The 110,112-nt window shown below is 36.1% G+C and overlaps 17 protein-coding genes across 21 annotated transcripts; 12 read left to right on the top strand and 5 right to left on the bottom strand.

Moving 5' to 3' along the window:
* Positions 1 to 6,489: 6,489 nt before the first annotated feature.
* On the bottom strand, positions 6,490 to 7,665 carry LOC141608743 (putative F-box protein At3g16210). Its single transcript, XM_074428087.1, has one exon. It carries the CDS (start codon positions 7,663 to 7,665, stop codon positions 6,490 to 6,492), a length of 1,176 nt encoding a protein of 391 aa, XP_074284188.1.
* Positions 7,666 to 8,802: 1,137 nt separating this feature from the next.
* LOC141609441 (carboxylesterase 20-like) lies at positions 8,803 to 10,300 on the top strand. Its single transcript, XM_074428489.1, has one exon. It carries the CDS (start codon positions 8,919 to 8,921, stop codon positions 10,203 to 10,205), a length of 1,287 nt encoding a protein of 428 aa, XP_074284590.1. The 5' UTR covers positions 8,803 to 8,918; the 3' UTR covers positions 10,206 to 10,300.
* Positions 10,301 to 10,878: 578 nt separating this feature from the next.
* LOC141606626 (carboxylesterase 20-like) lies at positions 10,879 to 12,159 on the top strand. Its single transcript, XM_074425826.1, has one exon. The coding sequence runs from the start codon at positions 10,966 to 10,968 to the stop codon at positions 12,040 to 12,042; it is 1,077 nt and encodes a 358-aa protein (XP_074281927.1). The 5' UTR covers positions 10,879 to 10,965; the 3' UTR covers positions 12,043 to 12,159.
* A 191-nt stretch (positions 12,160 to 12,350) lies between these two features.
* On the bottom strand, positions 12,351 to 28,313 carry LOC141606625 (phosphoglucomutase, chloroplastic). 2 transcript variants are annotated; one of them, XM_074425824.1, is made up of 23 exons: positions 28,011 to 28,313; positions 26,085 to 26,150; positions 25,952 to 25,996; positions 25,772 to 25,864; positions 25,619 to 25,671; positions 25,433 to 25,484; positions 25,231 to 25,299; positions 24,008 to 24,076; positions 23,295 to 23,417; positions 23,129 to 23,181; positions 22,774 to 22,852; positions 22,625 to 22,689; positions 22,480 to 22,547; positions 21,817 to 21,935; positions 21,652 to 21,726; positions 21,446 to 21,561; positions 20,411 to 20,552; positions 20,196 to 20,277; positions 19,979 to 20,025; positions 19,809 to 19,886; positions 19,620 to 19,725; positions 19,108 to 19,242; positions 12,351 to 12,702 (listed from the first exon to the last, which is right to left on the bottom strand). In XM_074425824.1, exons 1-22 carry the CDS (start codon positions 28,230 to 28,232, stop codon positions 19,175 to 19,177), a joined length of 1,890 nt encoding a protein of 629 aa, XP_074281925.1. In that variant the 5' UTR covers positions 28,233 to 28,313; the 3' UTR covers positions 12,351 to 12,702; positions 19,108 to 19,174. The 2 variants fall into 2 exon arrangements, with proteins under 2 accessions (XP_074281925.1, XP_074281926.1); XM_074425825.1 differs by lacking the exon at positions 28,011 to 28,313 and having other exon boundaries at positions 25,952 to 26,011; positions 26,085 to 26,127.
* LOC141606627 (carboxylesterase 1-like) lies at positions 13,287 to 14,406 on the top strand. Its single transcript, XM_074425827.1, has one exon. It carries the CDS (start codon positions 13,312 to 13,314, stop codon positions 14,317 to 14,319), a length of 1,008 nt encoding a protein of 335 aa, XP_074281928.1. The 5' UTR covers positions 13,287 to 13,311; the 3' UTR covers positions 14,320 to 14,406.
* LOC141608744 (carboxylesterase 1-like) lies at positions 17,752 to 18,750 on the top strand. Its single transcript, XM_074428088.1, has one exon. It carries the CDS (start codon positions 17,752 to 17,754, stop codon positions 18,748 to 18,750), a length of 999 nt encoding a protein of 332 aa, XP_074284189.1.
* An 8,217-nt stretch (positions 28,314 to 36,530) lies between the features above and the next one.
* On the top strand, positions 36,531 to 46,675 carry LOC141606634 (uncharacterized). Of its 4 annotated transcripts, none has more exons than XM_074425838.1 (8): positions 36,531 to 36,850; positions 36,939 to 36,970; positions 38,244 to 38,341; positions 38,981 to 39,063; positions 39,330 to 39,407; positions 39,482 to 39,580; positions 40,118 to 40,432; positions 46,563 to 46,675. In XM_074425838.1, the coding sequence occupies exons 1-7, from the start codon at positions 36,761 to 36,763 to the stop codon at positions 40,382 to 40,384; spliced, it is 747 nt and encodes a 248-aa protein (XP_074281939.1). In that variant the 5' UTR covers positions 36,531 to 36,760; the 3' UTR covers positions 40,385 to 40,432; positions 46,563 to 46,675. The 4 variants fall into 4 exon arrangements, with proteins under 4 accessions (XP_074281939.1, XP_074281938.1, XP_074281937.1 ...); XM_074425837.1 differs by lacking the exon at positions 46,563 to 46,675 and adding an exon at positions 45,370 to 45,701; XM_074425836.1 differs by lacking the exon at positions 46,563 to 46,675 and adding an exon at positions 43,172 to 43,486.
* Positions 46,676 to 48,773: 2,098 nt separating this feature from the next.
* Positions 48,774 to 52,319, bottom strand: LOC141606633 (uncharacterized). Its single transcript, XM_074425833.1, has 4 exons — positions 51,714 to 52,319; positions 51,398 to 51,465; positions 50,248 to 51,297; positions 48,774 to 49,560 (listed from the first exon to the last, which is right to left on the bottom strand). Exons 1-4 carry the CDS (start codon positions 51,973 to 51,975, stop codon positions 48,919 to 48,921), a joined length of 2,022 nt encoding a protein of 673 aa, XP_074281934.1. The 5' UTR covers positions 51,976 to 52,319; the 3' UTR covers positions 48,774 to 48,918.
* A 3,228-nt stretch (positions 52,320 to 55,547) lies between these two features.
* Positions 55,548 to 58,775, top strand: LOC141606630 (uncharacterized). Its single transcript, XM_074425830.1, has 4 exons — positions 55,548 to 55,794; positions 57,223 to 57,470; positions 57,967 to 58,174; positions 58,502 to 58,775. Exons 1-4 carry the CDS (start codon positions 55,645 to 55,647, stop codon positions 58,631 to 58,633), a joined length of 738 nt encoding a protein of 245 aa, XP_074281931.1. The 5' UTR covers positions 55,548 to 55,644; the 3' UTR covers positions 58,634 to 58,775.
* A 265-nt stretch (positions 58,776 to 59,040) lies between these two features.
* Positions 59,041 to 60,818, bottom strand: LOC141606629 (peroxidase 66). Its single transcript, XM_074425829.1, has 3 exons — positions 60,488 to 60,818; positions 60,206 to 60,394; positions 59,041 to 59,901 (listed from the first exon to the last, which is right to left on the bottom strand). The coding sequence occupies exons 1-3, from the start codon at positions 60,704 to 60,706 to the stop codon at positions 59,338 to 59,340; spliced, it is 972 nt and encodes a 323-aa protein (XP_074281930.1). The 5' UTR covers positions 60,707 to 60,818; the 3' UTR covers positions 59,041 to 59,337.
* Positions 60,819 to 61,413: 595 nt separating this feature from the next.
* LOC141606628 (uncharacterized) lies at positions 61,414 to 63,649 on the bottom strand. Its single transcript, XM_074425828.1, has one exon. It carries the CDS (start codon positions 63,554 to 63,556, stop codon positions 61,520 to 61,522), a length of 2,037 nt encoding a protein of 678 aa, XP_074281929.1. The 5' UTR covers positions 63,557 to 63,649; the 3' UTR covers positions 61,414 to 61,519.
* Positions 63,650 to 67,585: 3,936 nt separating this feature from the next.
* Positions 67,586 to 71,094, top strand: LOC141609442 (putative F-box/LRR-repeat protein At3g18150). The gene is made up of 3 exons (XM_074428490.1): positions 67,586 to 69,526; positions 69,607 to 69,819; positions 70,694 to 71,094. The coding sequence occupies exons 1-3, from the start codon at positions 68,264 to 68,266 to the stop codon at positions 70,826 to 70,828; spliced, it is 1,611 nt and encodes a 536-aa protein (XP_074284591.1). The 5' UTR covers positions 67,586 to 68,263; the 3' UTR covers positions 70,829 to 71,094.
* A 2,247-nt stretch (positions 71,095 to 73,341) lies between these two features.
* On the top strand, positions 73,342 to 75,735 carry LOC141609443 (uncharacterized). The gene is made up of 3 exons (XM_074428491.1): positions 73,342 to 74,652; positions 74,733 to 74,945; positions 75,303 to 75,735. The coding sequence occupies exons 1-3, from the start codon at positions 74,227 to 74,229 to the stop codon at positions 75,435 to 75,437; spliced, it is 774 nt and encodes a 257-aa protein (XP_074284592.1). The 5' UTR covers positions 73,342 to 74,226; the 3' UTR covers positions 75,438 to 75,735.
* On the top strand, positions 73,399 to 74,220 carry LOC141608745 (putative F-box protein At1g58310). The gene has a single exon (XM_074428089.1). It carries the CDS (start codon positions 73,399 to 73,401, stop codon positions 74,218 to 74,220), a length of 822 nt encoding a protein of 273 aa, XP_074284190.1.
* A 3,693-nt stretch (positions 75,736 to 79,428) lies between the features above and the next one.
* On the top strand, positions 79,429 to 82,920 carry LOC141606631 (putative F-box/LRR-repeat protein At4g15060). The gene is made up of 4 exons (XM_074425831.1): positions 79,429 to 79,820; positions 79,901 to 81,228; positions 81,314 to 81,526; positions 82,517 to 82,920. Exons 2-4 carry the CDS (start codon positions 79,960 to 79,962, stop codon positions 82,649 to 82,651), a joined length of 1,617 nt encoding a protein of 538 aa, XP_074281932.1. The 5' UTR covers positions 79,429 to 79,820; positions 79,901 to 79,959; the 3' UTR covers positions 82,652 to 82,920.
* A 949-nt stretch (positions 82,921 to 83,869) lies between these two features.
* On the top strand, positions 83,870 to 86,879 carry LOC141609444 (putative F-box/LRR-repeat protein At4g15060). The gene is made up of 4 exons (XM_074428492.1): positions 83,870 to 84,278; positions 84,409 to 85,724; positions 85,805 to 86,011; positions 86,345 to 86,879. Exons 2-4 carry the CDS (start codon positions 84,468 to 84,470, stop codon positions 86,381 to 86,383), a joined length of 1,503 nt encoding a protein of 500 aa, XP_074284593.1. The 5' UTR covers positions 83,870 to 84,278; positions 84,409 to 84,467; the 3' UTR covers positions 86,384 to 86,879.
* Positions 86,880 to 88,783: 1,904 nt separating this feature from the next.
* On the top strand, positions 88,784 to 91,595 carry LOC141606632 (putative F-box protein At3g58860). The gene is made up of 4 exons (XM_074425832.1): positions 88,784 to 89,084; positions 89,165 to 90,477; positions 90,558 to 90,770; positions 91,144 to 91,595. Exons 2-4 carry the CDS (start codon positions 89,224 to 89,226, stop codon positions 91,276 to 91,278), a joined length of 1,602 nt encoding a protein of 533 aa, XP_074281933.1. The 5' UTR covers positions 88,784 to 89,084; positions 89,165 to 89,223; the 3' UTR covers positions 91,279 to 91,595.
* Positions 91,596 to 110,112: the final 18,517 nt, after the last annotated feature.

Consider the following 110,112-nt stretch of genomic DNA (forward strand, 5'->3'; position numbering starts at 1 on the left):
GATGGACTGCATTCAGGAGGAGTGTTGAAGCCGTAAAAGGCACTACCGTTCGTTTTCAGCGCGGGGAAGGTGCTAAACTCATCTTTAATATATTTCCCACAATTTACTAATCGTTTGTCACGGATTATTAGTATTTTGCCACGAATATTGTTATTTTTATTAGTGTTTTATCACGATTATTGTTATTATTATTATTATCTTCAATTTTTTTAGTTAGAGCATCCACAACAACATAAAGTTTTTGTTGTTTTTTTGGGGACCATCAACCTCTCCACCTCATTTTATCATAAAATGATATTTTTCCCAAAAACTTTGCACAAAAACAATTAGCAAACTTCATGCCACTTGGATCAATATATTTTTTTTTGGTACTTATGAGGGACTTGGATCAATATATAAGACAATAAAAGACATATAATCTCTCATTGTGAGTACCTACAACAAAAACCCATTTCTAAAATTGATATTTTCATATTCATTCCCCTACAATAATAAAAATGTCTTTATCATAAAGTAAGATTTTGTGAAACTCATCCAAATATGATGAGTTTTACAAAAAAATCATATTTTGATAAATTCTTTGTTGTTGTGGGGGTAATAATTGTAAAAAATATCAACTTTGAGTATAGATTTTATTGTTGTTGTAGATGGTCTAATTTCTCTCCTCATTTTTATCGCCGATCTCAATGGGGCCCGCTCCGGCGAATACTCAGGTTTTACAAAAAAAAATGATTAAAAGAGACACTACAAGAATTATGTGCTCGGGCGACCAAAATACGCGACTGAAAAGAAGAGTCGCCAAATTGGCGACTAACAAAATATTCGGGCGACTAAAATTAGTCGCCAAAGTGGCGACGAAGAAATTCCGTACATTTTTTAACATTGGCGACCGCTTTTTAAAATCGGGCGACCGCTTTTCGTCGCCAAATTGGCGACTGCCCCTTAATCTGTCGCCTATTTCAGTCGCTAAATGTCTGAATAGAATAAAAATATCAGATGACACCTCCCTTAATCCCCACCTCCACACTTTACAAAAAATAAAACTCCCTCCCTCAGTTATCACCTTCACACATAAAAAACAAACTCTCTTTCTTTAACACTCTCCCTCTACTATTCGTATACCCTTTCAATTTTTTTCAACAATTTCCAAAAAAATAAAACCCTCTTTTAATTTCATCTTCCTCTTTGTTTTTCCTAGTAAACCACAAAATTTCAAAGAGCTTCCAACATACATCTTAAAACAAGATGCATATTTCTAAACGGATCTTGGCTTTTGGAAGAGTTGAGGAAAACGGATCGGGTTTGTTTCCGGGCTTGATTATTCTAGGCAGTTTTATATTAAACTTTTTAGTTTACATTTAAAATTTTGATTCTAGGTGTTTTTATGCTTTTTTTTTTTTTTTTATTTATTTGGTTTGAATATGCCTTTTGTAATATTGTTAATGTAAATTTAGTATATTTAGTTTCAAATAAGAAAGGATTGTAATGTAAATTTATATTTTAGACCCAAGTAATTGTGAAAATAAGCAAATTTGTCGTGTAAATTTATATTGGCGAGAGTATTTTTTGAGCAGATCTGCAGATCTGTTTCCTTTTTTTTATTTTTTTTATTTTAGAATTAGCGACGGCGTTTGGTCGCAATTTTGGCGACTGAGGTGACGACGGTCGCCATTTAGGCGACTAAAATCAGTCGCCCGCATCATTTAGGCGACTAGGCCTTGCGACTACATCTGGGCGACCGTTTTTGGTCGCTAATTTACGTTTAGCGACTAAAATCAGTCGCCTATTCCGGTCGCCCGAGACTGAATTTCTTGTAGTGAGATTTGTTATTCTATCAGACATGTTTTAGCCTCTTCTAAACGAAGATGAAAGAGCCGTGATTGATTGAGGTACTCTTATACCTGTCGTAGTTGATTGTGCTGGAAATGATCATAATATGATAATCAGATCGAGGTTCGTCACGAATGAGTATGGAGTAACGTTTGTCAAGGATCGCATTCTATGTAATGGATGGACTGCATTCAGGAGGAGTGTTGAAGCCGTAAAAGGCAATACCGTTCGTTTTCAACGCGGGGAAAGTGCTAGACTCATTTTTAATATTGTACCATTACTCGTTGTATCAGTAATTTCTCTTAAATATAGATTCCTCTTTAGTATTGTTCAAGCCTTCTCTTAATTTTTCTTTAGATGTTGATCTCGACATGGCATCAAAATTATTAATCTATCTATCTATATAAAATAATAAAACAACAACCATAACATATTTTTTTCCCTCCAAAACTTCACTTCCTAATTTAACATAGATTTTAGGATTTTTTAAAAATAGGTCCACTAACTAAATAGCCCAATATATAAAATTTATTTTATGTTGTTAGCATAAGGTTAATTTATACCACCATATTTTATTGTTGTTTTTACTAACTTCTCTATATTCTAAGGTCTCCATAATATCATAATTAGTTTTAGAATTTTGTGGTTTTTTTTAAATAATTTTCATATCCAATATAATATATACAATTGTTTGACATGAATTAAAATTTTTCAAGCATCATCTTTTTACTCGATTAGACAATATTGTTTAATCATGCAATTTAGATAATCGTTAGTCTCAATATCATTCTTTTTACGTTTTTAAACTTGTGTGAATAGCTATTTATTACGAGTAAATTGAATAATCTAACAACTAACAAATTGGATTTGAGAAACAATAGGTAAATGTCTTTAGAGAAGGTCTCACAATAAATTTATTATAAGCTTATTTTATAATTATAATACAAAACAGTACCACGGGCAATAAAACGGGTGAAAACATGGTTAAAAATAAAATGAGTACACTTATTATAAGAATATATACAAAGTTAAAGAGTCGTTTCAAGTCATGATTAACAATATAATTATATAATGGTCATGAAAATAAATAAATGAGTACAATGTTATATCAATAACTTATTTAGAGACTATCTCCGATCTCCCTCAAATTTTTTTATTAGTTAATGCAATTTATGAGAATGAAATTTGATTATGAGTAGGTTGACATTGTTTAAACATTAATAAAGGATAAAAGGGTATGCATCAGAGAGTTTTAATTGGATGTATATTTAACATTAGCGAACATTAATAAGAGGTCTACACTCTAGAATGTTAAGGGCCTAATTCTCAATCACAAATTATACTATGATATGATACCCTAATATGGTGGGGCCACATAAAAGTGACCATTTTATGGTAAAAATTTAGCTTTTGATATTAAAAGTTAACACTATTTTGTTATTAACAGTGACTACTTAAAAAAAAAACAATTATTTTTTCACAAAATGTTCACTATTTCTTATAAATTGGTCACTTTTACCAATCTACATTCTATTTACATTGATAAAAGTGACCAATTTCTTATTTCTTATTTCTTATAAATAATAAAACACAAACCATAAATATCTTTTTTAATTTCCCGCCTAAATACTCACCTCATACTAAACACAATATTACCAAAATCCATAGCCCACTAATCAAATGGCCCACAATGATCATCAAATTTATATCTACATACTAACTCATACACAACTAATATTTACTATGAAATGAGTCCACCCTGTTAACAAAAATGAACATCAAATTGATTTTCAAATTGATTTTGTACCAATTTCTATCAGTCAAATATTGAATACCTTGAAACTAAAAAATATATTCAACTTAGTTTATGACTTTTGAATGTGTGCATCAAAAGATATGAGACACGAGTAATGTTATGGGACATAGAGACCAAATATGTTTTGCGATTAACGGGTCGTAAAATAATTTCAAAGGCTCAAAGAGGTTTTAGTATGGTCATTTACATATACTGATTAGTATATCAATTCAAACAGAAAATAATTTATAGAGATATCATAATGTGTAACTCATAAGCGTTCTTTCCTTTTATGCCAAGTTTTCAAGTGTATACGTTAACTGATATTTTTTTGACTTAATTCGTAATTCTACTTTTTATTTTGTCTTCAATTCATTTTTAATTTTTGTGCAAATATTTTAAAACTTATCCTATATGGTAAAATTTGCCGATATTTGAAATTATTAACATGCTTTAATATAGGTGTAAATATTTCGGCATATGCATGCTTTAATCAAATATATGAGATACGAGTAGTTCTGTCTAAAGTTGTAGACGGGTCAAATATCATATCACTTTCATAAGATAAACAAAAAGTAGGATGTCACCCCTTTGTCTTATTATGTACGTGATGATTACCCGTCTACACTTTAGACAGATATACCCGTCTAAAGTGAGACTAATCTTATCTATATTAATACAAAAGACAATACTCAATCCTCAGCGCGCCACGTCATTAATGCAGTTTTTTTTTTTTGAAATTCATGTTATGGTGGGACCCGTGGGTGTGCAATGTATTTATTTCTTCAGATTTCCGTCTTTTCAAATATGCGATAAATTCCGTCTTACAACAAATTCTATGAAATAATATTATGAAAAAATTCTATGAATTAATATTATGAAATAATTTTATACATTTCGTGTAAATAAAATTCTATGAATTAATATTATGAATTACATACATATGTTAAAGTTGATTATATTAGATTATATTTCTTTTATCCGGATGTAAAGTTTTTTATGTATGCAATTTTTATTTACAAGAGTAGATTACGTTATTTCCTTATAAACCAGTGTATGTGAACACGTGTTTGTAACAGATTTAAACATAAATTATGTAGATCGTAGATTTAGACCAACTAGATAAGTACAATAGAAATGCAAAAATAAATATACATCCAAAAACATTAATACTGGCCCAAATACATACCATTGCACGGGTTTAAAACTAGTTGTTAAAGTGACACAAAGACTTTCCTAATCTCATTTGCATTGGCGTTAAAATTGTGTAAAACCAGATAAACAGTCACTAATCCATTCCAATTACTCGATAATCATTAAATCGTCTATTAAATCAATAGTATACGATACAAATCTAATTTAAAAAAAAAAAGTTTTTTGTCGAAAATTACCTTATATTTAGGAGTATTTGTAAAAATATTACCTTATATTATTTTTCTTATTTTAGACTACCTTTATTTTCTCATTTTTTGGTCAAAAACTACCTAGCCCAAAAATATTAACCAATCTAACATGACTTTGTTAACATTAAACAATAATGATCAAATGTATCGAAACACAATTTAACTTGAGATAAGCAAAATAAATGGATTTCACATTTAAACAATAACTACGGACATCTACTAAATTACATCGTGACTTCCCAAAATCGGCTAAAATAATAAAAGAGTCATGTGAGATACGTTAAAGCTTGAAAACAGACCGAATAAGTCTAGACTTTTAGCGTAGGTAGTTATTGACCAAAAATAAAGAAAGCAAAGGTAGTTGAAAAAAAAATACTCCCTCCTATCCACTCTTTTCTTCCCTATTTCCTAAAACGGATTATTCAGGTTTTCTTCCCCTTTCCTTTTTGAGAAAGTTTTTATTAATATTATACTCTTACCTCTTTCCACTCACCAAACCCCACTATATACTTTATTAATATTTAATTCTAATTATTCCTACCTCTCTCCAATAACCAAACCCCACCCATCACCTTTATTAATATTTAATCATAATTATTCATGCTTCTCGCACCATCTTGATTCGAGTACTTTGTATTATTTTTAAGTAAGACTATAAACTTAAAAACCCTAACCCTAATCTTCAAGTTCATCAATTAGGGGCTACCGTCTACCAATTTTGGTGGAGGTAAGCCCCAATTTTTCCTTTTTCTTACTAAATATCTATTAATTATTAATTATATGCAAATAACTCTTGCCTCTCCTTTATTGGAGATTTGTCCTCGCCTTTGTGTGAGTTTGGTCCTCATATTGTGTGAGATTCATCCCTCTATTTGAGAGGTTCAAGAATTATGTGGAAGATCAATGGTCTTATCTGTAGTCATATGGTGCTGCAATGGATATTGGATTATTGCTTACGATTTGTGAGATCGGACAAGATTCATCTCTTTCAAAACTTTATTATCAGATCTATGGATCCCCTCGCAGTTGGCTGTATGAAGAAGCAGCGGTATTTTAGAGGGTGGTGTGCAGAAACGCTTTTATCTAATAACGATCTTTGTTTTAGGAAGAGTTTGTCTTGCTTGTGTTTTACAAATTTGTATTCAATTAATTTTAATTTTTGTTGCAATTCTTGTATGACATATTATTATTATTAATGAAATTGATCTTTTACTCAAAAAAAAAAAAATCATAATTATTCATACCTCTCTCCAATTACCAAATCCCACTCATATATTTATCAATATTATACTCCCCACCCTTAATCCCCGTGCCCACTTCAAAGGGGAAAAAAACCATGGATAGGAGGGAGTATAAGATACGGAGTAGTATTTTTACAAATACGAGTAGTTTTTGATAAAAAAAAATCCTTAAAAATATGTATAAACCAGACAGACGCCAATCGTCGACCATAAACGAAGATTAGTTCTCTAACGCCGTACCTCTTGTGTTCAAACCCGTCTCTCTTGATAACGGAAATAAACTCTCGACATACTCAAAATATTTACATCTTTTAGATCTCATGTTTTTGAATATCTCAGTTATCGGATTATAAACGCGATGCACAAACTCGCTTCTTCGATCGTTCATGTTACTCGATGTGAACAAATGTTGCCATGACAACGGAGTTCCGGAATTACCATCAACATCAGTCGCAACCCAGACATCAAACTGGCACTCTCCCGTATTGCCGTCAGTACGCCAAACAAATATTGCAAGGCGGTCCTTGTATACCGCCACGTCCTGCTCGTAAAAATATGGTAAACTCTGGCGGAGAATTACATCGTCTGGAGGATTACAAATCTCAAAAACTTCCGTGTGGAAATTAAACGATAGGATTATTGGAACGCGGTCTGATAACGATTTTTGTTTACGCGTATCTGAAGCGTAAACAATCCAATAACCAACACCATTTAAATAAGCCCCCATTACGAAACTCTCAAAATAAACCGAATCAGTCGGTTCTGGTATCCGCTTCCATGAATTTGTTTTCAAAGAGTGAATCTCGTAACATTGAGTTTCATCCCGCGGATATCGCTTTCCTCGTAAGGTCTTGAAATCATCAGAAAGAAAATCAAATCCAAAACCAATCAATTCCGGTTCAACACTGAAGGTTTCAACGCAGTAACTACTCTCCCAAGGCGTAAGCGCCTTGAATTCTCGAGTCGCTGGATTCCACAACCCAAGGTTCTGATACTTCATCCAAAGAATGCAAACCACGCCTTGTGCGGTGCCTACTATCGCAGTATCGACGAGTAATTTAGGAGTTAAATCCAGAGGAATATTATTGTTGCCGGTTTGTTTAGACAGAAGGGATAACTTCAAGTCGTAACAAGAGTTGTAAGTTTTGGTTCCGTCACAGTGGAGAAAGTAATCGTTGTCTGCGTCAGCTTTGCATATAAAATAATTAAGACGGTAATGGAGCTTGATGAAGTTAATGTCGTTAATTAACGAGCACCATGATTTACATACGCATTGTAACCGTATTAAGTCTTTTACTGGTAGTGTTGATAGTATTTCTATTAGAATATCTTCTGGAAGAATTCCGTCATCTTGAATCGTTGAATTCCGACGATGCTCGGTGCAGTTTGTTTCCATGTATGTCTTGCAAAGTTGCAATCCTATAATTGTGATTGTTTTATTTGTGTTGTGTAAATATATGGACATAGAAATCTCTTATTTATAGGAGTATTATTGGAAATAATTCCTAGATCAAGTCGGGTTTCCGTCATGTTAGACTTTCCTAATGTCTTACACGTCCTCATTGTGAATATTTGTATTAGCTTAGGAAAGCGATTACTCAAGTGAGTATTGTATTTGCCTAAGATTAGGAAACGAGATATCTTGTATTAGTATAAATAGACATCTGATATTTCATTACACCCTTTATTCCGATCATTTGTTATCTATATATGTCGGCGTGAAAACCAAAAAAACGAGAAAAACGTAAAGAAAAATAATGATTAATTAAAGAGCCCTTTCTAACGAATTATTGTATTTAACAAATTTTCTAAAGAATAGTACTCCCTCCTATCCATTCTTTTCTTCCCTATTTCCTAAAACGGATTATTCAGGTTTTCTTCCTCTTTCTTTTTTGGGAAAGTTTTTATTAATATTATACTCCTACCTCTCTCCACTCATCAAACCCCACCATATCCTTTATTAATATTTAATTCTAATTATTCCTACCTCTCTCCAATAACCAAACCCCACTCATCTCCTTTATTAATATTTAATCCTAATTATTCATACCTCTCTCCAATTACCAAACCTCACTCATATCTTTATCAATATTATACTCCCCACCCTTAATCCGCGTGCCACTTCAAAGGGGAAGAAAAGAGTGGATGGGAGGGAGTATTATAGTATACTCCTATCATTGTAACAAGAATGAGTTGTGTGGTAGGATGAAACTCAAATATCCAATAGAAATGAAGGTAGGTGGGAGATTTTCCTATGCCTCAATTACTAAAATATTGTGTCTTCCTTAAAATGGACATATCTGTTACAAGTTTGCGACGTGAGTAAATAAGACAAAACAGATTGTTATTTCCTATACACTCTATTTTTGTATTATCTACTCCACATGAGTAGTATTTGTTACCCGTTACGAACTTGGGACGAATATGTCCGTCACAAATGAGAATTTGTGTTACTAAAATCCTTAGATTTACTTGGTCAAACAAGTCTAACAATTAAATCATGCTAGCACTATTACAAATAAAATTACTCACATTAACAATTTTTCGATTAATTTGATTAAGCATATAATACCAACTTTATCAAATTCTACAATAATCTCACACAAAAATGACACCCAAATTATCAAACTAAAAATTCAACAAAAAAAAATGATTCAACTCAACACTGAATCAAAACTAGCATTTGTTGCATTCATTCTCATATTTTTAGTCACAATCCAATATTTCTTCCATAAAAATCAACAATTTTCAGATAAATCTTTATCAATTGATACCAATGATTTTCATGTTGATCATATAATCCCAATAAATTCTCCATCAATTGATGAAATTGATCATAAAATCCCAATTAAATCTCCATCAATTGATAAAATTGATTTTCATAATGATCATAAAACCCCAATTAAATCTCCATCAATTGATAAAAAACAAGTTAATTTTAATCAAATTAATCAAATTAATCCAATTGATCCTTTTCCATACAATTTTCTACATATAATTGGAAACCCAGATGGTACAATCACAAGATTACAAGAATTCTTCCCTACAATTCCGCCTTCCGGTTCAAACAACTTTGATTCCCTTTCCCTTTCCCTTTCTAAAGATGTTCTTCTCGACCGCGAGAAGAACATCTGGGTTCGAATCTACCTTCCCCGTAACGCAATTAATAACTCGAAAAATTTAAGAAAACTCCCTATAGTAATTTTTGTTCATGGGGGTGGGTTTATTTTATACAGTGCAGCATCCCCTTTATTTCACTTTTTTTGCGCCGAGTTGACTGGTCAACTCGGCGCATTAGTTATCTCGGTCGAGTATAGACTCGCACCCGAAAACCGTCTCCCAGCTGCGTATGATGATGTTTTGGACGCGTTACGTTGGGTTAAAGAAGGTAAAGATGATTGGGTAAAAAATTACGGTAATTTTTCTAGGTGTGTTTTAGTGGGCCAGAGTGCCGGGGGTAATATCGTCTATAATGTTATGTTAAGGGTAGTTGACTTAGTCAACGATTTAAGACCGTTGACTATTGTGGGAATGGTTTTGATTCAGCCTGCATTTGGTGGGCCTAATAGAACCGGGTCGGAGTTACGGGCGGTTAATGACCCGGTTACGCCTTTGGTTGTTGGGGATTTAATGTGGTATCTTGCCTTGCCCGTTGGTGCTGACCGGAGTCATGAGTTTTGTGATCCGACTATTGGTGGTGGGTCGGAGAAATTGGGTCGGGTGAAGGAAATGGGATTGTGGGTCGGGGTTGTTGGTTGTGACGGGGATCCGCTTATTGACCGTCAAGTTCAATTCGTTGAGATGTTGAAGAGACGGGAAGTGGTCGTGAGATCGTTATTTACTAAAGGCGGTTTTCATAATGTGTTTCTTGTCGATCCTATTGAAAAAAGCGGACTTATGGCATACATGGAGAACATTTTCTCGGAGTTTAGATAGATTTTTTGTACCTCGTATAAGTTGTAAAATTGCGATTTTTGATTATTCATTGTTTACTCCGTATTTGGTTAATGAAGAGCGGTTAATGTTGTAAACCGATGTAAATATATGATCAAATCCTGGAAATCCGGGAACCGAATACAAATCGAGCTATACATAATATCGATTGGGATCGTTGTATAGCTACGACGTGTCGTCGCTCCTCTGAGTGAAGTTTTTGTATGAATCTCAATCAGTTTTTTTTTTTTTTTTTTTTTTACCAGGAGTATCCTCTACCGACAGTTGAAGCAGACTTCTTCTTCGGAGTACTGAAGGCAATCTCAATCTGATAAACCTATTTTTCAATACAAAATCTCATTTGTGACGGCACGTATCCGTCACTTTAGAGTGACGGATATCATTTTCCCTCACAAATGACCCAAATAGAGGAGAGAGGAAAGCACATGGGGGTGCCTATCTTGTCCCTCTATCCGTTTTGTGAGTGTCATTATCCATCACTTGCTCCGACCCGTCTTCAGCAAGACTAATTAATTTTTCAATTGCTGTCAATTGTAATAAAGAAATCGATTCTACATGTGCCAGATATGTGGTATACAAAAGTAAACAATGACTAGTTGATTTATTATATCCAAGAGTACACAATGACTTTGAGCCTCATAAATTATTCTCTCCGTCCCAATTATTTGTTTACAGTTGATTAAAATGATTGGGATGGAGCGAATAGTTACATATCGTCTTTTAATGAGCTATTGTTTGTTCAATGTTCATTCAATCATATACTATGACTATGAGAACAAAATATGGTGTTCTATTTCTTTTCTTTCTCTTATACAATAGATATCTAGTAGTCCAAAGTGTTGATCAAAATGAATCACCAATCAATACTACAATCGACCCGTACGCTTTTCTTCATATAATCCCGAATCCAGACGGGTCAATAACTCGGATCAACGAGTTTTTCCCTACGGTTCATCCAAATGTTTCTTCACTGGCAATATCTAAGGACAAATCTCTTAACCCGGAAAAGAATACTTGGGTCCGGGTCTACTTGCCAAATGGGTCGGGTATCGAACGACTCGGAAAACTTCCGGTTGTAGTGTTTGCTCATGGTGGTGGTTTCATACTCCTTAGTGCAGCTTCTCCGAACTACGACAATCTTTGTTCTTATACTGCAAATAGACTGAATGCATTAGTCGTTTCTGTTAATTACCGTCTTGCCCCTGAGCATCGTCTCCCCGCTGCCTACGACGATGTTTTAGAGGCGTTGTATTGGGTTAGAGACGGAAAAGACGAATGGGTGAGGGATCATGGAGATGTTTCGAGGTGTTTTTTAATGGGTACTAGTGCAGGGGCAAACACGGCATATCAAGTTGGATTGGAGGTAACAAGTCGGGTTAACGAGCTTAAACCGTTAACCCTTAAAGGTTTGATATTGGTCCAACCGTTTTTCGGTGGGCTGAAACGAACGAGGTCCGAGTTGAAACTGATTAATGATCAAGTTATACCATTGGTCGTAACCGATTTGATGTGGGAATTGGCATTACCAATTGGGACTAACCGGGATAACATGTATTGTAACCCGGTTATCCGTGGTGGGTCAAGTAAGCTCAAGAAAGTTATGAAGATGGGTTTGCAAGTTGCGGTATTGGGTTGTGATGGTGATCCGCTTTTTGACAGGCAAGTGGAGTTCGTTAAGTTGTTAGAGAAGCGAGGAGTGAAGGTGAAGTCGAGTTTTTGTCAAGGTGGTTCTCATGGGATCTATAACAAAGAGACTGCTAAAATTGAAGAGTTGCTTCAATTTGTTAAAAGTGTCTTTAGTTCTTGTTTATTTGGTTGATTAATTTGCAAGTCCTATAATTGATTCAGTGCGCATCAAAGATAACAGCTGTGGCCTGTGAATTGTATGATCATTTTAAGAAAATGCAAGTTCTGTAATTTATATCGCGACCCTAAATTCATTTTGCTCCGAAATACCAAGGCCGTGAATTTTAAGCAGTTTTAGTTGTGAGACGAACAAGTAGTCTTGGTTAACAACTTAGGGTTAAGGGGTCGTACCATTGGATTGTGACGGGGATCCGTTTCTGTTGAAAAACACAAGGAAATATGTTGGTTGTTATACTTCCGGTCGATCAAAGGATCCAGGAATTTAGTATCAGTCGATCTTAAATTAAAATTTAGCTACGCAAGTCAAACGACAATGAACTGTAAATCAACTGAATTATAAAAGATGAATTCACTGATTATAACAAGAAAAACCGCAGTTTCTTCGACTCTTGCCATGTTTTCCTTCAACTGAGAGCTACAAGGCCAATATAACATGATGGGGCAAGGATACAAGTATACAACGGTCGCATGTGGACTTAAGGAGACGGCTTGTTTTCTCTGGATCTGGAGGATTTTATTTTCACTAGAACAGATTAACTTTTAAATCAGGTTTTATTTGCATGCGATTCCTTCGCCGTTTATTGATCCGCGACGATTTTTAATGTAAGAGTCCCTGCAAATAAATCATCATAGGATGAAACATAGATGTATGAATACTAATACTAAAACAGAGTACTCGTATAAAATTGCTCGAAATACAGAGTAATCTTACATAAAATTAGGCAATGAAAATGATTTTATGTATTTAAACACACTTGCTAACAAAGTCATAGTTTGACTTGCTACCAGCAAATCGTCGTCGGTCCTTCACGACTCTATTCAAGTTGCTCAACAAAACGTTCGTTCAAACCTAGTTTTCATTAACATGACTTATAATCTACTCATCTCACCACCAATTATATTAAGACGCACGGCACATGGCATCACATGGAAGAGGGTTTAGATTATTGCCTTAGTGTGTAAATATAATATTCAGCATTGATATTTTACACTAAAAGATTAAAAATCAGCGGGAGCCGGATCCCCCTTTCGGCATAACTAAGGTCTTCCACGGGACGGGCTCTTTCTATCTCTTGTAAATTCGAGTTGGCTATGTAAAAAAGGCAGTTGATATATATATATATATATATATATATATATATATATATATATATATATATATATATATATATATATACATCAGAGCTGAGGGACAAAGTATCACTCCAACACAAACATAAACATGTCTTCCAGCGATCATCAGAACGCGATTCCAATATGCACCATTGACCCTTTACAATACATGCAGATCAAGCTCCACTCAGATGGCACGATAACTCGATTCCTCGAAATGCCATCCATCAAGGCCACACCTGATTCCACCTCTCTTTCTCCTGTTCTTTCCAAAGACTTCCCATTAAACCCATCTCACAAAACTTCCCTACGCATTTTCATACCAAAAATCGCATTTGAAACTAATAATAAGCTCCCCATCATTGTGTATTGTCACGGGGGCGGTTTTGTCATTCTGCGTGTTGACACCTGCGTTAACCATGAGTTTTGCGAAGCGCTAGCACTAAATTTGCCAGCAATTGTAGTCTCTGTTGACTACAGGCTTGCACCTGAGCATAGGCTACCTGCAGCCTATGAGGATGCTATGCAGGCACTGCAGTGGATTCGTGATGGAGCAACCACTCAGACTTCTGAGTGGTTGTCAAAATACGGAGATTTTGACAACTGTTTTCTAATGGGATCCAGTGCGGGAGGGAATATCGCTTACCATTCAGCCATAAGGGCACTGGATATCGTGAATGAACTCCAGCCATTGAGATTGAAAGGTTTGATCTTGCACCAACCTTTTTTTGGCGGGTCAAAACGGACAGGATCGGAGATTAGGCATATAGATCACCCATGCTTGCCCTTGTCAGGTAACGATTTGTTCTGGGAGCTTGGGTTGCCCATTGGTGTAGATCGTGATCACGAGTTTTGTAACCCCATTGTGGGTGACTGCTCCAGTTGGCTTAAAAAGTTGAAGGAGTTAAGTTTGCGGGTTTTGGTCATTGACTGTAGTGGTGATCCGTTGATGGATCGTTCGATGGACTTAGTTGCTATATTAAAAGATAAGGGGGTAAATGTCAAAGGAGATTTCACCGAGGGTGGATATCATGGCGTGGGGTTAATCGACTCCAATCAACGAGAATCATTAATGCTAACGATTAAAGAATTTGTAATTTCTTCTATAGATGAATAAAAGATGTTGGATTTGTCTAATTGTAATGCGTTATCACAGATTTCAGTAAATCATATGTTTTCAACCTTCAGATAAATGGAACACAAGATGCATCATTGTAATGCAAAAAAAATGTATTTCAGTTAACTGACCATTTACTACATTTGATGATGCAATTATAGAATAATTTTAATTTATTACATTACGATTGTTTTCAGCTGATTTATCCAGATAATGACTCACTAATCGCTATGAACTAGCGATGCTCCTTAATCAGAAGGGGGTATATAATTGCAAAAGTACCAACTTTGAAAGCTCAAATGCAGCATTTAACACTATGATGACCTCTAACCTATTGTCACGATACCTTCTAGAGTATTTAACTACTAGACCAAGACCTCTTGCTTCTACAATCTCAAGAGTGCTTTTTTCCTCGCAATTTCTTAATTCAACTTGCTAACAAAGTCATAGTGTGACTTGCTAGTTGCTACTAGCCAATCATACGTGGGCCCTCCACTCCTCCATTCAAGATGCTAAACAAAACGTTCCTTCAAAAGTTCAAACCTACTTTTCATTCACATGATTTATTGCATCATCTTTGAAAATAACATTTGTTAAAACACAAAATCTCATTGAAGACGGCGATATCCGTCACAAGCTTGTAACGGATAACATTTTCTCTCACAAAATACCCATAAGAGGTGAGTGGGGGAGCACATGGCAGTTGCCCCACCTTGTCCCCTCTCCTTTTTTATGAGAGGTCTTCAGCTTGTGACGGGATTAACCCGTCACAAGCAAGACGCATTGTTGAAATTGGTTTTTGAAGTGGCGGATCTTGGGTAAACGATAAGAGGACCACTGTTTAGACTATTAATCGAAGGAGGGCTGAATAATAATTTGGGCTGGATAATAATTTCACACTGAAATATGAAAAATCAGCGGGGTCGGTCGCCTCTTTCTGTCTCTCGTGAGAGTAAAATCCAATTATTAAGGGCTTGCTTGGAATAAGAGTAATAATTAAGGGAGTAATAAAGGTAAAATGAACTAAAAAATAGAGGGAAGGGATGGGAGTTGGAGATAAAAATGGATAGAAATGGGAAAATATAGTGTAATAGTTCCTCCATTGAGGGAGTAATTGTTACTCCCCTCCCCCTCAAGTAATGCATTACCTCCATTCCCCTCCCCCTCAAGTAATGCATTACCTCCATATGGAGGTAATAATTCCTCTCTCACCTCCTCTTTCCCCCTTCACAACCACCACTAACCACCAATCTCCTCCCATTTCTTCTTATTTTAACTCTCATTACTCCCTTAATAATTACTCTCATTCCAAGCAAGCTCTTAGGTGAAATTTTCAAGGGACTCACATTTGAACCTCTCCAAGAGCGGTCTTATACGGGATATTTATAGTTTGGAATTATGTTGTATAAATTCCGTATATGTTACACTAGTAAAAAAAGCGGTTGACTTGGAATGCGTAGTGTCGGTGGTTTGGATGGAAGGTGGCGGATTGTGGCACTTGAGGTGGTAGATGGGTGAAGACTAAATGGCTAAAGAGAGTAAGGCAAGAACAGACAATGCTTGTATTTACTGTCATGATAAACCAACTTAAGACTTATAAATATCCTTTATATCTCATTTATATTGTCCCCTTCACTAAAAGGTTGGAGTTAAGAAAAAGCAATGAAATGTCAATATTACCCTTTGACCAAGCAAAAATAAGAGCAAAAAAAATGGGATGACAACATGAGGTCTTAGGACTAATTTGGAATGGACTGAAAAAAAGTCAAAATTCTTTTTTGAGATGGACGATAAAAATGTGACCATTTTACGATAAAATTTAAATATTCCTTGATAAAATATTACCATTATATTTATGTTAAAAAAATGAACTTTAGTTATAATATTTTATTATTATAAATGGTCACTTTCTATTACAGTAAAAAATATTGACATTTTTCTTGACTTATGTTGAGACTGCTAGTAAAAAAAAGGACAATGTGTTAGGATGGCGTAACTTTTAGGCTGTAAAGGGGTATAGTATGTCAAGTTGACTGTGGTTCCTAGATATTATCACCACATTTGAGGGACAGTCTCACTACCAACCCACATTTCTAGTATTATCAAGGATGTGAAATTAGACCTTCATTTTTTCGATGAAGTGATAATTAAACATTGCTTTCGTGAAGCCAACAAGGTTGTTGACTTCATGGCTTCTGTTGGACATTCATGTCCAACTCTTTCGAGGTAGTTTGATAGCCGGTGGCTTCAACTTACCTCCCTCATTCGAAAGGATGAGATAGGTTGGTCCTGCCCTAGAGGATCAACCTAGTTTTCTTACCTAATCAAAAAAAAACACAAAAAAAAAAAAAAAAAAAACATGGAATTTTTTTCGAAAATGGGGCTCAAACACAAACTAATTAACGAAATGGGTTGAGTTTCAAAATATTTACTCAAAATGGGTCCACGTCATCACCGAAACTAGACTCGGATTGAAGTCGCTCTCCCGCTCAACGACCTTACCCAAAGTGTCACACCCAAACCGCAGTATACTACTTCAAGGCAAGTCGCTCGGGGGGTGAGCGATTTGAGTTCAAATCGTCTTCCCCCACAGCGTCTTGGGTCTTTGCAAAAAAAAAAAAAAAAAAAAAAAAAAAAAAAATAACGCTGTTAAACAGATTCGAACTCAAGACCATCCACAAAAATGACACTTATTCTACACTAGATAACCACTAAAGCAATCAAAGTTATATGTTAAATCTAAGTGCTCAAATAAAATATTGAGTAATAGTTGTTAAAGTCCCAAAATGCATTTATTGCTATTAAGGGCTTGCCTGGAATCCATGGAATTATTAAGGGGGTAAGTTTTATTGGGCGATAATTACTAGGGAAATTAATTAGTGGGGTAATGAGTTCCTTGATGATATGTTTGGCATAAGAGTAATGATTACTGGGTAGATCTTTTACTCCATTAATCATTACCCGGGGGGAGGGGGTGTGTAATGTATTACCCCTTCACAAGGGTAATAATTCCAGGAGGTGAATAATTATCCGCATACCAAACATGAGAAATACACCTCACATATTACTCTCCTATTCATTCCCCTCCTATTACCCTCAATCCAAGCAAACCCTAATATTAAATATGTAATTTTAATCTCCCTAATAAGTCATAACATTATCCTTGGTGTTATGGTTATGGGGTGTGAAGTGATTGTTTTAGTTTGCGGGTTCGATTCCCATCAGTTACGTTTTTGTTTTTTTTTTTTTTTTTTTTTTTCGGCCGAGCGTTTTGGCTTCAAGTCGCTCTCTCGCTGAGCGACCTTAATCTGACCCCTAGCATCGCTAAAACCGAGCCTACGTGGACCCATTTTGGGTAATTAGTTTCAAAGTCACCTCATTTCGTTAAATTGTTTGTTATAAAACCCCATTTTGGAAAAACATTCCACAAACATGTCTTCCAGCGATCGCCAAAACGCCATTCCAACATGCAGCATTGACCCTTTGCAATACATGCAGATCAAGCTCCACTCGGATGGCACGATAACTCGATACCTCGAAATGCCAATCATCAAGGCTGCACCTGACTCCACCTCTCTTTCGCCAGTTCTTTCCGATGACTTCCCATTAAACCCATCTCACAAAACTTCCCTACGCATTTTCATACCAAAAATCGCATTGGAAAGTATTAATAAGCTCCCCATCATTGTATATTGTCATGGGGGCGGTTTTGTCACTCTGCAAGTTGACTCCTATTATAACCACGAATTTTGCGAAGCGCTAGCACTGCATTTGCCAGCGATTGTAGTATCTGTTGACTACAGGCTTGCACCTGAGCATAGGCTACCTGCAGCCTATGAGGATGCTGTGGAGGCGCTGCAGTGGATTCGTGATGGAGCAACCACTCAGAAGAGTGAGTGGTTATCAAAGTATGGAGATTTTGATAACTGTTTTCTAATGGGGACCAGTGCGGGAGGGAATATCGCTTACCATTCAGCAATAAGAGCACTGGATATCGTGAACGATATCCAGCCATTGAAATTGAAAGGTTTGATCTTGCACCAACCCTTTTTTGGCGGGGTAAAACGGACAGGATCTGAGATTAGGCATATAAATCACCAAAGCTTGCCCTTGTCGGGCAATGATTTATTCTGGGAGCTCGGGTTGCCCGTTGGTGCAGATCGTGATCACGAGTTTTGTAACCCAATTGTGTGTGATGGCTCCAGTTGGCTTAAAAGGTTGAGTTTGCAGGTTTTGGTCATGTATTGTAGTGGTGATCCATTGATGGATCGTTCGATGGACTTGGTTGCTATGTTAAAAGATAAGGGGGTAAGTGTGAAAGAAGATTTCACCGAGGGTGGATATCATGGCATGGGGTTACTCGACTCCAATCAACGAGAATCAATAATGCTAAAGGTTAAAGAATTTGTAACTACTTCTATAGATGAATAAAAAATGTTGGATTTGTCTAATTGTAATGCAGTATCACAGATTTATGTTGTCAACCTTCAAATAAATGGAATATAAGATGTATCATTATAATGCAAAAAAAAATGTATTTCAGTTAACTATCCATTTACTACCTTCGATCATGCAATATAGAATAATTTTAATTTATTATGGTTGCTTTCGGCTTATTTATCCGGATAATGACTCGCTTTGAAAAATGCATTCGATAATCAGAATTCAGGATATATTAAAAACATACTGCAGCTAAATACTCCGTACTAAACATTATATATACGGCTAATAAGAATTGCTATTGCTAATGAAGCTATAGGATATATAGACAGATTCCCATGGTAGTACCTGATTGAGCACCAATAAGACGCACCACGTTGAAAAGAAAGACGTGTTCCAAAATTGTTGAGTTTCCTTATGTAATAACTGTAGGCTTCTCTCTTCCAGTGAAATCCTTGAGCTTTGAGATGGATAGTGCAAGATCTAAACAACCAATGAAAGAAATTAAACTCCAGTACAAAACTAGGATTTTATGAGATTAAAGATTTAGAGGAGAATTCCATATTTCCAATGGAGCCAAAGATTCATTACTCTTTGGTTTTGGATTATGATGGAATAAAGCAAAATGGCTCACTAAAGTGGCTACGCTTCTTTTTCTTGTGAAGTAGTGGTCCTTCGATGCAGTTCTCGACGCAATTTTCATCTTGGGTCATTCGGAAACAGCCTCTTTGTGTTGCTAACACAAGGGTAAGGCTGCGTACATCCGACCCCCCCTTACCCCGCAATTTGCGGGAGCCATTGAGGCACTGGGGTAATGTTGTTGTTGTTGTAAAGATTTAGAGGAGAATCAAGCACGCAACCTATCAGGGGTTTTAATGCTATTTGAGCATCCAAATCGTGTTTCGAAACATCACGCTCAAATTGCTCGATGTAAATCCTTACAGTTGCACCTGCAGAACCAGTACCCTGGAAAAACAAGGAAATACTCTCTTTTATCACGGAACTAAGTTAACAGAAAAGAGCAATGGCATGATCAGCGTAACACATACTGATAGACGATATATTATCCGTGACCCATCAGTGAACACGAAACGAATGCCTTGTTTTGATGCCACACTTCCGTCAACCTAAACAAACACCAAATATGCGTAAGGAAATTGTAGCAGAGTCAATTATGGTCAAATATGAAGATGCAATAGTTGCAATAGAAAGAGCGTACAGGATCTTCGTAATAGAAGTCGTCTGCAAACTGAAGGACATAGTCACCTGTTTCAACAACAGATTAGAACATAACTTCAAAAGAAATCATGTATCTATATTCTCGTGATTTAAGAACAATATTATATTAAGATAATGGAAGGGACATATCATATTGATGGTACTAAATTCAGTACCACTAGGTGATGCAAAATCATTTTCCAATCAGTGATGTTTACCGTAAGTATCTCCTTCCTTGCTTTTAGAGATCAAATCCCTGAGATATTCTACCATTTTGTTGGCTCCATCAGATTCACATTCCTGTCAAGAAAAGCAATAATGTCAGGAGACGCGTAGTACTGGGCCAACATATAGAATAGTCCACTTAATAGTACAGCATAAAATCGTTTATCTTGTCTTGAATGAGTTGGAAAAGGATGAAATTGATGCTCACTTCATAATCATATCTAGAGAAGAAGTTCCTTCCATAAGTTGCCCAATATTCTTTTACAACGTCAGCTACAGAAACTAATCTTTCTCCAAGTTTCTTCTCCTTGTTTCGATAGGCAATGATTGACAGCCAAGCTAAAACAGCCCTGCAATACCCACAAAAACCCATGTATAAGATGCAAAGATCCACTTTACATCAAGAACAACACACATATATGAGAAAAGATACTAGAATTATAGAAAACCTTAATTCTTGTAGCACTTGGGAAGTATAAAATAAGAAAATGAATGGCTAACATGCTTTCAAGTTGATTTGAGACTATTTAATTCAGAGAGAGCACACGACAAACTACTACTAGGCAAATTGAAGGTTCCGAAATCTCCTATGAGCTACCTCAAGTGTTCAAGTGTGTACAAGTGATCTTACATTCTTACTATCCGCTCCCTGTTCACGAAGGTAAAGATTCTAGTTAGATGTCTTTGGTAGAACCCAACATAGTTCATCCTGGTGTAGGCAGTGAATAGGCCCAAATTTTGGACAAAGAGGGATACTAAATTTTAACGAATTACCTGGCATTATTCAGTTTAATATTTTCCAACTAATTAGAACTAGAACAGCGGAACAAGATGGATTCTTCCCATGATGAGCAGATTGTTGCTGGACAGCAGGACACTGAATGAACTGAAGTTTATCGACTTGAACATAGGATAACGCATAAGCCCTTCACGAAACTCCAGTACCTAGAAAAACCAATTGTGCATTCCCATATACAGGTAGCACAGGTTTACTAGGCGTGGCGTGTTTCTCTGATGATCTTGGCTGCCGAAATGGAAACTGGAACAGTAGGGCATATACAAAACAAGAATTTGCAACCCGATATGGGGATTATTTTGTGTCTAGATTCTAGAAAGATGAACCTTATTTTGATATAACAGGGAAAAGGCACTTCATTATATCAAGCTCACAAAATCAAAATTTACTCATTTTCAAATTTCAATTACAAAAATTCTAAGAGAAAAAGGCAAGCAATTTTTTTACCATATGCCATCTTTTTCACGGATGTGATCTGAACCAGTACCAAAGCTCTCTTCTCCACAAATTGACAACTTCCCAGAGTCCATGAGATTCCCAAAGAATTTCCAGCCAGTAGGAACCTACACCAAGACAATATTTTGTCAGTAAAGTTTGATATCATATGACCACTTTCTGTCCAACTTAAAAATCATAATTCAAACAACAAAAACCTCAAAAAAAGGAAGCTTTAGTTTTTCAGCAACACGATCAAGTGCACCACTTGTTGGCATAGATCGAGCCAACCCCTACACAATAAAACGGAAGCGAATGGTTGTTAAGGTTTACAGGAACAAAATAAAACAGAACAAAAGACAACTAGATGAGTGGAATGCTACCTTGATCCCATCACGGAAATAAGGAATTGCTTCTTGAGCACTGGCTGCAATTATAGCGACTGAATCCGATGGTGTAACAAAGAAACTACTACCCAAAACCATATTTCTGTCACCATCACCTAGATCATGAAGAAAACAGCATTTATTCTTAAAAATTTCCTAACACACATTTAAGCTCAATTGATAAAAACAACCTCCTAAATCCTATAAATTGGCAACTCAAGAGGGAAAAATAGTACACAGAAGATAACAGATTACTATGTTTTCCTCTCCTCTATTTCTTTATTATAATAAGTGTTGGACTGAGGTTAAATGAATGGATTCTTTCCAACTATAAGTGTTAATAAGTTTCTGCTGACTAGGCCCACCTCTGTGAGCCATTTCCCAGCTTCATATATAGTTATCAAAGGAAAAGCCCGTGTCAAACAAATTGTGACAATTAATAGGCTCACAGCATCAGAAAGACTATGAAGACACTGTCATCGAAATGAACAGCATAATCAAAAGCATTCACATGGAAAGAAACTCAAGTTTCCCCAAAGAGACCGTTTGAATTAAAAACCACCTATCTCCTCGTGTTAAACTGTACTGTGATACAGCCCAGAGGTTATCATTGATCCTTCTTAACTATCGGAAGAGTAGTTCAGGAAAAGAAAGTATTACCATCGCTTGCTGCTCCAAAATCTGGTCCATTCTCAGCGTACATTATCTCGACCAAATCCTTAGCATAACTGTATCAAAAACCACTTAGAACAGATCATAAGGAAAGCCAAGGGTGAATTGTGAAAGTGTGGGAAGACCGACTCACGTGAGATTAGGATCAGGATGACCATGGCCGAAGTCTTCTAGAGGAACCCCATTTGTAATTGATTCCTAAATACCAGGCTAAGGAAATGAAACCAATTGCTTCACAAACAGCTAGCAATAACTCATTAATTCAGTCAGTAAGTAACATACCGGACGGGCACCCAGCTTTTCCACAAAGATTGGGCTTGCATAGGCACCGGTGACAGCATGCATTGCATCAAATGTGAATCTGAGAATCATAGATAAAAATATATTCAATTCGGGTATCATGACAAAGAAAAATAAAGAAAAACACTTGATACATGGAGTGCATCTTGATTTACTGTCCTATTTTCAACCTCATAGGCCTATCATGTTGTCGTCGTTTGATCCTCGCTAATCAAATGAAATTCTAGCGGCAATTTTCCAATTTCCACAGCACAAACTAAAGAAAAACATACAAAGCCAAAAGAAATGGGAAAAGAGGTGGGGGGTCAAGGTAGGGGCTCGGATCATATGCATGCACCTGTAATCTGATCGTGACAGAAGACTTCTGATTAGCTCGAAATCGAAAACATTCTGCATACAAGGACAAGATTTACATTTAAGTAATCAAATATTTCTTTGGTCCTTGAGCAGATTATGATAAGGTGTGCGGAGGTACACCAAAACACTTCACTGAACTTATATACCTCCATCAGTTCAATGTAGTCAGCAACTGGGTCAACTACTTCAACAATAAAATTGCCGAACTTGGTTACTCCAACCCTAGAAAGATCTACATCAGGGATGTTTGCCATCTTAATTTCAGATATCTGCAGAGGAGATCCACAAATCAGATTGGGGCAGGGGAAAAAAACCCCCACTACCATATTGTTGCATGAGGTAGTAACTAATTGTAGTGAGAAACTGAGAAATATGTATAGCTCATTCATCAATTATAGATAGGACCACAATAAAAAGACTTGATTTACATCTATACTGGCTTTGAGTGATTGACATTTTACAATTTATCTAATATAAGACCCCGTGCATCGAAACAAACCAATTTCTCACCTGGGCAAGTTAATGCCAGTAAACACAAAAGTTAGGCTTACGGGGAAAAATGAATAGGCGTTTAAGACTGAAAAATAAGCACGTATATGACTTCCATGTGAAGATTGAATTATAGGTATAAGTCACAACTCAAATCTGAATCCACGCTTCACAAACACGGATACCTCCTTCGTGAAGACCCACAATTTCCCTATGTTCTAACCATGTTCAACCACCAAATGCTAAACTAGACATTTAACAAGGGACAGAAAGGAAACTTAAATAACAGATCATATTGTAAATGACTTAATGCTGATTTTAGGGGGTCAAAATGTAGACTGCAAGAACTGATATGGGATTTGAAACTTACAGAGAGTGTGTTTCCATAAATCTTGTCAGTGATAGACTCTGGTGCAGGTTGCCCACTGCTGTAGTTGAACTGAAAAGTTAAAGATAAAATTATAAAACTTGAACCACAAGCTGAAATAAGGTAGCAGAAATCAAAACTGACACGTCTACATATAAGTGCACAATTCCATGTTCTCAAGGAGTGACCTCTCCAGAAATAGAGCAATGTTCTAAACATAAGTAACATAAAAATCCAGTAACAATACAGAAACAGTGGTGGTGTTTGGAAAACTGAACAATTTCATTATCATCCATGTATTCACCATAGACTCCAAATGCCAAACCTCCATGTAGTGTTAGTCTAAACGATCTCTCAAAAATGACTATACTCATTCCCTCATAAAATATGCATGCAGTATGCACCGCAACAGAATGTACTCTCTCCGTTCCATCCATTTCACTACATCATTCAAAATGTAGTGAACTACTGAAATGGACCAGGGAAGAAGGCTCTTCATGATAGATGAACCATCTCAACCAAAACCCTAAGGTGATGGTTGAGGCCCAACTATTATAATTATTCCTATTACGCTCCCTCACTCAAATGCCCATTGGGCTTGAAGAGTGGTTAGTTGTGCACCGGCTCCCCCGTACCGTGTGCTGGAATTCCACGGTGAGAGTTTTTGAGGAGTTGGTTGCCAGGATTCGAACCCGTGACCAAAGGTCACGATGGCTCTGATACCATGATAGATGAACCATCTCAACCAAAACCCTAAGGTGATGGTTGAGACCCAACTATTATAATTATTCCTATTACTTCATACCTCCCAAGAACAATCAGTCGTACCAACTTTAGATAAAATTAACTCAAAACTTCAGAGACGACGTGGCTGACAACTTTATGTTGTTCAAGGGTCACAAAAGTAAATCTGAAACAGCTCTCTAAATTTGTTCAGGATTAGGCACTAGGCAGCATACATCATGACACCCTTACTCCCAGAACCTGTAGATTCTAACTTCCGGGTGGTTGTTAATAGGGTTAGTCACCCTATCTCATGGTATCTAAGTACAACTAGCCATCAGTTTTAAAGAGTAACGCAGAGGCAAAAGACGATGTTTTACGAAGTATTACTATATTAGCTCAGATGCAATTTAGCTATGAGTGAAGAACAAACACGTAATATAAGAAAGGGAGATCTATTACAAAAGCAAACAGTGTAAACAGCTTTGTCTCAGTTTTGTTACCTTGATACCCCAGTCATACTCAGGTCCACCAGGATTATGACTTGCACTCATTATAAAGCCACCATTGGCCTGAAAATACATAAACAATCAATCGAGCAAGTGATCAATCACATCATTGAGAATACGATTTCAAAGATTGGTGGAAGGAAAAAAAAATATGCAACCACATACACATATAACTAAGATGGTGAAAGAAACAAACCTTCCTCTTCCGAATCACTGCAGATACTGCTGGTGTTGACAGAATACCATCCCTGCAACCATAAAATTGTCATAATCCAGGGAAAAAAAAAACAAATAAGAAACAAAGATTCAGAGCCTTTACCAAAAGACAATCAAGCCAGACAAACCAACAAAATGAAGACACGTTAATGAACAAGATACTCACTGTCCGACTAAAATTTTTGCAACGCCGTTTGCTGCTGCAATTTTAATTATAATCTGATAATAAAAAAAAAAAAAAAAAAAAAAAAAAAAAAAAACAGCATCAGAAAACATCCGAACATCAATCCTGCTTATATGAACTTGATCTTATATGCACCTGCGCGGCTTCCTTGTTGAAGTAACGACCATCCCCACCCAACACCAATAGGCCATTCAAATAATCCTCCGGTGGTAGAGAATTGAACAATGCCTGCTCATCATAGGCAATGCTCAAATCAATAGTAGTAAACCCAAGCAATGCTTTTTAGTCAAAAATTAAAAATTCCACACATCACACCTGTATCCAATTTGCGAGATAATTCTCTTGCATAAACACTTTGACCTAAAAGAAGAAAACCTAAAGTAAGTGTAAGAATCCACCTCAAACTCCCGGATACATGAGTTTAATAGCACAGGAGGAAGAAATAAACCTTTTTCCGCAGTCCACTTGTGCCTGTCTTCTGACCATCGTATGATTTAGTAGGAACCGAAGTGATCTGAAGAGCAAAAGCCATTGAGAAAAGAGAATATTCAGCCAGGCAAGCACAAGAACGAATGCAAAAAAAAATTAAGTTTTGTCAATGGCATAGAATACTAAATTAAAAAATTTGGATTCCTACAAGGCAGAATCAAGACCAAGTCAATGAAAATCAAAAGCTACTATAAATTTAGGCACCTAAAATTCAGAATTTCTATGCACGATGATTCAAATGTCAAGGCATATTATACTAAGGCAAATTTCTGAACCACACGATCTCCAACTGTTCAGAAAACAAAAAAAAAAACGAAAAATATGATGCCTCTTACAGCTAGCTGAAATACATAGTTTATTTCCAATTACCAATCTGAATATATCAACCAGATTGTCTGAACAACTAATCAAATACTCTCTCTATCTCATTTTTATTGCCCTCGTTTATTTTGGAAGGATTTGAGGAAAAGTCGTGAAGTATTTATTTTATCCCGTAAATTAAAGAGTTAAGACGATGTTATTGTGGGGAAGATGGTAGTAGCTAAATTGTCTAGGGGCATTATTGGGTGATCAAACTTCTTCCTTATTAAAATTAGAAATGGGGCACTAATTTTGGGAATAAGTTTAGGGGACAATAAAAATTGGGATGGAGGACATAATAAACAGAAATTGTTCTACTATACTTCGTCACCGCATTGTGCTATATTGCTGTAATTCCTGATCAACTTAAACTGTTCTACAAAGTCAAAACTTCATCCTCACACTGCTTTCACTTTAATTGATTGGACGTTTCAAATGTTGCTCCCAATTGATGAGCTAAAAGTCAATACGTTTGCTATTGATTTAGTAAATGCAATTGAGAAACAACAGTGGCAAAAATATCAAAGCACACAAGTCTGCAGCAAACAGAAGATTAATCACTTACTACACTTCAGATACAGAACTGTCACAAAAGAAACTCAACACCGCAAAATCAATAAAACTGGTTGTGTATAAAACAATTACTAGAGCAATTTATTACATCTAGGAACGAAATTCAACCGCTAAAACTAGTTACTCCAGAATTCCTACTGAAATTATCCGCACAAACATACAACGCACATGAAACCAAAGAATAGAGATACAACGCCTATAACTAGTAAAAAAACGAGTAGGAAGACAGTTTACAGCACACAAATGCACAATTTGACACAAAAAATTGTATAGTCTCAAAATCGAACTGTTACTTCAGATTTCTGAAGATATTCAGCTGCAAAAACTTCGAACATGCGTTACTTCAGATTTCTTGTACTGATGATCCGCACAACAAAACAACACACCATAAATCAAACAAACTGGATACGAACACCAATTACACAAATCTGCAACAACTGCGGAACAATTAACTGCAGATAATTGAGTAAATGACACAAACGTGAAGAAATCACCGTAATTTTCGGCACAACAACACAGCAAAAGAGAAATCAAATAATCTAGATACCACAAATTATAAAATAAGACCGGTCTTACCGTATCAAACGGTCCTTTATTGATTAAACAGTCGTCCATGACTACTATCAATAAACGAATGATTATATATAAAAATAACCGTCTCACACTGTACAACAACAGTAACAGAAACATAATTATATAACATAGTAATACATTGCAAATATTGAGTACATGCGAGGAAAATTACAGTGAAATTCCGCAGAAATCAACCAATCTACATAGCACAAATTATAAAATAAGACCGCCTTATAGTGCGAAACGGTACTAATACTATCAATAAAGTAATAAACGAGTGATTTTATATATAAAAGAACAACAGCAGCAGCAGCAACTGAAGCATAACATAATAGGGGACTACGTTGCGAATAATTGAGTAAAATGCGAGGAAAATTACAGTGAATTTCGGCGATTCGGTAGCGGTAGAAGGCGAAAGAGAACAATTAACAGCGAAACAACGGCGAGAAAGAACCGTCGTCAAGTTCCGCAATGTACGACGGCGAAGGAGAGAGAAGTTCGCAGAAGATACGGCGGCGGAAGCGGTGGTTGTTGCGGTGGAAGTTGTGCGGCGAGAGTTAAGGAGAGAGAAAGAAGGTTGGAGTTGAGCTGAGAACGCCATTGTTTTAGAGAGAGAAAGTGAGTATGGAGTATGGAGTGCCTTGAGTGAGAAGTGGAGGAGAAAGAAGGAAGAAGATATTTTATTTTATTTTATTTTTATTTTATTTTATTATTTTATTTTGATTTAGTTTGGGGGAATGTGAGGTAGACACGTGTGTTGAGAGCTGCTTATCGTGTAGGACGGTGTATGTGTATTGTGTAGTGTACCCGCGCTAATTATTGGCGGAAGGCGGTGCTGCTGGTTTTCCTAGTTTGGTGTGCCGCCTTGTGCGGATTGTGTCACTCTGTATTTTGTGTGCCTCAATTTTGGGTATAATATCTACGGTTTAGAACACAAATTCTCATTATGGACAAACATATTCGTTACAAGTTGAAGACGAGTCAATTAATATCCAAAATATTTTGTTTTTGTCTTATCTAACCACATAGATATTATTTAACCCGTCTTCAACTTGTGACGGATATACCCGTCTTCAATGAGACTTGTTGGGTTATAATTACTGGTGGCAAAACCCACTCGACCGGAATAACATAATTGAGAATTCGAATTTATTCAATTAGGATGAAGTCATTTTAAATAAGTTATTATCAAGCTATCTGACGCGAAATCTGAATTGACTCGACCTTATTCAACCCGACCTGAATGTTTATTATCCCTTACTGGTCTTATCCCTAGATAACTTGATAACAAGTAACAATCCCTGGAAATTACCCGAACTCGAAATAATCTTTTCCGACCCGACCTGAATTATTACACACCCAAGCAATCTGAACTTGAATTAACCTGATCTGATTGACCTGTTTGTCAAGTTTATAATATTTATTGTAATCACATAAATTCTTGCAATAAACCATGTCGGTCTTACACTTAAGACAAGTTTAGTGTGGTATTTGAGATAAAACTAGTTTTGTGCCCCGTGAAATTCACGGGATGTTTTGTTTTGAGTGTGATGTTTCTAGTGTTTTTATTAATTGAAATTAAAATATCAAAACGTATAGTAAGCTCACCTTATGAATAATTCATCATTGATTGCGTACTAAGATTACGGACATTTACATGTTAACATAAAGATCAAAATCGATAAATTAAATAAGCCAAAGTAGGTGAATATTGCTATTTTTTCGAAGGTAAAATGATGGAAAAAAAACAAACAAATACCAAAATAAAAATATACATTTGAAAAAAAAAAGAAAAAAAAATATTAGTCATTCACGTTGATGTCGTCAATGTTGTAGTTAGTCTCCAATATATAGTTATTTAAGCTATCCTAGTATTTTATTTCTTCATATAGTCTTTTTTTTTAACGAATCGACCCTATAATAAAAAAAAGTAACTCAATAATTAGTCTGAATTAACCAACAAAATAGTGAAATTTGTTTACTTAAGTTTCCTCTTAAATAATGAAAGAAAAAGGGAATGAGAATGAAGTCGTAGAGAATAAGTATTACCTTTAAATAGCTCAACACCACAAATCTTGATATCCCTAAATGAGAACAAAAAAAAAAACACAAACGATGAACATTTCATAACCCAATGGAACTTACATAAAAAGTAAATAAATTAGTTAATAATTTTAAAACCTTAATACACTTGGCTTGATGTTAATAGAATAATAGGAAAGTTTAATGATACATTTAGCTCTACTGACGATAGAGATAAGAAAAATTTTGGCTTATAAACTTTGTCTTCCATCAAAAATATATAAAGAATTGAGGATGCATTTTATAACTTTTGAGCATCCTTTTTTCATTATTATCAAAATTAATATACGCATAAATATCAATCAAGGTTCACGACTTTTGAGCATCATTTTACATTATTATGAAATTTAATATAAACATTAATAAGGAATAAAGAGAAATGAAATATATAAGTTTTGCTTGATTATTATTATTGTTATAATTTATTTTTTTACAAGATCCGCTTTACAGGAGAATTATTTAAGATCTTGTCTTATTATGTAATTAAAATATGACATGTAAATGATGATAGTTAGTTTTGCTTGTTTTTTTAATTAGATTTATATATTTTTATATTTAGATTATTGAGTTATAGATTTGTCTCATTATTATGAAATTTAATATAGACATAAATATGGAGGAAAGGAGAAATGAAATGTAAAAGATTTGCTTTATTCATATTCTTATTATTATTTTTTTTTTTTTACAAAATCTACTTTGCATAAGAGTGGTTTAGAAATTATCTTATGAAATTTAAAATATGACATTCAGATGATGGTAGATAGTTTGACTTACTTTTTAATTATAGATTATAGTTTTATAAATTCAAATAATATACCATGCATGTTATATTGTCAATATAATTAAATAATCAATAAAAATGAATAAGAATTAATGGGGTGTGAAAATGTCATGTGAAATGAAATTGAATGTTCTAAGCTGCCCTTTTAATTAGATAGTATAGATTTCATGCAATGTTATTGATAATTGAGTATGTCATCTTCCTGAAATTTCAATACAAACACAAAAACAATAACTAAATAACATTCTTAATATTAATAAATTTAAAACATAATAAGGATAAAAAGCGAAAGAATCCATTTAATTATCTATGTATGTATACTTTACCTTCCAACTTTTTGAATAAAAATGAAAATTGGGATTGTTATAATAGTTATATAGGAAACTTTTTGTTATTAATTATTGATTAAATTCAACAATTTATTCAATTTATTCGAGGGAAGAGGAATGATTTTGTGAATTAAAAGGGAGATAAAAAAAATTATGATAACTACAAATTATAATGATAGTGAGAGAAAACCAAAAAACCATCCTATTAAATAAAAGAAATTAAAGGTTAAATAAATAAGTAGATTAATAACCAAATTTATGAGAGGAAAATAAAGAGTTTGTATTAATTTATTTTTTGTGTTTGCAATTAATATTTTTTTTTAATTTTTTTTACTTATAAGCATGTGACAGTTTTAAAGATAACTTTTTAATACATAATATAGACTTTTATAATATTGTATAAATAAATAATCAAGTAATCAATATAGATGAATTAGTATTTACCAGTAAAAAATCGACATGTGGATTAAAATAAAATGTTTTAAGTAGCTTTTTAACTATATTGTATAGGTACAAATTTTTTTTGTTTTCAACTTCATTTGTTCTTCTTCGTTCTTAATTTCATGTGTTCGTTTTTTTTATTTCAAATACATATAATACTACTCCATATGAAATATCTTGAAATTATTAACTTATAATTAATGCATATTTTTTTATTGTAATTTTTTTTAGTTAATTAAGTTTAAAGCTAATGGAATATGGATTGTTTTGTAAAGGAAATAAGTGAATTAAATTAATGCAATATAATAATAAATTGATAATCCATGTCATATTAGTTTGCCAAGTCATATTTTTATTGCATACGTGGCTTTTTTTCATCCCCTGTGGCATTGTCTACGTGGCTTTTTAGACTAGCCTTTTAATAATGTTATATAGATTAATTTCTAAAATTTATTTGAGAGAAGAAGAAGGTTTTGTGAACTAAGGGGGAGATAAAAAAATTATGGTAAAATAAATAGAAAGTATATTAATTGTGAGAAAAAACAAAAAGACCTTCTATTAAATAAAAGAAATAACAGTTAAATAAATAGGTAGATTGATACCAAATTTAAGAGAGGAAATAAAAGGTTTGTATTAATTTGTCTTTTTGTGTTTGCAACTAATATTTTTTATTTTGTTAGTATCTATAAGCATGTAACACATGATATTTAGAGATTACTTCTAGTTAGATTATAAAGTAATTAATATAAGTGAATTATTATTAACCAATAGAAAAATTACACGTGGATTAAAAATTAAATATTTTAAGTAGCCTTTTAACAACATTCAAGTCAAAAGAAAATTACAAAGATGTTCCATAACCATTATTTATAGATTTCATGCAATGTTATTGATGTGACTGTGACTCTGTGAGTATGTCATCCTCCTGCAATTTCAATACAAACAAAAAAATAACTAAATAAGATTATAAATATTAATTAATTCAAAATATAATAAGAATAAAAAAAAGTTAAATAATTCATTTGGTTATATATATGCATACTTTACCTACCAACTTTTTAGATAAAAATGAAAAATAAGATTGTTGTAATATTTATATAAGGAAATTTTTGTAATTAATTATCTAATTAATTTCAAGAATTTATTTGAGAGAAGAAGAATGTTTTGTGAACTAAGGGAGAGATAAAAAGTTATGGTAAAATAAATACAAAGTATAATAATTGTGAGGAAAAACAAAAAGACAATCTATTAAATAAAAATAAATAAAAGTTAAATGAATAGGTAGATTGATACAAATTTATGAGAGGAAAATAAGGAGTTTGTATTAATTTGTTTTTTTTTGTGTTTGCAACTAATATTTTTTATTTTGTTAGTATTCATAAGTAACACATGATATTTAGAGATTATTTCTAGTTAGATAATCAAGTAATTAATATAAGTGAATTATTACTAACCTATAGAAAAATTACACGTGGATTAAACATAAATGCTTTAAGTAGCCTTTTAATAATATTGTATAGATGATATCCTATTTATTAGATGGAGAAACTGTGATATTAATAGTTTTTTTAAAAGAGAAATGCTACCAAAATTAATTAGGGTAAACATGTTAATAAAAACAATTTGTTAGAAAATTTTGCCAAACATCGACAATTTTGTCAATAAGTAACTTTTGAAAAAGCTAATTCCAAAAAAGCAAAAACTCATTTTCATAAGTAAGGCCATACATGTTGTATTATTATTATTATTATGCCATTGTTATTTCAATACTTTCATTTTGTTTCATAATCAATAAACTCTTTCAAATTAATCAATCCACTCCCACCAATCGGTCTCCGCCGCTGCCTCCCTGCACGGCCAGACTACCAGACCTCCACTTCCGGCCCAGTCGTACAACCAGACGACTAGACCACAAATTGTTTTGGTGCGCTATAATGTCTTGCAGTGTACACATGTCATAAATTGAGTTTTATTCTGTTGTGAGAAATCTCCATAACTTGGATTGTGAATCGTTGAGTTACATTGTTATTCACAATAATATGGTCAATGGATATGGTGGCACTTTTCACATCTCTTATTTAATTTAATAGTTTTTTAAAACCCTATTTTTAGTAGTCTAAGGGGGTGTTTGGCCAAGTTTTCTAAGTGTTTTTCTAATTGTAAAAGTAGAAGCAGGGCCAAACACTATAATTTAGGGAGATAAAAAACTACTTTTGAAAAGTCATAAGTTAATAAAAAAACTACTAGAAACAGAAGCACCAAATTGATGCTTCTGCTTCTACTTCTCCCAAAAACTCTTAGGATTATGGAAACTAAAAAAAAAAAAAAAAAAAAAAAAAAAAAAAAAAAAAAAAAAAAAAGGCCAAACACGTCAATTTGTTAAGAAACCATTTTTACAAAAGTTAGGCCAAACAATCACAACTTTTTCAAACAGTAGTTTATGAAAAAAACTCATTCTAGAAAGTAAAAGCTATTTCACATAAACTAGGCCAAACAACTCCCTAACTTGACATAACATAATTAATAAAGTTAATAAATTAGAACTATTACCTGATCAACATGAGAACTAACGTACACGAGTAACTTGACGAATTTGATTAATTATGAGGATGAGAACTAGAAAGAATTTGTTTATTTTGTTTTTTTGGGAAATGGTAAGGCATGAAAAATTAATGGCAAAAGGTCGTGAAAGATTAATGTTTGTTCATAAAAGAGCAATTACGTTTTTTTATAACCCTTTCTATAAGGGTTATACTCATTCGTGGACATGACTTACTTAATCATGGATATGAATTACCATTATACCCCTGTCATTTCTACGTCTCCATTTTCTATTTTATTTCCTAACCAATAAATCCTCTCAATTTCGTCCAACAAACCACACGCCTCCTCCACCACTGCCTTCTATCCCCGCACCGACGATACTACCGAACCCCCTTGCATCGACGATACTACAAGACCAGTTGCACCATACTACCAAACCACTCCTCACGAGTCACGACCAGACCACCCGTCACCAGCCGTACCATCCTCCCTGTGTTGGACCACCACCATCCCTACATCGGAGTATGTAAACGGAGGATGAAAAATTAATCCAAATTTGTAAAATCAATTCAACTAGTATACTCCCTCTGATCCACACCAAAGGTAACACTTACCTTAAATGGTCGATTGTAACGCCCCGAAAATCAAGCAGGCAGCTCAAAATAGCTCATTTATAAATAAAAGACAGCAGCGGAATTACAAGGGCGTCACCGCCGTATTCCCCCTCCGGAGAATACAAGGCTTACAATTGAAATAAATAAATTAAAGCTTAAAACTATTTACAACTTATACTTATTATCCTCTATAAAGTCAAATCCTCACACTTGACCATCCCCGATACCTGTACCTGAAAAAGAGTGAAAGTAATCTAATCGACCAACCACAGTGAGTATGACTCCTGCCTCCCTCCACCGGCCTTATGTCATAACATTTACTCAATAGGAATTATCAACTTTATATTGCCCAATACGATACTTACCAGAATACAAATATTTCCTGTCAGGGACCAGCCCGGTATCCCAAAAACATTATATGACTACCATTCCAACAGGATATATACATATTCATATGACACTACTACCGGTATACCATTACTGAAAAGAATAGACATTACGGAGTAAATCTCCCACCGGGTCTAGAACCCATCTCCGTGTACACAAGCTAAATAATTTTCCTCCATGGGCCAACGCCCTCAGTTTATATATTGAGCCAACGCTCGCTGGGCCAACGCCCCTGGGCCAACGCCCTCAGTTTATATATATGGAACCAACGTTCCTGGAGCTATTGCTCCTGGGGCCAACGCCCCTCATGTGTACACAGGTTATATAATAATGTCATCCCAATCCAATAATCGTATCCCGAGTGCTACAATTGGCCAATTATGCAATATGACGACAGCACTATTATCACAGCATACATTCATAAGACGGTCAATAATATAACACGTGAGTAGTATAACAATCATAAGACGAAATTAACAATAAAACTAATATAACCAATTATTTCTAATATCTTATTTCATAGGTAAACAATTACTTATATCGACAAAGGGTCCCGAAATCATACCTTATTGTGAAGGTTGATATAATATACGAACAACCTTATTGCTATTGCCCTTCCCCGTACTATTGCTAGGATTCTCCTTATGCCGTTCTCTTATGCGTAGCCCAAATTGCCTTGCGCAATTTTTGTGTATATATGAGGATATGATTAAATGATATCCTAGGTGAGTCACCCCCCCTAAGCCACGTGTAGAATTTTGTTTTCTTTTTTTTTTTCTTTTTCTTTTTCATAATTATCTAATAGCGTAGTAAAAATCGTAACGGTTCCGACTCATATACTTTTAGACAAAAATACTAAAATGGAGCCGTCTTCATGTATACAGAAAAATATACGAGTTTAGTCTATAAAGTCTCAGATACTCCTATTATAATACATATCTTAAAACTAATTTTATTCGGGGTATTACATCGATCCACATCAAAGGTAACATACGTTATGGGCCCACATCATTACCAAATTGCCATTATACCCATTTCATATTTACACAAAATGTCATTACATACTCCACATATCATTCCACACTTAAACCCATAATTACATGGTCACCTATTTTTTTCCTCTTTACCCTTACTTTTTCCTCCTTTTCTTAAATACCACTTTTTTCCATGTTATCTTTTGTGTGGATCAGGGGGAGTATGTGTTAGCAAAAATACAAGAATATGTTGTCTATAGTAAACTCAATCCAAGTTAGTTGTTTCCATGTGTCAGCAAAAATAAAGTGTATGCATTTGCCAATAATTAGAGGTTAATGATGGCCATCACATAAAATTTGCACAAAAGTAGTATAATTAGTTCTCTCATGCGCTCCTATGAGCCTATGATCCGCAAAACTTGATATAATCTTTCAACAAACCCTAATCAAATTAGTCTAAATTAAATACTTGACGGATTTGATTAATTTTGGGAAGAAGAAAATTAAAGAGAGTTGTTTATTTTGTTTTTTTGGGAATGATAAAAGGTATCGAAAACTAATGAGAAAATGTCTATAACAGAGTAATACTTGTTCATGAAAAAACAACCATTTTTATTATTATAATTAATAATTATGTAATGTAAGTAATACTCCGTCCTGGCGTCCCATGATGATAAATAACTTTTAGGCAAAACCGACACCGATTATTATTTTTAACTAGCAATTAGCTAAGTACTCCCGTAGACCGTAGTCACATAGATTAGATTAGTGTTTCCGCACTTCACATTAGTTCCACACTAACACGTGAAAAGGCCAGTTTTCATGGCCAAAATACGGCAAATCACCACTAGATCTAACGATTAACGACGAATTTTCACTTGAACTTCAAAAAAGCGTCAAAAAATTTGAAGCATCAATCAATTGAATCATAAGATCTTTCCACATTGTTCTTAGATTTTATAATTAACGACGATTCAATGGCGAACAATGTACTACCGTCGCTAAAGTCAGAAATCGGTCCTGACGGACTTGCTCGTGAAGCTCCTATCATCGCGTACACTGAAAAGGTTTCGTAAATCACTACATTTTCTTGCATTTATCTCAATTTTAGTGATTGATTTGAGTTTTTGATCATGTTGTTTTGATGAATTGCAGTTTATTGAGGCGGAGAAGGTTCAATTGAGGAAGTAAGTTCGCAATTTCGCGCTTCAATTTCGCAATTAGTGCTTTTTTTTTCTTGAAATGTGAAGTTTGATTGTTTGAAATGTGAATTGTTCTGCGATTAGCGATTTAGTATCTAATTACGACTGTTTTAGAAGTAATTATGTAGTTCGGAAATTCGCATTTGAATTCGCTGTTGAAGAAGTAAGTTCGGAAATTCACATTTGAATTCGCAATCAATTTAGCGACTGATTTGAGTTTTTGATCATGTAAATCTCTATATTTTCATGTTTGAAACGTGAATTGATATCGTTACGAGTAAAGCGTGAATTGTTGAGCAATTTGAATGAGTTTTGGAAGATGTAAAGTTCTGTTATCTCTGTATTCTGCATGATTTGCCTTTAAAACTGTTTTTGTTTTGTTTGCAACATTAGGATCTGTGATTATCATCTACTTAGGACTATTTAAGAGGTAATTGTGTGGTTTAACGGCCTCTCATTGCAATTCGAGTGTATCTCAAGTGTAGACGTGTAGTGAGTGGTTTCTGAGGGATGTCGTTGAGGAGCGTTAAATGTCAATTCTGCCTTATTAACACGTTGATCATCTTTAATACGGAGTATTTGCAAGCGTAAATTATCGACGTGGTGAAATTATATCAAATTTAGATTCTAAGAGATAAAAATTGTACTCACAAGTCACAACGAAGTGAGCAAACTGTTGTTGAATGCATCTTACTCTATGTTAATTTGCTAGGTTGTTGCAACTATTGGTTGTTGATGATTTTTTTTTGATTGAAAAGTATGTTTTCAGATATCAGTTAGTGTCGTTTAATCCTCAAGTGAACTTATTCTTCTCATGTACGGAGTCAAACATTCATTTGCTTAAATGAATCCCCTACTCAAGGATGTAACATTGTAACTGGTTTGAACATGTAGGAGTAGCTACATAGTAAATGGCACGACAACATTATTTTAGTGCCTCAAGGTTCGTGCAAATGGCGGGGTAGACCTAGACTCCTAGAGGAGGGTGGGGAGTGTTGGATATAGGTTTGCAGCTCCAGATTGCATAGTAGACGACTTAATTGAATACAATTGTCTTTTGGAGGTTTTTCTTAGAAGATTTGTTATTTAAGTTTTTGTAGTACACGGAGAGGAGATGATTGTGATGTTAAATACCTCATTATTTTTTTTGTTAGCTCTTGTAATTTTACTTTGTCATCAAGATTTTGTTAGGGGCTTGTAGCCTACTAGTAAAATATCATTTACTTGTTGCACTAATTGGTTTTTTTGTTGTCTGTAGATACATAGAGGAAAACTATTCAAAGATTCGTGATGTTGAGCGGGAGTTTGCTAATCTAGATCTGGAGTTGAAACTCACGACAGGGTCAAAGAATGCAGGTTGGACATTGTAGTTTCAGCTGTCGAGTTTTTTGTGTTCGTAATGTTTTCTTCTTTCCTCTCCATATTTCCAATGGAACCAAAGACTCATTACTCTTTGGTTCTGGATTATGATGGAGTAAAGCAAAATGGCTTACTAAAGTGGCCGCGCTTCTTTCTCTTGTGAAGTAGCAGTCCTTTGATGCAGTTCTCGACGCAATTTTCATCTTGGGTCATTCGGAAACAGCCTCTTTGTGTTTCTAACACAAGGGTAAGGCTGCGTACATCCGACCCCCCTTACCCCGCAATTTTCGGGAGCCATTGAGGCACTGGGGTAATGTTGTTGTTGTTGTTGTAATGTTTTCTTCTTTTGTCTTATTAATTCCCGGTTGATTTGGAGACACAAAATCTAACATCATCTAAATTACTATGCTTGGATCTTGTAAAAGGATAACATCTATATTGTTGTAGATTTGCATGAACTATTGATATAATGGATGATTTTGAAGTAAAAACTTGGTAGCAGTCTGTTAGTAACCATTTAGGGTTTGTCGATGTTGAACATATTAAACTGAAAAGAGGCCAGACTCTGAAACTGACGGGAGTCACATTTTTGTAGATTTTATCTACTTATATTATTCATTTGTCGTTTCCTTGCAGCATTTGAGCACTTGAGAAAAATGATTGAGGTTCAAAATGAAAATATCCGTGCAGCTAAGATTAAGGAAGAACAAGCTAAGAAGGTGTGCACTTGTGCTTTAGGTGTCTAATGTAATTACATGAAATGTTCCCTTGTATCTTTCTTGAGTCGGTGGAATTCTTGTAGATAGAGTGGTATTCCTTTGCCTTCCATTGAACAATTTGGATTTGGGTTAGAACAACAACAACGACAATTTCCTTTCGAGGAATGGAATCGTTATGTTTAAATATGAGTGCACGGCGATCTAGCGTACGATTCATACCGTGTCTTGCATATTGCCCTTAAGTACCCTCTTCATTGATATTTCAGGTATGGGAGGCTGCGTTACAAGTTGTGAAGGATGAGGAAGCGGTAAAGCAAAAACTATGTGAAGATTTGAACAATTTGGTAAGTATCACATGCTACAGAACTGGATGCTTAGAACTACAGCACCTTTCCCTAATGCTGTTATTTATTACTAGGTCCAAGAAAGTAGTAACTCCCAGTATACGAGGCTAGAAGAGTTAAAAAGACGATTGGAAGCTTTGAATCCTGGGAGAGCATCAACATCTCTCATGCCTGTATGTTGTTCTCACTGTAATGCTTAATTGCTTATAAAATGCTCAGTACTCTTAGTTGGTTGATTTTAGAGCCTTTTTAAAGTAACTGTATTTTCTATCTTCACCTTTTCTGCAAGGCTTCGATACGCGCCCATATGTTAAAATGTGATGAACGACATGTACTTGAGTGCAATTGACAACAAGCCGTCATGTAATGATTTTTAGAAGGCTAAACACATCACAATTTTTCCGATTACGCTTCCCTACTTGTCAATTTCTTAACCGCCGCCTTTCCCACCTTCTCTCGAGTAATTGGTTGCAATTATTGAGTAAATGTTTACATCCAAAAGAAACATTGGTGTTATTAAGTTGATTTCTCTATTTTCCAAGTCTAAAGTAGAAGATGATCTCTCTATATATCAAGACTTTTTTTTCTTTTCGTTCATAATTTATAAATTTTGATCTGTGTAAGATTTATTTATCTTCATATTTTGCAAAATAGATAATTTATATGCGTAAACCTTTATCTTTGTTTAACATAAGTGTGCAATCACACAGAATAGCACATCACCCAGTGCAATTCCAGCAGCATTGATACCTGAAGTAAACATATTAGCTGGCAATGCTCCCAGTCAAGGTAAAGGTGATAATGTACAAACTATTAGCGTCGACAATCAATCACCAGTAGTCGATGAAGAAGGACGGGGAAAGAAGAAAAACTTATTACCAGGGAGAGGAGGAAAGGGGATTGGAGCATCATTGAAAGGCAGAGGTTCGACAACGGGCTGGACAGGTGCTGGTTTTGATGTGGACACTCGAAATTGAGGGGCCCAGCTGATATGGTATCAAGTTTTCTTCAAAGTTGAGCAAAAGGTATTCTTTGATTTTCCAAATTTTGTACATCAATGTTATAGATTCAGCATTGCAGTTATGAAAAGTGATTAATTGAATAATTTTAAATATCAGAATCTGTTAGCTACTATTATTGTGAATTCTAGATTATGTCAATGCAGTTAGTTATGTTTTTCCTAGAAGCATAAGTTAGTTTCCTGGAAGTTGTACCAGCTTAATGAGTATTGGCTGTAGTGCCTTGTCACTTGTGAATTTTTGGTTCAGTTATTTTTTTTCTTGGGACGGGTTGGCCCCTTAACTTAGAAACCTTGCACTCTTTTTATCTTGCTGGGTTCTCCATTGCATTACTACAGGGTGTAGATCTACATGAGCTTTTAGTCAGAAATCACAATTATGAGTGGCTAAAGAAGACAAATTGATGTAATGGCAAATTTGTTAAAAGTTGCTTTACCGGAGATGGGTACGATAGCTCTTACGACAATTTAAGTTTTCATTTTTTCTTAGAGATTCTGGGCTTAGGTTCAGGTAGGGGATTTGTTGAACATTAAAGCTACATTGCGATAAATATGTAGCTGATGTTCTTGACAAAAGAGTCATATTCAGAATCTATAGGGATTTCCTTTTGTTTCGGATTGTGATTCTAGAATATTTCTTTCTGTTGCCAATCATCGCCAATGTTGAATCCTCTTCCAGAAACCTTTTGCTTTCATAGCTTTTAGAGAAGTCAAGACTTGGATTTGAGTAAAAGCCAATAGTTTGATACTACATTGTACAACTTGTCTACCTTTAAAAAAACTGTGATACTGAATAACTAGCTAAGTGTGCTACCGTGAATGAATGTGTTTTTGTATGATGTGCAGTTGTGCATATTCACAAGGGCAGATTACTTTTTGTGGGAGCCCTTGTGGCACTGGGTTGATGGTGTTATACCTGCCTTTTTTTGGTACTTGGAGTAGGAGTATTCGGCTTTCTTGTCGCGAGTTTAGGTCGGGTTGATTCTTGTGGTTTTACTAATTTTGTTTTTATAATACGAGTCAAAAACATTGTCTTAATTTGGTGACACGAGATTTGGAAAATTTTCACATTGGTAACACAAGTTATAACATAGTCAAAATTAATCTAAATTAATGACTTTTTTTTTTTGAAATGATAGTGTACAAATTAAAATAAATATGTACTACAACTTTTGAAACCTTAGGACACAAATGTCTGAAGACACCGAGCAAAAAAGGAAAATATTGTTGAAATATTGTCTCCCGGATGCAATACTATAGAAAACCTAATGTCAGGCTTAGGGGAAGTTATTCACAAGGTGAGATTCAACCTCAAGGCTGATGAGCATTGAGAGTCCACTTTTATGGGGGCTGAAAGCCTCTTTTCAGGATTGTTTGTCCTGAGACCTGAAAATAGCAATTTACTAGATGCACCTAGGAGAACACGTCCAAATGGTATGTCAAATGTGATACTGTGATAGCATTAGTTTCAGAACTCCGGATTAGTGCCTGATAAACCAAGAGAACTAAAGATTATAAGAGTACCAACAACATGAAAAGGGAAAAAAGGGTAAGAAAACACAGAGGGAAGTGTGAGTAAATGACAACTTATGAAGTCATGATGGAGCTGCGACTCCGGTACGAGTTTTTGTTTTCATCTATTGACTTCCATCAAAATTAATGTTTTTGCCATTTATCATCTTGATGAATGATGAAGATGAGAGGTCCACTACCTGCTTAAATTTTACAGAACTGCAGCACCTTAAAGGAGCATGATGAGCTTGCATTTTTGGCAGAGACGTGAATGTGATCGTTTCCTTTCTTTTTCTTGTGTCATTCATACCCCACAAAGGTCATAATCCTTATGATTAAACCTGTTCATAGAAGATTTGAAGGGTTTCGTTAGCTAGTTATTTCTCCCGTTCTGTTGTTTTCTTCTCACTTTTTGAATTTGGAGAATAGAAAGAGGGAGTACTATGTATCAGAGTATTAGCCCCACCTCTTATCGCTCTTGGTTCTAGTGTGTAAATGGGGATTTTACATATAGTAGCTAATTCGTTATCAACGGAATCATCGGGCCGAGTTAGTATTGTGTCACTGGTTATTTTAGACTGTTTTTCATTAGGTCAAATTGGAAAAAGAAGTAAAGTTACTGATTGTCATTGGATTACATGTAATTCAGGTTGGGTTTTTTTTGGGATGTGTAAGCCTTTGTGAGCTTCATTTAGGTAGGCAAATATTACACTTCTAATGGGGTAATTATTCGTCCCTTTCCGTCTCCTTTCTCGTATCCTTTGCTAGTACTGCCTCATACTTCTTTGTTATCTTCATGACCTTGGTAACATGTACACTTACTCTAAGTAAACCCCTAGTATATTTTATGACGCCATTATTAACCCAGTGCCTTCCTCAACGGCGTGGGTCAAACAAGGAGGTGACGGAGTTAGCGTTGCTAATGACCCATAATAACGATTTCATCGACTGACTACTATATATCAAGATTGACTGACTAATGACCCACGATAAAGATTTATCAGACATTGTAATGAGTCGTCTTGCTTTGACCGGACATAACTTAAAGTTGTAATTGTTCGACTATACTGGAAATGGAAATTTTCGGGTAACATTAGAAGAGACAGTAAAATACTGTTAAGGTAAACAGAAAACTAGTACTGATCCTGCAATAAATGTGGTGTTAAGATTGAGTGTTAATGTGTTATGAAGCTGAAGAGATGAAAATATGAAGGAAAGAAATTGATGAATGTAGGGTAAAAGTTGCAGAGGGTAAACAGAGGTAACTGCAAATACATCCATCCATTTTGGCGCCATCAGAAGTTTCTGCTAGCAGTAGCAGGTTAAAATCTCAGGTTTGAGTGAATGTAGACTGCTGACTTTGTCCCTTTTTCAAATAAGAGTGAGGCATTTACTTATGATTACTTCTTACATTTCCGTAGTAACTGTATTGTACTACTTGGTTACTCCAAACCACCCAATCATTTTCATTACTGACTTCCTTACTGTTCACCTTTATTACCTTGTGGGCCTCTAAATTTATAATTCTAACTACATATATTGTGATTGAGATTATTTTCATTTTTGATCTACAGTTAGTCAGTTAGTCTCCCTTAAGGTGGAGTTATCCGTCTTTAACATTAAAACGGGTTAAATATCATCTCACTTGAACATTTAAGATATTTTTTTTTGTTTTTTCATATGCATTTTGCTTGTCTTATTCATTCTATTTGACCCGTCTTAAGTTTAAGATGTATACATCCGTCTTAAACAAGAATTTGTCTTGATCTATGGAGTACTAATTATTTTTAGATAATTTCATTTTTTCATTTGATTGATTCCTTTACCTACATAGATGTGAGATTATTTCTGTTGCTGCCGTGTCGACACACTTTTTCTTATCCTTCCGGGTTTGAGAAAATGGTGAAAACTATTGACATAGTTAAGTGTGTTTTCATCTATATTTGTTTGAAATAGGTTATACTCTATGTTTTTACCGTCTTCAGACTCTCACAACCTCTTTTTATTTCAACTTCTATTTTAATCATGTGTGAGAGCCGTCTTAAGTTTTAAGACTGTCTTAAATAAAAATTGGTGATGTTTTTAACATGGTTAAATGATTTATTTGGTGTTATATTCTCCCGGAAATTGACTATGGAGTACAATGTTACTGAACTCCATTATTGACTATAATGGCCAATGGGGTATTGTAGTCCATTGTTGAGATAATGAGATGTGTGTTGGGTAGTATTGAGTTTCAGAACGTTAGTAAACTATAGTATCCGGTAAATGATGTGAGAGAGTGATCCCGAAACTCCATATTATCCGATAACATTATCTCCTTTCTTAATTAGTGGCATGGTTAAACTTGTGAGGTTACTGTCAGTTTACCTCTTTGTTTTCTAGACGCAGACAGTGGAATGGTTAAGCCATTGGGAAAATTAAACAAATAATTGACTTCTAAGTGAACCATTAACCAAATTGATGGTGCTATGTGTTTTTTATAGCTTCTTTGAATTTGAGCTGCATCATGCGCGGCATTGTCCAACTTACTAAGCACTTATTGCTTACCCCAACTTATAGTGGCATTCCTAAACTATGCTCTTAAAGTTATCAATGTGTTTAATTTTAGTTTTACAGGTTATGGTAATATGGTTTAAGGTTACTGTAAATCTTAGTTATAACCGTTGTAAATTACAACGGAGGAGGGATGATATGCACTAACACCCCCAAAAAAGTGTTGGTGTAAATAGCTTTATATTCCCGTTGTATACTTGTATGTTACAATAGTTGCAATTTGTAAATGAGAATTTGTGTTAAGACTACAAAACAAGTATGACGGTTGTCTTCTAAATTTCGCTTATTAGAAATGAATTACGAAGACAATTGTATATGTGGTACCATTTTCCCTGTTTGAAGCTCATGTGTTAGTGTCGCCCATATTTTTGCTACTTGCTTGGTAAGTTGTACCTATAGGCCTTTGTCGAATAACCATGGGCGTAGCTAGAGTATACAGGGTCGATTTAATTGAGTTGTTATATTTATGTTTATTATTATGAAGTCTTAGCTGAATTTAACAATGAAGAACGTCAATTGTCCGATAAGTTGTCTTATTTAACAAAAACTTTAGTATCAAGATTAGCACATTGTTTGAACACTATAATGATGGAGTACAAAATTAACTTTGAGCAAGTCTTTTAGCTGGTAAATTACTCTGTTTTAGCTGGTAAATTACTCTATTTTAACTTATCTTGTAGCATTAATTTGTGTAATTTGAATTATCCTTAAACTCTGTAACACACATTGATTCCATCACCATACCACACTCTACCATACTTCATATCCATCTTTCTCTGTCTATACAATAAAGAGCTGATTATCCTTAAATTTTTTACTGTTTTTAAATAGTAACTGATTTAATTACTCATCAAATAAGACACTCTTCCCTGACAGGTCAGTAACCATTACTTTCAGTCATTATACTACTGCTACTAAACAAGTGTCAGTACCGCGTAGGAAGTTAGGAGAGAAAATCCAGAAAGAGGTAAATCTTGTTTGTTACTCTTCCCACTTTACCCTTTTACACTGCCATTTTCCCTAATTCCTATATGAGACGGTCTTACGACTATTTTAGTACGACTTTTATGAGGTCTCTCACAGTCACATTAGAGAGTTGGTTGTTAGTTTCCAGGGAATTTCATGTGTTGTCTCATACCATGTTATTTGTGACGTTTCTTAAGAGGCTTGCTCTATTTTTTTATACAAAATCTTGTTTAAGACGAATATATCGGTTTTAAACACAAACCGGGTTAAGTAAATGTTATTTTTGTAGGACAAACTACCTAGGAACTAGTAATGTCCCTATTTTTATTAAATGGTACTCATAGTATTTAGATCCGTTTTAATGATAAAACGAATATGTTAGTTCTAAGTAAGACTAGGATGGTGTTGCTTGTGACCGATACAAGCTTGTAACTTCTCACAACTCCTCTCCCATTTGCCCTCCCACTTGCTTTTTGTGAGAGGTTACAAGTTTGTGACGGAATAGTGCCGTCACAAATGAGAGTTTGTGATTTATAATATACTCCGTACTAGATTTCAAAGTATGCTGTGAAAGCAGTGGTGGAGCGAGGAGTGGGGGGGCTAGCAGGGGCGGTCGCAAATGAGAGTGTGATTTATAATATACTCCGTACTAGATTTGAGAGTTTGTGATTTATAATATACTCCGTACTAGATTTCAAAGTATGCTGTGAAAGCAGTGGTGGAGCGAGGGGTGGGGGGGCTAGCAGGGGCGGTCGCCCCCGCTGAAGTTTGAAAATTTCGAAACTTTTGGTTAAAATTCTTGAATTTTTTCAAAGCCTCCTTATAATATTTCCTTTTCGCCCCCGCTGCCTTAAAATCCTGGCTCCGCAACTGTGTGAAAGTATTTCCATTTACCCTTCTAATTTCTACTGACAGTTGACATTTGAAAATTTAAGGGCTTTCTGTATGTATTTTGTGCAGAATAACTAAATAGGCAAATAAATTTGGGGTACATATAGGAATCTTTCCAGTAATGTAACTGTTCATATACTTAAATGTAGTTTATTATGGTCTCAGATTTCTTGAATTCTATGAAAATGACTGTACACTGGTACCAATTACAGAGACTGATGGTGTTAACATGGAGATGGTAGTAATTGTCAAATGTCCAAAACTCCCGTAAAACTTGTGAGGAAATTCAATTTTGTAGAAGTGGACAATACCCTGTTCAATTGGGGCATGTACTCAGCATTTGGGTCTCTATTTGTCCATGGACCAAATTTTCTGCATTTCAGAGGGAGAAAAATTGTCAAGTGGCTGAACTAAGGCCGCTCTTAGAAGTCGCTAGTAAGTAGTAGCGGAATCAAGATTTTTTATTAAGGGTAAAACTCGTAATGCAATAACTTAAATATATATGATGGGAATTTTTTTTGAAGAATTTTATTCTAGTTCAAGTGTAACACCATCGCCCCCTTAATCCGACACTTAGTGTACAACTCTACTAGCTTTCCCTTGTTCCGCTACTGTTAAAATTTGAAACTTTATGTTAAGTTTTTCAAATTTTAGTTTACCTTATTCCGTAGAATTTGTGCTCAAAAAATTCTGATTTTCGTCTGTTGTAGTTGAGTTAGTGCATTACTCACAGATTTATACATGCGCCTGACTGAATTTCCCGTGAAAGATCAAGCTTATTTATTTGTGTCACTGTATAAGTCTTGTCAACAATTTGTTAGCTAAATTGTCACCGAGGTCCTTAGTGGAGAAGTAGATGTCCAATTAGATGGGAATATCCGAGACTAGACCCTACGAGTATATTGTAAAGAAAGTCATATGGGTGAATATGATGCTATATTTGAGACTAAACTCTACGAGTATATTGTAAAGAGAGTCATATGAGTGAATATGATGTCGACGAGATTTGATCCCGGATCATGAGTATCGATTACGTCAATCTAATGACTTTACCAATTAAGCTAGCTAATTAATATCAATTAGATCACTCACATGATAGTATCATGGAAGAATGACATTGTTTCATATAAAATTAATTTTTTTCGCTGCCCCTTTGTTGGCTTAATATAGGTCGATGGCATGGCAATATCTTAGCCTATTGGTTAAGACTTAAGACTAAGCTATTGTGGATAATAGATTTTAAGTTTGAATCCTCCCTCCCCAGTCCCCATTATAGCAATGCGATTAAGTGTACTTTTCGTTAAATAAAAATATATATTATAACAACACTTTTCTTAGGAGTATTAAAAATTTGTTATTGATCAACTAATTAAACTTATTTATCGGTGAAATACAAGAGAATTTCGATGACTTGCGAAAGAGGGCTAAGATAAGTAAGATAGCATCTAGTCACGTGAATGGGCCACTGCACGTGAGCTTGTAGTGTGTGACCATTTCCTGACCCAACATCTCGTCGTCCTGTGGCCCTCTTTTAGTCAGGTTTTTTCAGCTTCCTCTTTCTAATAAACCTTTTTTTTTCCATAAATAAATGAGTAAATAAATTTCTGTAGATAAAAAATATTATCTCTGATAAATTGTTGGTGAAGACTGTAATCTACATTTGAATTGTGTGATTTTTTTTTTTTGAATTTGGAATGATAACGCTAAAGATAAAATGTGTTTTTGTCACTCTTTAGGTAAGATTGTTCTTTTAATTCTAAATTATCGGTACTTTGCATGTCTGAATATGAGCCAACTCGTAAGCAGCCTAGGTGACATTTTTACGTTGAAAAATGGATATTTTAGACGGTATGTTGTGCATCGTACTATCTCAATGGTGTTTATTTCGATGGTGTTTGCTTGGTTTGATAGTAAGACTCCTAGATAATATCTTTAATGAGAAATTCTTAGATACATCGGTAAGCAAGCCATTGTACGTATAACACAACCAATGCGAGACTATATGTGTCAAATGTGTGTGATCACATTTTTTTTCTTTACTAGAGAAAATCGACCGTCATTTTTTTTTTTTTTTTTTGCCTTAGACAAGTCCATTTTGAGTATTATTATTATTATTATTTTTTTTTGGACAGCTGTAAAGAAAGGTTTTACAATCTTATGGCCTGCCGAGCCAAGCCATGAGCAACACTATTAAGATGTCTCGGGATAAAATTAAAACATAAACAATGAAATAAACTTGCAAAATCACGCATTTTGAGTATATTAGTAACACAAATCCTGATTACGATACTGATTTGAAAACAAATACTACTAACCAACAAATTAAAATCATAATTAAAATCATTTGTTCCTCCACCTCTCTTGTCTAAACCTTAAGTTCTAGCTCCTAACTACTAAGTACATTTTCCTCTACTAACACACAATTAATTACAAACATATATTTGCATGCATGCAACTTCTACAAACCTAATACCGACCAGTATTAAATCTGTACCGTGACACAATAACTACATACAATCAGTTAGCTACTTAATTAGCTACAACTTACATTAATCACCATTACTATAATCAAAACACAACAATTTCTTGGACTAACGAATCGAAAATATCCCGTTCAATCTCTGCAACAATGGCTTCACCATCTTCTCCAAATCGCGGCATATCTTGTTCAACAAGTGCATCAATGTCTTGAAGAGTTTTACAGTCTATGCTTGTAAAACTTCTTATTCTTCTGCACAATATTTTCACCAATTCTAACCCATTTATCTGCATATTATTCGGCTTCAATAATATATCAGCTAAAATTTCATCCACCAGATGAAAAATCAACTTCCGGTTAATATCAGACGGTAAATGATCAATATTTACTGAGGTAAAATAACAAGAAGCTTCAAGATTATGGTAAATTGTTGGGTCTAAAGGGTGTAAAGGTGAAAACCATTTGGTTAAAGAGATTGATGTGTCACTGTAATTAATTCCAGTACATTTCAGTATTTTACTGATGTACTGGAATTCGGCTATGGAACTGTTTTTGTTCGTCCTTGTCGTCTTTTCATGGTCGACGGGATTATAGGCCGCTTCTTGTTGTTGGATTGTTGCGTTTGTCCGTCGACCCGGTTTACGAGATAACTGTTTGACAGTGTTGTTGTTGGTGGTGGTGGTTGTACTACTAGTGTTGTAGAGCTTTGTAATTTGAGCCTTTGATGAGCCCTACAACCAAAATAACAACATTATAGTTAGTTTGATGGTTAGATATACCGTCTTAAAAAAAAATACAAAGAGACGGTTTTCGAGTAATACTTTAAGTGTAAATTAAAAATTACTCCCTTTTAAAATTCTGTTTTCTAAAATCTCCCTTATATAATTTTTTCCTAAAATTACTCCCTTACTTATTATGTCTGTTTTTGAACTTATTCTTCATTGTTATACGTTTCAAAGTATAAATTGGTTAAGACACAAACGAAATAAGTTCATAAAATGGCGGAATAAGTAACTTAAGTTGGTGTTTTGAAGCAGTTTTTGATAAAAGTGTATTTTAAGAGAGTAATTTTAGGAACAAATTATATAAGAAAGTAATTTTAAAAAACTGGATTTTAATAGGGAGTAATTTTTAAAAGAAAGTTGTGAAAAATCCTATACAAAAAAAACCGCAAATACACATAAGCCTAGCTTGTATAAAAACCGTTTTACGTGTAAAACCATATTAAGTTAGATACGCTAATTTTTGCGCGGTAATTTATGAAAGTTATTACAAATAAAGTTTTTATAGGATTATATTTAGGTGAATTAGCGTATGGTTTTATCTAAACTTGTGTAAAACCGTTTTACAGACATAGTTATGCGCGATACACAGTTATCGTACAAGAACTTGTGACAACATAAAACTTAAAAACTTACCTGTTTCTCAAGCAACTTTTTCGGTGAAACTTGTAAATAAGATGAATCCTTCTTAAGAGGAATAATTGAAGGAACTGTACTATGATCAACAAGCTCTTTCGTCAATGGCGTCTTCTTGCATTTCTTCTCCGTACCCAAATTATTACCTCTAGCTCTGGTTGAAGGACGAACAAACAATTCGTCGTCTTTCTTGTTCCTAACATATTCACATGACTTCGTCGACATTTTTAAGCACGACTTAATACCATTATTATCAGCATTATCGAATTTTGTACAACAATTATCTCGTTCATTATTCTTCACTTCCAGCTTATCAATGGTAGGAACAATTTCTCGAACATCACACCTCGAAAATTTTGTTTTCTTGGTAATGTCTGAACTTTTTACTAATCTTGATTTGTTTGGTTTAATGGGTTGTTTTTCGAGCAAAAGATTATCGTCTTTCCTAAACTCGCTTTGCCCGATTTTGTTAGTAATATCAGCACCAAACGATCTTCTATTACTAACAGTTTCTTTTACTTGCTTCATAATCTGCTTAGCATAAAACCCGGGACTGTTATTATTATTCTCATCCTCGTATCTCCTTCCGACTCTTTTCTTTGCGTTGATGGCAGAACATGACCGTCTTGACGACTCCATTTCCTTGACAATGTTGTTCTCCTTGTTAATCTGAAGTGATAGTCGATGTTTGTCAACGACATTTGTCGATGACAACGACATCCTTCTTTGTGATGAAGTTGATGATTTCGGAGACTCTGGCAATGATGACCGGCCTAGAACGGACTGGAGATCATTTTTAACCGATCTTTTCCTTTGGGCTTTCGTTGTCCTGTTTGGTGGACTACGTGTTGATACACGAGAATAAGATGAGGATGATCTTGGTGTACTGGTATTCGACTCTGGAAGTACGTCAAGTCCCATGAGTCTTGCTACAATGGTGGGTGTCCTTGCTCCTGGTGCTGGAGAATCGATTGTTTCTAACATTTCTTTTGTTTTGCTCTCCAGTTTCAGCCTTGTGTCTCTTCGATTCGTTTTTATTTGAATGTCCACCTGATTTATAATAAGTAATCATTAACCATAGTGTACATTACTATATACGGAGTATATCATAAACATTTATGGATATATAATTTAAGCGATGATTAATTACCGGAATGTTTAAATAAAATTGCTTCTCATCTTCTATATTGGACAAACTGTTTCTTGGTGCTTCTACACCTGATAATATCATACACAAACATCAAAATTTGCAAAAGTTTAATCAATTTTTTTGCTAAAAACGAGGATTTAGTCCTGTGGAAGACGGTTTTACAGTTTACAATAATATAGTTGTAAAACGGATTCAAACAGAACCGGTTAGTGGGTAAAAGTGGTTACTAATTTACGATAAATTTGTGCAAAACCGTCTTACATAAGTATTTGTGAAAAACAAGATGGAAAAAGTGTTCTTAAGTTGGTCTATTTACCTTTTGAAGGTGTAAGATCATCATCTGGTAGATAAGAGCTATTTTGAGAATGCAAACATACATGGAAATGATGAAAATTAAACAAATGAAGCAGAGCATTCATGCATCCTCCTGAAGCCACCGTAGCAGCCGTCACTTGCGGCCTAACCGACTTCTTTTCTCGACCACCACCGCGACCACTGCCACCACCGTTACCTTTTATCCCTCCAGCTTTCTTGTTGGAGGACTTACTACCCCAGATAAAGTACCATTCCCTACCCATAACTACACTTGTAGAGCCCAAAAATCGTAATTTTACAAATTAGAGATAATGAGTTAATGACTGATAAATAAATCTCATTGTTTTATTAATTCTTTTGGTCGAAAATTTAGCAATTTTTGAATTTTTGCACTTGAACAATGGGTAGTATATTTTTGAGAGGTAGAAATGGTTGATAGAGAAGGGGGTGTAAGAGTATATAGATTATGGATTATGGATTATAGACTATGGAGTATGGAATATAGTCTAATATTGTTACACCGCAAATTATAGTATGAGACGGTTGTATGGTGCAGTTTTTGAATTTTTCACATGAAGAATGAGTAATAGTGTTTTGAGAAGTTGAGAGGAAAAAATGCTTGATATAGAAGGGGGTATAAGAGTAGACCTCGTAAAATTGACCCGACCGTATAACCCGGCCCGACACCCGAACTTGATCCGAAGCTGAATTGACCCAAATCCAGTATAATCCGACCTGAATTTTTATTGTTACAAATTGATATTATTCACAAATAACTTTATATTAGTTGATTTGAAAATGATTCGAACTCGAAATGGCCCAAACCAACCCGAACTTGACCCGAAGTTTGCTGACCCGACCCAAATACGACCCGAATGACCCGTTTGCCAAGTCTTAATAAGAGTATATAGTTTATAGACTATGGAGCAATGGATTATAATCTAATAATGTAAGTAAATTATACTATAAGACCGTTCTATGATGCGACGACATAAAAGCGTAATTATATGACACACTTGTGAATGTGAGTTAGTTGGGTCAGTTATACTGTTTTGTAATTATATGACAACACTCACTCCCAAGCTCAAAGACCAACAACCTTACTTACTTTCTCTCTACTTGGGAATTTGAATGTGAATTATGTGATTCAATTATTATAAGATGAAATTTCAGAAGTTTGCTGACAAGTAGTATGGCTTTTTACATTCAAAAAGGTAAAATAAATATTTTTAATTTTGAGATTTGGTTAATTTATTATAGGACCACCCTATAGATTTCTCTTAGATATCCCTTTTAATGCATTCAAAAATCTATGTGCATGAATGTGATCAATTTTTTGTTTGTTTTTCATTTGATATATAATTAAATAGATTGAAATAAAGATTTTCCTACAAAATTCAGGAAAAAAAAACAGATGGAAAAAAATTTAAAACATGCATGCAAACAAGATCGTAATCAAGAACAAACCTTTAGTGATCTAATGGTTGGTTAATTAATTTTTATCCTGCTGGTCACTAGTTTGATTTCTCTTCATATCATTTTTCTTCACAAAAAAAACCCAAGATCGTAATCAAGGTGTTTATTAGGTTTTTCATACATACACAAGTCGCTAATATTTTAATATAGGTTTGGCTGAGGCACGTCTGCATAGTAATGTAATATGTATTTGTACTTTAATATTTTTTTTTACCATATTTCATTAGAAAAAGAGAGTATTTCTTTGTTCTATGTCCCTATAAAGTGCGATTAATGGGACATTACTAACAATTAAAATTACCATGAAAACCGAAATAAAGTTAATCCGAAATAACGAAAAGAAAATTATAATATGGCAAATTCGACTTTATACTAGCTACTTAACTAAATCAACAACGGTCCTAAGATCTACCTAAATCGGGTTGTATGAATTACGAATTTCGTTTATAATTTAAATCTATTGCTTGAAAAACTTGTGAAACCAAAACCTTTTGCCAAAAGTCTATAATCATTATACAATAATTATATATTTTCTTAAATAATGTGAGATTTTGACGTACCATGATAGAAATGTGATTCTCATAAAAGCTTATGAACAAAAACTCTTCTTGGAAAAGTAAATTTGTCACATACATACTGCTGAATGCTGATGAAATTTTCTTGTAAAAGCGCAGAAGTTTGCTCTTTTGGTAATCAAATTAAAGGGGGAATTTGTCCGTGCTCCATCGAAATCAAATTATTTGTGTACATGGAATTACACATTAATTATACACATACTTGTTTTCTGTGGGTAAGTCGGGGTATCCACCGTTAATAATGGTGACTCATGAGTAAACCCTTTGTCACAGGTTTTTTCCACTAAGAAGTGAACGGCTAGCCAAGAAATTTGCTCAATTTCATAGGTTGGATCGAGCCATAATCTCATGATTAAAGGATGAATGAGTAACCAATAACCATGCACCAATAAATCCACTTATAGTTACTTACAAATACTCAGATAGCATAAAATGATTTGTACTCCGCACCATATTTAATAATAACAGTATTAATAACAATCTTTATTATACAATATTATTTAACGGAAATGATACTCTGATTTGACTGCAAGTGTCGGACACGATACGGTCTCAGAGTATTGAATACATAGAGTCACTTTTTTGTCAAATGTTCAACTTTGTCTAAAATAAAGTGTTAAAGTATCGTGTCATATCGGACATTTCAAGTGTTTAACATGCAATCAAAGTAAAATGTCGGAGTAAGATATATAATAGATGGTTGAATTTAAACCTTTGAAATGCCCAATACAATTCAAATTTGAGCTCCCATACACTCCTCCTCATGAAGGAGGTGATACATACAACATAAAACAAGCTTAATGGAAGTGTTGCTAGGGATCCGTAAACATATATAATTATAATTATCTCTTTAATTACTGTCATAATGACGCACTTATCCATTAATTAAAATATTTGTGTTGCACTTTACTAGATTAACTAACCCATGCTCAATTAAAATACCAATATTGTGGATCAAAGGTTAGATTAATGTTTGTACAATTACATTGATTAAACCAAAATGGCATGGTGTCCCAATAACAACCACCTTATTATCTTATGTTTAGCCATTCCTCTTGGGAAGAGATGAGGGCACAAGGCACCATTGGGGTGTACAATTTAAATGGGTTATAAATAAGTTATTGTGTATGTGAGCTTTGAGTTACTCTGACTCGATTCAAAGATGCTAGTACCAACTTAAGTAAATCGAGTCTAGATCGAACTCAAAAGGATCTAACCTGTAACTAGAGGTGGCTAGGGAAGAGGGCGGGTTCAGGTTAGCCCACCTAACCTTAATCGATTTGGGGTGAGGCGGTGAGCTAGCTCAAGCCTGACCTAACTTGGCTACTGTATTCATACTAGATGTTCATTTAGTGATTCAGTCCAAAAAAAGGGAACAATAACTGCAATTTGATCAGCATCGATCCGAGCCATGCTTTATTTGGTTCGGTCTACAACCTATCTATTTACGTTGGTTTGATCTTTGGTCGGCTCTTAGACTAAACCGAAAGGATAAATTAAATCTATCATTGAAATAATAAAGTAATAAACAACACCCCATATATTATTTGGTTCACGTGGTCCAGTTCGTTGTTGTCCATACATTTTTCTTTGTTCAAACTGAACCAAACCAATATAACCATGATTCGATCTACCATCTAATATTTTACCCTTATTTGATTTCGGTCAAAATTTACGATTTAATAATAATAATTCAAAAATAATCAAAATCGAAGTGATCTATACCTAAAAGAAACAACCCATTTTTAACGGATCCAAACTTAAAATGATCCAAGATATATATACAAACGAACCTCATCTAAAACCGACCCAAATAACTCGATTACCAAGCCAAGTTATTACTTGGTTTATTCATCGGTTATTATTCGGTTGATTAACAACATGCAAATCGGACTCAATTCTCCGAAATTGGGTCACTCATTCATAGAATTAGGAAAGTTTAGAGAGAGAAACGGGAAAATGGAATGGCCTCAAATCAAACCCAAGAAAAACCTTGAATTCAATCGTCTCAAATCCAATGATCTTATTACTGTAATTTCTCTTCTTTTACTTTTTTTTATTTATTATTATTGCTGTTTGTTAATTTCTTTTTTCTGGGTAATTATGCATTTATGTTTGATTTCATATTAATTGGTTGCAGTTTAATGTTATGTATTTACTGTTTATCAGAGAATTTGTTTGATGTTTGATTAAATTGTGGAGGGTTGAGTTTGGATTAGTGATTTAGTTGGATTTAAATATAAATAGGAAATTTGGTCTTAAAATTTTGATGATTTTGATGGGTAAGATGAAGGTTAAAATATTGTTAAGGTAAATTTGGAGTGGAGGAGTAATTTTAGAGGTAAAAAATGAACAAAGGGTCTTGCTTGTGACGGTCTCTTCAAAGCGACCTCTCACAGCCCCTCCCTACTTGCCCCTTTGTCTCACGTCTCTTCAAAGTGACGGATTTTCTCTCCGTTACAAATGAGAATTTGTGAAAGATGAAAACTTTCTGATTTTAGTGTGTGAATATATGCAGTATGCACATAATGTTGTGTGAGGAATGGGAGGTTGATGCAAATTGACCTTTTTAAACTCTATTAAGGAATGGGGAATTTTAGAAAGGGGTAAATTGTGTCACTATTAGCTTTTCATTTACATTCGTTTTGTTGTAAATCAGGGTGTCAATCGTCGATAATAATGAGTAATCTCCTCGCACTAGATGCTCTCATTAGAGGTAGGTGACCAAGAACTCCTCTTACTCATGGTTAAGAAATGTGATGAGCATCCACCACATTAAACCCTCTTGGTTAGCTATTCGTTCACATAAACATGATGAAACATGCGATTCATACCATGTTTCCTGAATTTGGGTTTTCTTGATCGCCAAACTAGTAGTACTCCATTCCGGTTATATTGTTTACTATTGATTTCGGTATATCTTTTTTACCACTATTTTCTCATGGTATACTATAGTTACCACTTTTGTAGAAAAATTATATGAAATGGTTGTTAATATAAATCAAACATGAGGGATTTGACATTGTACGTGGCTGTATAAAGGAGCTAGAATCAAATGCTCCGTGGAAATTTTTTTTCTTTTAACTATTTTTCGTGCTTAAAATGATGTCCAACAAGTATTGAAAGGACGAATGAATACTCCAAGGTAACGTTGGAGAATAATAACACAACCCTTGATTATGTGTTGGTCTTTGTGATTGCCGTTTCTATTTATGCAAATGTTGGATGATGATTCAGGTGCATTAGCCTTACATGTTGACTCTGGTGTTATTGTAGTATTTGATTTTGTTCATGTACTGTGACATATATACGATCCTAGTTATTCTGAAAATGATCAGTAATTTGCCCGTTTGATGTGCTTTTCAAGTCCAACACACTTTCTGAGATCATGTCTTGAGAAATTGAATAATTGATTTATTAGGGCAGTAGATATCTATATCTAAGTCTTAAGATATCCAGGTACCGAACTGCTTTACATCTGTTGAGTCCAAGGCATTTATCAAAGTTGCAGAGTCACTTGGTTTTGTGCATCAAGGTAGTCTTGGACCAGCTAAAGGTGAAGCGTATAGAGACAATGATCGAATCTCTGTGAATAACTCCTCATTGGCTGATTTAATATGGGAATCCGGACTTAACAAGTTATTCGTCGACCTAAAAATACGAGGAAAAGTTGCAGTTGGGTTGAATCCTAATATCAGATTTTACAGGTTTGTTTGGTGGTGACTTCTGATTATTCACTGTAGTGTGATTATTTTGAAAATCTAATCATTTTAGTCTTAGATAGAAGTCTTGTTGGACTAGTTTGCTTAGATTGTTCCCAATATTAGGTTTTACAAAATTTTCATCTTTTTTATATTGTTTGATGCTATGTTACTCCGATACTTCACTTAGTTGCCGTATTCCCTATCCGATGTATTTTGTCGGATACGATACGATACTTTGATACTTCATTTTAGACCAAAATATTGAAAATTTCGCATAAAATAGCCGTATCCGATACTCTGATACGTATTTTGTCGGATACGAGTAGACGAGCGTGAGTAACATAGATGTAGTCATCAGCTGATATTAAATTTTTCCGCCACCAGTACTTCAATTCATCTTATTTATGATTCACTGATTCAGGATCTTCTAAGAGAACTTAATGATATTTAGACTAATTACTAGAAAGTATACAAATTTGAACCTCTCATTTGTTTTCAGATACAAGGCTGGTCAGCGTTTTGGCCGACATATCGATGAAAGTGTAGATCTTGGTGGCGGGAAATACACATACTATACACTTCTAATATATCTAAGTGGCGGCTCCAAATCCAAAAGCAAAAGTGACGGCAAGAGTTCTAGTGATGCAGAGCCCCTTGTTGGAGGTGAAACCGTGTTCTATGGATCAAGAAATAGTGTGGTGGCTGAGGTTTGTACCTTTGTTAATTAATTTCTTCATGCGCATCTCTTTTTATATGCAGCCTTTGTCGATGATTAAAAATATGAAATTTTTTCATACTACCTCCATCCCAACAAATATGTTACTCGATCAACCAATAAGTTTTTCCAGATATACGTAGAGATATGTCATCATATTTGAAGTATTAAAACAACTTTTTTGGTACTATTATATGAACAATCCGTATCTATTGTATATTTTGACCACGTTAAACAGAGACAAATGAAGACGGTATAAATGGGATGGAGGGAAAATACGAGTAAATTATAAGTGGCTAACCAAATGGTTTAAATGCAGGTGGCTCCTGAAGAGGGGATGGCACTTGTTCATATCCATGGGGATAAATGTATGTTGCATGAAGCCCGGAATGTCACTAAAGGGGTCAAGTATGTCCTTCGATCAGATGTCATTTTCGCTAAAGCTTCCTAAGTATGATACAAATTCTTATTATCCGACAATTATATTTGTCTATACACTGCCTTCTGAAATTTTGATTTACAGTGTAAATTGTTGAGCAAATCCTGGTACTATAATGAACAATCTGATTTACTACGCTGAGAATTTCCGTTCATTCACCAAGTTCTTTTGTCTCGACAGTCTTTCATTTGTTCTGGAGTCAAGATATTGTAACCGTAATTAGTCTTGTGTGAGAGCCAAGTCATGCACTCGTGCATCCTTTTATGAAATGCGCAATTTCTTGTTTAAGACCGTCTTAACTTAAGACGGCTTTCACACCTGATTAAAGTAGTTGAAATAGGAGGTTGTGACTTGTGAGAGATCGTAAGTTTAGACTGTCATAAGCAAGACCAACCGTATGAAATGAGGTATATAAGTTTATAAATACACCGGTTTCATATAAGTTTTTTGTATTCTAACCACGCGATAGGTTAAACTTAATGTACTCCGATTCAATCGGATTGATTGATTTAGAAGTCAGGTACTATAATGCAAAGATAGTGATTAATTCTTAACATCACATAATAATAAAAATAATATACAGTAGTTTAATTACCATGCAATAATTTATAGTACTATTATCTCAACAAACATAGGGCCTAAAGAACTTACTGTTTCGCTCTTTCCGTTTCTCCCCTTCAATGTCGCGCTACTTCTTCGTGTCAAGGGCATGATACTCAGTTCACTGATCTACAATGCCTTCTAACTTCTCCATGGTGATTTACGCCATTATTTCCGAGTTTGATCATAGACGTTGCAAAGTCCGTGAAGAACAAGTCCGTGTATTTAGCATATGACTCGACCAAATACTTGGTTCTGTGATCATTGTACAATGCTTGATCTGAGCTTAGTATACCCTTTCCTACCATTAATCTCTTATAGTAATCGTTGTCGAATATCTTTGAGGTCGAGTCGAGAGAATGTCCCGCGTTATGGTCCTCATTATGCTTGGGACATCTCATTCGAAGAATATGAGCAAACCAAATGTCCATGGTCGGGTCAATGTCGTATTTGTGGCTGAAATGGCGGAGTCGGGATTGGAAGGAAGCGCAGTGAGCCGATCCTAGTGAATGGGCCCCAGCGAGCGCTACTAAATCTTTCGTGTTTAGTCTTCTTTCGGAGAAACTATGAATTAGTTCCGTCACGTTTGTCGATGGTCTTGGTAGGTCAATTGTATCGAATGCATTTGATCTTCTTCCATCTTTTCTCCCTTTGAGAACTTTCCAGTATGGTCCTCCACTCTGATAAAAGTTATAATACGATTAAAAAACCGTCTAACAATAAGTTCATTGTCGTCAACCCAGTTACTCATGTTAACGGTGTATATTGAGTACAGATATCAGCTAGCTTAGTTGGTAAAATTATGCCAGGTGGTGCGCGCGACACCAGCAAAATCGCCCTTATGGCTTTCTTTACACCAAAAACCGGTGTCTATTGAGAATTGTTGGTTTGACAACTAAGTTACCGCGATATTGTTTAACAGGATGAGTTATAAAGAGTGAAGTTAAAAAAAAAAATAGTAAGTGGTTTGTCCGAGATTCATACCAAGTGAACCGCGTCTCTAGCTGCAATGGCGATTATATCAGCACAAGAGACCGTCTTAGGGCAAACTTCTTCGAGCTTAGCTTTTGCATTATCTATCACATAATAAGCTCGGACAGACAAGTTTGCTGGGCTATCTTTCTCGGCTGTTTGCTTCTGAGTCGAGTCTAAGAGAAGTGATGCATCACACCCCTAGATGGGACTCAAATGAGTTAACACAGTCGATCAGGTGACATTATCTTATTTTCCTGCGTTTAAACACACAAAAGGATGGGAAGGACGTACCGTTATGAAACAATCATGAAAAAACAAGCGGATGAGGCGAGGTGGGACTTTATAATCATGCATTGTTGCATAAAAAACAGCATCTGCAATGATTTTTTCAGCCTGTGGGCATGTTTCATCATAATAGTCAGAATGAAGCCTTCCTTTCGCTTGTAAGACGGAAATGGCGATGAACATAAGAGAAAGAAAGCTGTGGTGCTTTTGTAGTAATTTCGCCATCAAGTGTTAAGAGTTCAAGAAGTCGGAATGGAATGCTGTTTTGAGCTTATAACTTCCAAGCTTATGGTATGAAGAAAAATCAGTAAAAGAGAAAAATCATGTTTTTCAGGTTATTAAACCTACCAACAATCATTCAAATTTAAGGAAATTAGTGATTAAATTATTATTATTAGGTGAAATTCATAGCTAGGAACAAAGTTTGCAGGTTATTGCAGCTACTCATTTTATATCGAAATTATTTTTTATTTTATTTTCCGACTTAGGATTAGTCACTTAATTGTAGGATGAATTATGAAGCATTTCTTCGACTATAGAAGGATGGTCGCGGCCCTGAAGCTGGCACATCTTATTCTCGTTGTTCCGCCACTGGATGTAGTCAAATATACGTCACAGACTGAGAAGCATGGTCGCGGCCCTGGCACATCTTTTAATAGTTTACTCCGTCTAATGTTTACAGTCGTTTTTGACATGGCATGTCGATTTTTAATTTAATGAAAAAAATTGAGAATATTTATGAAAAGTATACTTTGAAATCTTATGAGACTTTACTATAGATCATCAAATGTTGGAACTTGGAACTAGAACTTTATTGGTATACTATTTCCGTCTCAGTCATTTATTTACCTTTTATATTCGTTACAAACGGTATTTTGATCAAAGGTTAACAAATGACTGAGACGGAGAGAGTACAATATAGATCTATCAGAACATCTTCTGAGTATCTTTATTCATGAAAGATAAAAGAGTTTTTAACCAGCTAACATGCTGTCATATGACTGTAAAAAACTCGAAAAACTCGAGTAAAAATCATAATTAGAACTCAACAGTATTCTGATTCAATGCAGTATATCTCCATCTTTCTTTCTCAACAAAATCTGCATCCAAAAACTGAGCAATGAACACCCATAACCTATAAGCATCTGCAAAATTCGCTATAAACCCGAATGCAGCAGTCACTACTCTTATACCAAGATCACCCTTTTCTTTCTTTCTGTTCCCTGAACTTTCCTTTGCTTCAAATCTTCGCTTCTCGAGTACTACACTCTTCTCATTCGCGTACTTATCAGGAAACCAAATATGGTGTAAAAAACCGTAACTCAGAGATATTCCCTTTCTGTCAGCAAGTTTCTGTATTAGAATCGGTTCTACTTTTTCGCCTTTCCAATCAAAAACATTGAATGCTAAGGCTGGTCCTCTGTCGAACTTAATCTTAGGCCCGTAAATTTTCACTAAGGGAGCTCTGGTATCTACATTCGGATGTTGGAGCTTCGACAATGCTTGTATTAGCCAGTTGACGAGATACCGGCTTCTGCTATTCACCAGTGACAAACCTACAGAATCAATCTGATCCAAACACCTACATTCTACTTCAGAATTCCTCTTTCGAGTATTTCTTGCAGGTTTTTTCTCGGAAATTATCTCCAGTTCTTCGATTTCAGAGGGTTTATTTCCTTTTTCTCGTACGCTCATACCCTTTATTCCTCTCATAGGTAGTTTCTCGAAAACATTCTCCAATTCTTCAATTTCAATCCGTTTCTCTACATTCTGTTTCTCGAAAACATTCTGTAACTGTTTTATCTCGTAAGGGCTATCCTCGCTTTTCTGTGCGCTCGTACCCTTAATTATTCCGGAAGTGGAAGTCTCCCCATGTTCCCACCTTGATGTGAAGGAACTAGACGAAGAACCGAGTTCATTTTCAACATCAGAAGATTCATCAGTCATGTAAAACAGCTTTTTTGCTGAAACAATGCTAACGATTCCTGCAGTACAGTCTTCCAGTATCGAAACAACCGATTTCTTAACAAATAAACACCCAAACCCTGATGGGTTTTCCCCAAAAACCTTGTAAAATGAACAAATCAGAAAATCAGGCTGAAAAATCGATAGGCCGAGGCTATCCATGTCTTTCGGACCCACTGCACACGCGTCCAGTAACACGTGCCATCCGTGTTCCTGAGCTACCTTCATCCATTGATACGAGTACCTCGTTCCGCTCACTCTTGACTGAAGTTGAAACACAAATAACCCTTTTCCTTTCTTACAACTTCCTATTTTCTTACTAGTAATCATACTTCTTAATTTCGAGGCGTGAATTTTCAGTTTAGGCCAAGTAAATTCTGCTGTCATCGAATTTGCACCTCTTTTTTCCGAGGTACTGATCATTGTGTCGATTGCTTCAGTGTCATGATCGTAAACCGTTATCAATTTCTTACAAGACCCAAATGGGTATGATTCAGCTAGTAATTTAAATGCTGATGTTCGATTCGCTGTCAAAATCAGAGAATAATCATCTTCAGAAATGTTCAGGAAATCCCGAATCCTGTTTTTGATCGCCATTTCTAAATTCGACTCGTTCCCACCTTCTGTAAGTTGGCGCGTGAGGTTCACGCTCTTGTAAGACAGGTGGAAAACCGGGAAATCTGAACTATGAGGCGGTATTTGAGGCGGAGAAGTTGAAGTTGAAGCAAATGGGTATGTTTGAGACAATTGGTTATGTAGCTGTGAAAATGAGTACAACCCAATGCCTATATAATCAAGACATACTTGATTCGAGAGGGAAAGATTGTAATACTCGCGAAATCTAATTTCGTCGATTTGGTATGTTTCTGTGTATTGTGGATATGCTATAATAAACTGAGCAAATGCTTCTTGTAAACAAGGTAAAGAATCCGGGTTGTTAAAGTCGATATTTGGGAATAGAGAGGTAGAGGTGGTATCGGCGAAATTCCTTCGTGCTTCGACCCGTGAGTTTACGGGTGTTTTTGACACGGTGGCGGGTTTTTCGGGTTGAGTAGGGTAGCAACCATTGAAGCATAATTGGGTGACTTCTCTTGTAGGAGGTGATTGCATTTTTTTGTAAGTTTTGGTTCAAAATATTGTATTGTGTCTTGTTTTGTTGGTTTGTAATCCTTTATATTTTGGTTGTTTGTTGGAGGATTGTTTCTTTGTCTATTTTGAATGAGCCTAAAGATACATCATCACTACGTATATAAGACGGTCTTACACAAGTATATGTGAAACAGCTTGGTTATAACTTATAAGTTATAACCGTTTTCAATTAATATGGATTATGATTGCTTGATGGTTGTATCTGTTTTACATAATACTTATGTAAGACTGTCTTACATGTGACTAACCGAAGATATATTAGTATTTATGAGAAATACATTATAAATTTACCGTTTTTCACATATTTGAGACGGTAAATACTACTATACTTCTAGTGGTATAATAAGCATTGTACAACCATTATACATTTATCCGAGTTTATGTGTAATTTTTCTGACCTTTTTTAAATTTTTTATTTTTTTTTCAATATAACTCAGATTCTTTAAAAGAAAACTTGAAAACTCTAGTACAGAGTTCGGATTTTACATTATATAAGTGGTGGTATAGTCTATTAATTGTATTTGAGACCGTTTATTTATAAATCTCATTTTCTAAAGAGTCAATATTAAGATTGTGAATTTTATATAATTTGGGACAATGATGAAAAATCAAGAATAACGTATGGTTTGGTTTAAAGATATCGTTTTCATGAAGGAAATTCCTTAGATTGGAAGTATTTTAAAGGTATGGACAGCCCACTTTAATTAATACATCACCTTAAAAGCATTCATTGGACAAAGGCTCTTATAATGGGGCATACTATCATGACCTTTAACTCCCTTTCTTTTTTGTCTTTCTAGCTACATTTGTGGACCTTTATCACATTTGACTAGTCTCTCAAAAATGGCTTTCATACTCGGGTTTTTTTTCTTGTGACGGGTTATAAATTATGACGAAAAAATAATTATTTTATAATAAAAAGTATTTAATTATAAATTTTTACTTATTAAATAATGTACATTTTATCGTAAAATAGTCATACTTTTTCGTTACAAGCTTATAATATGTCACAAATCGAAATTTGTGTTGATGATTTTAGTTCTTAACCTTTAATAATATCTACTTCATCAATCATGAACAATGCCAAGTGTCATGCTTACTCTAGCTCCATTTAAATATAGTGATTGAGTTAGTTTTGTACAAAACAATTTATATAAATAATAAGTTTAAGTTATGTGTATCTCTAGCAAGAAAATTAGTTATACGTAATTTCTTTTGCAAGGGTATCAAAGTCAAATAATAAGTGATTTTACACAAATTTTTATTTAAGATTGTCTTTTGTAATAATTTGTAAATTTAATTGTGCTTTTTTTTTCATGCTATTTCTCCATGTTTTTTTTTGAGTAAGAGAAATAGCGAAATATACTTCACATGTAAGTTTTGGAGTAGGTGGATTATACATCTGATGTATTACCACCAATTTTATAGTTTCTGAGCATTATAATAAAATTTCTAAGTTTTGTTTTAAAAATTATGAGTTTTACTATAAAAAATTTGAGTTTATTTACTTAAACATTAAACTCTAAAAAATTACAATAAAACTCAAAACATTAATATAAATTTAGTAAAATTTGAGTTTTGATGAAAAAAAATTAAAATCTAACTTATAAATTTTAATAAGCTCAAAAAAAATATACATATGCTCAAAAACAAATAAAGTTTGAGGTAATAAGCTCAAAAATATACATATATGCTCAAAAACAAAAAAAATTGGGAGGTCGTACATTAGATGTATGTTCCTAATATAATTATTTTCAAAATATTTGGAGAAATAGAGTAAAAACTATTTCGTGTTTGGTAGAATACCCTAGTTAAATGAAGAAATTGATTTATTAAGCTAAAAAAAATGTAATCCAAAGAATATAATTACTTGCACAATCAAACAATTACGAAGTACTATATTAAAAAAATGTTTTTTCTTGACCGATTTTTTATTAACAACTAATTAAATGTAGTGTAATCCACGCACGTCAATATATATAATTAAATATACTTGGAAAATACAATTATATTTTGAGACGAACTTTACAAGTTAAAATAACTGACATTTATGAATTATTATACAGTGAGCAACATAATTTGCTTGTTAGTTGTTATGCATTTTATGGTGATGGTTACAAATTTACAATAGCACTTAAGAAGTAGGAGTAGAATTTATTTGTCAAACAATTGATATGAAAATTGAAAGGTGATATGGTCATTAAACTTAATTATAGTGGCCGGCCGTACTACACCTTAATGCTCCATTATTTTCTTCTTTCCCATGTTTTATGGGTCTTGACTCTTGACTAATGTTAGTACTCCGTAAGATTTACACTTAAAAAGTTTGATTTTGTAGTTAGTGGTGATGACTCTAGTTTAAGACCAAGTCATACACAATAAAAAGTGTTGATTTCATTTAGTGATGATGAATTGATGATATTAGTTTAAGACAAAGTCATACGGGATTTACTATTGAAAACAGTATATCCGTCTAAGCGTAGAATGGGTAAATATGACCATGTAAGAGATAAGACAAAAGCATATTAATTGGGAAAATATGACTATGTAAGAGAAATAAGACAAAACGGATATTTACCATGTTTTATTATTAAGACGAATACTTATGTTTTTAGGAAAATTAGCTCAGGTCATACTCCCTCCGTCCCGATCAATAGTTATGTATTGTTTTTTGACAAAAGTTAAGGAAATACAGAGTATATGTAATAATGATTTTGGACCACATAAATTACCCATCTTCCACTTGCATATGGAGAAACCCACACAAATATGTTAAAAATAGAAATAGGTAACTACTAATCAATACACCCAAAAAAAGAAACGGATAACTATTAATCGGGATGAAGGAAGTACATGCCAAGTGTTGATTTTTTTTAGGGCTAATTTAGATGATTTTATTTTAATTGGATGTTCTTGGACTATTTTTGTGCTCATATTTTATTGGGCCTTGAAAAGACATTTTTGTGCTCAATTTGTATTGGGCCTACTTATAAAATTAATCTTTGCTAGTTAAATTAGTACTCCCTCCGTTTCGGTTATTGTTGTCCTTTGTTTTTTGGACAACATTCATAAAGAAAGATAATTCTTAAAATAATTTCGAATGCATAATGAGTATCTTTTTTATTCGTCTTATGGTGTGTTTGGGAACAAAGATTGTATTCTCAAATTCGGATTTGGACCAATTTACATGTTTGGCAAACCTATTAGATTTGGATTTCCAAATCCCTACCAAATTCAAGTAAGGTTAAAATAAACTCATTTGAAATCCACTCCCTAACCCCCTTTATTTCAAATCTTTATTTCACTTTGCTAAATTTAAAATGAGACATTTCAAATTAAATTCTTGTTGCCAAACACTCTCGTAATGAATACGTTAAGAATTTTAATTTATAATTTTCACATTTATGTAAGTAATGATATTTACGAAATGAAATGAGCATCGACAAACGTGCAAAAGGCAAAGACAACAATTAACTGGGACAAAGAAAGTGTTCTATAGGAGTACTAATTAAAGCATTTTAATCACGAATTCGAGAATATTTCGATTTAAGATGATTTATTCCCGAAAATAGATCCTATACAAAATAGTAACTCAAGCCGAAATGATCAGTCAACTTGACATTCAGAATTGCCCTGAAGCCCAATATAACTCGGTCTAAAACGAAATGTGTGGCAAAATCCTAAATGAGCTAAGCCAAATTAAGCTGACCCATGCAAAACCTGATTAATCCATTTGTCACTTCATAGTTAATAGGTGTTTTTAATTTAATTTTTTGGGTTTTAATATGCTCGAGTTGTGATACATCGAGTTTATTGATTAATTTCTTTGTCCCATAATATTATACTTTTATTTTCGATTTTTTATATTTTGTTAATCACGATAGTATACCCGATTTCTATAAATGTTTTGCGATAGTACTTTCAGCCTACCAAGGCACCATTTATGGTGGGGGTTTTTTTGAACCCGTATTCGCCCCACTACTCATAAAAGCCAACCTAGTTGCCCGGAGCTTACCCGCCCCTCAAGTCATTTTTCACCCGACCTACATGACTTGTGTCCAGCCTTACCCGTCCGTAAAAAAACTGGACATACCCAGGTTGAGCAAATCCAACCAAGCCCACCCTTGACCTGCCCGCAACCCGAACCCTCCCTTAACCAACCCTTGATCCTACCCGGAGTCGGTACCGGGCCCCCCTCCACTAGGCCCAACCCAACCCATGTTGACCCACTCCTACCCCATACCGGTTACTGGCCTGCCTAACCAGGTCAACCCAGCCCACCCCAAAATGTTTGACCACCCCCTACTAGTACCTACACCGGTCCTTTGAGACGGATGGTGGTACCGGTACCCACTTATATCCGTGCCATTGACATTCCTACGGGTCCTATCCACCCCTCCACCAGCCCACCACAACGTAAATATACATTGAACTCTTGTTCTTCCTCAAAAAACTTCTTTTCTTACTAAAAGTTAAACAATGGCATCCATAGCACAATGTCTCAATTTCAACAACTGTTAATCGTCCCCGTTACGTCCCTGATATAGTAATCTTCGGGTTGAAACTAAACCCCATCCTGTTGGTTAACTCAGTTTTTTCTATTCAGCAGGGGATTTTTCACATTTACGGTAGTGCACACCACCTGTTTGACGAAATTCCTCAGAGAAAATGAAACCCGGTTGCGAGGAAACGGTATCTGGGCAGTTTAATACTGTGGACAGGTTCTCAGATTTACCAGATTTTATCGTACATCATATTATTTCTTTTCTGGATACGAGGGAGGCGTATAGGACTTGTATCTTGTCGAAAAGATGGGCTCATATTTCGGCTACAAACCCAATTATTGAGTTTAATTATTATTGTAAGGCGGAGTATTCACCCGCAAGGCATTGTCCCTCTCAGGAAGACTCTGGAAGATTACTACGATATATAGATACAAGAATGCAAAGATACGCTACAGATAACCTCCGTGTAAGGACGCTCAGACTTATATTTCCCGATTCTAATGAAGTGTTTAGCTGCGATGTTGACCAAATAGAGTTATCTAGCAAATTAGAAGAGTTTTCTTGCAAAGTTGATGAGTGGATTCGGATAGCTGTGCGCAATCAGGTTGCAAGACTTGATCTTCATGGTCCTCTTAAGTACCAATTGCCTGACATTTTGCTCTCCGCAAAATCTCTAACGCAACTTAATTGTTTTAAAGTCAAAATACCATACTACAACGGAGCCATAAATCTTGCATCTCTTCAGACTTTGGAATTATTACGTGTTGATGTGGAGGAACATATGCTAAATCATATAATTAGTGCGTGCCTGTTGTTGAAGTGTTTGTCGGTTAAGTTTTGCTTCGGCTTCAAAACTATTGTCATTCCTTGTTGTAGTCAACTGAAGGAGCTTACTTTAAGTTATTCTTTACCCGAAAATGGGACAATTTTTCTTGAGAGCTCGTATCTTACATGTTTTCAGTTCTCGGACATTTCCTTTTATAGTGATCGTTGGCCGGTTATGTCAAAACCTGGTTTGTTGAGAAATTTAAGGACATTAGATCTCTTTTCTTCTGGTATTACAGACGGGGATCTTGGCAAACTACTACCTGAATTAGCCTCAATAGAGACTTTGCATTTGTTCAACTGTCATAGGCTCACAATGATCAGGATTTCAAGTGTTCAACTAAAGGAAATTTACTTGGATGAATGCGATGGTTTGTTATATGTCACGATTGATGCTCCAAGTTTGACGAAGTTCAAATATAAAGGGGACTTTGACCCTCGTTGTACTATCACCATTAGTAGTCAAGCCACTTGTGTTCTCTCTGTTCACATTAAACCGTGTTGCCTACATACTCGAGGATTTTTCAAATTGAAACAGCTAATGACAGGACTAAGAAGCTGCAATGCTCTGGAAATTTCGCTATCCAACAATTATGATGAGGTATTGTATAATTGTTTAGAGTCTGAATGAATGTTTATATTAATTGCACTAACAAATTTTTATGGCTGTGTACTATGAAGTTTGAACGTGACGATATCAAATTTGATGAAGAAGAACTCGGAGATGTTAATCTTGGACCTCCACGCGATATCACAGAGCTGAAGCTAAGCCTCCATGATCAGAACCTCTCAAGATCATCTATGTCAGCTTTTTTGAATGGTTTATTCTGGACGTGCCGCCCTGATATTATTTCTTTTCGATTCTATTTAGAATATCCTGGTTTGATGATGCAGGTATGTTCATGTCTCTTCACTTTCTGTCATTTTCAACAGAATTAGGGTTAGTAATTCTCTATGCTATCTAGTTGAAAACATGGTCTTCTTGGATAATTGAACATTTTCTGAATTAGCCTGTAAATCGCAATTGTCCAAGTTGGAAATAAGTAACTCGAACTAATGCCTGCTTAGATGGAGCCTTGGTAAATACATCAGCCAGCTGTGTGTCACGGACTCACGGTCAGTGACATTGAGCCAGAATGATCTTCCATTGCCTTAAGTTAGAGCTGAATGTTGTATCTATTTTGACTTGCTGATAGCTTTTTCTGCTAAAGAGTATGCAATCAAGCTTTTTACCTCGTATTATTAATGCTTTTAGCTTTTTAAGGCACTCAATTAGACATTTAGACCTGGCAAAAATCGAATAACCTGCTCGTAATTCTTAATTGATATGATTCGAAATTACCAGAATTTACTAATTTGGCGTTATGCCTTAAGTTTATTGACATATTAAATGACTCATAAACATCAATAGACAGGTGCCAACTCGGTGAATAACTCAACTTCTTCTAATAGTTTAATATATTTGGCATTTGCTAAGACTCCATTTGCGGCTCTAATCCTAATGAGACAGTTAACACGAAACTTCTGTCTTTAAGTTGTCTTTATCATAAGATTGTGAAGGGAAGAATGAACCGCGAAATTAAAATGTTGTAGTAGTCGTATTTCCAATAATGGTCAAGATGTATCTCAAGATTCAAACTCGTAATTTTTTTATGAAATCATTGCAAGGTCTGTCACTGAGTCTCATAATTCAAAATTCTCCAGAAGCAATGTTTTTTTTTTTTTTTTTTTTTTAACTCATTGGTTCATTGGTTGTATGTGTTTGCAGTTTTTTATGAGTGAACTAGAAGATATGGTAAATTGTTGGAAGCACCCTTTAAAACGGATTGAATTTCCAGATGCTAATTGCTCGAATATACACGAGTCAGGGAAGGTTGAGGTACAGTGGAGATTGCATTGGTGAACTGCTTGGTTGCATACATGAATTGGAATTTTACTCAAATCCGGATTTACATGGGGGTAGAAGATAAACACTTCCCTCTATTTTAGAACAATGTTTTAGTGTAGTGCTGAAGAAGTGCGGATTTGTATGGAAATAGACGACTACGGTATGTTGCTTTGTATGCCTCTGTTATAGTGTCTTGCTGAAGATGTACAGATTTGTATGGATATGGACGATTATGGTTCGTTGCAAGCAGGATTAGTGTATTTGGTGTGATCTTTATGGTTTCGAATTTGTAATGTTGGCGTTCCTGGTACTTCGCAAATATATTAAAACGGAGCGGGAAGATTGTACATCAATGAATATCTGTGGCTGTTTAAGCTCAGATAATGGAAAATTGAGTACATGTGAAGGAAGCATTGTTACTTGTGATTTATACTCATCAAATTATGATATGTGAAAGAGTAGCTTGGTTAGTGCGTAGGGGATTTGAAGTTGAGATGAAACAAAATTAAGTTAGTTTCTTGCTCGATTCGTTATTGGTGGCGGATTTGAAGTTGAGATGAAATTTTGAAAGCGGTTTTTGTGATTTCGTTTGTCGATTTTAGAGAGAATGAAGGATTAAGAGTTTTGGGTAATGTGGGCCGAGTGTTTTTGGCAGTTTAGATAAAACTTTCAATGCTAACTGGTTATTGTTTGGGCGTGAAGAACAGGAACAATCTTCTGTTCAAGTTGTATTGGGCCTAGTAATTGAAGCAAACCGTTAGGAATCCTAGGCTCCTAGCGGCTTACCATATCAGAACTAGTATATCAGCACTACCATTTTGTAGTGTACCTATTACCTAAGGATGACAATTGGTCGGGTCTGGGTCGGGTCCACCCAGATCTGCACCCGGACCCGCAACTCCCACCCTTGACCTGGACCCGACCCAAACCCGCTAGGGTATATAATCGACAAATCCATACCCGGACCCGATGGGTTTGGGTCGGTTCCTGCGGGTAGAGGTGTTAATGAGACGAGACAGCTCGCGAGCTACTTGAGATCGGCTCAGTCAAAGCTCGGTCAAAGCTTGGCTCGGGTTCGAGTTCGGCTCGAGAGTTTAACGAGTCAAGCCGAGCAAAGGCTGGCTCGACTCGGAAAGCTCGCGAGCGGCTCGAACTTGTGTGACTACATAAGATATTGCTCATATTTTATAAAAATATTTTATCATGATCAGATTTTTGTATTACACATATCAAATGTCTCGCTGATTTGCCAAATATTTTTATGCATAACTTTAGAGCCTTATTATTGAAAATATCAAAAGAAAAAAATAAAAAGTTTTATATAGGCTCAATTTGGGATCGAGTTTGGCTCGAGCTCGCGTTAAAGCTCGCAAGCTTTATAACGAGCACATTTTTTTCAAACTCGGGTAAGCTCGAAATCGGCTCTAGCTCGAGTTTTGATTCTTGAGCACAAGCCGAGCAAGGCCAATCTCGAGATCGGCTCGACTCGTTAACACCCCTAGTTCCGGGTCTACCCACGGATCCATATGTTTTTACTCTTTTTAATAATTTCACTGTATAATTGTATACTCAGACCAAATAATTTGTTCTTTTTTTCCTTTGTAATTGCACTATCTAGAATGAAAAAAAAAAGCATTTGGTTGATAACAAATTGAATTCATGGCATGAAAGTTGAAACCCAACCAAATCCAATTAGATACAAGTCTATACAAGCCATACAACAACAACAACAACAAGATCACTAAATTGATTAATAAAGACAAATGGAAGTTCTAAATAGTACTCTCTCTGTCCCGGTCATTTGTTGTCCTTTTTCATATTTGGATATCTCAGTCAATTGTTGTCCTTTCTATTTTAAGAATAAACTTAATGAGCAATTTGATCATTCACACTCAATTTGTTACACTTGTCATTTAGTAATTGACCCCTTCCTATTTCCTTGGTCTTTGTGCCAAAACCAAAGGACAAGAATTGAACGGGACGGAGGGAGTATAAACCAATTAAGTATGAAGCCGTCGCCGGATGCTCGTTATTTTGTTTTTTTTAATAAGATAGATAAAGTCGCTGGTTATCTTAGCGGCTTATTCTCTACGATATTTTTCTAAAAGTGATAGATATTTGGCCGATTACATTTTGTAAGGCCGTTAGGTTTCTTAGCGTTTTTATATAAAAAATAAAATAAAAATAAAAAGTAATGATGTGGATTCATTGGGCCAAAATAGTTTCTTAGCGCCACCCGGTGGGCCCAATCTCGGCGACATCCTCTCACATGCAATAAGTGGAGACCCCATAATAATGTGTCACCGAGATTGAGCGCCAACCGATGACGCATATCATTATCCTTCCCTAATTAGTTTGCTAATCAACACTCATTATCCAAAAAATTCTGATTTAGAAATAGTGCGATTTAGCCTTTTGGTTTGCTAATCAACACTCATTATCCAACACGCATATCGTCTGCATTACTTGTTTTGCTTTGCACTAAACCCCTTCATGTTGTTTAACTCAGTTTTTTCACATTTGCAGGAGAATTTTGAAATTTGCGACAGTGCACACCACCTGTTCGACGAAATTCCTCAGTGAAAATGAACCCCGATTGCGAGGAAACGGTATCTGGGCAGCTGAATACTGTTGACAGGTTCTCAGATTTACCAGATTTTCTCGTACATCATATTATTTCTTTTCTGGATATGAGAGAGGCGTATAGGACTTGTATCTTGTCGAAAAGATGGGCTCATATTTCGGCTACAAACCCAATTATTGAATTTCATTTTTATTATGAGCCGGAATTCCTTCTCAGGTGTTGGCCCTCTGAGGAAGTTTCTGCTAGATTATTAGGATATATAGATAGTAGAATGCAAAGATACGCTAAAGATAACCTGCGTGTAAGGACGCTCAGACTTATATTTCCAAATTCTAATGAAGTGTTTAGCTGCGATGTTGACCAAATAGAGTTATCTAGCAAATTAGAAGAGTTTTCTTGCAAAGTTGATGAGTGGATTCAGATAGCTGTGCACAATCAGGTTGCAAGACTTGATCTTGATGGTCCTCTTAACTACCAGTTGCCTGACATTTTGCTCTCCGCAACATCTCTAAGACAACTTAATTGTATTAAAGTCAAAATACCATACTACAACGGAGCCATAAATCTTGCATCTCTTCAGACTTTGGAATTATTAGGTGTTGATGTGGAGGAATGTATGCTAAATCATATCATTAGTGCGTGCCTGTTGTTTAAGTGTTTGTCGGTTAAGTTTTGCTTCGGCTTCAAAACTATTGTCATTCCTTGTTGTAGTCAACTGAAGGAGCTTACTTTAAGTAACACTTTACCTAAAGATGGGACAATCGTTCTTGAGACCTCAAGTCTTGCGTGTTTTAAGTTCTCAGACTCGACTTCTGATCGTTGACCGGTTATGTCAAAACCTGGTTTGTTGAGAAATTTAAGGACATTAGATCTCTCTTCTTCTGGTATTACAGACGGGGATCTTGGCAAACTACTACCTGAATTAGCCTCATTAGAGACTTTGCATTTGGTCAACTGTCGTAGGCTGACAATGATCAGGATTTCAAGTGTTCAACTAAAGCAGATTTACTTGGATGAATGCCATGGTTTGTTATATGTCACCATTGATGCTCCAAGTTTGACAAAGTTCAAATATAAAGGGGACTTTGACCCTGATTGTATTATCACCATTAGTAGTCAAGCCAGTTGTGTTCTCTCTGTTCACACTATACCGTATTGCCTAGATACTCTAGGATTTTTCAAATTGAAACAGCTAATGACAGGACTAAGAAGCTGCAGTGCTCTGAAAATTTGGCTATCCGGCGGTTATGATGAGGTATTGTATAATTGTTTAGAGTCTGAATGAATGTTTATATTAATTGCACTAACAAATTTTTATGGCTGTGTACTATGAAGTTTGGACGTGACGATATCAAATTTGATGAAGAAGAACTCGGAGATGTTAATCTTGGACCTCCACGCGATATCACAGAGCTGAAGCTAAGCCTCCGTGATTTGAACCTCTCAAGATCATCTATGTCAGCTTTTTTGAATGGTTTATTCTGGACGTGCCGCCCTGATATTATTTGTTTTCAATTTTTTTTACTTGAACCTGATTTGATGATCCAGGTATGTTCATGTCATCTTTTTTTCCATTCTCTATGCTATTTAGTTGAACATGGTCTTCTTGGAATATTGGTCGGAGCATGCAAATTGCAATTGTCTAAGTTGGTAATAAGTAACTCGAACTAATGCCTGCTTAGAGTCTTGGTATATACATCAGCTAGCTATGTCTCACGGTCGGTCGGTCAGTCATACATTGAGCCGGAGTATTAAGATTACCATTGCCTTAAGTTACATTTGAATGTTGTATCTATTTCGACTTGCTGACAGCTCTTTCTGCTACGAGTATAAAGTATTCTACCAAGCATTTTACATAGTATTAGTATTGCTTCAAAAATCGAATTACCTTTTGTGTGTTTGCAGCTTTTGATGAGTGAACTAGAAGATATGGCAAATTGTTGGGGGCACCCTTTAAAACGGATTGAATCTCCAGATGCTAATTGCTCGAATACACTCAAGTCAAAGAAGGTTGATCTACAGTTGAGATTGCATTGGTGAACTGCTTGGTTGCGTACATGAATTGGAATTTTAATCAAATCCGCATTTGTATGGATATGGGCGTCTACGGTTCGTTGTTTTGTATGCTTCTGTTTTAGTGTATTGCTGAAGTAGTACAGATTTGTATGGATATGGACGATTATGGTTCTTCGCAAGTAGGATTCGTGTATTTGATGTGATCTTTATTGTTTCGAATCTGTAATGTTGGTGTCCCTTATACTTCGTAAAATGAATATTTGTGGCTGTAGCTCCGAGCCTCCGATAATGGAAAATTGAGAACATGTGAAGGAAGCATTGTTACTGCTGACTTGGTGAGATATGGTCATCGAATTATGAGATGTGAATGAGTAGCTAAACCCAAGGGTGATTAGGGGCGTTTTATTACGAAGGAATGAGAGTTTTGGGTAATGTGGGAGGAATGTTTTTGGCAGTTTAGATAAAACTGTCAATTCTAATCGGTAATTTGTGGATGACGAATAAAGATTGGGTTATTGTTTTGGGCCTGAAGAACAGTCTTGTGTTCAACTTGTGTTGGGCCGTCTTTGAGCCTTAGTAATTGACTTGGGTGTTTTTTATTTCAACAATTCTCCTATAGGACCGTCTTATAGTATAAGACTACTAAAAAAAAAGAAAGCCCAAACAAAATAATTAAATTTATTTATATTTTAATTTTATTTTAACGACCCGACATTTTATGATAAAAACTAACATATCTAAATATACAATTTATCAATATAAAATTTTAGGTTCTCAAAATAAAATAATTTTCTACAAGTTTATTAATTAATTTATTCGGGCCTTTAGTTATTGGGCTAGTCTTATAGATAAAGTGGTCTAACACAACAATTTGTGTTTTTATTTTAGCAACTCTTTTTTAGAATTGCCTAAAAGACGACAAATCCAAAAATTTAATTTAATTTGATAATATTTTAATCTTATTTTAACAAGACCACATTGTATGATGGAAACACGACAAGTTATCTATATAAAATTTTAGGTTATTAAAATAAAATATTTTTTACAAGTTTAGTAACTAATTTATATCACAAATTCTCATTATAGACGGACACTATCCGTCTATACGTATAGACGGATACAATTTCCCCTCACAAAATACCCATTTGCCATAAAGTGGGAAGCACATGGGTGCCCCACCTTGTCCCCCTACCCATTTTATTAGAGGTCTTTACCCGTCTCTTCGCCCCACCCGTCTATACCAAGACCTATTGAATTTATATAGGCTTTTGGTTATTGAACTAGGTTTATACATAAATTAATCTTACACTCTTGTGCAACAATTTGTGTTTTAATTTTATAGTTCTCGTTGCAAATTTCTAAGTTACACTCGTCGATACATTGGTGTACAATGTATCATATTATCGTACATCTTAACTAATAATAGCGCATTCTTGTGTTGGGCCTTGAAAGGACATTCTTGTGTTCAAGTTGTTTTGAGCGTCGATTGATTGCGGTTTAGAACATGTTTGACCTAATTTGCTTAAAATGAGTTTCTATTTTTTAAATTTAATTTTTCAAAAGAAGTTTTTAAGAAACAGAACACCAAATTGATGCTTCTATTTTTATGGGGAAAAAGGTATTTAAGCTTTTGAGAATCCACTATTAGCTTTTAAATTTATGATATATATATATATTTTTTTTTTTTTGAGAAAAGATCATTATCATTATTAAAAAGTCATACGACATCTACAACATATGCCAAGCTCAATCGGATACAAATCGATTACAACCATAGGAAATAAATTCTTGTTCAAAGAATGAAACACTGCAACAGAGTCTCTATCATCGATTCGCCGCAAAAGGCTTTCATCCATAAGAGGGTCTCCGAATCTTCCTTGACGAGTATCCATTTCTTCTGACGTGATTGATTGTAGCCATGAATCGGACAAAATATGTAAAACCATATAACGATCTATAACAACGCCGATCTTCTCGACTTATTAGAAAACTGCAAACGAACTAGAAAACGAAAGCTCTCAAACTGAGAGAAGGACACCACCGATAGACGGGGATGGAGCCCTCAGAAAGAGAGACGAAACAAAAACGAAAGCGGAAATTAAACAAAAACGTAAAGGAAAATAGATTGCATACTATTGATTGAAAAATAAAGCAATTTTGGGGCTTACCATAAATTTATGATATATTTGGTCAAAAGGTGTTTTTAAGTCCAAAAATACTTTGAAAACCAAGGTCAAACACATACTTAGTAATTGACCAACGGTGTATATTTTTTGGGCTATATTTATGCTCAAGTTGTGATATATCAGGATTATTCAAGAATTTATTTGTTGGGAAAATTTTATACATCTTAACCAATAAATAATGGGTTATGCTCATTCATGGACATGATTTACTCAATCATGGACATGAATGACCATTATACCCTTATCATTTTTACAACCTCATTTGCAATTTGGTAGTCCTCTCAAATAATTCAATCCAACCCCGTCCAAACAACCACCTCCCCTACCGCACCGACGATACGACTGGACCACCCCTGCACCGGACCGGCCACACCGACTATACTATCGGACCACCCCTACAAATGCACCAAGTAAAGCATTCCATTTGTACCTCGATACATTAATTTATGCTTTTCAGTCCAGACTAGAGATAGACAACCGACAACCGAGAAAATGGTTACGATTAAGGATTTTTTTTGGGGGGTTTGACAAATAACAAGGTCCTAAACCAACCCGGATGATGCAATTTGTTACTTGCTTGAAATCAAATTGGACATAATTCGAGCCCTTTTTCCTGACTGAATTCAATAGAAAAATTTGCCTTTTAATTTTCACTGGTAAGTGGGTATTGTCATCTGAAGGCAAGGAATCTCATGTATTGCTTGCATCTGAAAATGTGAGTGACATGGTTCCAGACATGGCTTTGTCGATATGAAATAATGCTATTGCGGAATTTTTATTTTAATCACCTTTGACTACGAGTATTGACGATCGGCCAATATCTACCCGTACCACCACTGCCATGGTACAACCACTACCATGGTCGTCGTCACCATCACAGGCGCCTCTTGCCTACCACCGCAGATCCACACCACATGTCGTTAGACTCAGGCCATAAGCTTTTCATTGACAAACATTTCTCCAAACCCTAATTTCATTAGTCTTAATTTAATCCCTAATTTGATATAGCCTCTTGATAAACTAAATAAATTAGAATTATTACTTGATCGACATAAGAACTAGCCTCCATAATTATTAAGGAATTTAACTGATTTGTTTAATTTTGTGATGAAAAGAATTAGAGAGAGTTTTTTTGGGACGAAGGGGTGGAAAAATAATGACAAAAAGTCCATGTAAGAGTAATGTTTGTACATGAAAGAGTAACTACGTAAATAATACGCTACTTTTATTCCATTTAAATTATGTTTTCTCATTCACGATAGTATGGTTAATTTTAAATTTCTCATTGGTTTATAAATGCAATAAGACTATACGTGACAACAGAGCAAGAATTTTAAGACATTTTATGGGTGAAATTCAAAATCCATAATAGTGCAGATTAATGTTGAAAGTAATTAATTTATTTTCCTTTTTTAGAATAAATTGACATTCTAAAGTTACTCATCCACAAGTATAGGTATTTATATTTCCTAAAAAGAAGTATCGGTTTTTATACTACATCGGGACAAAAAATAATATAGGATTATATACTATATCGTATTCACTTATACACATCCTAATCACCCGTAATCTAGTAATCTTCGGGTTTAAACCTACTTTAGGTTAGGGGTCTTTCTGGTTGGAACTTGGAAGTAGTTGAACAAAACAACAAAAGTGAGTTGAGCTTAATGAAATTTAACCGATCTTTGTATAAGTAAATTGAACTGAGATAAATAGAGTTAAAACTGAAAAAAAAAAAAAAAAAACTAATATATACCGTATTAATAAGTCTAATAAACAGGGGAAAAAAATGAAGGCCATGTTAATCATACCTGGAACTGGTTTTCACTAAAAAAGAATATGGTCGGTTAAATGAATCGGGAAAAACCGAATATCAAGGTTTCAAAATTTAGTTCTTATGGTTTAGGTTTGCAAAATTTGTTCGTATTTTTTCACCCCTAGTAAATAGCCATATCCATTATCGTCCTAGTTAGGAGTATTCAGAATAAATCAAACCACATTAAATCAAAAACCGAAAAACCATTGATTTTGTAGGGTCGGTAAACCAAAACCGTTTGGACAAAGCAGTTCAGTGAACCGATCTGTTAACTTTGTCATGGATTGGATCAGCTTTGGTTAACAGTTTTAGAAAATCGGTTAACGGAACTGAACCATTTCATCTCTCCATTCATCTCCTCTACAGGCTACACTACGTGCCAGTCATTTTGCGTGCTATTACTCGGTAATCGTAGTCTGCATTACTCGTTTTGCTTCATCTTAAACCCCTTCATGTTGTTTAACTCAGTTTTTTCACATCTGCAGGAGAATTTTGAAGTTTGCGACAGTACACACCACCTGTTCGACGAAATTCCTCAGTGAAAATGAACCCCGATTGCGAGGAAACGGTATCTGGGCAGCTGAATACTCTGGACAGGTTCTCAGATTTACCGGATTTCATCTTACATCACATCATTTCTTTTTTGGATACGAGGGAGGCATATAGAACTTGTATCTTGTCGAAAAGATGGGCTCATATTTCGGCTACAAACCCAATTATTGAATTTCATTATTATTGTGAGCCGAAATCCCCTCACAGATATTGGCCCTCTGAGGAAGTCTCTGCTAGATTATTAGGATATATAGATAGTAGAATGCAAAGATACGCTAAAGATAATCTGCGCGTAAGGACGCTCAGGCTTAGATTTCCAAATTCTCATAAAGTGGGTGGTTGCAATGTTAAAGACTTACGTTGCATAGTTAAAGAGTTACCTCACGTTGAAGAGTTACCTAGCAAAATTGATGAGTGGCTTAGGATAGCTGTGCGTAATCAGGTTGAAAAACTTGATCTTGGTAGTCCTGTTTTTGAGTACCAATTGCCTGACATTTTGCTCTCCGCAAAATCTCTAAGACAACTTAATTGTATTCAAGTCAAAATACCAAACTACAACGGAGCCATAAATCTTGAATCTCTTCAGACTTTGGAATTATTATGTGTTGATGTGGAGGAACGTATGCTAAATCATATCATTAGTTCGTGCCTGTTATTGAAGTGTTTGTCGGTTAATAATTGCTCTGGCTTCAAAACTATTGTCATTCCTTGTTGTAGTCAACTGAAGGAGCTTACTTTATGTAACACTTTACCTAAAGATGGGACAATCATTCTTGAGACCTCAAGTCTTGTGTGTTTTAAGTTCTCAGACTTGGCTTTTGATCGTTGGCCGGTTATGTCAAAGCCTGGTTTATTGAGAAATTTGACGGTACTAGATATCTATTATTCTGGTATTACTGACGGGGATCTTGGCAAACTACTACTTGAATTAGCCTCATTGGAGACTTTGCTTTTATACAACTGTCGAAAGCTGATAACTATCAGGGTTTTAAGTATTCGGCTAAACGTGATTTGCTTGGAAAATTGTCGTGGTTTGGTAGATGTTATGGTTGATGCTCCAAGTTTGACGAAGTTCATATATAGAGGCACCTTTGGCCTTTATCCTGCTATCACCATTAGTAGTCAAACCAGTTGCGATATTTCTGTTCGCACTACAACTAATTACCTTGATACTCAAGGATTTTTCAAAATGCAAAAGCTAATGACAGGACTAAGAAGCTGCCATGCTGTGGAAATTTCGCTAGCCAACTCTCTTTATCAGGTATTGTATTGTATAATTGTTTTGAGTCTGAATGAATGTCTCTATTATTTGCACTAACAAATTTTTATGGGTGTATACTGTGAAGTCTGTATGTGATAGTATCAAATTTAATGAAGAAGAACTTGGAGATGTTAATCTTGGACCCCCACGTAATATCACAGAGCTGAAGCTAACCCTCTATTATTTGAAACTCTCAAGATCATCTGTTTCAGCTTTTTTGAATGGTATATTCTGGACGTGTCGCCCTGATATTATTTCTTTTCGATTCTATTTAGAAGATCCTGATTTGATGATCCAGGTATGTTCATGTCTTCACTTTCTGTCATTTTCAACAGAATTAGGGTTAGTAATTCTCTATGCTATCTAGTTGAACATGGTCTTCTTCGAATATTGAACATTTTCTGAAGTTGGAGCATGCAAATCACAATTGTCCAATATGGAAATAAGTAACTCGAACTAATGCCTGCTTAGAGCCTTGGTATATACATCGGCTAGCTGTGTGTCACGGTCATTGACATTGAGCCAGAATATTATATCTTCCATTGCCTTAAGTTACAGTTGAATGTTGCATCTATTTTGACTTGTTGATAGCTTTTTCTGCTAAAAAGTATGCTATCAAGCATTTTACCTAGTATTAGTAATGCTTTTAGCTTTTTAAGGCGCACTCAATTAGAGATTTAGACCTGGCAAAAATTCGAATTACCTGCCCCTTGACGGAAATTAGACTCAAAGTGCTGTACCAAGATGACAAAAAGACACAAATCACATAACCTGTAATTGATATGATTCAAATTTACCAGAATTGACTAATTTGACGTTATGCCTAAGTTTATTGACATATTAAATGACCCATAAACATCAATAGACATGTGTCAACTCAGTGAATAACTCGATTAGTGTTGTGCAGCGTAGCCAGAAACGAAATTTTAGGGTAGCAAAACTTCTTTTTATAGTTTAATATGTTTGCAAAGACTGCATTTGCGGCTCTAATCCTAACGAGACAGTGAACACGAAACTTCTGTCTTAAGTTGTTTTTATCACAAGATTGAGAAGGGAAGAATTAACCACGACATTAAAATGTTGTAGCAGTCATTTTTCCAATAATAGTCAAGAAGTATCTCAAGATTCAAACTCGTTAATTTTTTATGAAATCGTTGCAAGGTCTGTCACTGTGTCTCATGATTCAAAATTCTCCATCAGCAATGTTTTTTTATGCATTTCTTTTTGAACCCAGGTTGGTTGTTTTGCAGACGTTTTTTTAACTCATATTGGCTGTATGTGTTTACAGCTTTTTATGAGTGAGCTAGAAGATATGGCAAATTGTTTGAGGCACCCTTTAAAACGGATTGAATGTCCAGATGCTAATTGCTCGAATATACTCGAGTCAGAGAAGGTTGAGGTACAGTGGAGATTGCATTGGTGAACTTGTTGGTTGCATGCATGACTTGGAATTTTAATCAAATCCGCATTTACACGGGGTAAAAGATAAACACAAAACACCTCCCTCTATTTTAGAATATAATGCTGTGTATGCCTCTGTTTTAGTGTATTGCTGAAGTACCAATTTGTATGGATATGGACTACGGTTCAATACATTTGCTAGCAGGATAGTGTATTTTGATGTTAAGGTCAGGTAATCGAATTATGACATGTGAACGAGTATCTTGGTTAAGGGACAAGGGTGTTTTTCGAGTTTGAATCGTTCTCTAATTTGTTTTAATTCTAAATGCTAATCAATACAAATTATGAGAAATTCACGAAATTAATGAAATATTTGCAGAAATTATATTACTTTCTTGGTCGATACGTTGTTGACTTGTTGTCGATGACGGATTTGAGGTTAGTGAAATTTTGAAAGTAATTTTTGTGATTTTCTGTGTCAATTTTTGTGATGGGTGTTCTTGTGCTCAAGTTATGTTGGGCCTTATAAGGATAGTCTTGTGTTTAAGTTGTATCAAGCCTACTCTAGTCTTAGTAATTCCTAAAAAGATCGTCAACACATTAATTCGAATCATCGACAAATTTAGTGAACAAACAAAGTAATTATTTTATCTTATTAATTTGGGAGTACGTTGATGTGACATATTGATTATTGGGTGCATCCAAGATTTCTTTTCTTTAGGTTGATTACATTTTTTTTATAAGGTAAGAAAATTAGATTGATTCTTTATGGTAGGACCAATCTATTTTATCCTTTCGAATGAGAGATGCAAGTTGAAGCCACCGGTTTTCAAACCATCTCGAAAGAGTTGGACACGAATGTCCAATAGAAGCCATAAAGCCAATGACTTTTTTAGTTTCACGAAAACAATATTTAATTATCAATTCATCGAAGAAATGAAGATTTAATTTTACATCCTTGATAATATTAGAAATTTTCCAAGAAATTTGTCAAGTGCTGCGGATTGAGTTGATAACATATAATTACCACCTTTCACAATTAACTTTGAGATTTCTAAAGGATTGATGATGGTTAACATTGTTTCTCTAACACTAGGGATGACAGATTGACAGATTTGGACTCTGGATAGGGTCTATAAAATCCATATCCAGACTTGTATTATATATGTTGGACCCATTTAAGCTATATAACATATTACAAACATTTGACTAAACTTTCATTTTGCCTCGTCCCCCATTATAAAAAGTCAAATTTTGTGCTCTTCAAAATAAACATAAAAATAAAACGGTTTAAAAACCGATTAACCTTACAATGAACATATTTTTGCTAAAAAAAACTTGGCCGGTTAAAGGATTCGGAAAAAAAATATATCGCAGTTTCTAAACTTAGTTTTTTTTTTTTTTTTTCGGTTTACAAGGGCGGTTCGTTTTTTTTTTCTCACCTCCCAGTCATATCCATTTTTACTCATGCTGTTAAGAAAAAGACTGAATTGCATAAATTGAAAAACAAAAAACCATTCATATTTTAGGCTTGTTAAACCGAGCTGTTAACTTTATCATGGAATTTTTTCGGTTTCGATTCTTAGTTTTAGAAAACCATCCCTAGTGACTATTTTAGTAATATCTGGGTTCAAACCTCACCTCCCTTTGTAATAATTCTACTCTTCATCTTCCATTCTTCCCTACATTACTTGCCCGCATTTTGTGTGCTCTTACTCGGTTATCGTAGTCTGCTTGAACCCCTTCTTTTCGGTTTACTCAGTTTTTCTTTTGTTGCAGGAGAATTTTTAAATTTGCGGTAGTGCACACTACCTGTTCGACGAAATTCCCCACTAAAAATGAATCCTGATTGCGAGGAAACGATACCTGGGCAGTTGAACACTGTCGATAGGCTCTCAGATTTACCGGATTTCATCTTACATGATATCATTTCTTATCTGGGTACGAGGGAGGCGTATAGAACTAGTATCTTGTCGAAAAGATGGGCTCATATTTCGGGTACAAACCCAATTATTGAGTTTCATTATTATTGTAAGACGGAGAATTCATCCACAAGGTATTGGCCATCTAAAGAAGTCTCTGCCAGATTATTAGAATATATGGATACAAGAATGCAAAGATACGATAAAGATAAGCTGCGTGTAAGGACGCTCGGCCTTGGATTTCCAAATTCTAATAGAGTGTTTGGTTGCGATGAAGAAACAGAGTTATCTAGCAAATTTGAAGAGTTGTCATGCATAGTTGATGAGTGGATTCAGATAGTTGTGCGCAATCAGGTTAAAAAACTTGATCTTAACGGTCCTATTAACTACCAATTGCCCGACATTTTGCTCTCTGCAAAATCTCTAAAACGACTTGACTGCATGAATGTCAAATTACCGTACTACAACAAAGCTATAAATCTTGCATCTCTTCGTACTTTGGTATTATTTAATGTCGTCGTAGAGGAACAACTGCTAAATCAAATCATTAGTTCGTGCCCGTTGTTGAGGCGTTTGTCGGTTAGGAATTGCGCTGGCTTTAAACCTATTGTCATTCCTTATTGTAGTCAATTGAAGAAGCTTACTTTAAGTTATTCTTTACCTGAAAATGGGACTATCATTCTTGAGACCTTGGGTCTTACGCATTTTCAGTTTTTGGGCGAGTATTTTGATGATCTTTGGCCGGTTATGGCAAAGCCTGGTTTATTGAGAAATTTGAGGACATTTGATATCGTTGGTTCTGGTATTACAGACGGGGAACTTGGCAAACTACTACCTGAATTAGCCTCATTAAAGACTTTGCGGTTAACCTACTGTCATTTTCTGAGAATTGTCAGGATTTCAAGTAATCAGCTAAAGAAGATTTACTTGAACTATTGCTCTACTTTGTTAGATGTTATGATTGATGCTCCAAGTTTGACGAAGTTCAAATATAAAGGGAGCTTTCACCCTTATCGTGCTATCACCATTAGTAGTCAAGCCAGTTGTGTTATCTCTCTTCACACTACGCCTAAATACCTTGATACTCGTGGATTTTTCAAATTGAAAAAGCTAATGACAGGACTAAGAAGCTGCAATGCTCTGAAAATTTCGATAACCAACTATACTGACGAGGTATTGTATAATTGTTTAGAGTCTGAATGAATGTCTATATTAATTGCACTAACAAATTTTTATGGCTGTATACTATGAAGCCTGTATGTGATGATATCAAATTTGATGAAGAAGAACTCGGAGATGTTAATTTTGGACCCCCACGCAATATCACAGAGCTGAAACTAGGCCTCAATTATTGGACTAGATCATCTGTCTCAGGTTTTTTGAATGGTATATTTTGGACGTGCCACCCTGAAATTATTTCTTTTCGGATTCGTTCAGAAGACCCTGATTTGATGATCCAGGTATATGTTCATGTCTTAACTTTCTATCATTTTCAATAGAATTACGGGTTAGTTATTCTCTATGCTATTTAGTTGAACATGGTCTTCTTGGAATTTTGGACATTTTCTGAAGTCGGAGCATGCAATTTGCAATTGTCCAAGTTGGAAATAAGTAACTCGAACTAATGCCTGCTTTGAGTCTTGGTTTATACATCAGCTGGCTATGTGTCACGGTCAGTGACAATAAAATGTTGTAGCGGTCGTTTTTCCAATAATGGTCAAGAAGTATCTCAAGATTCAAACTTGTAAAATCAGATGTTTTTTTTAACTCATATTGTTTGTATGTGTTTGCAGCTTTTTACGAGTGAACTAGAAGATCTGGTAAATTGTTGATAGCACCCTTTAAAACGGGTTGAATTTCCAGATGCTAATTGCTCGAATATACTCAAGAATAAGAAGGTGGTTGTACAGTTGAGATTGCATTGGTGAACTGCTTGGTTGCATACATGGCTTGGAGTTATAATTAAATCCGCATTTACACAGGGGTAGAAGATAAACACCTCCCTCTATGTTAGAATAATGCTTTGTATGCCTCTGTTTTAGTGTATTGCTGAAGAAGTACCGATTTGTATGGATATGGACGACTATGGTTCGTTACGTTGTTAGCGGGATAGTGTATTTCGTGTGATTTTTATGCTTTCGAATTTGTGATGTTAACATGGAGCTGGGAAGATTGTACACAGGGGCGGAGCCACTGTATGGGCTATATGGGCTATAGCCCCATATACTTTTAGGATAAATAATTCTGACTTGTATAAATTTTCAAATCAGTCAAGTGGCTAAGTTGGTTGGAAGATAATTTTTAAAGCAAACTGAAAGGATGTATTTAGAGGGCGTGGGTTCGATTCCTTTCGGAAGCAAATTTTGATTATTTTTGGGAGGGGTGCAGTCCCTCCATTTCACTTTGATTATCCTCTTTTTTTCCATATTTTATTTCAAATTAATTGTCCTATTTCTAAATTTAGTTTGTTAAATGAGTGAATTATCAATATTCGCCATAATCTTTAAACTACATTTTCCTTGTCAAAATGACATTATCCCCAATTCTTCATGATTAAAGGGATAGAGTTGTAAATTTACCTTTTTTAAATCCTCCCAAAATGAAATGTAAGGAATAGAGGGAGTATAACATATACTCTGTATTTATTTCAAGCTAACTTTGTTGTATGAAAAAACTCTTGAATATATTTACGGTAAGACCACATTAAATAATTATTTATTTTAAGCTAATTTTGTTATATAAACAAATCTCGAATATGTTTAAGATAAGACCATATTTAGAATTTGTTTAAATTTAAATTCAAAAATTTAAACATCTAGTTAAATTGGCTAAATGTTTACTTTTTATCATATTATATTTTTTTAAGCATCTATATTACTCCCTCCACACACTTATTTTCACCCCATTTAATAAACTATTCCTCACATATATTAGAGAAATAGGGTGAAAAAAAAATGTGCGGTGGGAGTACATGATTGACCAAATAAACTAGAAAATTATTCCAAATCGAAAGTACCTATTAGAAGTCCATTTTATACTCCATATCAAGCTTGTACGTTATCAATTTCGCCCCCCAAGTTACAAATACTGGCTTTGTCACTATCTTGAACCTAAAAAAATTATACTTTAAAATCTAGCCCTACGTGTTTTCAAATCCTGGCTCCGCCCCTGATTGTACATCAATGAGTATTTGTGGCTGTTTGAGCTCAAGTTGTATCAAGTCTACTCTAGCCTTAGTAATTTCCAAAAAGGCCGTGACACACTAATTCAAATTGTCGACAAATTAGTAATTTCCAAAAAGGTCGTGACACACTAATTCAAATTGTCGACAAATTTAATGAGCAATCACGCCAATTATTTTTTGGGTTTTGATATATACAACCCGTATTTAAGAAATTAAATATGGAAAAAAGGTCTTAAGATATGCATTAAGTACATTAGATTGTGTATAATTTATTCTTAAATTTCTAACTTAATACCAAATATGGAAGATATTAAATGCTTAAATACAACCTAATGATTGTATATATCAAAACCCTATTTTTTATACACCCTCTTATTCCACTAGCATTTTCCACATTTGTCACATTTCCTAAAGCGGAAAATTCACAAAATATTCCACCTACCTTATTTGTCTATCATTTATGGTTATTGATTAATATAACATGTAATTCCACATTCTCTCTACTACTTTCATTTTCCTCCACATATTAACACTCCACTAAAATTATTCCAAAATCGATGTGGAAGATTATGCAGGATAAGAGAGAGTAAATATAAACGAATAAACGATGTGATTTAGATTTAGAGTTTAGCCAAACCGTACCGCACCCTAGTGAGTAGTGACCAGGGGCGGACGCAGGAATTTATCGAAAGGGGGGCACAAATTTTTTTCCGATACATTATTTTTTATTTTAAACCGCATTTTTTTATTACGAATTTTTTTTCCTCCAAAAAAATAGAAAAATAACTAATTTTAATAATCTTTTTAGTTTAAAAATTAGTATTTTATTTTGAACTTTCTTCTGAAATATTTAAATTTGAAATAAATGTACTTTGTAAATAAAAATAAATAATATCTCCTATGATAAAATATATTATATTCTAATATTTAAATAAACACTAAACATAAGTGGTTAGGGCTCAAACCCTAGGAGAAACATTTTTTACATATAAAAGGGCACCCGGAATCGAACCTGTGACCTTTCAAAGCTCAACTAAAGAGCTTACCAACTAAACCACATAAACCTATTGATTATTTTTGTTACTTATAATCCCGAAAAATTCATGGTGGGCACGTGCCCACCCGGGCCCCCTAGATCCGCCCATGGTAGTGACTAGTGGTGAGTAGTGACTAGTGACTAAGTGAGTGTTCTACTAGTTTGGTAGTTTGGGTTCAAGCCTCACTTCCCTTTGTAATTCTACTAGTCTTTTGGTCCCAAAAGTAGTTCCTCTTTTGTCAAAAATAATTATATCCTTCATCTTCCATTCTTCCCTGCATTATTTGCCAGTCATTTTGTGTGCTGTTACTCGGTAATCGTAGTCTGCATTACTCGTTTTGCTTGATCTTAAACCCCTTTCTGTTATTTAACTCAGTCTTTTCACATTTGCAGGAGAATTTTGAAATTTGCGACAGTGCACACCACCTGTTCGACGAAATTCCTCAGTGAAAATGAACCCCGATTGCGAGGAAACGGTATCTGGGCAGCTGAATACTGTTGACAGGTTCTCAGATTTACCAGATTTTCTCGTACATCATATTATTTCTTTTCTGGATATGAGAGAGGCGTATAGGACTTGTATCTTGTCGAAAAGATGGGCTCATATTTCGGCTACAAACCCAATTATTGAATTTCATTTTTATTATGAGCCGGAATTCCTTCTCAGGTGTTGGCCCTCTGAGGAAGTCTCTGCTAGATTATTAGGATATATGGATAGTAGAATGCAAAGATACGCTAAAGATAACCTGCGTGTAAGGACGCTCAGACTTGTATTTCCCGATACTAATGAAGTGTTTAGCTGCGATGTTGACCAAATAGAGTTATCTAGCAAATTAGAAGAGTTTTCTTGCAAAGTTGATGAGTGGATTCGGATAGCTGTGCGCAATCAGGTTGCAAGACTTGATCTTCATGGTCCTCTTAAGTACCAATTGCCTGACATTTTGCTCTCCGCAAAAACTCTAAGACAACTTAATTGTATTAAAGTCAAAATACCATACTACAACGGAGCCATAAATCTTGCATCTCTTCAGACTTTGGAATTATTAGGTGTTGATGTGGAGGAATGTATGCTAAATCATATCATTAGTGCGTGCCTGTTGTTGAAGTGTTTGTCGGTTAAGTTTTGCTTCGGCTTCAAAACTATTGTCATTCCTTGTTGTAGTCAACTGAAGGAGCTTACTTTAAGTAACACTTTACCTAAAGATGGGACAATCGTTCTTGAGACCTCAAGTCTTGCGTGTTTTAAGTTCTCAGACTCGACTTCTGATCGTTGGCCGGTTATGTCAAAACCTGGTTTGTTGAGAAATTTAAGGACATTAGATCTCTCTTCTTCTGGTATTACAGACAGGGATCTTGGCAAACTACTACCTGAATTAGCCTCATTAGAGACTTTGCATTTGGTCAACTGTCGTAGGCTGACAATGATCAGGATTTCAAATGTTCAACTAAAGAAGATTTACTTGGATGACTGCCATGGTTTGTTATATGTCAGGATTGATGCTCCAAGTTTGACGAAGTTCAAATATAAAGGGGACTTTAACCCTGATTGTATTATCACCATTAGTAGTCAAGCCAGTTGTGTTCTCTCTGTTCACACTATACCGTGTTTCCTAGATACTCTAGGATTTGTCAAATTGAAACAGCTAATGACAGGACTAAGAAGCTGCAATGCTCTGAAAATTTGGCTATCCGACGATTATGATGAGGTATTGTATAATTGTTTAGAGTCTGAATGAATGTTTATATTAATTGCACTAACAATCTTTTATGGCTGTGTACTATGAAGTCTGAACGTGACGATATCAAATTTGATGAAGAAGAACTCGGAGATGTTAATCTTGGACCTCCACGCGATATAAGAGAGCTGAAGCTAAGCCTCTATGATCAGAACCTCTCAAGATCATCTATGTCAGCTTTTTTGAATGGTTTATTCTGGACGTGCCGCCCTGATATTATTTCTTTTCAATTTTTTTTACATGAACCTGATTTGATGATCCAGGTATGTTCATGTCATCATTTTCTACCATTCTCTATGCTATTTAGTTGAACATGGTCTTCTTGGAATATTGGTCATTTTCTGTAGTCGGAGCATGCAAATTGCTATTGTCTAAGTTGGTAATAAGTAACTCAAACTAATGCCTGCTTAGAGTCTTGGTATATACATCAGCTAGCTATGTCTCACGGTCAGTCGATCAGTCATACATTGAGCCGGAGTATTATGTTTACCATTGCCTTAAGTTACATTTGAATGTTGTATCTATTTCGACTTGCTGACAGCTCTTTCTGCTACGAGTATAAAGAGTATTCTACCAAGCATTTTACATAGTATTAGTATTGCTTCAAAAATCGAATTACCTTTTGTGTGTTTGCAGCTTTGGATGAGTGAACTAGAAGATATGGCAAATTGTTGGGGGCACCCTTTAAAACGGATTGAATCTCCGGATGCTAATTGCTCGAATACACTCGAGTCAAAGAAGGTTGATCTACAGTTGAGATTGCATTGGTGAACTGCTTGGTTGGGTACATGAATTGGAATTTTAATCTTTATTGTTTCGAATTTGTAATGTTGGTGTCCCTTATACTTCGTAAAATGAATATTTGTGGCTGTAGCTCCGATAATGGAAAATTGAGAACATGTGAAGGAAGCATTGTTACTGCTGACTTGGTGAGATATGGTCATCGAATTATGAGATGTGAATGAGTAGCTTGGTTAGGACCCAAGGGTGATTAGGGGCGTTTTTCGAGTTTGAATCCTTCTCTAGTCGATGATGACGTATGTGAAGTTTTGATGATGACGGATTTGAAGTCTTATATGAAATTTTGAAAGCGGTTTTTTTTTTTTTTTTTCGTATGCCAGATTTTGAGAGACGAAGGAATGAGAGTTTTGGGTAATCTGGGGTGGGAGGGGTGTTTTTGGTAGTTTAGATAAATCTGTCAACGCTAATCGGCATGGGTAATTTGTCGATGACGGATAACAATTGGTAACAATTGGGTTAAACTTGTACTTAAGTTGTGTTGGGCCTGAAGGACAGTCTTGTGTTCAAGTTCTATTGGGCCTAGTCGTTGAGCCTTAGTAATTGACCCGGGTGTTTTTATTTTAGCAACTTTTCTCTAAGATTGTTTTCTTCTAATATAAAACAGATTCAAAAGATGAGAAACACAAATATTAAAGAGTAAATTATAAATAACTCTCTTATATAATCGACTTTTTTGAAATAACCCACTTTTATAATTTTTTATTCAAATAACTCCCTTTTAAAAACATGTTTTTATACAAATCAATGCCTCTTCACTGGAATGAGACTTATTTTTAAATTTTCCGGCCAAAAATCCGTTTTTCCTTTCATTTTTCACTTATATAAGATGTTAAATTACTATTCTGCCCGTTTACTCACTACGTTGTTCTTTAAAATAAGACGAAACGGGGAATTTATGCTTGATTCTTTTTCGTTCAGACTGCATTATTTGAGTGTATTATATTTGAGAGAGATTTGGAATTAGTCACAGGTTATGAAAACTTAGTAAGGACGTGAGGATTACGTTATAGGAAGAGTAAATCAATCAAATTATAAAAGGGTTAATTGATGGGGATAATCCGAACTATTGCTCTTCTTCTTATAATAATCCGAACAACACTTTAACCTCAAATAAACCTAACTTTAACTATCATCTTCTTAAATTAGAATTGGTGACCGGCTACCTGCTAATTAGGTTGTTACTCATTTCTTTTTACTACTATACAAGTTAAGAAAACGCGGCTTCGCACGCGGGTATTGAACGCTTGTACCGATGACGATATACTATACCAGTTTATGGACTATACATCTGAGGTAGTACCTCTTATTGTTTATTTTCTGAGTTTTATTTTAAAGTTTTTGAGTTTTACTTTAGTATAAAGTTTTTGAGCACATTTACTAAAACATTACACTAAAAAAATATAATATTGCTCAAAAACTATATTTATAAATATTAATATGCTCAAAAAAAATGTGAAAATGCTCAAAAACTACAAGGTCTGAGGTACTACCTCAGATGCGTAATCCTTTTTCTCATACTATACCGACGAATTGTAATGGGAATAATACAAAAATTATTGCGTACCACGTATACTTACGAATTATAAAAGTTAGTTGATAATCTTGAGTTATTGGGACGTAGGGTATATACACAATAGAGAAGTTTTATTAGGAAAAAAATATGATTAAGCATACTGAGTATAAAGAATGAAGAATCTAATGAATTTTGACTGAACTATATTAAACCACCTTTTTATGTACATAGCTGACTTTTCCTAAATCTATATGAATGAAATCTACTTTTCAAAACTGCCAATACATTAGAAGATGTTCAACAAACCAACAAACATCTATATGAAAGGTATGAAATTTCATGCCTACGATCCAGCTTCAATCTTGATCTTTTTAAGGCCCTAGGAAAATACATTGGCCCCTATTTAAAATGTATAACAAAAAAAAAAAAAAATAGGAAGTAAGGTCTTTCAAACTTCGTAGTCATCGACTCATTGCCCTTCTAAATGACCGTCAAGCGCAGGACTGCTATGACTCTACAACCTAGTCGCCTTCCTATCCCATAGTTTCGGTGTCTGGGTAAACTCCCTTGAACAACAATCAGAACGATAACAGAGTTGTAGATTGGATGGTCGTCGACGGAGTGCTTATGCCTGTTGTGACTTTTCGAACCCATTTTAGAGTGAAATTTGCACAGGTGTTGAAACAAGGTTCCTCTTTAGCAAGTATCCCTCACATCTTTTCTTTAACTTAAGCAACCATTAGAAAATTAAAAAGCGGTTATGTATCACCCGGGACGATGTTGGATTCACTGCCCGTTTAGAGCAACTTCATACTTGAAGTTCTTTTCAAAGTCTTGAGTTTTCTACATAATTAGCGAGTTTCAACCAAATTCAAAGGGAGAAAATTGGGTTTATACTACAAGGTAGTAGTATTATATATCACCGCAAAACTGAAAAAGATTAACTTTGAAGATGGATCCTACAAAGATAACATCACTACATTACAACCTAGAACCTTATGATTGTTATTAACAGAGATTTTCAAGTTAATACTTTTGTCCTGAAAATATCGCAAATTACACCAAATAGAAAGACTATACAAAAACACCATTCTTAATCTTTATAGCATGCTTGAAGGATAATCGTAAAACACATCTCAACCAAATTTCAAAACAGAAGCTATCTGGACATCTGCTAATATCATGGTGATCCATGTCATTGCCAAAGTTCCAAACAGGTATAGGGGCAGATAATGTAAACACGAAAACAAGCGAAAATTAAGCAAATCCAACCGAAAGTCAAATAAGTTCAACGCCCAAGAACATCCGAGGAAGCACACTGGACTCTACACTTCAGGAGTATTTTCTTTGAAAACGTGGAAATGAGACGTGTATTCACATTACTGTAGTTACGACCGCATCATCATGTAAAAGGAAATAATTAGAGGGAATGGAAATGAAACCTAAGTTACTCAACAGGCAATATGTACTTAAAAATACTCAGTATAGCAAAGCTCAGTTGCGAGTAGTTGATTTCCCTCTCTAATTCGAATTATGGCTAGCGGAGAGTGGTAACACATATCATTTCTATGAGACATTTCAACAAACACTTGAACGGGACAAAGATATTATCTTAACTAATGCTTTCAAGTTGGACTTCCAACCCAAATGGATGGTCTTACATTAGAGACCGACCAATTAATTCTATAAGTCCGATAGTGACTGATGTTTGTACAATCATTTTGAATTGCAATTAGATTATTTTGAATTTTTATGAGGAATAAATCAGGACAAACATAGTGTATAATACTAAAGCGCCAAACAATTTAAAGGAAGATAACTTACAATGGATAGAGTAGCATCATTATTAGCCTGCTTCCAAGAAAACAACAGTGTCATTAGTATGAGATTGAATAATAAAGCACAAAAAATACTCAATCACAGAGTAACAAAATAAACACTTCAAAATGTTTGGGCAGCAATTGATATAGTTCTGAAATTTATATATATTTGTCGAAGAAATTTAGCAAATTTAGCACGACAAACTTTATAAACCATACTCCCTCCGTCCTGTTCATTTGTTTAACTTTTTTTTTAATTCTTTGTGGGACTATTTTAATCAATATAAATCAACAAATGATAGAGACGGAAAGAGTAAATAATTTTACGGAGTATCATGGATGTTTCAGTTTCATATTCATCAATTACCCTAGTAACAGTTACCTTTATCCCAAGCGAGCCCTCAGGGTGAAAATTTCCAGTCTCAATCAATTCGTATTATGACTTATTTGTTGAGAAAGAAGTCCAGGCTAGCAAAGTAGTTATCTTACTTGTCTACCTATAATTAATTGTAAGTGCGCAAAAAATTCTCTAATAAGATACGGAGGGACAACCTCTCTGGCCTAAAATACAACCAACATTACTGACAAGTGACAACCTCCCTGGCCTAAAATACAACCAATATTACTAACATAGATGACACATAATGAATACTTGAGTCGTAAATTGCAGACATTACGCTACTTTATGATGGATATGCCTAATGCTAGAGTATATTTTGCTACAGTGGCTCGGTAATGGGTATGTACACTCGGCATGAAATTTCTTTTAGGAAAGTTCTCTCTATATCCTGTGGAGATAGCAAAAAGCCCAGTTGAAATATATCTTCCCTTAATGATAGGTTATGTTGCTTTATTGTGTTATATTCCAGCAAAAAAATCAAGGAGCAAATCCTACACAAGTCACAACCCAGTATAACATAGCAAATTTCTCATATAGCACTCCATTCAAGAGCAGTCTTCAAAGTAAAGTCTTGATTAAGTAATGAAATTCAAGAAGGCTTTCAAATATCATTACCATCCTTCACTATTTCTTTAACCATCACGAAAAAACAAGCATATAAGATGCAACCAAGCTTCTCCAGATCCAAAAACCCTACGTGAGTCTCGATCCTCTCCAACTACTTGAGGGTCTAGTACCCCGAATATCAAAGGAAAGGGGTCAAGGGGTTGAAATGTGAAATAAATGGTGTAATCCCAAAATCACCGTTTTTCCCATTGATGTTAGATAAAGCTTTGTCTTATCTTACTGAGGACCGCCTCACCAATAATTCGTTGAAAAATATATCAGCCACAAAGACTGGCAAAACATGCTGCCTGGACGTCAGTCAACCAAAAGAACGTGATAGCAAAATGCATTCACTATGAATAAATGAAATCAAACTGGATTTCATTACCCCTAGAATTTATAGGACCACACAGTTTTGTAAGGTGCTTACACAGTGAGGGGTATGAATGGTGGTCTGGAATTCCCTGAAACAATTGCGGTTGTTCGCTTTTGCAGCTAAAGATGGAGCCCATGTTCTTGCAAGGTGCACTTTCGACCTGCACACTTTGGGGAACTCAATGCTACCTACAGCATCAGAAAAGGTCAATAAAAAGGTGATACAAATGACCGTCAACCCTGAAGTTTCCAATAATCACAAATAGTTGTGTAGATCTTTCTAACATAAGCGTTTTAACCCGTGTTTTATAACATTATATACTCCCTCCGTCTTATTCATTTGTTTACCTTTTTTATTCTTTGTGGGAGATATTTTAATCAAAGGTAAGCAAATGATTGGAACTGAAAGAGTAGTCAACAATGATAACCAACATTTTTTCCTTCATGGATAGTTCTACAAAGATGTCGAGAACCGTCTAAGAAGAAACTTAGGTCCGAGAACCGAATAATTCATCAAAGCTACATTCATTAAGCTTACCAAGATCATGATCCTTAACCCCAAGCTCGAGCTGCTACTTGACACCAACCCCTATTCTCTTTTTATATAATGTTGTTGCTTCATAGTCATAGCAGTCTCTAGCTAGTACCTAGCTCGATCAACAACTACTAATTTCCTATGTTCCAGTCAAGAGAGTTGCGGATAAAACTGACGGGCTGAAGTGTGTATCCCAAAAAAAAAATGGGCACTCATTATGGAAAAAATGGAATTTACAACCATGAAATTCTTTACAAAGGAGTAGCTACTTCCAAAATAGAATCTGCAAACGAAAATTTCTGAAGAAAGGTAGATCTTTGTCTGCTTCTATGATCTAGGTATTTCAAATTTGGTTTAACTGTTCCAAGTTGTAGTTAAGCTTGTAATGATAAACCTTCCCAAATTTCATGGCAGGCATCATTCAGACTTTCATGGAATGAAGGTTTTTAATCGTATTTAATCAATGGTAAACAAATGACTGATACGGAGGGAGTAAAAACCTGTAATTACTATACTAAAGTTATTCTTTTTCATCTGGGCAGTCTTAATTCTTGCTATAATATTGAAATATACTCACTCCATCTCAAACTCTCAATCATTTATTGACAGTTTATCGTATTTTTAATCAGCGGTAAACAAATGATTGGTAAATTAGGCGAATTTTAACAACACTTTTTTTAGCAAATTAAGGTGAAAAGATTCCAACTTTACAATCTAAACCTCAAATTATCACCAAAAAAAAAAAAAAACAATCTAAACCTCAAATAACTGATGTAACACATTAGATCCTCAAATTATTCACTAAACCCATCAATATAAATCCAAAAAATCACTAATTTAACTAAAAAATGTGATCTAAACTTCACATTTTACACCTTTTTGCAATAATTTCCAACAAATTAAGCAAAATAAGAACCAAAATGCACATTAAAAAGCTAAAAACATGAACATAAAATCAACAAAAAGATTAGATTTTTGTTAATTAAAAACAAGCATACCTTGAAAAAGATGAAACTTTCAGGTATGCGTTCCTTGAAAGTTTGAAATCTTACTGAGATATATTGAGCGAGCGACATATCGGTGAAAGAAAGCTGCTGATAACGTTGGCGATGAGCACAATGAAAAATAAGGAATTTAGCGGTGAACCAACAGCGATAAACAATAGAAGATGAATGTGTCAGGCGGTAGAGAAGTAGGAAATAAGAGAAATATAATAATAGAAAGTAGGTGGCATTGACTGTAAATAGATGGAGAGTCAAAGGGTATTGGGTGTGCCAAAATATGAAAACCCCCTATTCTCTTTTTATATAAGATATAAGAGATATAAGATACAAGTATTATTTAGAAATTAATTAATTAACCTAAGTCACCCCTCCCACACTCCTCCCAAGTCTCAACAGACCGTCTAACCACCACCGGCCACCCTACTACATGCAATAATCCCACCTGACCCCACGCCAACCACCACCCACACCTGACCCCACACATACTGTTGGAAGTAATTACTAACAAACCGAGATAGTAATTATTAATACGGAAAGCAGTAGCAAAAAACGAAGGGCAGAATCAGAAATACCGAAGAGGAATTGGTAGTGACGCGGTGCGAAACCGCTGCCTTAAAAAACTATTTCTCCGGTGCGACCGTGGTGGCGATCAGCGACGACCGGTAGTCCCCAAGGATTACACTACTGCTGCCTCACAAACTCGCCCACTCGAGTTTGGAAGACCTGGAACGATTTAACTTAACCCAGAAATTGTATAGAGAAAACGAGAAAGGAAGAGGAGAGTATTGATTTTGTTGTGTTTAGAGAGGCCGAGGAGGCTGCTATTTATAGCTGCTGAAGAGCCAGAAACCGTCTCCCACAAAAAAACAGAGTCAAGGCTGATAGTGGGGAGAAATAATCTCACCCACTAACAGTCATTGACTGACTGATTCAACAGCACACAACCAAAAACAACTCACCCGGATCCAAAAAGATAGGCCAAGCCCGCCGCAGGCGATTGCCAAATCCCAAATCACGAATCCGGATCCGGGCCGGGCCGGGCTCGGGCACGGGCACGCGCGCGCGCGCGTGTGCGAGCTGAATTAAGCACCTCGCAAAGTCTCTACAAAAGACTCCCCATGACCACTAGTGATAAGGTAAGGGAAGGGGTGTTATATAAACCCATAAAACACCCACTTCCTCACCAATGTGGGACAAAAGGAAACTAAGAGAAAAGCTCTCAAAGCCTCTATTTCCAACAATCCCCCACTAGAGGCGCCAGAGCCAGAGAAAGAAGAATTCCTGGGTAAAGGAAGGGTGGATACTTAGGTATCAATATCTTTCGATTTGAATTGACACTTTAGTGAAATGAGGAAACAACTTACTTACAACTAGAGAATATCTTGCGATTTGAATTCCTAGCTGAACTTCGGTCGATACCCCCCACTACACATATCATACCTTCAAATTAAGATCGTCCCGCGATTTCAGAGTGCAACGCGCTCTTTTAGAGCTTATGCGTTACCTTGGTACTGATAGGTGTGACCACAAGACTTCTCATAGTCTTAGGATCATTACACCTACGTAGGTGGCTCAAGTGCTTCTCATCAAAGACTTCTCACACGAGCCATTAAGGACATAAGTCCAACCTAGAGTATAATTCATCAAGTGCGTCTCAAAAGCACTACCATAAAGGCTATGAATCATACTACGCCATAGGAATGAAAACTTTGGACCTAGTCAATCTCAACCTTGACTCAGGACCTAAGCCCCATTCCCCTCGACGTATTAACGACTAATCTCTTAGTCAACCCCTTAGTAAAGGGATCAGCAAGATTACTTTCGGACTTCACATAGTCCACAGTAATCACTCCATTCTCAAGGAGTTGTTTAACTGCAGCGTGCCTTATTCGCATGTGTCTCTTTTTCGAATTGTAGACACTATTCTTTGCAACGCCAATAGCGACTTTCGAGTCACACAAAGATGGAGACCGGTGTCACCGTCCTCCCCATACTTGGTACATCACCAATAGGTTTTTCACCAATCAGCTTCTTGTCCCCGCCAACTCAAGAGCTATGAACTCCGACTCCATGGTAGAGCGTGCAATACAAGTCTGTTTAGAAGACTTCCACGATATCGCACCTCCACCCATGGTGAAGACATAACCACTAGTAGAACAAATCTCATCGTTACCTGCAACCCAATTTGCATCACAATATCCTTCTAACACAGCAGGAAATTTACCATAATGCAAACACAGATCAACTGTTCCTCTTAGGTATTTTAGCAAACGACGAAGAGCATTCCAATGTTCATTACTAGGGTTATGTGTATAACGACTCAGTCTACTAACCGCATATGCAATATCTGGTCGAGTACAGTTCATAAGAAACATCACACTCCCTAGAATTTTAGCATACTCTTCCTGGGAAACACTGTTACCCAAGTTTTTACTCAAATGTACACTAGAATCGTAGGGTGTTCTAGCAGGCACAACATCAAAGCAGTTAAACTTTTTCAACACTTTTTCAACATAATGAGATTGACTCAAAGAAATTCCATTGGAGTTTCGGATAACCTTAACTCCTAGGATAACATCAGCTTCTCCTAAGTCCTTCATCTCAAAGTGTGATGACAGAAATTCTTTGGTTTTAATTATCACATCTAAATTGTTACCAAAAATAAGCATGTCATCCACATATAGGCATATAATAACACAATCAGATTCTATCACTTTGGAATAAACACATGAATCAGAATTGTTAATCATAAAGCCATTACTCATCAAAGTAGTGTTGAATTTCTCATACCACTGTTTAGGTGCTTGTTTCAGACCATAAAGTGACTTGTTCAGTTTACACACTTTATTCTCTTGACCCTTAATCACAAACCCTTCATGTTGCGACATATAGATCTCTTCCTTTAGCTCACCATTCAAGAAAGCGCTTTTAACATCCATCTGATGTATAATAAGGTTATGAATAGCAGCTAAAGCGACAAGAGTTCTTATAGTCGAAATTTTGGTCACAGGAGAATAGGTATCAAAGTAATCAATGCCCTTCTTTTGTGTAAAGCCTCTAACTACAAGTCTAGCTTTGAACCTTTCTATTGTACCGTCAGTCTCATTTTCTTTTAAAGATCCATTTACTCGTAATGGGTTTACTACCTTTAGGTAAATCAGTCAACTCCCAAGTCTGATTAGAAACAATAGAATCAAGTTCACTTTTAATAGCATCTTTCCAAAAATTAGCATCAATGGATTTCATTGCCTCACTATAGGTTTTTGGGTCATCCTCTATTAAAAAGGTCAAAACAAACTCATCACTTGCACAAACAGAGTATCCATATTCAGATAAATGTGTTGTAACATAATCACTATAATCCTTTGGACATCTAGGTCTTTTACTCCTCCTAGGTTCAACAAAGATGATCAATAGGAGTGCTACTACAACTAGCATGTGAAGACATATCAATAGATGCAACAGGTAATGAAGTAGATGAAACAACATTTTTCCGAAAAGGAAAACATGCTCAAAAAATTCGGCATCTCTAGCCTCGGATATAGAACGGTCACTCAAAGACATAAATCTATAGGCAGAGCTATTTTGAGCATAACCTATAAAAACACAATCATAGGTCTTAGGTCCAACGGTAGGTCTCCTAAAGTCTGGTAAACCCACTTTAGCCAAACACCCCCACACTCTAAGGTAACTCGGGTTAGGAGGATAGCCCTTCCAAATCTCGTAGGGTGTCTTGTCAATTTTCTTATGAGGTACACGGTTAAGAATGTGACAAGCGAAAAGTATTGCTTCCCCACATATCGTCAGATAGGCCAGAACTTAAAAGCATAGCATTCATCATTTCTTTTAAAGTTCTATTTTTACGTTCAGCTACACCATTGGATTGGGGTAAGTAAGGTGGACTAGTCTCATGTATTAAACCATTTGCAGCACAAAAGTCCGCTAAATAACTGGATTTATACTCACCGCCTCTATCAGACCTTACCCTTTTAACCTTCCTGTCGAGTTGATTTTCGACCTCATTTTTAAAGTTTATAAACGATTGTTCTGCTTCATCTTTAGTCTTAAGCAAATAAACTCGGGTGTACCTCGAACAGTCGTCTATAAAAGTCACATAATAATTCTTGCCACCTCTACTTGCAACATTTTTGAAGTCAGCTAGGTCGGTGTGAATTAATTCAAGAAGACTCGTAGTCCTAGTTGTAACAGTTTTACTAGGTTTCTTTGTGAATTTAGCCTCAACACAAACTACCACATTTAGAGAACTCTTGACTCGACAAACTTGGAATTAAACTCATGGTTCTAAGTTTTTTAATGTAGTCGATATTCACATGACCTAATCTACCATGCCAAACATCAATAGACTCAATATATAAGGTATAGATGCAATATTATTAAAAACAGAATCGAGTTCAAGATAAAAAAGACCCCAGACAGATAACCCTTGCCCACAAATTCCCCATTGCGCGACATTACAACCTTGTCAGCCTCAAAAACAAGTTTCATGCCAGCTTTGTTTAACAAGGCACCAGACACGAGGTTTCGACGCAATGTAGGTACAAATAAAACATTATTAAGGGCAAGTGTTTTCCCCGAGGTGAGTTTGAGAAAGATCTTGCCTTTGCCTGTGATCTTTGCAGCTGAAGAATTACCCATGTAGACGCATTCCCCATCGCTATCTCCTCGAACTCAAGAAATAACCCCTTATCGCCACAGAGGTGTCCTGGAAGCGCCAAGATTCAAGACCCATTCAAGAAGATTACCCACCGATTAGCTTCAACAACCACAAAGAAGAATGACATCATCAGTCACAAAGATTGGCTTCACTTCAAAGAGTCTTCTTATCATTGCACTTTGGTAGGCTTTGTGACCCTGTTTCCCACGACGTAGCAAACCAAAGGACCCTTAGGCTTCGAATCTTTGCAACCGGCTTGGTGTACTTCCCCGGATCGCCTTCTTTCCTTTACCCTTACCCCGACCAACCTTGGCCTTACCCTTACCCTTGAACTTTTCAAAGAATTTGACGGACCACCGGACTCAACCAAATTAGCTTTGACAAAGCAGAACGGATGCATTCACGACCGGTAGACAAGAGGTTGTCTTTGAGGCGATTTGCCTCTTCGGTCCTCATATGACTGATAAGTTCCATAAGGGACATGTCTTTCTTTTTGTGTTTTAGCCGATTTCTATACTCGGACCAGAGGGAGGGAATTTTTCCAACAAAGACATTAGCAACAAAGAGGTCGTCTAATTTCATGCCCTCACTAACAATATCAAGACACAAATTTTCATAGACATGAACCTGTTCCATAATAGACTTCCCATCCACAATCTTAAATTGCAGCCACTTACCCACAACATATTTTTTCTTACCCGCATCGTCACCCCATATTTTTTCAAGTAAGGACTCCCAAATGACTTTAGCCGATTTATTATCGGAAATAAATCGAACAAATGGTTAACCATGTTATTAAGTATGTGACACCTAGCGCTTTGTTGTCCTTAACAAATTTAGCAATATCATCTTCATTTGACTTAACCGCCTTAGCCGCAGGAGGGGTAGTCTCAAAGATCGAGACGGAACAACAGGTTTTGGCGGGTCATTAAATAAAACATAATCAATTTCTAACCGCTCAAAAACATCAACGCTTTAGGGACCAACGTTTGTAATTCGACCATCTAATTGCTCAATTTTCAAATGTCGGTACAATTTTCAAATCACGAGACATAGCTACTGCACTTAATTCAATAGTTTTTTAAATTGTTGGAAGTAATTACTAACAAACCGAGATAGTAATTATTAATACGGAAAGCAGTAGCAAAAAACGAAGGGCAGAATCAGAAATACCGAAGAGGAATTGGTAGTGACGCGGTGCGAAACCGCTGCCTTAAAAAACTATTTCTCCGGTGCGACCGTGGTGGCGATCAGCGACGACCGGTAGTCCCAAAGGATTACACTATCGCCCTCACAAACTCGCCCACTCGAGTTTGGAAGACCTGGAACGATTTAACTTAACCCAGAAATTGTATAGAGAAAACGAGAAAGGAAGAGGAGAGTATTGATTTTGTTGTGTTTAGAGAGGCCGAGGAGGCTGCTATTTATAGCTGCTGAAGAGCCAGAAACCGTCTCCCACAAAACAGGAGTCAAGGCTGATAGTGGGGAGAAATAATCTCACCCACTAACAGTCATTGACTGACTGATTCAACAGCACACAACCAAAAACAACTCACCCGGATCCAAAAAGATAGGCCAAGCCCGCCGCAGGCGATTGCCAAATCCCAAATCACGAATCCGGATCCGGGCCGGGCCGGGCTCGGGCACGGGCACGCGCGCGCGCGCGTGTGCGAGCTGAATTAAGCACACCACGACAACAACTAAACAAAACTCAAATCTAGTCGGCTATGGTTTAATCTCTCATAATCCATTTTTAATTTCATTTCCCTCTCTTTTTCTTCTTCTTCTTCTTCAAAGCCCCTTTTCAAAACAATAAATTGAACAAACCCAAATTTTGACGGTGGTGTGGGTTATCAAACAAGATATTATGAGCCTTTAATCTAAAAAACTACCCGTAATTAGGACCACGTACTAGCAAATGAATCAGGAAAGGCAGCCAATTATTGTACTTTGATTGTGCCATGTACACGCTTCATTTGAGCAACCCCAAACTTTGACAAATGAAGAACGTGCAAATCTCCATTTGAATCCAAAACAAGAATTTCCATCCTTTCAATTTCATTTGAATCTAAATTAAGCCTCTTGTCTTAGTTTTACAGATCTTGGCTTCATTAGAGTCAAAATCTATTTTAAATTTCATCTCTCTTCTTCTTCAAAACCCCTTTTCTCCATTTTTATTATCACTTTACATTTATTTTCTGGATTTTGACTAGTGGTTGGCTGGGTTGAGGGTAGAGCTGGACATCGGGCCGGGTTGGTGCGGGCCGGGCCGGGCTGTAGGCGGGCCGGGTTGGTGGAGAGGGACCCGAGCCCACACCACGGGTCCGGGGTGTCTTGGGCGACGGGCCGGCCGAGAAATTATGGCCCCGAACCGCCCGATTGCACAAATGAGCTTAAAAAAAAAAAAAAGGTGCGGGCCATGCGGGCCGGGTGGTGTGGGGGGGTGGTAGGGTAGAGAGGGGACCGGACCCCCGGGTATTGGGGTGGGTTGTGCGGGCTGGGTTGGTGGGTTGGCGGGCTGGGAATAAGTGAGCCCATTGGTACGGGCCGGGCTGGTGTGGGCTGGGCCGGCCCGTGCTGGAGTCCAGCTCTAGTTGAGGGTGACGGCCAGAGTAGTGGTGGGTGATAGTGAGGGTTGTTACTTGTTAATGGAGGATGAAGAAAGAGGCTTAAACAAAAAATAGGATCACCGTTTTCCAAAAATAAAAATAAAAATAGGATCACCTGTTAAATTACCGAATTTTAGAGGTTAAAAATGGCCTAGGTGTAGTATAAGAAGGGGAGGACAATAGTATGGTTTATTTTGGGTTAAATTATAGTACGGATTATTTCTGGAAGATGATCAATAGTTTGGATTATTCCTATCAAATAACCCATTATAAAAATTAAATTTAGTTCCAGTGAAGAGGCATTGATTTGTTGAAAAACAAGTTTTAAAAGAGAGTTATTTGGATACAAAATTATAAAAGGGAGTTATTTAAAAAATGATGACTATATAAGGGAGTTGTTTGTAATTTACTCATTATTAAATTTAATTTATATTTTAATTTTATTATAACAAACCGACATTGTACGATGAAAACACGACAACTTATCCATTTAAAATTTTTGGTTATAAAAAAAAAAAACCTTTTTTGCATGTTTATTAATTAATTAATTTATTTGGACTTTTGGTTATTAAACTAGTTCTATACATAAATATTACTGTATTAACTACTTTCAACATTAGCTACACATGGATTTTAAATATACACTATTATGGATGATGGGGCATATTCTGCACGGCTGACCAAGTCAACAACATTGAGCAAGGTCAAGGGTATCCACAGTAAAGTCAACGACTCGAACAGTCTAGCCGATGGAGCCCATCGGCCTGTCACCTGGGTCCCGGCCAGACAACTAGCCAGCCGAGACCCAAATCCGCGTACTCATATCCAAGACCCTCGGCGAGCCTGCCACAGGTCCATCGGCCGAGGGTACAACGGTCTTTTCACCTAAAAGTCTCTTGGCCACCTGGCCACTACATGACAAAAGGTGAATGCCTATAAATACTCCTCAACCTTCATTGAGGAAAGGATCCACAAATTGACCTAATAAACACTATTCATCTGGTAATATCTTCCTTATCTCTCTACAATACACTCTTAGCCAAGTAACAACAACTTACCTCTCTAAGTTTACTGACTTGAGCGTCGGAGTGAGTACGCTCGGCCAAAGCCGAGCCCTCAGTTTGTTCATCGTTTCAGGAGACCGCAAGGAGGATTCAAGCAAGGACATCATCCAACTAGCTACGAGTGGTATCAAATATCTGCTCTGGAATTACACTCGGAACAATTGGCGCCGTCTGTGGGGAAAGCATACTAAAAGCTAGTCACATTCATTCCCAAACCACAAAAACAAAAACACAAGAAAAACCCACCCCAAAAGCTAAGAGGATGTCAAAACAACATGTAGTCGTGACCGACGAAACCGAGCCACACCAGGATGATACGTTTCACCATTCTGGGGTAGTGCAACCTTCCACCGGCGGAGTAGTCCAACCGGAATTCGGAATGCCGGTAACACCGGACACGCCGCCGCCCGTCAACCAGGTCACCATCATGGGACAGGTGGTTGACATAGCAAAGCTAAAGACACTCCTGGACCTAATTGGGAGTGCACCAACTCAAACAGGCACGCCGACGCGAGCGACGGAAGCCATCCAGGAGACCAGGGCCCAGGGCGTGACTCCAAGAAACTTGAACGAAGCACTGGGAGAAGCAGACCCGATCAAGACGCCGGAGGAGCCCAAGGTGGTCGTGGTAAACATAAGTCCTTCTCGCACTCGGGAGAGGACACCGCAGCCGCAACATCGACGAGGCACACCCCGGGAGAACCAGCGAAGCCCGACTCATGAGAGTCGGAGAAGAAGCCCAAGTCGGAGAAGGAGTCCTTCCCGCTACGAGGAGAGAAGCCGGACTAGGAATGCGAGGAGTCGGTCGCCGCGTGTCATTCGACACGTGGTCAAACAACCCCTCAGTGACTATGTCCTAGACACCGCCGTGCCACCCAAGCTGAAGTTGCCGACGCTCACATACAAAGGAGATAGTGACCCTACCGACCACGCCGAGGCCTTTGAGTCTCACATGTCGGTATGGGAGCAGCCCGACGAGGTCTGGTGCCGGGTCTTCCCAACGACCCTGCATGGATTGGCTCAGAGTTGGTACAAGGGGCTCCCCGACGGCTCGATATACTGTTTCGCCGACCTAAAGGACGCCTTCTTGGCCCAGTACTCTTGTAACAAAAGGAGGGCCGTGGAGACATCGGACCTCCTAACTATCAAACAGGAGGAGGGCGAGTCCCTACGAGGCTATGTGAAGAGGTTCGAGGACAGGTCAAGAGATTCGGGAGATCAACCCCGAACTGGCGGCGTTCGCGCTAATGAAGGGCCTCCCAAAGGGTAACTTAAAAGACGAGCTCATCAAGCACGGGGGCCTGGGCATGGACGCCGCACGAAAGATGGCCGACCAGGCCATCAAGGTGGAAGATTACCACAAGGCCTGGGTAGGCCCCAGCGAGGCCGAGACCTCAGAGAAGAAAAGCCGCCGGATGACAAATGGATGAGAGACGCCGCGACACTAACAGGTCGCGGTCTGATGAAAAACGCCGTGACAATAACAGGTCACGGTCTGATAGATCTGCCAGGAAGCAGGACAAGACCGGCGCCGGGGGGAGTTCGGGAATGTTTTACCAAAGGCATTACCATGACAAAACCCCTCTGGTCACATCGGCCGCCGAGGTCTTCGCCCTGAGCAGAAACGAGGGCCAGAGGTGGGAGCGGCCTCCCAAGCCCAAGGGAGACGGTGACGCGAACCGATCGCGAGTACCATGGTTGCGCCGGCCACCTCATCGACAACTGCCGCACTGAAGAACGCCATTGAAGAGCTAATCCGAAAGGGGTGCCTCGACAAGTATGTGGCCAAAGGCCAGAAGACTGACGCCAGCGGCTCAGATAAGAAATCCGTTTTTCAACGGATAGGAGTCATCCACGTGGTCATCGGAGGTAATGAGAACGGCGGGTCGGCTCATGGGCACAAACGACATCTAAACGAGCTGTATCAGGCCATCAACTTTGTGCCCAACACAGCGACCCCCGCCTCCAGCATTCCCGATATGACTATTGGGGGGAAAGACTACGAGGGAATCATCGCCCCTCACAGCGACCCGCTGGTAGTCAACTTAGACATATCCAACCACCTGGTAAAAAGGTGCCTGATTGACACCGGCGCCTACACGAACATCATGTTTAGGGAGTGCTTTAACAGCCTCGGCCTCAGACTCAAGGATTTGAGCCCCTGCACCCATCCACTATACGACTTCTCCGGGCTGGCCTGGTACCCCGGTTCAATCGGACTCCGGTGATGTTCGGCGAAGGGAATGCGGCCAAGAATGTCCTAGCCGAGTTCGTCGTCATCAACGGCTCATCCGCCTACAACGCCCGATAGGCCGAGTTACTCGAGCGATGCCGACGCAGAATGTCCATCCGGCCCGACATTAATGTATGTCTCGGACCGGGGGGAAGCGCATAAGCTCGTCTCCAAAGACGAGAAGGACGAGGTGGTCAACATCCAGATATCTGCCAGAGGATGCAACATGCAATCCCTCAAAGTGGCAAAACAGTCGGAGAAGGGGAAAAGCTCATCCTCACAACCAAAGGGCGACCTTATGGATGCAACCGACGGCTGACGGGGGAAGAGCGCCTCTAGTGAGGCATTAAAAAACTGATAAGACCTTGTATTGCGCCGGAGGTGCCCAAAACAGATGTGGGCACCCCGACGCATGTTAATATCGAATGTAAAAAACGACCAAGCCTTTCATCAAAATGTTCATTCTTTTTCAGGCTAGACGCCATCAAGAAGCCGGCGCCGTCTCATACTGTCGATTCGACAAGAGCGGCAGTCGTTACAAAGAATGAAGTCGCCGCCGTCTCACACTGTCGATTGGATAAGAGCGGCAGTCGTTGTGAAAACGACGACGCCGACTCACACTGTCGATTGGACAAGAGCGGCGGTCATTATGAAGCCGCCACCGTCTCATACTGTCGATTGGATAAGAGCGGCAATCGTTGTGAAAACGACGATGCCGACTCACACTGTCGATTGGACAAGAGCGGTGGTCTCCATGAAGAAATGTAGTGCTGTGGCAGTCACCCCAAATAGTAGACGCTTCGGCAGTCACTTAAAGTGGTAGACGCCGCGTAACACGCTATCCGGACGCCAGCTCACACTGTCATAGACACGAGCGGTGGTCCCCATGAAGAAATGTAGCGCTGTGGCAGTCACCCCAAATAGTAGACGCTTCGGCAGTCACTTAAAGTGGTAGACGCCGCGTAACACGCTATCCGGACGCCGATTCTTACTGTCGTACCGACAAGAGCGGCAGTCTCTATCAGAAAGCAGACACCGCGACGGGGCGGCCAGCGCGAGCTTGATAAACAATCAAAATGCCTTAAAAACGTTAAAAACAGTTGAGATGCACACTCTAAACCGCCTCGGCCAAGCCAAGTCGGAAACAAAAAGAGACGCTCAATTAATGACGTACGAGGGCAACTCAGATAAAAATGAGAAAAGACCTCGGCCAAGCCAGAGGCAAAGTGGAAACACTAAACACCGTTGAGACGCTCAAAAGAAATAAGGTAAAGACCTTGGCATGACAAAGGCGAAAGAAGCGAACTCTTATTAATAATAACAGTTCACAAGCTGGAAAAAATACAGACGACGGCCGTCCCCATTGGGGTAAGCCGAAACACAACCTACCAAAGTTGTACAAAATACAAGGAAAGAAAAGCAAAAATTACAAATGTCATTTGAAGCGCCAAAAGATGGCAGGGAGGAAGGCCTAAATATTTGGCTCCCGAACAGCCGAAACAGATCTGCTGTAAACTTGTTCTCATCAAGCAGCACATAGTAAGTACGAGGGGCTGAAGCAGATCTGCTGTAAACTTGTTCTCATCAAGCAGCCCATGGTATTAGTGAGGAGCTGAAGCTATCTGAGACGCCGGGTGAGCCTGGTGACGACCGCCCGCCTTCCTATGCCTGTCGCTGCTCACCATCAGCAGCGGTAGCCGCATCCTCTCCAATGGGCAACCCAGCAGCTTTCCTAGCAGCCTCAGCTTTGGCCTCGGCGTCATCAGCCGCCCTCATTCTATCAGCTTCCTCCTTGGCCGCCTTAGCCTTCTCAGCAAGAGCAGCTTTTTCCGCGGCCGCCTCCTTCTCAATCTTCGCCCTCACCGCCTCCTGGGCCTTCTCCGCCATGGCTTTCTCCTTAGCCGCAAGCTTATCATCAAGCAGCTCGTTATATCTGTCCCACGGAAAGGAATCTTCAAGAGGGAAAAGCT

This window comes from Silene latifolia, chromosome 10 (assembly GCF_048544455.1).
Source record: "Silene latifolia isolate original U9 population chromosome 10, ASM4854445v1, whole genome shotgun sequence".
Classification (NCBI taxonomy): domain Eukaryota; kingdom Viridiplantae; phylum Streptophyta; class Magnoliopsida; order Caryophyllales; family Caryophyllaceae; genus Silene; species Silene latifolia.

What these genes read in the sequence shown, in the direction of transcription:
- LOC141608743 (XM_074428087.1), bottom strand. Translation starts at nt 7,665, where the DNA reads ATGGAAACAAACTGCACCGAGCATCGTCGGAATTCAACGATTCAAGAT.
- LOC141609441 (XM_074428489.1), top strand. Translation starts at nt 8,919, where the DNA reads ATGATTCAACTCAACACTGAATCAAAACTAGCATTTGTTGCATTCATT.
- LOC141606626 (XM_074425826.1), top strand. Translation starts at nt 10,966, where the DNA reads ATGTTCATTCAATCATATACTATGACTATGAGAACAAAATATGGTGTT.
- LOC141606627 (XM_074425827.1), top strand. Translation starts at nt 13,312, where the DNA reads ATGTCTTCCAGCGATCATCAGAACGCGATTCCAATATGCACCATTGAC.
- LOC141608744 (XM_074428088.1), top strand. Translation starts at nt 17,752, where the DNA reads ATGTCTTCCAGCGATCGCCAAAACGCCATTCCAACATGCAGCATTGAC.
- LOC141606625 (XM_074425824.1), bottom strand. Translation starts at nt 28,232, where the DNA reads ATGGCGTTCTCAGCTCAACTCCAACCTTCTTTCTCTCTCCTTAACTCT. An exon ending in AGTATGACTGGGGTATCAAG is followed by an intron (nt 24,077 to 25,230) that starts GTAACAAAACTG and finishes TTAACTTTTCAG; the next exon opens with TTCAACTACAGCAGTGGGCA. An exon ending in CAAGGAAGGAGATACTTACG is followed by an intron (nt 20,026 to 20,195) that starts GTAAACATCACT and finishes TTGTTGAAACAG; the next exon opens with GTGACTATGTCCTTCAGTTT.
- LOC141606634 (XM_074425838.1), top strand. Translation starts at nt 36,761, where the DNA reads ATGGCGAACAATGTACTACCGTCGCTAAAGTCAGAAATCGGTCCTGAC. An exon ending in TCATCGCGTACACTGAAAAG is followed by an intron (nt 36,851 to 36,938) that starts GTTTCGTAAATC and finishes GATGAATTGCAG; the next exon opens with TTTATTGAGGCGGAGAAGGT. An exon ending in GACAGGGTCAAAGAATGCAG is followed by an intron (nt 38,342 to 38,980) that starts GTTGGACATTGT and finishes GTTTCCTTGCAG; the next exon opens with CATTTGAGCACTTGAGAAAA.
- LOC141606633 (XM_074425833.1), bottom strand. Translation starts at nt 51,975, where the DNA reads ATGGGTAGGGAATGGTACTTTATCTGGGGTAGTAAGTCCTCCAACAAG. An exon ending in TGATCTTACACCTTCAAAAG is followed by an intron (nt 51,466 to 51,713) that starts GTAAATAGACCA and finishes TGATATTATCAG; the next exon opens with GTGTAGAAGCACCAAGAAAC. An exon ending in AATTTTATTTAAACATTCCG is followed by an intron (nt 51,298 to 51,397) that starts GTAATTAATCAT and finishes ATTATAAATCAG; the next exon opens with GTGGACATTCAAATAAAAAC.
- LOC141606630 (XM_074425830.1), top strand. Translation starts at nt 55,645, where the DNA reads ATGCAAATCGGACTCAATTCTCCGAAATTGGGTCACTCATTCATAGAA. An exon ending in CCTAATATCAGATTTTACAG is followed by an intron (nt 57,471 to 57,966) that starts GTTTGTTTGGTG and finishes ATTTGTTTTCAG; the next exon opens with ATACAAGGCTGGTCAGCGTT. An exon ending in GAAATAGTGTGGTGGCTGAG is followed by an intron (nt 58,175 to 58,501) that starts GTTTGTACCTTT and finishes GTTTAAATGCAG; the next exon opens with GTGGCTCCTGAAGAGGGGAT.
- LOC141606629 (XM_074425829.1), bottom strand. Translation starts at nt 60,706, where the DNA reads ATGGCGAAATTACTACAAAAGCACCACAGCTTTCTTTCTCTTATGTTC. An exon ending in TTCATGATTGTTTCATAACG is followed by an intron (nt 60,395 to 60,487) that starts GTACGTCCTTCC and finishes AGTCCCATCTAG; the next exon opens with GGGTGTGATGCATCACTTCT. An exon ending in CTAGAGACGCGGTTCACTTG is followed by an intron (nt 59,902 to 60,205) that starts GTATGAATCTCG and finishes AACTTTTATCAG; the next exon opens with AGTGGAGGACCATACTGGAA.
- LOC141606628 (XM_074425828.1), bottom strand. Translation starts at nt 63,556, where the DNA reads ATGCAATCACCTCCTACAAGAGAAGTCACCCAATTATGCTTCAATGGT.
- LOC141609442 (XM_074428490.1), top strand. Translation starts at nt 68,264, where the DNA reads ATGAAACCCGGTTGCGAGGAAACGGTATCTGGGCAGTTTAATACTGTG. An exon ending in TATCCAACAATTATGATGAG is followed by an intron (nt 69,527 to 69,606) that starts GTATTGTATAAT and finishes TGTACTATGAAG; the next exon opens with TTTGAACGTGACGATATCAA. An exon ending in ATCCTGGTTTGATGATGCAG is followed by an intron (nt 69,820 to 70,693) that starts GTATGTTCATGT and finishes ATGTGTTTGCAG; the next exon opens with TTTTTTATGAGTGAACTAGA.
- LOC141608745 (XM_074428089.1), top strand. Translation starts at nt 73,399, where the DNA reads ATGAACCCCGATTGCGAGGAAACGGTATCTGGGCAGCTGAATACTGTT.
- LOC141609443 (XM_074428491.1), top strand. Translation starts at nt 74,227, where the DNA reads ATGTCAAAACCTGGTTTGTTGAGAAATTTAAGGACATTAGATCTCTCT. An exon ending in TATCCGGCGGTTATGATGAG is followed by an intron (nt 74,653 to 74,732) that starts GTATTGTATAAT and finishes TGTACTATGAAG; the next exon opens with TTTGGACGTGACGATATCAA. An exon ending in AACCTGATTTGATGATCCAG is followed by an intron (nt 74,946 to 75,302) that starts GTATGTTCATGT and finishes GTGTGTTTGCAG; the next exon opens with CTTTTGATGAGTGAACTAGA.
- LOC141606631 (XM_074425831.1), top strand. Translation starts at nt 79,960, where the DNA reads ATGAACCCCGATTGCGAGGAAACGGTATCTGGGCAGCTGAATACTCTG. An exon ending in TAGCCAACTCTCTTTATCAG is followed by an intron (nt 81,229 to 81,313) that starts GTATTGTATTGT and finishes TATACTGTGAAG; the next exon opens with TCTGTATGTGATAGTATCAA. An exon ending in ATCCTGATTTGATGATCCAG is followed by an intron (nt 81,527 to 82,516) that starts GTATGTTCATGT and finishes ATGTGTTTACAG; the next exon opens with CTTTTTATGAGTGAGCTAGA.
- LOC141609444 (XM_074428492.1), top strand. Translation starts at nt 84,468, where the DNA reads ATGAATCCTGATTGCGAGGAAACGATACCTGGGCAGTTGAACACTGTC. An exon ending in TAACCAACTATACTGACGAG is followed by an intron (nt 85,725 to 85,804) that starts GTATTGTATAAT and finishes TATACTATGAAG; the next exon opens with CCTGTATGTGATGATATCAA. An exon ending in ACCCTGATTTGATGATCCAG is followed by an intron (nt 86,012 to 86,344) that starts GTATATGTTCAT and finishes ATGTGTTTGCAG; the next exon opens with CTTTTTACGAGTGAACTAGA.
- LOC141606632 (XM_074425832.1), top strand. Translation starts at nt 89,224, where the DNA reads ATGAACCCCGATTGCGAGGAAACGGTATCTGGGCAGCTGAATACTGTT. An exon ending in TATCCGACGATTATGATGAG is followed by an intron (nt 90,478 to 90,557) that starts GTATTGTATAAT and finishes TGTACTATGAAG; the next exon opens with TCTGAACGTGACGATATCAA. An exon ending in AACCTGATTTGATGATCCAG is followed by an intron (nt 90,771 to 91,143) that starts GTATGTTCATGT and finishes GTGTGTTTGCAG; the next exon opens with CTTTGGATGAGTGAACTAGA.